The 144,179-nt window shown below is 35.9% G+C and overlaps 2 protein-coding genes and 2 pseudogenes across 7 annotated transcripts in view; 2 read left to right on the forward strand and 2 right to left on the reverse strand.

Annotated features, from left to right (window-relative positions):
- Positions 1-12,077: 12,077 nt before the first annotated feature.
- Positions 12,078-109,149, reverse strand: LOC145292822 (glycine N-acyltransferase-like protein 3). Of its 5 annotated transcripts, none has more exons than XM_080139075.1 (5): positions 108,704-109,146; positions 38,667-38,774; positions 33,095-33,200; positions 24,534-24,654; positions 12,078-12,582 (listed from the first exon to the last, which is right to left on the reverse strand). In XM_080139075.1, the coding sequence occupies exons 1-5, from the start codon at positions 108,749-108,751 to the stop codon at positions 12,165-12,167; spliced, it is 801 nt and encodes a 266-aa protein (XP_079995201.1). In that variant the 5' UTR covers positions 108,752-109,146; the 3' UTR covers positions 12,078-12,164. The 5 variants fall into 5 exon arrangements, with proteins under 5 accessions (XP_079995201.1, XP_079995117.1, XP_079995021.1 ...); XM_080138991.1 differs by lacking the exon at positions 108,704-109,146 and adding an exon at positions 46,430-46,596 and having other exon boundaries at positions 12,078-12,579; XM_080138895.1 differs by lacking the exon at positions 108,704-109,146 and adding an exon at positions 46,430-46,595.
- On the forward strand, positions 89,068-89,207 carry LOC145284861 (U2 spliceosomal RNA; annotated as a pseudogene).
- Positions 109,150-125,368: 16,219 nt separating the features above from the next.
- Positions 125,369-125,485, reverse strand: LOC145283762 (5S ribosomal RNA; annotated as a pseudogene).
- Positions 125,486-132,948: 7,463 nt separating this feature from the next.
- Positions 132,949-144,179, forward strand: part of LOC145293167 (glycine N-acyltransferase-like protein 3) — a 90,422-nt gene continuing 79,191 nt past the window's right edge. For both annotated transcript variants that reach the window (XM_080139669.1, XM_080139748.1), the window contains exons 1-3: positions 132,949-133,169; positions 140,285-140,392; positions 143,158-143,263. In XM_080139669.1, coding sequence (XP_079995795.1) covers positions 133,089-133,169; positions 140,285-140,392; positions 143,158-143,263 — 295 coding nt within the window. In that variant the 5' untranslated portion in view covers positions 132,949-133,088. The remainder of the gene's footprint in view (positions 133,170-140,284; positions 140,393-143,157; positions 143,264-144,179) is intronic.

Below are 144,179 nucleotides of genomic sequence, written 5' to 3' on the forward strand. Positions count from 1 at the left end.
TTATTATTATAACAACAACAATAATAAAAAAAGGTATTTCACGGGAAATGTAGACCCTGCGTAAACGGGTTTTAATTTAATGGTTGCTCCCTAAAAAGTGCACACGCAAAAGGTTTTCATTGGTTTATTTAATCACCAAAACTTTTTTGAATGTACTATATGAGGCAAAAAAGGGCAAAAGGATGTATGAAAAAATAAATGTAACAAAAAAAAAAATGTTAGTGTGGAAAATATAATAAAAATAAATAAAAAAAAAAAATGTTAGTGTGGAAAATATAATAAAAATAAATTAAAAAAAAATAAAAACAAGCACGAAATAAAAGTATAAATCAAATTTAATTAAATAATAAAAAAAAAATTGAAACAATAAAATAGATGCTCGATTATAAAAAAGTGTACGAGATATATACGAACAAGTGAAAGAAAACCTCAGGAAACAACCATTAAATTAAAACCCGTTTACGCAGGGCCCATATTCCCTGTGAAATGCCAAAAAAAAGCTGTAGATGACATCAACTGGTGCCACACCAACTAGTTGTGAAGGGTCAGGGAGGATAGAAAGTTCGAGGTGGGAGAGTACTAACAAGATCTCCACTGGAAGTGTGCAGTTAAAATCTGGTGCCTTGGGGGAGGGGCATTTTGTCACTCAAACCCCAGAAAACACTAATATCCGATGCCAACGAGAAATCAATGGCAAACGGCTGTTGTGATAATGTGTAATCATCTGCACTAGTGGTCAAGAGGTGGAGAACACTGTAAATCTGGGGAGACTTGTCACGCGGTCTCCAGCGAATACCACAGGTTACAGCCAGTGAGTGATCACTGATGACGGCCTGTGAGACAACTCCTAGTGAGTGAAATAATAATAATGCCCTCCCCCCAAATTCACCACCACTCTGATTTAATATCGTAGATGTTTACTATATTTTCTTAGTTTTTAACCAATGTTTGCATTATAGTATGATAGTCTTTTAGTAGTTATGTGAACTTCATTTCCGTATTCATGTATTCTGCACTGATATGAAAATGAAGCCTATAGCGGAGTATAGGATTCCTAACCATGTAACTGATGAAAATATGCTACACATTTTGATAAAAAAAACATGGAAAAAAAATGGACATAGAAGCACAGAAAACCAAAACTTTAAATATAATTTCTGTATTAAAAGTAATGGTTATTTAAATATTTTAACATATAATCTTGTGGGGAAAATCCAGCTTCTCAATAAGGGGCACTCTGGATAAAAACAAAAATAAAAATTGTCTCAGTCATGAAGGATTTCTCTTTCACCGGCCGAGGATAGAAAAGTTGAATTGTAGCATCAGAACAGATACTTCTACACTGTAATCTTGTCCCGAAAGCCAAGAATTGTTTGTGTTTTATGTTTCTTTAATTGTTTGTTCCCTAAATTCGTAATTCAGTTTTATCAGTATTAGATTGTATATTGCTTTAAAATTACGTAATTTTACATAGATAATATTTATATTTTATATTGGGTTCCTTTCTTTTCTTTTTTAACATGTTTTAATGCTCTTTTTAAAAATGCCCTCATATAGTATCGACAGTAACAGTTCGATAAATCTTACTTACATTGCGTGCAGGCATTTTTCAGTTAACAGGCCTTCTATATCTCAGTGATCGTGGTTTCACCCTGTATTTACTCTATTTTAAATCTAGAAGATCTAACTCCTCTTCTTAGGAGCTGATTATATACGCAAGCGACTGGTTGTCATTTATATGATTTGTTTTTACATTGTAAGGGTTGTTCTCGTGTCCGGGTTTCAGGCCATATTTTCCCTTGAGACCTCTTTAGAGAATAAAGAATAAGCTGTCAACGTTAGCACAATGGAATATTCTGACGTCACTGGTTTAATACTTTCTGATTGTTTATTACTTATGCCCGCTGATTTGGTATTTAGAGATTCCGACTGATAGTACAGGAGCCCTAACTCTTTGGTAGCGCTTAGAGCGGCTGCTCCATCAACAGTTGTAAAATATCGGGATGTTTGTAGTGCCATGTCGCGCATGGAAAGGGACCCTGCACTCATCCCCGGTGGGCTTTCCCGAGGCCACAATCCTGTGGGTGAGGACAGCTGATGGTCTACTTGTATTGCATGTCTGGTATTCTGCACAACTACTTGTCCAGCACCCCCTCACTCATCCACCCTAACTGAAACTTTTAAATAAAATAAAATGAAATGACAGCTCAAGCAAAAGTTACGTTTAAACCAGGACCAAACTCAAAGAAAACCAACCTGCCTCCTCCCTTGAGGCTTGCATTTACTAATATCCGCGGGCTTAGAACTAACTTAGATGATGTTGAGTCATTTCTCCTTGTAAACACCCCGGATATCTTAGCATTAAGTGAAACTAACCTTCACTCCTCCATACCCTCTAACCACTTTAACATGCCTGGTTATCTCCCACTCTACCGTAAGGACTCGGACAGACATATGCATGGACTTGGAGTCTATATTCGAAACACCCTCCCCCTAACTAGAGAAATAAAACTAGAATCAGAGGGCCAGGCCTTTATGTGCTTCAGACTAAATATGCAACACAATATTAGCTACTTATATTTTCTCTACCGCTCTCCCTCAAACCAAGACTGTACCCTAATAAACAAAGTCTCAGACAGCATAGATATAGCACTCTCCCTCGATACTAGCGCACAAATACATGTATTTGGTGACTTCAATGTCCACCACAGTAACTGGCTAGGATTCTCAAATCACACAGACGTAGCTGGTAGCGCCACATATAGCTTCTCTATATCTCATTCCCTATCTCAGATGGTTACATTTCCGACACGTTTCCCAGACCAGCACGATCAACATGCCTCACTTCTAGATCTCTTTCTGACAACAGTTCCCAATGACTGTACAACAAATGCCCATAGCCCACTCGGGAATGCTGATCACGCTGTGATAATGGTAGAAATCAGCCTAAATTCTCGCCCTAAAACTGAAGACCCACTACTCAAAACAACGAGGTATTACAAAAAGGCTGATTGGGAAGCCATCAGGGAGCTCATCAGAGATGCCCCATGGCAAAATATCTTTACTCTTCCAGCGGAACAGTGTGCAAATGAGACAACTGAATGGTTCAAAACTGCTATTGAAGCACATGTTCCCGCACGGAAATACTATAGCAAGCCCCACTCCCCCCAATGGTTTACTTCTGCTTGTGCAGCTGCCATTTGTCAAAGGCAGCATGCGTTCCGCAGATTCAACCGACATAAGTCCAGCTCAAATAAACAGAAGTTTATAGAAGCTAGAAATAATTGTAAGAGAGTGATAGACACAGCTAAGTCAGATTACTCTGAAACCACCAGAAAGCGCATCGAAGCACAGAAATTAGGAACCCGGGATTTTTGGAAAATCTACAACAGCGTAGTTAATAATGGACAGTCAATTATTCCCCCACTAACAAACAATCATGAGGTTGCTTGCACGGCAACTGACAAGGCTAATCTGCTTGCCAGTCGGTTTGCCTCAAACTCCACACTGAACTCGGTACACCACTCACTCCCTGATTTTCCTCTGCGAACAGACGCCACACTTGATGACTTGAAAATCACCCCTTCTCAGGTACATGCTATTATAAAAAACCTAGACACCTCTAAAGCATGTGGACCAGATCTCATCCCGGCTGTGCTATTAAAAAAATGCTCTGCCGAGGTTGCTCCAGTTCTGTCCAAACTTTACAATAAATGCCTTAACGAATCTTGTTTTCCCGACTGCTGGAAAACCGCCTCTGTGGTACCAGTCTTCAAGAATTCTGGTGAAAGAACTGACCCACTAAATTATCGCCCCATTAGCCTCCTCCCGCTTTTCGCCAAAATATTTGAGTCCTTAGTTAATAAAGCCCTAGTCCAGCACCTAACAGCTGCTAAACTCTTGACTGACAAACAATATGGATTCAGGCAAGCCCGTTCAACAGCAGATATCTTAACTGTAGTTTCTGAACGTATATACCGTTCATTGGATAAAACAGGGGAGGGTAGAGCGGTGGCCCTTGATATATCTAAGGCTTTTGACAGGGTATGGCACGATGGTCTTCTAAGGAAAATTAGATCATATGGAATCACTGGAAGAATTCATAACGTAATTAAATCCTTCTTAAGTAATAGAAAAATCAAAGTTGTCCTCGACGGACGTACATCCAAACAATATGACATAAATGCGGGAGTGCCTCAGGGGTCTATCCTTGGACCTCTATTGTTCCTGATATTCATAAACGACCTCCCTGATAATATTGTTTCGGAGATGGGTATATTTGCCGATGACACCACTCTCTATAACAGATATGAGGGGAAAACAAATGAACACATATCCAAGAAAATGGCAGAAACACTAGAGGATGACCTCCAATCCGTAGTGGAATGGGGACAAAAATGGTTGGTCTCATTCAATGCTGCTAAGACTAAGCTTGTTTCCTTCAATAACTACAAGAAACCTTCTCTACCACCAATAGCAATGGCCAAGAACACATTGCCTGAAAGTACTTCTTTTAAACTCCTCGGCCTAACGTTTACAGGGAATATGAACTGGAATAGATACATTGAGAGCATTGCCAAGGCTGCTGCAAGGAAGGTTGGCTCCCTCTACCGTGCTAGAAAACTACTTACGCCTGCCAGTATCCTATACCTCTATAAGGCAACCATTCGCCCATGTATGGAGTACTGTTGTCACATCTGGGCTGGTGCATCTGCTGCTTGTCTCTCGCTCCTGGACAGGGTTCAAAAAAGAGTCGCAAACCTGATAGGTCCTGAACTGTCATCTGGGCTTCAACCTCCGTCCCATCGACGAGATGTTGCATCCCTCTGCCTGTTCTACAAATACTTTAATGGTGAATGCTCTGACGAACTGCAAACACTTGTACCTCCCCGACGTAACTACCCCCGACAAACCCGACAAGCTACTAAGTCTCATCCCTTTACAGTGGAGATCCCTAGGTGCAAGAAAGCCTTTTACTCCAATAGTTTCTTCCCCAGAACTGCGGGTCTTTGGAACTCCCTTCCGGGATTCTGCTTTCCCAACTGCAATGATATGCAGAAGTTCAAGTGTAATGTTAACAAACATCTTTCTACTCTTCTCCCTTCATAATGACCCCGCTAATTAATTCCCTAATAGTAGCCCCCTGCTTCAAAGTGGCACTGTGCCTTGTTTGGGGTGAAAATTGAATAAAAAAAAAAAAAAAAAAAAGATACTTTTCATATTAATTTTTGATAGCCTAGATGTTGAATATTAGCCTACAAAGTCAAAGGTAACCTAATTGGTATCCTTCAGCTAATATTCATGTCTGTAGAGACTTCAATGTTCACAATGTGGAATGGTTAACTCACTCAAACAAGACCGATGATGAGGGGAGGTTCTATCATGATTTCTGCATTGCTTATGATCTCACTCAGATTGTTTACGAACCCACCCGTGTTCCTGATACTGACGGCCAGTATGCAAGTCTCCTAGACCTCTTTCTCACAAGTTACCATGAACTGTGTTCAGCTTCTGTTCTGTCTCCACTTGGATCTTCCGACCACTCAGTTGTATAGTTAAAATAAAAATGAAATGTAATAAGTCCCCAGATGTACCTCTCCATCGTACAGTATATCGATACTCTATGGCAGACTGGGATAGCTTCCGGACATTTATATCAGATCTACCTCTGCGTTCCATGTTTAAAAAGGATGTGTCCTCTATAGTATCAGACCTGACAGAATGGATAATTGTAGGCATAGACCGTTTCATACTCTCGAAAAAATTCCAGCAAAAACCTAACAGCCAGGCGTGGTTCTCTCTGGAATGTGCTGCTGCCATTGCACATAGAAATCACTTTTTACATTGCTTCCAGCGTAATAGATGTACTGAGACTAAAGCCACTTTCAGAACTGCCAGCAACCACTGTAAAAAAGTAATAAAGAACGCAAGAGAGTTGTATGCTCAATCCGTTAAGTCCAAAGTAGCTGAGCAGCGGCTTGGTTCCCACCAGTTTTGGCAAATAGCAAACAGAATCTTGAACAGAAGTGTGTGCTATATCCCAACTCTCATAAATGGACCTGAGGTAATCTCGTCAGCATCAGACAAAGCCAAACTCTTTGCCAAGAACTTTGCAGCTAATTCTAACCTTTGCAACCAAAGCTGCCAACCTCCAATATTTCTTCCTGTATCAGAAAACATGCTATGTGATATACAAATATCTGTACGTGATGTTGCCAAGCAAATCAAAAACCTTGATTCCATTTGATACATTAAATCCGTTGCCAAGGCCGCTGGAAAAATGGTGGGATCTTTCTATCGATCCAGTAGATATCTCACTGCTGATGCAATTCTCTGTCTATATAAGAGCCAGGTATGTCCAAGGATGGAGTACTGTTGCCACATCTGGGCAGGAGCTGCTAGAAAGGACTTATCCTTCCTTGATAGAGTTCAAAATAGACTTCGTAGCCTTGTGAGGGATGTCCTTTTCTCTTCCCTGCAACCTCTTTCTTACAGAAGAGATGTTGCGAGTTTGTCTCTGCTTTATCGTTATTTTCATGGCAGGTGCTCGGCTGAGCTCCATTCTATGGTCCCCCCTCCCGAAACTTTCACAAGAAACTCACGTCTAGCAGAAAACACTATCACTAGTTTCCCCCACTCTTTATCTGTGCCTAAACCTAAGCGTAGATTCCATGAGCAAAGCTTCTTTCTTAGAACTGCACGCCTATGGAATTATCTTCTGTTTTTCTGCTGTCCAGCTGACTACAATATGGTTGTGTTCAAGTCTAACCTAAACAAGTTTTTATGAGCCGTTCCATATAAGTTAAGAAATTTACTGAATCTCCATTACTAACGGTTACTATATTGTCCAATTTCTACTGTACACTCTTTAACCCCTGTCCTCGAGTGGTCTCTTGACCTTGATAAGTGGTGATGCCTATGTGAAAAAAAAAGTAACTGAAGATAACGTAAGTTTGAAACACACGTGTCTGTAAGCTCCAAATAATTGTTAATATATATATATATATATATATATATATGAACAAATGATTAATAAAACATGTTAAAAGACATCTTGAAAAAGAGTTAAAAACATATTTAATTTTAAAAAAGGAAGCACAAGATAAGTGGATAGTCCTTAATCCGCGGAGTTTCGAAGAAATACTCTCCTTCTCATCAGAGGGCAGGAATTAGCAAAATGCAGGATCGGATTTTGCATATAAAGGTATTTAATGAAACTACAAGTAAGTCACAGATCTTACTTGGTTAAAAAAAGGGTGAGGTAAGGGGAACAGGAGGCAAAAGAAAAATGATAAAAAGATTTCATATGAATGGATAGTCCGGGGAAGGGTAAAAATCCAAAAATAGTAAATCCAAAATGGTCGAATTTAAAATTTCAATTCAATGGGTAAATTCCAAATGGTCCAAAATAATCCAAAAGGCAGAGTTCCTTGGAAAAAAGCGCAAATGGAATGAATTCCAAATCATTAAAAGAATATATATATATATATATATATATATATATATATATATATATATATATATATATATATATATATATATATATAAAGGGAATTAGACCAACAGTCTAAAGAGCAGAGTGTATTTTAATGCATTATAAATGCATTAATACAATTAAAAGAAAACAGTACTCGTTGTAATGTAGATATATAATAAGCTCGATAGGCATATATATCCTAGAGCTATTTTAATATTGAGTAAAATGATTCATAATTTATAATTAAAAATTGGTTTCAAAACGAAGAACAAACTAAATCAATAAATTGTACGATCGTTTTGGAAACGATGTTTTTATTGAGACAAACAATATGCCTTGAATAATAATTTTATCATTTGATTTTATAAAACCAAGTCTCCTCATCAGAAAAAAGAGTAGGTGGGGTGGGGGGTAAAAGACACCAAAAATAAAGCTAGCATTTTTTAAATAAGGCAGATATATCTGGAAAATATTTAAAATATAAAGAAAAACACTTACTTATTTTCATGTTGATAAACAAAGTAAAATAAAATAAAATAAAATCGGGTAGAAAAGTAAGGTTAAGAGGGGATATCTTTAATATTTCTAATAAAAAAATATATACCTTTTATTCGCCCGCCTTTAAAGCCTGTAAGTATCAAAGTCAATCCAATCATTTGTATGTTGTTTAATGTGGTTTATGAATGGTTGAAATAGTAATATATACAAGCTTCAAAGGAAACACTAATAAAAGTAATATTACCACTTTAAAATCGTTGGAAACGCTATATTTGAATTTAAATTAAATAATTTATTTATAAAGGGAGATAATTATCATTTTCGAAAAATGATACTCAAATAGGAAAATAAAGAAAATTTTTATTGTTCAAAGGGAGCTAACCACTAATTACTTATAAATTAATTATTTTTTTATATAATGTTTTAAACATAGTAATATTAATAAAATCAATAATAGTAATACCATTAATCTTTTTGGTAGTAATTAAATAATAATATTATTTATAATAGTAACTATAATAGTTATAGAACTAATATTAATAAAAATAATAACATATAAATTCAAAATGAAATAGATAATAAAATAAAATAGAAAATAATGGTAAAATATCAAATAAGATAATAATAATAATAATAATAATAATAATAATAATAATAATAATAATAATAATAATAATAAAACTATAATAATAATAGTTATTAAGTTATAAATTATAAATGTTTAAAATAGATTAGTTATAAGAAAATTTTATGATTTATGGTGGCTTAAATTTGTCGAAACTAACCAACGTTTATGAATGCATCTCATAGTGTCATTATATTTTAAGATATTAAGGGCTTCATATCTACAAAGTGTGCAGAATTTGTCCCCTGGCATATATGCTTTATAAGATCCTATTATTTCCCCATTTTAAATTGAAGGGAATACTTCTATCATTAAGTCGCCAAATATGTTTAGATAAAGAAGTCTGGTTTTTCCAGGAAATATCTTTGAAGGAGTGCTTATGCGTGGAGATCCTGTGTTTAATAAGTTCAGATGTGGACCCGAAGTTAATTGCATTTTGTTTAATATATTTGTTGTCAGCTAAATTAAGAGTGGTATTGGTATGTAATACGTTTGGTTGTATTTGATTGGTAGATTGGTTAATGGGGGTGCTGCCATTGATTAACTGTGTGGTGGAGTTAGTCTGTGAGAAGGGATTTATATGGTTGCTATTAACATAATTTATATTTGGGGTTTGTGACACTGTGCAGCTGTATATCACATTTTTTACTTTGCAGGTACCTTGCACAGGACATTTATTTTTTCTTCTACAGTTATAGTTTGCTATAGTTTCCATATTTGCATTTTGTATCTTACTAATTTTTTATTGTTGGAACTAATTATTTTTTAATGTAGGTTTGGCATAGTTGAGTAAAACACTTTGATAGTGTTCTTGTTAAAGAGTTTATTGTATCTATGAGGGGCTTTAAAGTTTTTTTCTAATATTTTAAAGAATTCCCTATGTCTGTTTTTACACTTACAGATTTTGTTTTGTGATTGCTTTGTGTTAGTGGCTAATACTTGTGTTTTAATTTGGTTTTGTATTTTAGCTAGATTATTTTTTTGCCATTCTTATGTGGGATGACATGGCCATATTGTAGGCTATTATGTTTTTCGTAGGTTTATTATAATTATTGTAGTTTTCTATGTAATTTGTGTTTTTAACATTTTTATTTAGGTATTTAATTTGTGATTTGTATCCTGAGTTTTTAAGAGCCTCATTGTAATATTTTGTGTCTTTGTTAAATATAGATTTGTTAGAAGATAGTTTAGAAATTCTTAAAGAGACATTGGGGACTATTGATTTCAATATTGACTTAGGGTGGTTTGATTCATTATGGATATATAGTAGAGATTGGTTTGGTTTATGATCGCGTTCAAAAGTAGAGTTTTCAAGATTTAAGGTTATGTCTATGTATATATAGTCTAAGAAGTTTTTTAACATTTAAAACTATGAAATAACTTTTATATTTTTTTATCATTCGTTGGAAAACTATTTAGTCATTAAGTCGTTTAATCACTCACAATCATTGTATAAACTTGCTCTCTCGAATTTACAATAGTTCTAATGTCGATTTAAGGGATAATCAGCTGTTTACCCATAAAACACTCTTTCGGCGATTTAAAAACAAAACGGTGTATTAAATCATGGCTCCTCAGCAGTGTTGATCAAATACTACCTCCCTTAATCCCAAGAACAAAAAATGTTCCAGATATTGGATCTAGTTACCTGCTCATGTTTAATATATATATATATATATATATATATATATTTTGTACTATTATGTAAACGTCAAAGCAAAGTTTTGTGTGTGTGTGTGTGTGTGTGTGTTCCTTCCTCATAGATTCCAAAACGGCTGAGTTTATCTTTTATAAATTTCACACAAAGATAACTTATATGTCTGGCAGTGTTCTTAGATATGTTTTGTACAGAAATTTATCCGATAATATTGGAAATCGAAAAAATCCGATCCTAAAAATAGTCTTTCTTTCTTAAAGATAAAAAGGAGTTTTACAGGAAATTTTTACACGTGATGCCAGCAAGGGAGATAATCAAAATCTTAGCAAATGATTTCTTCTAAGAAAAACAGAATTATTGACATCTGGGAATATAGCTCAGTGGTAGTACATTTGACTACAGATCAAATGATCTCCTGTTGAAGCCCGAGGGAACCTCACCATTTAATTTTAATTTTTTCTTATTAATGATTTCAATTTATGATAAAAGAAGAGGTACCATTAAAGTGTGTGTGTGTGTGTGTGTGTGTGTGTGCGCGCGCGCGCGTGTGTGCTGTTGCTACTCATTTGAAGTTGATCACTGCTGTTTTTATTTTTAGACTTGACCACTGTTCCGGAGAGTTGTAGGAACATGCAAGATTAAAGGTTATTAGAGCCTGACCCAAACTCAAGACCAGCACTTGAAAAAGTTGCTGCCGATGACACCACTCTCTATAACAGATATGAGGGGAAAACAAATGAACACATATCCAAGGAAATGGTAGAAACACTAGAGGATAACCTCCAATCTGTAGTGGAATGGGGATAAAAATGGACGGTCACATTCAATGCTGCCAAGACTAAGCTTGTTTCCTTCAATAACTACAAGAAACCTTCTCTACCACCAATAGCAATGGCCAAGAACATATTGCCTGAAAGTACTTCTTTTAAACTCCTCGGCCTAACGTTTGCAGGGAATATGAACTGGAATAGATACATTAAGGGCATTGCCAAATTGAAAATAATTTTTTCATGGTAACAACCATGATCAAAAGCAATTAAAAAAAAATTATTTTGTAACGACGAAAATAATTCTTTTCATGGTAACAACTGTGATCGAAAACACTGTTTCTATTTTTTTCAAGAATAGTATTAAATAATTAATTACTTTTCCTATTAACGAAAACATTGTTGACTTGACAGCTGATTGTTGATTGGGGAATCACGTTGGCTTTTTTGTACTGCTTTTCCGGTTGCTTACTATAAACTGTTGGAAGATGCCGATGTGAATTTGGATCAGTTTCTATATATCTTGGAGACTTCAATAACTACAGCATTCAAAATCGTATGAAACCATGAAAAAAAAAATGCCGGAAAGACATTTTTATTCAAAACTGAACCATGAAAAAAAAAAAAAATGTCGGAAAGACATATTTTTATTCAAAACTGAACCATGAAAAAAAAAAAAAAAATGCGGGAAAGACATTTTTATTCAAAACTGAACCATGAAAAAAAAAAAGAAAAAGTGCCGGAAAGACATTTTTATTCAAAACTGAACCATGAAAAAAAAAAAAAATGTCGGAAAGACATATTTTTATTCAAAACTGAACCATGAAAAAAAAAAAAAAATGTCGGAAAGACATATTTTTATTCAAAACTGAACCATGAAAAAAAAAAAAATGCCGGAAAGACATTTTTATTCAAAACTGAACCATGAAAAAAAAAAAAAAAAAAATGCCGGAAAGACATATTTTTCTTCAAAACTGAACCATGAAAAAAAAAAAAAAAAAAATGCCGGAAAGACATTTTTATTCAAAACTGAACCATGAAAAAAAAAAAAAATGTCGGAAAGACATATTTTTATTCAAAACTGAACCATGAAAAAAAATAAATAAATAAATAAAAAAGCAACCTTCGAATCTTAGCAATTCACGTTTCTTTTCGGATGACCTTTGACCATATAAGCATAACATCAGTCTCTTCAAAGCCAGCATCGACGTGGACTTTAATTGATGCTTCATTATCATCAGTGACGCCAGCCCACATCAGGTACCCTTGATCAGCACATTTCTGCACCAGAAGATTCACCACTAGTTTACCTAAGCCTCGGTTTCGGTATGCTGGCTCGACAAACAACATCCCCAAGCAAGCATATTCTTGGTACACTTCAAAAGCCACGGGCGCACCTTTCAGATCATACAAACAAACGCTTGGATAATTATTAATTAGGTATTTTATGAGGGGCACGACTTTCTCATCGAAAATCGTTACAGGCCACGTCGTTGATACCAAATAAGCCATATCTGGTGTTAACGATCCAACAGTGATATCTTCAGGAACAGGTCTGCTGCAATATATAAAATGACATTTAAAACAAAGCATATATACACTAGCAGACTGCCCGGTGTTGCTCGGTTGTAAGATACGCTTAAATATGATATTTTGATTTATGCAGATTACGTATTTATTATTATAGAGACAATTCTCTATCGATTATTATATTGAACCTTACATACAGTAGTAAGATTAAAACTAATGTATATATATATGACTTGGGTGCTGTCAGCTAGAATCGAAACCAAAACATACAAGACTCCACCCTCATTGCTAGCCTCTGCACCATGCTCATACACACATATACATATGTATGTATGTATGTATGTATATTCATATATATATGTCAGGTCATGTCATATGCTACTGGTACCATGTAACCCAGTACTACCTGCCTCATGGTCGGGTCACCGGCGACTAAACTGGTTCCCCCACCAAACTTGTTTGGTGAGGAGGGTGGCTAGTCTCCCTGAAAGATTAAAATCAAGACCTTCCAAAGGGAGAATGAACCCTTTTTCGGGGTCAACGGCCAACTAGCAACTTGTGTGTATGTATGTGTGTGTTGGGGTGGAGAGGGCTCCCGTAAACTGTGGTGAAGGCAACCTTTCTAGGAGAAGCAAATCTCTGATTTTAAAAAAACATAAAGCGGGAGACCAGTACCCATATTAAGCTGGTCTGCAGTTTAACTTGTTGCTGGCTATCTTGCTCTTGCTCTTGCTTGTTGCTGGATCTCAACATTTTGAACCGAGAGAGAGAGACTTAGCTGTCGTACAAAGCTAAGACTCTAACATCATCTGTGTATAGATACTCCCTCAGGCATTTATCTATTAAAATGATCCTGTGGCGATGGAAGTCATTTTTGGGCCCATGGACTAAGTGTCTGAGGCAGTAGCACTCATCTGAAAAGACATTGCAATCATCATATCTATCTATATCTATATATATATATATGTATGCATATATATATATATATATATATATATGTGTGTGTGTAATTGTCAACCTACATACTCAACAAATGTTTGATCTACAGACTTGAAATTTGGTATATAAGTTATTCAGACATATGGAAAACTTTTTAATCGGTTTTCATTCGGGAAAAAGGGCTGCTAAGGGGTCAACATTGAAAAATTAAAACGTGGAGGGATTGATCAACTATTTCACGGATGTGTATGCGTGAATTGTTCACATGACAGATTCCTTCTGTTGAAAATAAGTAGGTTCGAAAACACTTCTTAAAGATCGTGTCAAGCTGGCTAAAGGTTATTGTACTTGACTCACTATCTTTAGGTTTTGGTTTCGATCTCAACTCCAGTATTTTTTTTTTACTTATAAGAAGTGAATTGTTTATAAAAATATAATACTCACATGCACATGTCTTGGTTTCTGTATGAATTAAAATATAATATTTATGCGTATTTTCTGACCAAACAATGCTGGGCAGCCTGCTAGTATATATATATATATATATATATATATATATATATATATATATATATGCATAAACACACACATATATATACACATATGCATATATACACATATACATATATATACACACACACACTCACATATATCGTATAGCTATAATAACCTTCGACAACTTTCCTCACTCTATATCTATGTCTAAAACTAAACAAAAATTCCCTGATCAGAGTTTCTTTCTAGAACTATCCGTCTGTAGAACATAATACCGTAGGGCTGCTTGCCGACTGACTATAACATGGTTTCAAATCAAATGTGAATAACTTCCTATTGAGCTGTACTCTTTAATAATTAAGCTCTACTCAAGTTCCACTATTACTGATCATATCTCACCATTTACCTATTATTACTTATTAACCCTTATTCTAGAGTGATCTTTGGGTCTTGATAAGCCGTGACCCCTTAAAGAAAAATAAATAATACTACTATCAAAACGTGTATATAAATATTAGTGATGGGACGATTACAACATCTTTCTCAATTCTGATACAATTATGGATTCCGATTCCAATTCCGATTCTTTATAAATCTCTAAATATTTAACTATAAAATTGTTATTTTGTCTCGATTTCCGTAAAAACACATGTTAAATATACAGATATTTGCCTAAACGTAAAATTACACTTGTGGAGGATAATTTTAGCTTTATTGGTATTTTTTAATATTTATTATATTTTATCATTATTACCAGCAATGGAAGATCTTGCTTTTAAAAAGATCAAATAAAAAAGACAATTAAAAGAATCGTTTTAGCATTGGAAAATAGCCACCAATTTTTTCGATACTGATATCGATTACGATACTGCCAAATTTGTTGAATTTTCTGATTCCTTATTCCGATTAATCGTCCCAACACTAATAAATATATGCTCACAACAATTATAAAATCACCTATTTACAACAAAGATTCAATCGTAGTTCAATACGTTTTGCGATACTTAAAATCTTCTATTTAAGATGTAAATAATATTCATAAAAAATATCAGTTCTAAAAACTAAAAGAAATGCTTTTTTGTTTTCACATCAGCATCAAGGCCCAGGGGCCACTTCAGGATAAGGGATTGGACAATATAGTAATCGTTAGTAATGGAAATTCGATAAATTTGTTAACTTAAGTGGAACGGCTCATCAAGAACTTGTTTACGTTGGACTTGAAGACAACCATATTGTAGTCAGCTGGAAAGCAGGAAAATGGAGGACAGTTCCATAGGCGTGCAGTTCTAAGAAAGAAGTTTTGTTCATGAAATCTAGTTTAGGTTTAGGCACAGATAAAGAGTGGGCAGAATTATTGATAGTGTTTTCAGCTAGACGAGTGTTTCTTGTGAAAGTTTTGCGAGGGGGGACCATAGACTGGAGCTCAGTCGAGCACTTGTCATGAAAATAACGATAAAGCAGAGACAAATTCGCAACTGTGAGAAAGAGGTTGCAGGGAAGAGAAAAGGACATCCCCTATGAGGCTATGGAGTCTATTTTAAACTCCAAGGCAGGATAAGTCCTTTCTAGCAGCTCCTACCCAGATGTGGCAACAGTACTCCATCCTTGGATGTACCTGGCTCTTATATAGAATAGAGAATTGCATTGTTGAAATATGCACAAAGACATACAATCATACAGGGTGGAACGATAAAATTGTCGTCATAGAAAAGATGACATGGTTCCATTCCCATTTGATGAAAACCGGTCTTCTTTTTTGTTGCAGACTATCTACTAGTTGGCCAGTTGTGTACAAATCCCAAGAACAATAGGAGCCTTCTATCATGTCTGAAAGTAACAGAATGTTCAACAAGTGCGCATTGGAAATATGCCACTGTACAACTAATGCTTTCTATCTATCAAAGTTATGACAACAGGGCCATTTCCAGCACCCTCAAAATGTATCGCTTGATTGTCACAAATAACAGGGACCTGCCTAGGATGATGAAAACAAAGTTTCCGGCCACAGTTATGATCTTCGGTGTGGTTTCAAGTGAGGGCTACATCATGCCACCTCACATCTTCGTAGTTGGCTTGAAAGTCAATACAAAGTGTACCTGGATGTGCTGAATCGCGTCGTGATCCCCTGGTACAATCAGACAACTGTTGACAGACCCTGGGTGTGGCAGCACTGGCTTACAAGTTTAAAGAGCCCCAAGTGTGACTTCAGAAAGAGTGCTATGACTTTGTACCTTTCTCTCACTGCTCCCCTTCCTTTCCAGACCTGAACCCACTTGACTACTTTGTTCAGTCATACATCGAGAACATCACCAAACTGACTTCCCACAACACCAAAGTTAGCCTAATCACCACCATCCGCAAAATATTCGCTGAGCCCCCGCCGGCACTTGTGGAAAAGACATGCTCCCAGTTCCAGACTCGTATCGAGGTGGTGATTGAGGCTGAAGGTGACTACATTGAATAGATGTCAGCTCTACTACATAATCAAGTTACCTGAATTGATTTTTTCAATAAAAGTTTTAAAATAAAGCTGTAGTGTTGTTTTCTTTAGGGTGACAAAATTATCGTTCCACCCTGTACATGCATTCACACAAAAGCCTATAATTGCAATTGAATTAAACTAAATATAGCCCACATCACGATTCCTTAAAATGTAAATTAGTTCTGGAATTGAGTTATGTTTGAAAAAAATCTATTTTAATTGTCCTTATAAGCTATAACTTAAAATTAACTGAACAAGTCAGCCAGCTTTCCATATTTAGGTATTTCTCCCTCAACTTCTAACTCTATGTTGATTCAACCACTCTTTAATATTTCTTAATGTCTTTGTAAACATTTATAGAACAAATAACTTTTTAAGTATTGCCATCTAATTTACGTATGTGTGTATATATATACATCACAAGCACATGTAAATTGACACCAAACTAATAAATCTCTTTACTTCTATTTATGTTTTACTATTTTCTGTTTGATCAGATTATACACTGACATGAGCATTCTCATGACAGTTTTCTAAGCCTTACTACTTCCTCGCTGGCTCATATCTGTGATACCATCAAAAAAAGAGTGCTGTATAGGATTGGTTTGTTTTTTAACAGAGTCCCCCATTTCTTGATGTATTGCTTTCATCTCGGCCGAGGAACTCCATCTATTCCCCTCTTATGATAACCCTCCAAAATATCAGAGGTAAAATAATGCTACTTTACCCAAAGGTGACCTGAAATCATACAAGGCAGGGACGGTCATCTATACATACTCGCTTACCTGAATATATACAGCGTCTAATACTATCAGCTTAATGTCGCTTAACTTTATTGATCTAACGAGAACCGGCATGTAATGTTATTATAGCCTATACTTATCTATGTTAGATTAATAATAATAATAATAATAATAATAATAATAACAACAACAACAACAACAACAACAACAACAATTATAATAATAACAATAATAATAATGAAAAATACATAAGGCAAAACACTGAAAGAATAATCATAGCAGCGAGAGACACAGAAAAAAATCAATAAAACAGAAAACAGAGAGACAAAAGATAAGACAAGAAAAGAAAAGTGGGAAGAAAAATAACTGCATAAAAGATTCATAAGAATGACAAAAGATGAAAATAACGAAAACACTTGGACATAGATGCGAAAAGGACACATAAGTCGAGAAACTGAATCCCTAATATTGCAGCACAAGACAACTCAATAAGAACAAACCACATCAAAGCAAAGATCAACAAAACACAAGAAAACAGCAAATGCAGACTCTGTGGACAAAGCGACGAGATGATAAACCATATAATAAGTGAATGCAGCAAACTGGCCCAAAAGGTATACAAGAACAGACACGACCAAGTGGGAAGGGTAGTACACTAGGAATTATGCAAACAACTGCATCTCATTTTCGAACACACAGACAAGTGGTACAAACATAAACTGGCAAAAGTACTTGAAAACGAGAATCACAAAGTCCTATGGGACATGGACATACAAACGGATAAACCCATCCAAGCAAGAAGACTGGATGTCGTAATAATTAACAAGAAAGAAAAATCCTGTCATATCGTAGACTTTGCTGTTCCAGCTGACCACAGGGTGAATATCAAAGAAAAGGAGAAACGGAGCAAATACACACAGGAACAGTTTTATAATATTTATTCATAAAAATATACAAATAAATACACATTTGTATAAGGGCATAAAAGGAAATATACACAGAAAACGTATTGTAAGACAAATACAAATAATAATAATAATAATAATAATAATAATAATAATAATAATAATAATAATAATAACAATGTTCCAGCTGACCACAGGGTGAATATCAAAGAAAAGGAGAAACAGAGCAAATACACACAGAGAGCTGAAAGGGATATAGAAGATGAAGAAAATCAAAATAATACCTATAATAGTAGGAGCACTAGGAATAATCCCGAAAAGCCTTGAAAAAAGAATGGGAGAAATTGGAATCAAAGGAATGACTGGAAAAAACAACAAACAACAACCATGAAAACAGCTGAAATATTAAGAAAAACTCTTGAATGTGAAAACTAACACAGGAGCAACAGACGTGGGCCAAACAAACTACATGGAATCAAGAACACTGAAACCGCATATCTATAAGTTCTCTAACCCAACCTTACTCCCATTGCAACATCACTGCCCCCCCCCAAAAAAAGCGAGACCAAATAACCAAGTAGAGTCAAGGAGGAAGGGAAGACCAATGAACTGACCAGACCTCAGCCGAATAAGTGCGAAGAGAACTGGGACCTTGGGGAGGCTTATTGCCACTCAAATCCCAGCAAAGACCAATAGCTGCTGCCAACGAGAAATCAATGAAAAGCAGCTATTGTGATAATGCAAATTTATTTGCAAATGTTATCGAAAGAGGTGGAGAGTACTGGAAACCTGGGGAAACTTGTTGTTACTTAGCTTCCAGGGAAAACCACAGGTTGTTTTCAGGGAAAGATCTCTGAAGACCTGCGTGAAAGCTCCTTGTGAGCGAATAATAATAATAATAATAATAATAATAATAATAATGATAAATCACATAATAAGTGTCGTAATATTAAAACTTTCTTATTTTGTGTTTACTGTGTTGTCTGATTATCTCCCCTTGCTGTGTACTCTCTAGTATTTTCTATTAGTTCATTAAAGCCTTTATTCTAGGTAAACGTGTCTTCACAGCAATTTAATGACCTAATCTAAAAATAAATAAATAAAAATAATAAAAAAAAATATGAACACATTTTTAACTCCTAATCGCACAAGCTAATATCCATATTGTCTGATCCTCCAACAAAGAAAAACAATTCTTTTGAAAATACATCTGCTTCTTCTTCTTCGGGTAGTTTAGAACCAACTTCTGTATACATTTTAGTCAGGAAAGCTGAAGCAACCGAGATAGACACTGAGAGCTCTGGATCCTTCATCTCGAAAGACTTTGTTAAGAAAAATAAATTGAAAGTACAACCAACTACTGGAAGGGTACATATGGCCTGTTCATTACTTAATGCTCCAGTGAAAGGACAGTGTACTGTCAACATCAATTTACAAGGTTAGTGGTATGTTAGCACAAAATTTGAAATTTTACCGGATCTTTGCAGAGATGTAATTCTCGGCCGAGACTTCATGAGACAGTATTCTAGTGTTTCTTTTAACTTTGTTGGTCATAAGGGAAGTCTCAAAATCCCTAGCTCTGTTTCCTGCAATGTACAATCTGCTTTAGTAGGAACACCATCTCTTTTCGCAAATCTTTCTCCAGACTGTTAACCTATTACCACTAAATCTAGGAGGTTTGGAAATCAAGATAAACAATTTATACAATCAGAAATTGAGAAAATGCCCCGGGAAGGAGTATTTGAAGAAAGTACCTCACCTTGGAGAGCCAAGTTTTAATAGTTACTGGTGAGCGTCACAGAAAAAGATTGGTTGTTGATTACAGTCGAACAATCAATAGATTCACATCATTAGACGCTTACCCTTTACCAAGGATGGATGATTTTGCTGCTGAAATTTCCAGATCTAAAATTTTTAAAGAGTGTGTATCAGCAGATACCCATTCGAGAGAAAGAGAAAATCTACACTTCCTTTGAGGCGAACGAAAAATTATACCAGTTTTGTAGAATTCCGTTTGGCATCACTAATGGTGTCGCTTGTTTCCAAAGAATCAATGGACAGCATCATCAAGCAACATAGGTTGCAGGGAGTTCATGCATATGTTGACAATATAGTTATAGTCGGAAATACTCAAAAGGAGCATGACGAAAATCTTGCGAAATTTCGGAAAGTTTCTCAGGTCCATAACCTGACTTTCAACGAAGCAAAGTCCATATTGTCAACTACCTCAATAGATTTTTTTGGTTACACAATAACACACGGAACAATTAAACCAGATGGTGAACGACTACGACCACTCAAAAAACTACCTTTTCCGAAAATCAAGGCTGGTATGCACTGATTCGTTTGGTTATTTTCATATCATTCGCAATGGATATCTAAATTCTCCGAGAAAATAAAACCTCTTGTTAACAATGACTCTTTTCTAATCACCACAGAATCTAAGAAGGCCTTTAATAACATCAAATATGAAATCCGAAAGGCTGTGCTCCATTCAATAAATGAAAATCCTCCCCTAGTGGTTGAAAATGATGCCTCAGATACCGCTATAGCGGCCACTCTCAATCAAGCTGGTCGACCAGTTGCTTTTTTCTCGAGGTTTCTTACTCACGCTGAACGCAAACATGCTTCCGTCGAAAAAGAAGCGTATGCTATTGTGGAAGCCATCAAAAAGTAGTCACACTACCTATCTGCCAGGCGTTTCATAATAGATACTGACCCAGAAGCAGTGAACTACATGTTCAATTAAAAAAGACCAGGAAAAATTAAAAACAATAAAATTCAAAGATGGAGTATGGAATTGGGATTCTATGATTATGATATCATGTATCGGCCAGGAAGAAATAACATTTCTGCTGACGCACTCTCACGAGCTTATTGTGGAGCCATCAACAACAAAGCTAAACTACTAGATATCCACGTGTCTCTCTGCTACCCGGAAATCACACGAATGGCACATTTTGTGAAAGTTCAAAATCTTCCTTATTCGATAGAAGAAATCAAGAAGTGTGTGTCGAATGTCCCATATATGCACGATAGAAACCAAGATCCCACTCTCTAAACTCAACTCCTCTTATCAAAGCTACTCAGCCAATGGAAAGACTCAACAAAGATTTCAAAGGACCGCTCCCATCTACATCGAAGAATCAGTACCTACTACTAGTAGTAGATGAGTACTCACGTTTTCCATTTGCTTTTGCTTGTGCAAATATAACTACTAATGTAGTAATCGAATGTTTATTCCAATTTTTACAACGTTTGGGACATCCTCATACATCCACCCTGATCGAGGAACTTCATTTGTATCCAAAGACCTACAGGAGTATCTCAGAAGTTTAGGCATAACAACTAGCTGGACTACTCATTATAACCCTCGAGGAAATGGACAATGTGAGCGATACAATGGCGTTATATGGAAAACTATATCCATAGCATTGGCTTCTAGTAACCTCAAAGAGTCACATTGGAAGATTGTACTTCCCAATGTATTACACTCCATCAGATCTCTACTGTGTACAGCAACTAATGCCATTCCCCATGAGAGACTATTTTCCTACCAACGGAAGTCACTTAGTGGTCATTCTCTACTCTCTTGGCTAACTGTACCAGGACCTGTATTACTGCGTCGTCATGTTCGGCATAGTAAATATGAACACTTCATCGATGAGGCACAACTTTTAGAAGCAAACCCTCAGTATGCCCACGTGCAGTTTAATGACGGATGAGAGTCTATAGTCTCTCTACGTGACCTAGCTTCCATTGGAAACGTGACTATCTAAAAAGCTGACCCCAACTGAAACCTCGGTTCATCCAGAAAAGTCAAACAATCCTTGCGCTGAGAATAACTTAGCTAATCCAACTTCTACCGAAGAACAAAATACAACACCTGAGATATCTTCTCCAATGCCCATTGATCCTGATGCTGATGCTGATTTTTCCGTTTCTTGACCTAAACCTTCCCCCACAGTACCTATGGACCTGGAGTAATTATCATCCCTCCTAAATCTGAATGCCCAGGGGCGTTAAAACGATCCTTATGCGAACGTCGAAATCCATCACGTTATCAATGACTGTGACAAATTAACTTTAATTAATACTATAACTTTAATTCTTTTGAGAAGGGGAGAATGTCGTAATATTAAAACGCTCGTATTTTGTGTTGTCTAATTATCCCCCCTTGCTGTGTACTCTCTAGTTTTTTCTATTAGTTCATTAAACCTTTATTCTAAGCAAATGTGTCTTTTGTTCTCACTTCACAACAATAAGTGAATGACATAAATTAGGCCAAAAAGAATATGAAAATAGACACGATCAAGTGGGGGAGGCAGTACACTGCCAATTATGCAGACGATTACTTACATCTTGAACACCCAGACAAATGGCACAGGCACAAACCGGCAGCAGTGCAGGAAAATGAAAGGCACAACATCCTATAAGACATGGATATATAAACTAATAAACCCATTCAAGCAAGAAGACCGGATATCATAATAGTTTACAAGAAGGAAAAGTCCTGCCAGATTGTAGATTTTGCCGTTCCAGCAGACCACAGTGTGAAGATCAAGGAGCTAGAGAATGGCAGCAAATACACAAATGTAGCCGAAAAGGATTTGAAAAATGAAGAAAGTTAAGATAAGACCACTAATGGTAAGAGTGCTGGGAACAATGCAGAAAAACTTTGTAAAAGAATGGTAGAGATTGGAATCAGAGGAATGGCTGAGAAGATACAATGGAAACAATAATGAAAACTGAAGAAATATTAAGGAGAACCCTTGAGTGCGGAAACTAACACACATGAACTACAGACACAAACTGGACATAGAGAAAAAGCTACAGATGTGAAACGCAAAGGAGCATTACATGGAATCATGAAAACTGAAACTATAATTGTAAGTTAACCCGCTGCGCTCCTACCTCCTCATTTTTAATTATTATTTTGTGTGTGTGTATGTGTGTGTGTGTGTGTGTGTGCATGTGTGTGTGACCAAAAACTAATGCCACATCAAATAAGCGAGGAAGATAAAGGATGATAGAAAGACTGAGAAGAGAAAGCCAAATTCCAGTGAGGACCAATAGTAGTTGCCAACGAGAGATCAATGGTAACTGGCTGTTACGATAACGCAAATTCATCTTCAATGGTTATCTAAAGCGGTGTAGGGTACCGGAAATCTGGGGAGACGGGTTGTCACTCAGATCCCAGAGAACACCACAAGGTGTTCTCAAAGAGAAATCTTTGATGATGGTACGTGTGACTACTCCTAGTGAGTAAATAATAATAATAATAATAATAATAATAGTAATAATAATAATAATAATAATAATAATAGTAATAATAATAATAATAATAATAATAATAATAGTAATAATAATAATAATAATAATAATAGTAATAATAATAATAATAATAATAATAATAGTAATAATAATAATAATAATAATAATAATAATAATAATAATAATAGTAATAATAATAATAATAATAATAATAATAATAATAGTAATAATAATAATAATAATAATAATAGTAATAATAATAATAATAATAATAATAGTAATAATAATAATAATAATAATAGTAATAATAATAATAATAATAATAATAGTAATAATAATAATAATAATAGTAATAATAATAATAATAATAATAGTAATAATAATAATAATAATAATAATAATAATAATAATAATAGTAATAATAATAATAATAATAATAATAATAATAGTAATAATAATAATAATAATAATAGTAATAATAATAATAATAATAATAATAATAATAATAGTAATAATAATAATAATAATAATAATAGTAATAATAATAATAGTAATAATAATAATAATAATAATAATAATAATAGTAATAGTAATAATAATAATAATAATAATAATAACAATAATAATAATAGTAATAATAATAATAATAATAATAATAATAATAATAATAATAATAAAGTTGTGAAATGTCTACAAGATAGAAAGACTAAAGAAGGAAAGCACTAATCAGATCTACACTAGAAAGAATGTGGTGAATACTAGGACGTAAGGGAGGATTTTTGCCACTTAAATCCCAGGGAATACTAACGAGCATTGCCAATGAAAAAAACAATGATAAGCAGCTGTTTCGATAACACAAAGTCATTTGCAATGCTCATTGAAAAAGACCATACTGGAATTCTGATGAAACTTTTTGTTAATCGGAGTTCAAGAAACACCATCAGTTATTATGAGCAATCAATAGGGATGACTTGAGTGAGAAGTCATAGAGAGTAAGTAATATAGAAATAAAGACACTCATTATTTTTTTTAGCATGCAATCTTGTCACAATTTGTGAATTTTTGAATGAAATTAACATAAAATAAATAGAGGAAGAGCTGTTGACTCAGCAATTCACAGGTACAGCTATTAGAACATTACCTTTGTTTCCATTTCTTTGCATTGAACTTGTATAAACGATAAAGAAAATCTTGACACCGTAATCTCAAACCACGTTTTCTCGTGTTGTCTTCGATTATTTGATGAATATGATACGGATAAGCTGAAAAGATAGCATTAAAAGAATAATTACAACTAAACGTCACCACATAATGTGCCAACTGTTTACATCTAAGACAAAAAAGAGCAGCAGTTTCTGTCGGTAAAAAGAAAACGAAGTCTAATCAGTGCAAATCACGGAAATCCTATACGTTAAGCTACACAGTTACTTCTCTTGGTGGCATCTTTTATTTCAGACTAGCATTGTTACCCGGCGTTGCTGAGAGTGGGAGACATCGTCAACAATATAGAAGATGTAAACTTTGTAATGGCTCTCTTTTAAAACTTCTTTATCCTCCTTTGTATCTATCTTCAATGGCCCCTTTCTTGTCTCGCACTCTTACCCTATCTCCCTTTCTGTTCTTTTCCCTCAACCCTTTTCATCTCTCTCAACCTCTACCACTCCCCCTCTCTCTATCAGTCCATCTTGCTTTTCCTTGCATCTGGAAAAAATCGTCGACGAATTACTACATAATACTATTTAAAAATCATGTGCCGTTGCACCACAATTGACAATAAAGTTGTTGCTGTTTGTTGAAGCATCAAACATACATGAAAATAAAAATGTATGTTCGCTAATGGAGCTCTCCACATTTTAATGGAGTCCCCTTGGAAATTTTTGTATCTCCATTGGAAGCTCTTGTGATTGGGCCGCCCACAAAGATAGCAAATAATGTTCATCCTTTTCTTAGGAGAGAAATTGGTTTTTGAAAAGTTGCAGTTTTTATTTGAGGTAAAGGTATAATTTTATGTTGGTGTTTGTAAGTGGGCATTTTTAAATTTCATGATATTTGTAGATTCGTTTTTTCTTTTCTGTGATCATTTTCGCAGTTTCCTCATACCTCCTTAGATCTACCTTGAATTGACCAAAAGTCATGGGTTTTTCTTTCTGAGTTATCACGGTAGTAAACGGCTTAAAATCACTCGACAACCCATTAAGTATCATGAAAATAAACAGACTATCACTAATAACTTCACAAAACATTTTTAATGAATTTGCTGCTGTTTCGGCCCTCATAATATAATCTGTAATCGTCTCGGCTTCCATACGTTTTAGAAATGTCAGGTCAGTCTATAAAAAGATAATTTCAGATTTTCCTTTCAATAAATAATGCTCTTTTAATATGTTCAATACTTTGCAGCCATCATCTAAGGTTTCTTGCATTACTAGAGATTGACTTCTGTCATCTAAGCACTGTATTAATTCCGCAAAGACAGTTGCATCCTTTTCAATCAACTCAGGTTCGTTTCTATTTTCAGGTCGTGCCTGAATTACTTTATGTAACTTTTGGATTTGTAAATATCCTAAAAATTTAACTTGCCACAATTCGAATTTTTATTTTGATCCATCGAATTAAAGTCATTGCTGGGCTCAGGTTTAAATAAATCACCTGGTCAGAGATAGGCTAGTTTAGAATTCAATTTTCTAAAACTGTCTAACATATACTAGCATGTAAAATCAATTTTAAACCAATGATGCTGATGATGATGAATAGTCAGGTTTTCCTGTAGCAGATGTCTCCCTGATTCTAGTTTCGTTTTTTTTCGCTCACATACCCCTATTTTAAATTCGTAGCAGCAGGCTGACATAAGTGGACTTTTTTCTATCAAAACAGATTATTAACAATGTTTTTTTTATAATGTTTAACATATTTCGATTGATATCTTAGCGCTAAATGAAACAGGTGTATGATGTCGACGAAAACCTGGATTCTTCTCTTATTTAAGAAAGATTTAATTATGTTAAGTATTTGTCCAGCGATACCGTAAAATCTGATTTTCCTGAAATCTAGAAGTAAGACATGTTGATCTGGGTCTCTTTGGACTTGTGCCCAGTGTCGAGTCCAGCAGCCACCTGATTGCATCAGGGGATAACCATACTCTTCAGCACATCCAGGTACACTTTAGTGTTGATTTTCAAGCCGACTTTGAAGATGTGAGGTGGCATGATGTGGCCCCACTTGAAACCGTACCAAAAACCATAACCGTGGCCAAAAACTTTGTTTTTATCACTCTGGGCATGCCCCTGTTATTCGTGGTGATCCAGCGATGGTTTTGTGCACCTGATCCTGGCAAACGTTTTTTCATCTGAAATGAACGAGAAAATGTTTGGCTTCTTGGGATGTTTCAGTTTTTTGAGCAACCTGACGGACTTGATTAGCCTGAGGTTCTTTGTCTTCTCAGTCAAGATGTTACTTAGACCTAAACTTTGTCACTCATTCATTCACAGTTGTGTGTGAGATGTTTAAATCTATGGCAATCTGTCGAATAGGTCGCTTGGGGGTTTCATCAATGATTGCCTGGACCTTTTTGATGAACTCTTTGGTCCGGGTTTTCTTGGCGGTGTCCTCGGCCTTGGGTTTTCACTCCCCCACTTCCAAAGGGTCGTCCGATGCATTGAGCTGTGTCTTCAAGCGTTGAATCGTCCGGATTTGTATTTTGAAGTTGCTGGCAACTGTTCTGTTGTCATAACTTGGATTGGTAGCGAGCATGAGTTGTATAGCGGCGCATCTTTGACCTTGCTTGTTGAACAATATGTTACTTTCAGACATGATAGAAGGTTCCTATCGCTCTTGGGATTTGTACACAACTGGCAACCTAGTAGATGGTCTGCAACAAAAAAAGAAAACCGGTTTTCATTAAACGAAAATGGAATCAGGTCTTTTCTAAGGCGACAATTTTATCATTCCACTCTGTAAATTGGATAAATCGAACAAATAAATTTAGTTCAAATTCAAAGACGCATACATGTCATACATAAAGTGTATATGTGCATAATTATCTTAAGGTCGCAAAGGTAATATTTTTACACATAAGTTTTGTATTGTGCCATACTGCGCATGCAGGTGTGTCTTTGTCTCAGGTGTAAGAAGATTTTGTAAAAACTTACTGCGATTTTAATTTTTAACAAGATTTCTTTTAAAACAGAACACTCACATGGGTTGTCTGCGTATGCTTGTGTGTGTGTAGGTGGGGAGAGAGAGAAAGAGAGAGAGAGAGAGAGAGAGAGTGAGAGAGAGAGAGAGACAGAATGTCTCGCTACAACAACCACTGGTGTGCACTACTCCCTACCAGTTGTTGAGGAAAGCTGCCAAACATGGATAGACAAAGAAGTCTTGTAAGTAGTGGACTGTGGTTTAACAGGTTGTGATAAATCCATTCACCTAAAAAAAAAAAAAAAATGGTCGGAATGTCTATAGGGACAATTTGGGTATCGTCATGTGGTTTTCAACTACCGCCTGGTATCACTCTCTGCCGACTTTGACCCATAAACATTTCCACTCAAACATTAACTCCTTTTACGTTTATACTAATTATGTACGACAAATTCAGGCGCGACAAATGACAAGGCAAATCAACTATTCTTGCTGATTGTTTATTCGTGGGAATTAGGCACGTTATTGGAGCAACCTGTTACGACGGGCAACCAGTCACATGCATAGAGAACCAGTACAAGCAATTATCGTACCTTGCCGTACATTTGTCGTGCCTTAATTATCCGTATATGATTAGTACCCCCCCATTATCTAATATAAGTGTTCGGGTAGCAAGAATTAGATCGATTGCATCATATTTATCTGCATTACATGATGATTTAACAAATAAATAGTTGCGCAACAATTTCACGCTTTTATTGATTCGTTACATTCAGTCTCACACGTTTTATTATGTCAGCTTGACATTGCTCTATCACATGAACCCATTTTTTTCGCCTGGTAAAGCAAGCAAATCAACACTGAATAATATATCCCATAAAAAAACTGGTTTAGTCTACAACACGAACAATTTTCGTATTATCTCGTATAACTAGTACTTGAACTTTATCATAGATTTTGATTAATAAAAACTAGCAGGGTGACCTGTCGTTGTCTGGGATTGAACGAAGATCAATAAATGTTCCACTCTCCAATATTTCATTGTCTTCGTCGCCCAAGAAAACGGGTAAAGTTCTTTCAAATTTGAAAATGGTCAACCAGTTTGACCCCAAGAACGCTGCCGCTATTTCTTTTGCATTATACATTATGCTTAACTTAGTTTAAACTTCTTAGTACTTAACTCCATTTTGTATTTTAATCAAGCATTAATACTATATATTTTTTATTTAATTTTTAACCAGTTTCAAACCACTTTTTCTAATCCAAATTAATACAGAATAGTGAACCTGCTATTCATGTTGATACAAAGTTACATTGTCGTATTTTATTAGAAGAGAAACTTACCTTTTTCTAAACTTAAGAACCTAGAAGAACTTTATTTAAGTACTAGCAGATGCGCTGCGTCGGCACACACAACGCCGAGTCAAACACAAAATCGAGTACACTCAACATGAAACATTGACTCCTATTACGTTTATACTAATTTTAAAAATTTATTTTTTCTGTTTAACATCGTCTTACCATCGACGCTTACTCTGTGAACTCAGAGTATGGGAAATTCGCATATGCACAAAACAAAATCACTGAAAAAACAAAAATACCCTAACTAAGGGTTAGCATAATGAGTAAACGTTGGATAAAATGATTGTTAAAATTGTTACGAAATTGCCAGAATTCGAACCATAGTCAGACGCGTTATCCATTGCTCCACACATTCTGTCCGTGTGCCGAAAGATATTACTGCAACTGTATACAGACAGTGCTAAATTCCGTTGACATGGGCAGGTAACTTTTTCAATATTTGCACGAAACGGCTTAAAACCCTTATTTTGGACTTTTAGTGTGACACAGCGTTGTTCGTTACAAACAATATATAGATAAGAACAATCTAGGGACTCACACCTTTCAGGGAAAAAAAAAATTTCAATTTGGTGCATCCGTTCGAAAGTTTTATTGGCATATAGGCACACACATAAATAAATAAACATTTAGAATTTTATTAATGGTATAGATATAGATAATACTTAATATCTGAATTATATTATCTGTCTGGATCGATGTTGTATAAGTTTATATCTTTAATAATATCTACTTAACGGATGTAAATAATTATATTTCTATTTGATGTTACACCAATATAGAAGGTACTCAAATTAGTTTATATCATTACCTAAAAGTATATTACTAGATACTCGTTACATTTTCTCTTTTTGGAACTAAAGGATACAGAGTCCCTGCTTTAGAACTAAATATAAAATTCTAATATTTGGAACTAGCGGGACCTGTGGAAATTCCACAGTGGACTTTTTCATATGTAATATATTGATATTGGCATTCTGTGGATGTTCAGCATAAATAGAGACGCCCAGATATTATTCTAGCTCTTTTGTTAAAAATGCAAAAGCATTTATCTAAGCTAGCAGGGACGCCCAACGTAGCCCGGTCATAAAATACGCTTAAATATGATATTTTAATTCATGAAGATTTCGTATATATTATTATAGTGTTAATTTAACAAAATATATCCATATCACTTGGGGCATCAGCTTAAATCGAAACCGAAACCAAAACTTATGAAAAAAAAAAAAAAAATATATATATATATATATATATATATATACTTTGAGTTCCTTCAACTATAATCGAAACCGAAACCAAAACTTATGAAGAATTCTTGGTAAAATATTTATTGCAAGAAATGGAAGATCATAACAATTAAACGACAGTTACTCGGAAGAGAAAAATGTAAGCATGACACACAGAATAACATATATGCTGCTGCATTTAGATATAGATTATACTTAAACATTTTGAACTATCCCTATACTACGAATATCAACAATTTTAACCATATCTTTATCCGTCTTTTAAATTAATATTACAAAAACATGTTTATTTCTTTTATATTTTAAAATCTTTCTCCCATATACTGTGCTATCTACCTAAACCAGAAGCATGGTCACCCCTCTCGGTGTGATGGACCCGTAGATCTTGTCAGGTTATCCATCAAGGAGAAGGGAAACTTTGATATTAAAACTGGGGGAAAGAGTCCTCCTCAGTTATGGTCGACAACCTTCATATAGCTGGTGACTTGAACAAATTCTCCGGTTTGCAAACCTAAATTGCTTAAGGAATAGATAGGCTCTGCTTATCGCCGGCTTTCACACTCCTTCTTTGTCTATTAGCTAGGCACAGAGGTACAATACCAGAGACACCCTGTGCTTGGCCTTGTTTCCTCACTAGGACATCGAACGCCGTTCCCTTATACCCAATTTCTTTCTCTCACAAACTGAGCAAATTGGGTTTACTTGCATGCTACCCGTGCTCACTCGGCTTGTCTGGGTTTTATCTCGGATGTTGAGAGCACCTGATTGACAGTTAGTCTGGTTGCTGTTTTGAACTGACAGTACAGGAGGCCCTAACTCTTTGGTAGTGCTTAGAGTGGCTGTTCTATCATCAGTTGTATAATATCGGCATAGTTGTAGTGTCATATCGCGCATGGAAAGAGACCCTGATGTTATCTCTGGTGGGCTTTCACTAGGCCACAATTTCCTAGGAAGGACTCAGCTAATGGACCATTATTGTGTGTATACATGGCATAAAAACTGACCCACTTTACCCAATACTGAAATTAAACAAAAACGTAATGAAATGACAACCTCAACAAATATCACGATCAACCACCCAAACAAAATCAATTCGCCTCCTCCTTGAAGCTCGGATTTACAAATACATGTGGGTTTAGAAGTAACTTAGATGATATAAAGATGCCTGGGGAATTAACTAAGAGGTAGGAACCTATTAGTAAATATCCCAGATATCTTAGAATTAACTGAAACAAATCTATACTACTCATTCCCTATAACTACTTTAACATGACAGGATACCTCCCTCTCTGCTGTAAGGAATCGTATAGACATATGCATGGAATTGGAGTTTATATTCGAAACACCCTTCCTTTAACAAAGACAGCAACGTCTAGAATTGGATGACCAGGCCTTCATGTGTTTTGACTAGCCTTTCATCACTGTGTTAGTTACTTATACTTTCTCTACGTTCTCCCTGCAGTGAGGACAGTAGCCTAATCGATTATGTCTCTGGTAGTATAGATAGTATAGATGCAGCACTCTTCTTAGATAGTAACACCCAAATACACGTGTTTTATGACTTTAATGTCTACCATAAAAAATGGCTTGGATTCTCAAGTTGCACAGATACAGCTAGACGCTGTACTTATAGTTTCTCTATAGCCCATTTCCTCATACAGACAGTTATGCTCCCAAACCGTTTCTCTAATTGTGAACATCAGCAAGTTTTAAAAAATAACGTCGATAAATGTATATATTTTCGCATCCGCACAAAGGCACTTTAAGTCGATTTACGCCTGCCAAGTTCATTTTTTTCCAAACCGGAAGTCAAGTAGAAAAAATGTTCCTATCTTAAAGGTAGAATAAAAATGAAATACGGATACTCTAATTTAACAGCTAAATCTGACACCCAAGATCGACATGGGCATGGAATTCCATGGCAGGTGCTCGTCTGAACTCCAATCTCTGGTCCCCCATCGCCAATCTTTCACGAAAAACACCCGTCTAGCCGAATCCAGTGTGAAAAATTTCCCCCACTCTTTATCTGTGCCTAAATCAAAACGTGGATTCCATGAACAAAGCTTCTTTCTTAGAACTGCACGCCTGTGGATCTCTGTTCGGTCTGCATGCTTCCCACCGGACTACAACTTACATGTGTTCAAGTCCAATGTTAACAAATTCCTAATGAACCGCCCCCTTAAGTAAACACTTCATCAAATCTCCACACTAACGTAATGTACTTGCAATAACCCTTATCCCTGAGTGGCTTCCGGGCCTTGATAAGTGGTGATCACTGTGTAAAAAAAAAAAAAAAGAAATCTCTTATTATTTTTGTATAATGCACATTGCTGGTTTTTATAAATGTCTTAACCTTTCGTTCTAATGGCGGATATGTTTAGAATAAATGTTGAATACAAAAGCTGTGAATTAATATAATCAAATGAAGATAAACAAAAATGAAAGTAAAAATGACTCACAGCAAACGCCCGATCAAGACATAGCCTAGAGTCCCTGGAGGGGCATAGGCCATCTACAACTTTGTAGATGCTTTTGTAGCAAGGAGTTCTTTTTTCGGGGTGAAGGTGCTGCCCCCCCCCGTCCAACCTTCCTAGAAGGTACATACAGCGCCTAGCCTTCCCAAATGGTCACCGATCTGGTACTGGCCAGGCTCTACGTTGCTTAACTTCGGTGATCTGACGAGAACCAGTCTGCCAACACGATTGTGCTGTACACGATCAAGACATCTAGTTCGTAACAAAACAATCCTTTACTTACAGGCCACTAAGACAACCGTACGCTTTTCAAGACTCCCAACTTTCAACTATTTTCATTTTATGCGCAAACGATACGCATTTTATAGTGAATTGAGATCGCAAGTCTCTACGGCATGTTAGTAAAGGTTTATTTAACGATCTGTATTTTCTTACCTAGAAATGTGCGATTGAATGGACAATACTTACGCGTATAATCAGATTCTTACCTCGAAATATAGCATTTTCCCATTTCACAATATCAGTGTCTTCCAGCATCAGTCTCAGTTTCTCAATATCCAATGTGAAGAAGTAGTAAAGCGTATCAATGTTTTCCTGTAAGTTTAAAAGCATTTCTGCGACAATTCACATGGTGGAGCAGATTCATTTTAACGTAGTAAAATCTAACATTTTAATCTATGTTATCGAGTCAAATAACATTTACGTTATTTCTTTTGTAGGTAATTATCCAACAAATGTATCATATTAGATGTCCTCTGGACCAAATTAAGAAATTAAAATAAATAATAATGAATGTTCGCTAATACGTTACTATAATAGCAATAGTACCATTAAACAACAACAAATGAAAAAATTTAATTTGTGTATCTGACTAGCCAATTTAATTTGTTATTGTTATACCTGTTATTGGCAATATAATAATGCACCGAGATCAAATGTATTAAAAAAAATACTTAGCTCATACAACTGCTAATATAAAATATTTTTAAATAATCGCCTAAAAATAAAAAGCCACAAAGGCGATACACATTTTAATTTGAATGCATAGAGTATGAGTTGTCTATCTTTAAATATAAAAATGTACAAATTCGTAAAGGATAAAATTAAGATAATTTTACTCCATCCCGATGTACGTTATATATATATATATATATATATATATATATATATATATATATATATATATATATAAATATATATATATGTGTGTGTGTGTGTGTGTGTGTGTGTATATATATATATATATATATATATATTATGTCAGCTCGTTTAAGAAACTCGTTTTTTATCGTTGAGCACTTTCAGTTGAATTAAAAAGTCGGTCAATTTAGCTCTTATGCGCAGATCGTCATATAATGATTTAATCAATCTGACATACGTTAAAAGCATTTAATGAAATAAATGTTTAAAATTCAACAGCATTTCCTGGGGTTAACGGTAGTCGAATCGATTAGGTCCTTGCTAATGAAGCCAGAGATGGCTTCTGTTGCCGGTTTCGAATCTATCGACTGGTGTTAAATTGTGACATCTGCACTGAAGATTTCGCAAAGGATTAAATACTAGTGTCAGTAGGTATTTAATAATTATTATAGTAAATAATTATATATATATATATATATATATATATATATATATATATATATATATATATTATAAAGTGTAATAGACAGGATCTAAATAAGCAAAGTCTTTATAAAATATATTTGAATGTGCTGTGCTCATTGTCTTGCAGTTATAATAAGCTCGATAGGTGTAATTACCTAAAGCTATTTAAATAGAAAGGGTGTGAAATTATCAAGTTTGCATAGGAGGAAGCATAGCAAAATCATATTTATATGTACGACGTTTTGGAAGCGATATCCTTTTATACATTCGCTATTTACAAATAAAACCACCAAGAAATAAGTAAAATATTTCTGGATATAATCTCTTTTTAAGGATCCACAAAGGGCGAAAACTCTCACTTTCTTTATTGGAGTTGACCGCTATAACAACTTCCTATTTGAAATATGGTATTTGTAGGATGTTTGATATGGGTCTATTTGTAGAGTTGAAGTTGATTTTCACCTTCGTTGCACCACCGAGAACACAACTGATATTAACAGGTTAGACATTTTGATAAATCATGTTTCTCCCGACGTATACGAATACATCGCAGAACATACGACGTATGCCTCTGCTCTGAATCGTCTCAGTGATTTATATATAAAACGTACTAACGAAATTTTCGCTAGACATACGTTGTCAACTCGAAGACAAAAAGACGAGGAAAACATCGACGAATACGTAGAATTGCTACTGTTGTTAGCTAAAGATTGCGACTTTCAAGCAGTTAATGCTATTGAAAACGGAGACGCTTGCGTCAGGGACGCCTTCATTACTAGTTTAAGTTCCAACTCTATCCGGCAGAAATTGCTTGAGAATAGAACACTTGATTTAAATATGGCCGTCGACCAGCCTAGAGCTCTTTATTCAGCACAGAAAAATTCCGAATCCTACGCTCATTCTGAATCTTGAACTCGTTCTCATGACCTGGTGGCTACTGTTAACGACGAACAAAACTATCATAATAAATATGAGGATGAATTTTGTGATACGTCTGCTTCCATAAAATCTAAATCTACTTGCTATTTTTGCGGGTATTCCAGACGCGATCAGAAATTTGGTCCAGCGAGGTCCGCCATTTGTAAAAAAATGTCATGTTAAAGGTTATTTTGCGAGGGCGTGTCAAAATTCTGAGAAATCTACATCTGTTTCCATTCAATTTCAAACCACGTCAGCATCTACACAATCACACAAGCTAATGTTCATATTGTCTGATCCTCCAACAAAGGAAAACACTTTTTTTGAAAATACATCTGCTTCTTCTTTGGGTAGTTTAGAACCAACTTCTGTATACATTCTCTAATCGGGAAAAGTGAAGCAACAGCCATGATAGACACTGAGATCTCTTGATCCTTCATCTCGGAAGATTTTGTAAAGAAAAATAAATTGAAAGTACAACCAGCTACTGGAAGGGTACATATGGATTCCTCGTCACCTAATGCTCCGGTGAAAGGACAGTGTACTGTCAACATCAATTTACAAGGTGAGTGGTACGCTTACACAAAATTTGAAATTTTACCGGATCTTTGCAGAGATGTAATTCTCGGCCGAGACTTCATGAGGCAGTATTCTAGTGTTTCTTTTAACTTTGTAAACTTTTTTTGGTCACAAGGGAAGTCTCCAAATCCCTAGCTCTGTTTCCTGCAATGTACAATCTGCTTTAGTAGGAACACTATCTCTTTTCGCAAATCTTTCTCCGGACTGTAAACCTATTACCACTAAATCTAGGAGGTTGGGAAATCAAGATAAACAATTTATGCAGTCGAACAATCAATAGATTCACATCATTAGACGCTTACTCTCTACCAAGGATGGACGATTTTGCTGCTGAAATTTCCAGATATAAAATTTACAACTCTCTGGTTTTAAAAAAGTGCTTATCATTAGATACCCATTGGAGAGAAAGAGAAAATCTCCACTGACTTTGAGGCGAACGGAAAATTATACCAGTTTTGTAGAGTTCCGTTTGGCGTAACTAATGGTGTCGTTTGTTTCCAAAGAGCGATGGACAACATCTTCAAGCAACATAAGTTGCAGGGAGTTCATGCATATGTTGACAATATAGTTATAGTCGGGAATATCCAAAAGAAGCATGACGAAAATCTTGCAAAATTTCGGAAAGTTTCTCAGGTCCATAACCTGACTTTCTACGAAGCAAAGCCCATATTGTCACCTACCTCAATAGATTACCTTGGTTACATATGAACTTACTGAACAATTAAAACAGATAGTGAACGACTACGACCACTTAAGGAACTACCTTTTCCGAAAATCAAGGCTGCTATGCACCGAGTCGTTGGGTTATTTTCATATTATTCACAATGGATATCTAAATTCTCCGAGAAAATAAAACTTCTTGTATACAATGACTCTTTTCTAATCAACACAGAGTCTAAGAAGGCCTTTAATAACATCAAAGACGAAATCGGAAAGGTTCTGCTCCATTCAATAAATGAAGATCTTCCCCTAGTGGTTGAAAATGATGCCTCAGATACCGCTATAGCGGCCACTCTCAATCAAGCTGATCGACCAGTTGCTTTTTTTCTCGAGGTTTCTTACTCACGCTGAACGCAAACATGCTTCCGTCGAAAAAGAAGCGTATGTTATTGTGGAAGCCATCAAAAAGTAGCCACACTACCTATCTGCCAGGCGTTTCATAATAGTTACTGACCAAGAAGCACTGAACTACATGTTCAATTAAAAAAGACCAGGAAAAATTAAAAACAATAAAATTCAAAGATGGAGAATGGAATTGGGATTCTACGATTATGATATCATGTATCGGCCAGGAAGAAATAACATTTCTGCTGACGCACTCCCATGAGCTTATTGTGGAGCCATCAACAACAAAGCTAAACTACGCCCAAATGCAATATAAGCATTTTATTTATGTACTGATAAACACAAAGTAGACTTACACCATCATATAAAAGAACTTAAGTGCACATTCTGTCACACAGAAGTAGAGAGCATGTAAGCTACTTGTAGGGGATGGTTACTATATAGTACGACATAATGGAATGTGTAAACATCTCCGCTGGACCATTTGTAAAAAGCTGTAATATAACAGCAAATCCTGGGAACATATACCCAAAAAGAACAGTTAAAATAAGTTATACTTCATCTATTATGACTAAACGATTTCTACAGATAATCGTTTAGGAAACGCAGCTGTTAAAACTGATGCAGTGATATGGGCGAAGAGGGAACAATAATAACTTTAGTAGAAATAAGTGTCCCTTATGATGCTGACTTATGATACTGGCTTATGATGCTGGCTTAAACAGAGCTGAGAGGAATAAGATAAAAGAAATATCAAAATCTTATGTACGACATGAAAGGAAGTCTTAAGTAATTCTTTATTCCAGTCTTAACTAATATCGTATGTGATTGAACCTCCAACCTTCAGAAGATTATTACTTTGAACCGAATTTACTTTGCACTTTATCCATTGCGTCACATGAATAATGTGTTAAGTAATAATAGGTTTTAAGTCCGAATAACTCGAATAATATAAATTTAGTAACTTTGTTTACACAAAATAAACAAAATAAGCATCACACGTATCAGTGGAATAGTGTGCGGGAGTGTTGGAGAGAATTCTTGCAACGCTTATTCAAGTTTATAAAACCAGTCTGATCGTGTTAAACATTGACATATTTATTACCGCCAACTTAAAACTACAAAAAAAACAAAAAAAAACAAAACAAAAACAAACCAAAAAAAAAAAAAAAAACAATAACAAAAACAACACTGGTATACTCACATCCCGAAAAGAATGTATTTGAACGTTCGGGAGACTTATTGTTACTTGATTTCTACTGTTGGCGTGAAAGCAATAGAATGAAGTAGACTTTTGTTAAAAACTGGAAAATGATATTCGGTTGACTTAGAATAAATGCTTTATGATAAATTGATGGTTGAATATGCTTACATTTCTGCTCATTTTTACAATATATACAAATTCTTATTAATTCTTATAAATCCATAACAGTGCATCGAAGAGATACCATAATACTTAGTGCGCTGCAACTTATCATAACAAAGGTCTATACAAAAGTTCAGTTAGATCGGCCAATAGTTTCTGGCATGAGAGGAAATGTTCTATTTTTGTGACTAGTTCTAATTAATTTTTTTATTAATCCCTTACTGTGTATGGAACGGTACTTAGTTAACTGCACTGTATCATAATAATAATAATCCATGTAACGTTTCATTCAGATCAGTCCAGTAGTTTCCGAAAAAAAAGTGACAGTAAATGCAGTATCGTGATGACTAATCCGTATCTGTACATCGAATGGATACCACCATACTTAGTTCGCTGCACTGTATCGTAACAAAAGTCCATACACAATTTTAGCCAGATCGACCCAGTAATTTCCGAGAAAACATGGAACGGACAAATAGACAGAAATTCAGACAAAGTAATATAATATATATGTAAAAAATACTTACCGGCAAGTGTTGTGTCACCACAATAGATGTAAATTCTGGCCAGACGTCGACCCAAACTTGATTTTGCTCGGATGGATGTAGTTTCAAAAATACAAGAATGCTTCTGATCTACGTTGGACAAAAATAGCGGAAAAAATTACAGGTATTAAAATGATAAAATTAATTCTCTGTCAAGTATAAAATCAAGTAAAACTTTCCGAATTTTCACTAAAAATTTACCAGCTTTTCATGTTAAATAATGGATGTACCCCTATTTCAGATATCGATTAGATCAGCTAGTGTTAATATTGACTAAGTACAGATAGAAGTGATACGTAGTTTGGGGAATAAACGAGTTCTACGAAAAATAAAGAGAAAGAGATATGTAAAGTTAGGTGAGGTTAAATTTGTCAAAGTAGAGTACAACAAAGAGAAATCAGTCTACACGACGCATAACGTTACGGATATTTATATAAGCTGATAAAAGAAACAAATGTTGAGACGGACATTCTAGGGAAGTGTCGCAGGACAGATGCTGTATTAACTGAAAGAAAACTTTGATAATCGCCAAGAGCGAAATGCCTCCCTTAATATTTGTGTTCGTTGTGTTTGCCTATTCATTCTTAATAAGATAGTTGACGAATTAGTTAAGAGCATACTAGTCTCTCTCCCTTCATGTGTTAGTTATTTTTCTCAAGAATAATTCTTAAAATTAAAACTCACAACGAATGTCTCAGTTTCTGTACCGAGTAGAAAGACATTAAGAAATGAAAACATTACATCTATTCGAAACTTTCCAGAATTTTACTTAAAATTTTCCAGATTTTCATTAAAGAATTTCGAGATTTGCACTCAAACGGTCCAGATTCTCGCTCGATGATTTAAATCTTTCAAGATTTTAATTCAGAATATTCCAAAATTTTACTTAAAATTTTCCCAATATTGACAGAAAACTTTTCAGACTTTCAGTCAAAACTTTTCAGATTTTCAGGCCAAACTTTTCAGATTTATACTTATATGAATACTTATATTTATATTCGAACTATCCAGATTTTAACTCAAAGATTCAAATCTGTTCATTTTTTTTTCAAACCCATTCAGATATTCACAAACTGTCCAAGTCTCCACTCGATGATTCAATCTTTTCGAAATTTCACTGAAACCTTCCTTCATTTTACTTCTTTGGTAACATCGATCGCAGATCAAAGACGAGACTCTAAAATTGGCTTCGCCTCACGGATACTCACTGTATCACAGCTACTTCATATAATATCAAATCATCATTTCTCTATCATAAGAATTATAAGCCAGGGCTTTTATTCCTTCAAGATGAATCTTAGAATGTCATGCAGGGTGCCTCCTTCCCCCAATATATAAATTCGATGTAGAATGATCACCTACATCAGGACCAACAATTGTTAATAATCATCCACCCCCGGAATAGATATCATAGAAAAAACAACGAATGAAGATTAGTATGGTCAAGCTTGGGTATATTATTGGGAGAAAGCATGTTTTCCCGCATTTATTTAATGATCAGGGCGAAAATCCTGATCTTTACTAGCTCAAACACTAACCCTAAGTCTGGGTAGTGGTCGAGAATATTGGATCAAGGTCGGAATCTAAATTCGTCTTTTAATCATTGTAAAATTGGCGGTCGAGAACGTCGGAATCATGGAATTATCTCATAAGAGACGTTTTCGTAAATTGATGAGTAAATCGCAATACAAATACTGCCATACACCACAAAAAAAAAATGATCGAAAAGGAAAAAAATTATTCCTATTCATTTCCTTCTCACTTATCCGGAAATGAGTGGTCATTCTATGATACAACCATGGTTGGGAGACTTATTCAATGTAGTATACTAAATATAGATCGATGCGAACAATTCCACCTCACGATGTGTTGAAAACCTATATAGTTTTTTATATTTATACAGTTATATGAGAACTAAAGGGTAGACCGGTCTCATTAGGCATTAACAATTAATTCTCTGCTACGTTAGAGAATTAAATTTTGCCTTAATTTGAGTTACAGCTCCAAATGGAATACTGAATAAAAATAAAGAATTTTGACTTATTTTAATAAATATATAATTTATTCATTAAAATCCATATTTCTCTTGCTAATCTATTAAGACATTTTTAGCAGCCGCATGCTTTCAGAACAGAATCAGTTAATAAACTGGAACGAAATCAGAATAAAGAATAATGGAACGTGAACACAGTTTCAATCATATAATATTACCCCCACTTCTACACAAGCTGCAATTTTAACCTTTAGGTACTGACGTCACCCGCTAACCTGTTCACTATGTGATTCTGAGTCGCGCTAAAAACAAGCAGGAACTGGGTAGTATGTCCCACTTCAAAGAAGCGCACGAATCAAAGGGATTTCACCATCGTGCATCATGTGTGATCAGTTAATATAAGTAAATAATTATCAAATTGGTTTAATTTGAAGTTAACCTTGTTTCAATCGCTACTTATAAAATGATTAGATTTTGATAACTTCCAATGTTTCAATTTTATTTATATATCAAAGCCTTCAAAACCGAACCTCTCAAAGGAAGAAGTATTGGCTATTCCTGAACGATGACAGTGATATCATAATACTACCAGCAGACAAAGGTGATGCAACAGGATATTTCGAGAAATTAGCAGATTTAAAAGAATCTGTAGGCTACTGTAAAGTGAAGAAGAATCCAACCTTGAAAACGGAAAGGAAGCTGTTACATATTCTCAGTAAAAATAAGAATCTAATACCACTTGCAAAATACAGACAGCTTGTACAACATTACAGCAAGTTACCACACTTATACGGCCTCCCTAATATCCCCAAGGACACTATTCCATTAAAGCCAATTATAAGTGCACGAGGTTCAGCATGCCATCCATTGAGCCGATTTCTGGTAGATATATAATCACCCCAATCATTCTCCATCATACGTTAAGAATTCAGCTCACTTCATCGACATAATAAACACTGCTCCCATTCATTCCAACCAGATGGTGAGTTTAGATGTAGTTAGTCTGTTCACGAAAGTATCTACTGATGAGATTCTGACAGTGGTACGGGATAAGCTGACTTCTGATGCCTCACTGAAGGAACATACGAGCATCCCAATTGACAATATTATGGCGATGTTGACCTTCTGTGTAGAAACTACATACTTCGTAATGGTATCTGATATATATCGACAGGAAGAAGGTCTGGCGATGGGATCACCATTGCCTCCAGTACTGGCCAATGCATACATGGAATATTTTGAGGAAATAGCATTAGGATCAACACCACTAAAGCCAACAATGTGGTTGCGATATGTAGATGGCACATACATACTCTGACTTCATCAGGATTATGTTCAAATCTTACTAGACCATGTGAACTCAATTTATCCAACTATTTACGATGGAAAAAAAACATAACAAGTTATCTTTCGTAGATATTCTGATAACTTGCACTGGTCAGGGGTTTCTGTCATCTGTATACTGAAAACTAAATTTCACTGGACAGTATCTAAACGTCGACTCCCACCATCCATATAATGTAAAGAAAGGAATCGTCTGTTGCCTACATAACCAAGACAAAAGCAATATGTAGTAACAGCAGTGTATATCAAAGGTAGATGGACAGTTTAAAAGAAACCCTTCATCGAAACAACTATCCAAAGAGTATGAGATCAACTCCCAGAAATCGGGACCGCACACAAAAGGACACCACTCAGAAGCTCACCACAGTTTGCATACCATATATGAGGGACTTATCTGAAAAACTGCAACGAATATGTAATCCATATGACATCAAGACAGTATTCAGGAGTAATTCAACTCTCTGGACACAGCTCGTGAGAGTCAAGCCGCCTACAGAAAAAAATCATGACCAAGAACTGTGTATATGAAATCCCATATAAATGTGGAAAACTATACAAAGGTGAGACGTGTAGTCCACTAAAATACGATTAGAAGAACATCAAAAAGCCATAGTACGTGGAGAGAGCTGACTATATCTGGAAAGAAAAGGCAAACTATTTACCATTATGGGACGAAGTAAAAATTATAGACAGAGAAGAACGGTGAAGAGTAAGACGACTCAAAGAAGCAGCAAATATGCTAGGGAATAACCAATGACTAAGCAGACCTTAGAATTTAATATGATATGGGAATCATTGATTATAAACAATAGATAATATATACAAGTAATAAGTAAAAAAAAAATTAAACTAATATATATATTAATGAACTAATTTATAATGTAAATCGATTTAATTTTTTTTAAATAATATAAAGTGAAAGGCATTAAAACTATATTAAAATTACTTATTAGTTGAATATGAATGTTTATGCGTTGTGGGTGTTTATAATGTTAAATAAAATAAATAAATAAATTAATATAAGTAAAGTTAATATTTCGTTAGATTTGTTCCAAGGGAGGTAACTCTGCCTCACTTGAATTAACTAAATTTAATTATTTACAATTACGATATAAAGGAGTTTTCAGATTATTTTAAAATTAATAAAACGTAAGTATAACTTTTGAATTGTATGATTTTAAAAGTTGTAATTGTAAGGATGAATAAGATTGATTATAATAGCACACAGAATTAAATCATGTATGGTTTTCAATTCAAATCAATTGATTAGTTATAATAACCGAAATGATCAATCGTTTTTTTTTTTAGCTTAGTTTAGTTTCGTATATACAAACATGTATAATAGTTTATAATTTGTTGATATTATTTTCATAAGTATGTATACACAAATTAGAATGAATAAATTTACTAATTATTAAATAGAACATTTTGGTAGAAAATTCATATATTAATCAAAATTGTTAGTACGAATAGTTTGGTTTAATGATTCAATATGGCGTAATGAAAAAATATAAATGTATTTGCAGCTTCTCTTCCAATTTTCGGATTTTAATCATGTCAAATCACACTTCATTTCCTTTTGACGGATTGATTATTGCTATTTCTTCTGATGAGTTAAGAGCATAATAGATTCACTGATTGATATAATAATTAAGTAATTGATTTTGCGCTACGAAACAGATGCTGTCAAGAATTGTTAAGTCAATTGAATTAAAGGAATAAATTATAAGATGGTCAATATTACGAATTTTGGAATATAACTTTTTGTCATTTATTCTCTCTTTCTTTATATATATATATATATATATATATATATATATATATATGTTAATATATAGTAATAATAAGTAATAAATAGTGATATGTATAAATAAAAATACAATAGGTTTAAGGCTACTAAAATTCATACCAGAATTATTCGCAAGGACCCGTCGTACAGTGGTTAGAGTAATTGAAAAAAATCAATTGTAAAAAGTGATATTCTCCTAAAGGTTGAAAGTTGAATCCTCAGTGTGGGTGACGAAAAATACAATTGCGAATTACTTACTTCTATCCAGTCATGGCTGACGGGACAAGAGTATACTATTCCTGTGAAGTAAATAAAGGATTCTGCTTGAAATTCCGTCTAAATGCCTGAGCTCGACCGAAATATTTCCGAGTTCGACAAGATACACCTGAAGAAGGTCAGACACATAGACACGCACACACACACACACACACACACACACACACACACACACACACACACACACACACACGTTCACTTTTATAGATATACTAGCAGTTCCGCCCGGCTTTGCTCGGGCCCTATGGACTGTTCATAAGGTCATGTGCATATGTATATATTAAAAAGTGTGAATATGTAAAGTAATGCCTTCCTGTATAGTAGTCTTCCTTAACTACCATAGAGAAAAGACAGACAGGCATTTTCACTTTTATAGTTATATAGATTGATAGATAGATAGATTGGATGCAATATATAGTAATGATTTAAAAAGTATTTAAAAAAAAAAACTCATGCGCCACCACCGAGAACCGAAACCGAAACGTTCAGCTCACGATTTATCTTGCCTCTGCGCTCAGTGAATGGGCTATGAAAACATGTTTACTGCACGGCTAAAAATTAAACATGAACCAATAGCTACTACGTTATGCATTCGTAATGCCGGCGTTCGATTTAAACCTGGCAAATTTCATTTTTTTTTATTTAATTTTCACACTTTTGCAGCGATCTTTTCAGGCTAAAACCCAAATATAAAGTTTTGCATGGATTCAGATACCTTATATATGAAATTTCATGTCTGGAGACCAAAAACTCTAGGAGGAGTTTTGTAGGCAAAATTTGTTAAACAAAAATATATACGTATACATGAATATATATGGAACCAATTTTGTGTTTACTATAAACTTTTTATGCAAATATTATGCAAGTATAAATCATGTAGAATATCTGCATGAATATAATTACACATGATAGTTAACTAAAGGTGATTATCCCATTAGAAAACCGCAGCAACTAATAGGGAATAAATTAAAATGAATGTTTAAAAGAATATGCAAATTAGCTAGATCTTTTGCCAGGGAATGCAATTCCACAGCCCACATATAAGAAAAATGTATTTTCTTTTTAAATAAATAGAAAAGAGGGTTTTTAATATGAATATCAATACACACAAAAGAAAAACGAATTTATAGGAGTATAGATAGATTGATAGATTGGCTCACATGGAGCTTTCACACAGGTCATCAAAGATCTCTTCTTGAAAACAACCTGGGATGTTCCCTGGAAGCTGAGTGATAACAGGTCTCCCTAGATTTCTAATACTCTCCCCCTTTTTCAATAACATTTGCAAATAAATATGTGTTACCTCAACAGCCGCTTACCATTGATTTCTCGCTAGCAGCGGCCATTTGTCTCCACTAGAATTTGAGTGGCAATCAGCCTCGCCAAGACCCCAGTTCTCTTGGCACTTGTCCAGAGGAGGTCTGGTCTCTCATCAGTCTTTCCGTCCTCCTTGACCCTTCTCGACTATTTGGCATAACTCTTTGGGGGGGGGGCAGTAATATGAAACTTCGAATTTCTTTGTTCTATTAAACGCTTCTTCATGTTTTGCCTCTGCAGCAGTTTGTCTGGCCGACGCATGTGGCTCATGTGTATTAGTCTCCGCATTCAACGGTTTTCCTTAATATTTCAGCTGTTTTCATTATTGTAATTCGTTGTATCTTTGCAGCCATTCCTCTGATTCCAATTTCTCCCATTCTTTTTTCAAAGTTTTCCGGGATTGTTCCTAGTGTTCCTCTCAGACAATTTCTGGTCTAAACGTTTGAAATTTTACATAAAGGGTATTCAGAGATAGGGAAAGCTTTTTAATCGGTTTTGGCCAAAAGGTTGGCTGCCAAGGGGTCGAAGTTCAAAAGATTTGATCTTTGCGATCTCTAGCAAACTAATAAGCCAATTTTGAAACATTTCAAATTTTACATAAAGTTTATTCAGACATGCAGCAAGCATTTTAATCAGTTTTGGGGCGAAAATTTGTCTGGCAAGAGGTCAAAATTTACAGAGTTCACCAAACTCCTCCGCCAATTTTGGGTCTAAACACTTGAAATTTTAGATGTATGTTACTTGGACATGAGTCAAATATTTGAATTTTATTTGAGCAAAAACAAAATGTTAAAAGGTCAAAATTGGGATCAAAATTTAAAAAAATTGCGTCTATGGTAGTTAAGGAAAGCCACTATATAGAAAGGCATTACGATACATATTCACACTTTTTAATATATACATATCCTCATAAAGTTATGAACAGTGCATAGGGCCCGAGCAAAGCTGGGCGAAACTGCTAATAATAATAATAATAATAATAATAATAATCATAATAATAATAATAATAATAATACAAAAACTAACCTGAAAAGACTTGTCTCCAAAAGCGTTCAGCTTTTCCAGGAGTTTCGGTATTTGAACAGATGTTACGAGGACCGAAGCCATATTGGAAGAATAAAGATGCCTGGAGAAATTCGATGAAAATTTCGACTGAACTACCCTTCAAGTTGTTTCGACCTTTTTAACTTTCTTACACACACAGTCGTATTATTAAGCAAGGAATGAGTGCATGTCATTAGCTAGGTTTGCTTATCTGTGTATTGTAGGTTAGAACCAAATTACAGGGAATAAAGTTGACTTGCATACAATTTTAGATAACAAAATTGGATGCATGTAAAGTTTCATACTTGATACTCGAACCTAACGAGATAAGAATATGTTTCAATAATAAGAGTTTAACACATTTACACTTCGATATAAAAAAAGCAAGTGTACACAGCATTTGAAGAAAGGGCTTGAAAGGGTTACTAAGAAAAACTCGGACACAGATATACGAGAGGCGTGCAATAAGTAATGCCCCTGACCCACTTCCTATAGCAGTAGAGCAACGAAACTTGGCACAGTTATTAGTCTTTCTTTACATAGGAACCACGCAGAGTTATGCATTTCTCACATCGTTTTTGTGGAACACCCCAAGTTGTCCTCCAACCACGACGTGACTTCAGAAATCAAGGCTGCATCATCTGGGAAACGCTTTCCTTTCAAAAACAACTTCATGGCTGGGAAGAGGTGAAAGTCAGAGGGTGCAAGGTCAGGAGAGTAGGGAGGATGGGGAAGATTTCATAACCACACGCCCTTGCTTCTGATCTGGCGACATGCGAGTTGTGGACCGGAGCGTTGTCCTGCAGGAGGAGGGTACCTTTGCTGATCTTGTCCCGCCTCTTGATTTTGATAGCTTCCCTTAATTTCCTCAAAAGTGAAGGATCCTGTAATTATGGTACCCTTTGCCAGGAAATCTGTCATCACTACTCCGTCCTGGCCCCAGAAAACTGTGAGCATGACCTTGCCAGCAGAGGGCTGCACCCTTGCCTCCTTTGGAGGTGGTGAGTCCAAGTGCTTCCACTGCATTGCCTGGGCTTTGGTCTCTGGATCATAGTGATGGACCCAGGTTTCATCCTGTGTAAGCAGTCTTTTTAAAAACTTTTCACACCTGACTCAGTTCAAACACCTGTAAAACAGAAACCACAATTAGTTCAGAGCTGTAATTTGCCACATAACCCGTAGAGATATAAATCATGCACATGCAAAATTTCAGCTATATCAGACAACTGGAAGTGGGCCAGGGGCATTACTTATTGCACACCCTTCGTAGTTTAGAACACATCTCCAAATTCATCCTCGAGCACTCGACGCGTTCTCGCTTCTGGAATGGTGTCAGCAATCTGGGAATCCATCTGGCAGACACCTTATGCATATGCAAATGGTCATGAATGATAGTTTCCACAGACCCTGTACTAATTTTGACATCTTGGGCTATTTGGCAAATAGTAATGCGTCGATCTTCCAAAATGGCAGCCTCAACTTGATGGACAGATGCCTCATCAATGGCAGAAGGGAGGGCGACCAGGTCTGGGAGCTGTTTTCACAGACTTTCGGCCATGTTTGAATTCGCGATGCCATCATTTTACAAGGACATATGATAGGCCATTATCACCATAAGTTTCTGTCATTTCATCAAAAGTTTTCTGTGGTGTGCGTCCTTTCAAATACAAAAACCGGATCACCGCTTGACATTCAACAGGCTCCATTTCACACCTGACTCAGTTCAAACACCTGTAAAACAGAAACCACAATTAGTTCAGAGCCGTAATTTGTCACATAACCCGTAGACATATAAATCATTGCACATGCAAAATTTCAGCTAGATCAGACAACTGGAAGTGGGTCAGGGGCATTACTTATTGCACACCCCTCGTAGTTTAGAAAAGGTATTTGTATTTACAGCAAGACAGAGTACATAGAGAACAAGAGTTGTAGCAATTAATGCCAATATGACATATTGTAATGAAATAGGTAGAACAGAATAAGTTATCTTACATCGACCTATCTATCTATCTATCTATCTATCTATCTATCTATCTATCTATCTATCTATCTATCTATCTAACTGGAGAGGTAGACAAGAGATGGATATGATGATGTTTTCATAAAACCTGTCAAAATATGACAAAGCTAGATCATGGACAAATTTACCGGAAGGTCTGGTCAGCTGATCGGATCTATGTGTGAGTCACGTGATCAGGTAAGCTGGAGATCATCGAACGGTTGGAAGTTGGGATTGAAGCAGAGCGGTTGGGCTTTACGGTTGTCTCTGCTCCCCTCTTGGGAGGGAGTTAAGTGTCCCTCAATGTAGACTGTTATGACCACAAGTAAAGAAACTCACTTTCCATTTTCTTCTGAGCGACATCCTGAAAAGTGAAATAAAAACTAGTATGAAAATCAATCATCGTCTTAGAGTCAATGTGTTTCGTCCAAAAGGTTCCAGTCCCCTCTAAGAACAAGATGAAGTCAAGATGGACCAGGTTCAGTGAGTAGAGAAGATAAAGGTATGCCGAAGATACACACATGATCCCCACACGCACACATATGAACATTAGATGATCACGAAACATAAAACGGGTTCAGAACCACAAATAGACATTTAGTAACGCATTTAGGACACGTCACAAAGAAACACGAAACGTATACATCCGTTTACATGTGTGCCGTTCATGTTAGATAACGTAACAATTCTAAGAGATACACGTTATTTACCCACCGTGTGGGAATGTGAAACAAGGTAAGAAGTTGGAATGAATGAGCCAACGCCCCATAAAGAGGACCATTCTGGCCCTCCAAAAATAAATCTGAGTAGCCCAGTAATGGCACCTCAGACAACAACCGATAAATTTGTTCCAACCGGAAGCCGAAATGTACGGTGGATGTCCTAGAGATATCTAGAATATTTGTCTCAGTCTGACAGCTAAGAGGTAATCTAAATGGCTCAGTTATATATATATATATATATATATATATATATATATATATATATATATATATATATATAGACACTATTTTGAATTGGAGTAAATGTGGTATTGTGGTAATTGAAATGATTCTAGCTAAGAATATATAGTGTAAGATGGAGGATAACCACCGATCCCCACTTTCTCACACTTTTGATGACTTTGTAATATGTTTTAGCAAATAAATAATTCAAAGTGTAGTACCTGTTCTGATACTACACTTTTTTATGTGCTCGGTCAGTGAAAAACAAAACCTTCAAGATTGAGGCAATTTTTATTTTTATTTTTATCCTAATTTAGAATGACCCTTCTGGGAAAGCTGAAGTCTGTACATTATAAACCAACCTTGCGTCTAAATCAGTCTCACTAAGATAACCAAAATGAATGACACATAAGTAATAACGAATTTAGGAAAACTCGTCCACGGAAAACTAGTCCATGGAAAACTCGTCCATTTTTGCTAGGTAGGAAAATTGGTCCATTATCGAATAAATATCAATTGAAAACGCATTTTATAACAATTCTTGAAGGAGATATTGTTTTTAGGAGAGATTATACCCATATAATATTAAAAAAATAATTTTTACTTGTTTGCTGTGTTTCATAAAAGATAAAATCGACTTTTCGAAGTGTTCGTCTTTTACCTAGCTGGATATGTTTTTAATGGTTTAACTTAGTTTAAAGTATTTATTCAGTTCAAAAAAGAGACTACACCCCTATAATATTTTTGGTACTCCTGATTTCTACTTTCGCTTTTCTCGCTCACATGCCCCTAGCCCGAATTCGTAACAGCGGGCCGACATCATTGGACTTTTTCTTATTGGGTTTGTATGGATTTGATTTACTCTACACATGGATTCGAAAAAGTTGTCAAAATTTTGGTAGAAATCCACTCAATAAATATCACGGTATTGGGTTGGTTTCTATCACCATTTTGTTTTATTTCTTATTTTGAAGATATTATTGAGTCTACAAAGACATCACGGCCATCTTTTTTGTTCTCTGGTAGCGTTCAGCATTACTTGTTTTTCGAACCGAATAAACATTAAATAAAAACACGAAAAATTTATCCAGTTAGGTAGAAAAGTAACTTATCTTACCTTTGTTAATATTTATTTGTTATTTTTTTGACAATTTTTTCGTACTTCTGTGTATAGTAATTGTTGTGGGGCACACATCACCCCTATTTCAGAACTAAGTTAAATCAATCAGTTCTATAAATACCACTGATTCAGAGACTAAATGGAGACATTCATACTATGTTTAAACGCATGTTACGAACACATTCCTCTCATACCACTTTAGTGGCTCCTGTATTCTTTATGATAAATACATATATTTTATACATTTTTACACTACTTGTGGTTTCTTTCATTTATAACCTCAAGCACGGGTCTACAACAACTGGCGACGAGGACGATTCAAGAACTTCCCGGATCAATCTACAATAATTGTTTACAACAACTGAATGAGGAATAATCGCGCAACGAATCCACTCTAAAAACAGCCATTTGAAAACAGCATTTGACGACCAAAGGGATTCAAGAAAAAAGGACACACGCGGATATTTGAAATAATTTTTTCCTAGGGAAATCGAAACTGCAAGAGAATTTATTTTTCAAAAGTACGGCGAAAAACGGGAAAAACTACTTGTCAACGTTAGGACAAAAAAAAAAGACATTCGAATGTAAAAATCCACAAATACGGGATAAAGAACACTTAAAAAAGACAATTTTTGCCGAAAAAAGCATTTAACAAAGATGTCGTCAAAAAAGCCTTATCTTGCTGTTAAAAAAGCTACTAAAACGTAAAATACGAGCTGAAACAGAACTCATGAGACGAATTGTGTGGAGAACTATTACTACTAAATTAACGAGACCAAGTTTTCAGTAAGTACAAAAAAGCCTTTGTCGTTATAGAAACCATGTCTTGCTAATACGTCTTATGGTTAAAAGGCATTAGTGTTGGAAAAAGAAAAAGAAAACTGCAAAAGTAAATGATATTTTTTATTGGCTAAAGCGAGTATTCGCACAAATTAAAAAAGATGTCGGATTTTACTCCGATTAAAATAAACTTTTCACTGGTCGACGGGACTGCACGTCGAGAAAGAAAAAAAACGATTTCGCTAAGCACGACAAATAAAGTATTAGCGAGAAAAGGACATTTTTTCGCACAGAAATCGAACAGAATAGCCAATAGTAAATAAATGCTATAAATTCTCTTCCACAGATAAGTAACTAATTCTCTTTAAGGAAAAAGAAGAAAAAAGGTGTAGGACCAACAAGGAATTGAACCCAGTGCCTACACGTTACGAAGATTGAATAATGCAAGTGAAATCTACTGCTTTCTGTATAAATGCAAACGCCGAATTATTTTCTCAGACAAATTGCCATACAAGGAAATAAATATATGAAAGAAACAATCGTTAAATAACCAGGTACGAATTTTGTAAAGGTTTTTTTCTACAGAGTTGGTACTATAGGAAAAGTAATTCAACGAATTGTGTTGGTTCTGAAAAAAATCATTTTGTCATTAAGTAATTCCACATCGCTCCCCCCCAAAAAAATGAATGACTTTGCAAAACAAATTTTGGAAATGGTTAAGTTTACAATTAGAACTTGAAAAATGTCCCGAGAAGAGCATTTGGCAATACAGAAACAAAACGAAGAGAAAAAGTTAAATTTAATAAAATATTTCGAGGAAAAAAAAAGGAAGAGAAAAGAAAACAATGAACGAACAAATCTTGGAAAAACACTTAGATTTAATGAAATTCTTCGAGAAAAAACAGGAAAGAGAGAGGAAAGAAATGAATGAACAAATATTGGAATTGAAAAAATTACATTTATAGCAACAAAACCAATAAAAAAAAATGGATTTGATAACGTAAGTTTTAGTGAATAAGGACAGTGGAGAAGAAACCAGCACGACTTTTCTCAAAATGCAATTTGAAATCGTCACAGTACATTGTCGGCATTAACGGCGGACAATTTCAAATGCTTAATATTCACACAAGGTTTGATAGCCACAAAAGACGCCGATATAAGACGTCGTGCTCTAAATAAATTGGAATTAGTACCTGATTTGACGCTTCAGAAACTGTTCGTGGCAATGAAGCAAGATTCCCGAAACATAGAGAAAGCAGGTATCGCTCACATAAAAAAATACGCTTCAAAAATAAAGGACACCCGCTCGCCAGCAATTACCAACACAGAGGCAAAAGAACCCTTCACAAAATGATCAGGATAGACAAAATCCTAGGCCCCCTTGTAGCAAATGTGGAGGATCTCATGAATATAATACATGTCAGTACCAAAGGAAAATAGCGTGTGACCTATGAGCAAGCATGGTACAAGGCCTCATATTGCAGAGCGAAAGTAGCAAAAAAGTTACGTAAAAACTGCAAAAATTGAGCTTTCACCAACAGAAACTACAGCTCGATTCAGGGTCGGATTTATCAATTATAAATTTTAACACGTGGAAGCGAATAGGAAAGCCACGATGACAAAGACGAATAAAGTCGCAAGATCGGTAACTGGTGAAAAAAATAAATTTTGAGGGTGAAGTAGTTGTTAATGTGCCACTAAAAAGAACGACAAAAAAGCTAAAAGTTTTCGTTCTAAGAAACGCAACGAACTTATTCGGGACCGATTGGATTCAGGAATTTGAATTATGGGACTCGCCAATGAGTGAGTTTTGTCACAAAGTCAAAAACCTAAAGGTCGAAGCCGACAAACTCAAAATAAATCTTAAAAAATCTTTCTCAAGTGTTTTCTCTGAAAAGCTTGGATGCTGCACAAAAATAAAGGCGAGATTCGAAATGCTAGATGAAGCAAAACCAGTATTCAAAAAACTACGGAGCGTACTGTTCGCTTCAAGGGAAAAGTTGAATTGAAAAGACTAGTTAACAGTGGGATTTTATCCCCTATTAACTATAGTGAGTGGGCATACCCGACTGTATACGTGAAATTAAATATTAGGGTATGCGCGGACTTTTCGACTGGATTGAATGCAACGCTCAAGGGCCATCACTATCCGCTACCAAATCCAGACGTAATATTCGCTAAGTTAAATGGCGGAAAATATTTTTCCAAAATAGACTTAAGCGATGCGTTCCTATAAATACCGGTAGAGGAAGATAGCTCGAAACTTTTGTGTAACTCAACGCACAAAGGACTTTATAAATTCAATAGATTAGCATTTGGTATAAAAGTAGAACCTGCAATTTTCCAACGGGTAATTCATACTTTGCTAAGCGGTTTGGACTTTGCAATAGGCTATCTGGACGATATTGTTATGTGTAGTCAAAATGTTAAACAACGTAGAGATCATGTATTTCAAGTGTTTGACAGAATAAAAGAACACGGCTTCACATTGAAGGAAGCAAATGCGATTTTGTTTGGAAGGAATTAAATACATGGGTCATATAATAGATAGGGACGGGAGGAAACCTGACCAGACAGGTTCGCAGCTATAAAAGACATACCAGAACCCCATAATGTAACTACATTGCAGAGTTTTTTTAGGGCTTGCGAACTATTATCAGACGTTCATTAAGAACATGCATGAATTGCGTGCGCCATTGAATGTACTATAAAAAAGTGACAAAAAATAGGACTGGTCACCTTAGTGCCAGGCAGCGTTTTAGAAATTAAAAGATGTATTAACGTCAGATTTATTCCTGACTCATTTCAATCTGAAACAAAAGATTATTGTCGCAACTGACGCAAGTTCTGATGGGATCGGGGCGTGTATTCTACACAAGATGCCTGATAGGTCCACTAAGCCGATCGCCCATGCATCAAGAACTTTACTTCCTGCCGAGAAGAATTACTCCTAAACCAAAAAGGAAACACTGATTTTTACATGGTCGCAAGTTTAAATTACAAACTGACCATTAATCGCTTATAATCATCTTTGGCTCTAAAAAGGTTTGCTAACATACACAGCCAACAGATTTCAAAGATGGGGAACCATCTACTGAATTACGATTTCAGTATGGAATTTCTTATACCTGCGAAGTTAAGTCACGCAGACGGATTGTCGTGATTAATCCCGAAATCAAGGGAACCGTTGGAAGACACAGTAATAGCGTCACTACAAAGTGAAAAGGACTATACACAATTACTACGTAATACGATCAAGGAACTACTAGTGACTTTGTAAGATATAATAAGGGAGGCTGAATAAGATAGTGTCATCAAAGAAATGAAACAAAAACCTAAACCGGATGAACCGGCGGCAGATTCTTATTCCATTTGCAATGAGGTACTGTTGTGCCGAGAAAGAGTAGCAATTCAAGCTTTTCATTAGAATATCGTCCAAGTATCTGATGAAAAAAATTAAGACCGCTCAGTATCGTGTCGATTATCTGTTGAAAGATAGCTGGTGCGACTTTGATGCCGAAAGCTAACCTATTGAACTTAAATAGTCCCTTGTGAGTGGTAATGCTTCAAAAGTTTTGAGTTTTCTTCTTCAACGGGAGTCTGGAGGCAAGCTTCGCTCAGATCTATTTTTGAGAATATTTTCTCTCGATTTAGTTTCGTAAAAACTTCCTCAGGGCTGGATGGAGGGTAATGCTGATCCTTACGTGCAGCATTTAACCCAGTCGAGAAATATGCGCAGATTCTAATATGTTTGATTTTACCTTACATACACACTGGGGAAAGCCAACTCGCTGTAGTCGACTGGGGTAAAAATTCCTGCTTTGACAAGTCTGTCCAGTTCTACGTCAATCTTTTATATAGAGGCAAACAGTACGCTGCATTTCTTTTTGAAGACTGCGGGGGCATTGTCTTGTAACTTGAACTTCGTCTCCATTTTTGTACAACGACCTAGTTAGTCCCAAAAACATTAGGGAACGGCTCCTTCAGGTCTTTATTTAGTTTTCCAGCTTCGGCTGTAAGGTTGTCGACCTTTTGACAAAAATAGGTAATGGGCGAGTCTAAGAATTAAAATCTTTGGATCCAGTCTGTCCCCAAAAGATTATTAACATTTTTTAATACAAACATATTGAGATTCAGTGTTTTTCTCTTCAACGTTACGTTAGTGGTAACTTCACCTTAAAATCTTATTTTTCTCCAGTTATTGAATGAGTCACTTTCTTGATTCTCATCATCTTCGGTTTTCCTATTTTGCACCAAGTATGGTGGTTTATGATGGACAAATCCGAACCATTGTCAAGTTGAAGTCTAACATTCTTGTCGCCAATTTTTACCATCACGTACTTCTGTACATTTTCGTCCTCTGCTTGAGTTCTCGTTGTTTTACGTAGCTTCTGCGGGTCCTTTTGTTCTGCAATATGAAGCTCTGTGTCCGTTGCGTCGGCATCGATCACATTTCCGGAACCAGTATGGACAATCCTTCTGCCAGTGGAGTTCTACACATCATTTGCATGGGTAACAGGGTAACAAAGTTTGTTTTGGGATTTTTCCCGAGGGTCATGTTTGGCTTTCGCTTGACTGTTTGTAGAGTTAGATTTTTTGTTACCTCTAATATGTGCTACACCTGCCTCTTCTACATTTTTGGAGTCTTGCTTCTTCGAAATCATTCTTTGGCATCCCTCAGTCAATTATTGAAGAGTATTGAAGAGTAATGGTTTTTTTTCCAATCTGTTTAGTGCCTGGTGTATAAGTTCAGCGTCCTTAAACGACACTAAGCATTGAATAAAAATCAGGACCTTAAAGTTGTCGGCCGTCAATGAGGATAGTGTTGTATAGCAGGGGGTTTCATATTTAAAATGACGGGTACATATATACGATGGTTAACACATTACCTTCAATTGTTGAATGACGACACGAAGACCACAGTTAAAAAATCGATGATGTTCTTTATTTCATTTCACCGGTCGAAATGATGATGACGTCAGGAATTCAAATTTGTTTCTACATGGTTAAATGTTCTTCCTTCGCTTCTAAAGGGACCCTCCTCTTATCATGTCAACTCTTTCCGACTGCCTTTGCTGACTGCTGGAATCTGTCTGCCCGACTGCGTTGATCTGACTAAAACTAGCTCCTATATTGAGAAATCCTCTTTCTGCTATGACGTCAGGTGTTTAGTTCCAAACGTGACCAACTCACATGGCTAAGGGACAGCATTTTCTTGTAACATTCCTATCCGGCCCATTAAAAAAATGTACCCATTTTTAAATTCTAGTACATTTTTTCTCTATATCTATACAACCACTTGGCTAAGAAGGATCAGACCCCATAAAAACTCCTTTAGTCAGCCCTTCCAACTGACTTCATAATTATACTTTTTAAGATCAGAATCTCTCTCTGATCTTCCTGGCATTTCCTTTTTGGGTGTCGGATATACCTCCTATGATTCACATTAGCTGCTTCATCCAACCACCCTTATGCCGTAAACCGAGGTCTCATTTTACCTTTCCTTAAATCGACGACTTCTTTCGTCCAAAAGTGCCCTGATCCTTTCTTTCGCTTGAGTGTTCTACTAATTAGAGCTTAGTCTCATTTTCTAACTATCTTATTTCTTTTGGGACATTCTCAAAGCTCATTTACTTAAATCTTTGTGGTTGGCTTCTAATTATTAAGATATACATTTTCATCACACTGATTTGCTCGGATTTCCTTGCTTGGACCCTTATAATTCTATAAAGACTTAGAAAACATCACCCTTAACTAAATAACCCCCATTCCTTGCGCCAAAATTCCTATTTGTGCACTAAATTCTAACAATGGCTCAGATTTCTATGATTTTTATTTTTTTTTCATCAGCAGAGATATCCCGCATTCATGTATCTCTAAAAAATATAAGGTTATATTTTCCTACGTACTTACGGTATATTTTACTTTTCTTTCCCTTCTTAATGCTACATGTGATTTGCCCGTGGTACTAACTCTTATAGTCCTTTTGGTACCCTAAGGAATTCTCGTATCTTTCACTGCCTACCCTTTTAATTTATTGAGCCAAGACTTATAATTCTGCTTGGTGCCGTAACTTGCAGCATGCTTTATAAGCACCCAATTCCGCAAGATCCATTTATTTTTCTAACAGGGACATCTCTAATGCTATTACCTGGCAAGCTACACTTCTTGCAAAAAATGTTTATGGACATCAAAAACATATTAAAAAGTAAAAATCAAAATGCAAAAATTCTCTCTTTTGGCTTATCACATCCGAAAAACTCTCAAAATACCCGTTTACGTAATTTTCTATTTTGTCCCCTATCTAAAATTCTAACTTATTTCTCGGGCATTTGTCTCAATTAATAACTCATTTTTTTATTTTCCTATGACTTGTTTCTTTCTATTTTAATTTATCTATCTAATTATGACTTCCTGAATTATGAATTTCTGACGTTAAAATACAATAATATTATACATACATTTAAGACAATTTGTGCAACATCACAAAAACATTTAAAAAAATACATTGATACATTTAACTATTATTTATACAAAACTATGATTACCATTTAACTTACAGTTATAACTTTTTTCTGTTACAACAACAATAACAAAGCCTGTCGAAAAAAATTGTTCTTTAAAAAAAAACCCACATGGAAAGCTAAAAAGTTCAACTGTGAACCCAAAAATGCTTTTTCAATAAAAGTGCATCCGCATAGACAATAGGATCTTGTAAAATGATATTCATACATGCTGTTTTAAAAGTGCAAACTTGTGAAAAATTCTTGTTTGATTGACAGTTATTAAAACAATTTTCTTCAACTGCTACTTGTGACACTTTGATTTAAATTTTATAGCCATAAATGACCCCAACTTCTCTACTTGTGTGTATGCGTGTATATATTTTTAAAACAAACAATTCATTTATCAATGAATTACACATGGTGACTTGTTTTTAAAACTGTTTCCTTTTTTCCATTCATATCTACGACTGTTGTTTTTCTTTTGCGGCATGTGAACCTTTTATTTTCGTGTGTAAGTATACGATTCTTTGTTATTCTTTGACACTGCGTATATGTCTGTATTTCTTTTGTTCTTAATTATTGTTTTATTTCGCCTAGCATTTGTCTTTGTTTTTTTTTTTTCGCGTTGTGTCTTTTTTTTTCTTCAATGGACCCTTACGTTGTGTTTCCGTGGTATGGTTCGTTTTTTTACTCTTGCCGAATAAAAAATGATCGCAGGCACAAAAGTGATTGAATGTTGTATAGCAGGGGGTTTCATATTTAAGATGACGGGTACATATATACGATGGTGATGCGAGTGAGAGAAACATTTATATATATTACAATTCTGTGAATTCTTATAACATATATTAGCGAGGAGAGAGAGTGATTAGTTCTTTTAACACAAGAGGGGGACACATTACTTAGATGGAGGAGGGGGGACACATTACTTGGAAGGAGGTTATACAAAGTTCATATTAAGATGATTAACACATTACCTTCAATTGTTGAATGACAACACAAAGACAACAGTTACAAAAATCGATGATGTTCTTTATTTCGGTTGAACGGTCGAAATGATGATGACGTCAGGAATTCAAATTCGTTTCTACATGATTAAATGTTCTCCCTTCGCTTCTAAAGGGACCCTCCTCTTATCATGTCAACTCTTTCCAACTGCCTTTGCTGACTGCTGGAACCTGTCTGCCCGACTGCCTTGATCTGACTAAAACTAGCTCCTATATTGAGAAAGTCCCTTTCTTCTATGACATCAGATGTGTGGTTCCAAACGTGACCAACTCACATGGTTAAGCACATGTTTGTCCAAAACACACTTCTGCAAACAAAGAATTCTCACGAACCTATTTTTCAACCTAACCTAATTTATTTCAATATATTTTTAATTTGTATTGTTCATTCTTTTTTAGCTGACCTTTTTGATTCAGTTTTCATAAAAGAATGAACAATTAATTCTTTTTACAATACAAACAATATCTAACTATTTTAATATGGAATTTAACAATAGCGAAATTCTAACATTCCATTTCTAAATCTATTTCTGAACCTTGCTTACGAGGTTCGAGTCTCGGCTTATCCTAATCTCATTTTCCACTTATCTAATGTTCTTATTTACAGGAAAACGGGACAGCCATTTCTTGCAACAATAGTCCGAAATCGTAACAGTGTCTATTTACGACTGACGCAAATGTGATGTAATCTTGGTCCTCTTCGCGGGCCAGGTTGATGTATCTCCATCTTTTATGGAATAAGCTGACTTTTGGACAGTATAATTCTATCAAAGATTTCACTGTCTCGTCGAAAGACAATTCGCTCGTCTGTTTAGCTGCCAATTTTTGTAATAAAAGACGAACTTTCGTCCGCTCATTCCATGACTTGCAATCAATCCTGAATACGTCACCAAATCTGTGAAAATAGGCTTCAAAAGTCCAATCCTTTTAGTTCCAATTTTTTCTTTGCTTGTGACTGCATTTCTAGTATGTTTTCGCTGAATTGCCTTCTTTCCTCTTCTTTTTCTTTTCTTTCTTCTCTTTCTCTTCTTTCCTTTTCTCTTTCCGCTTCTCTTGTTCTTTTTTCTCTTTCTTTTCTTTCTTCTCTTTGTTTCTGTAATTCCAAAGCCTGAGTTTGCTGTAAGGAAAAAGTGTAAGGAAAAATTCAAGATGGCGCCCGACTCTCTCTTTAACACGGTAAGATATCCTCAACACGGCACAAGAAGCAACAGCCACACGATTCCCCAGCCAACTCAATCGTCACTCCCCCACGTCTTTCCCCTCACCCGCTTTTATCGTCGTTCTAGGCCGGCTAAATTTGCATATTCCGAGAATTCGTGTGACTTTGCGAGACATCGTACTTTACAAAAGACGGCGGTCGCCATCTTGGTCCTTCTTTTCTATTTTTGGTCGGTAACGCTGAGCTGGTCTCGAGGTAAGTCTTTTTCCCCTCATCCGTCTCTCCCACGTACCCACACAACACGCAAACACGCGGGCGCTTATCTCCTGGATGCACGTTACACTCCCCCCTGATCTGATGATCACATAGAGAGCACTGGGGGGTGGCCTTTTAGTGCGTGTGCTTCTGCGAAGAGGTACATTCACTGTTTCAGATTCGGGATCTGGAAGGGGCTCATTGAATCCGTGCATCGGCAGCTCATCGCTAGACGCTTCACTGCTTTCTTCTGTAGTTGTATGACGCACCTCGGTAGCTGGGCGAAGATCTCGCACATGTCGTGGGGTTCCATCGACCAAAACAGACTGCTGGCTAATCACTCCAGATATGTGTCCTCGCTTAAACTTGTCGGTGCACCGATTTCCTGGAGGCCGCACCCACACTGGATCTCCCACTTCATATCTGTTATATGTTCCCTTGTCGGTTAGCTGCGTAGTGTTGATTCCCTTCACTCCGACTCGGTACGTGTAAATAGCATTCGCAGGTGCGGTTGAAGGGGACGTCCCGTCCTTTGGCGTAATGTTGTACCAATATGTTGCTTCCGCAATAGTACATCGCTTCCTGGCAGCAATTCTCTTGATGCTGCGATGGCTTCTTTCAGCAATGCCATTTCCTGACGGCACATGCGCACATCACAACCGTAGTCGGACGCCCCATTCATCTAACAACTGCCGGACTTGCTGGCTACAAAACGCTGCATCATTGTCAGTCAGGAGCTCTTCCGGCGCACCTCGCTCAAAAGAAATGGATGATAGGTGGCGAACAACATTTGCTGAATCCTGTCTGGTCATCTGCCGCCACACCGCAAATCTCGTAGGCCCGCAATCAATGAGAGTTAGAAAGGGCTTGCCACTGTAATGGGTAATATCCATGGCCAGCCGCTGCCACACACTCTCAACTTCCAAGCGACCCTTCTGCCATCGCTCTGGTGCAGGATCAATAGACTGGCAAGCCTCACAATTTCTGACGATCTGTCTGACATCCATCTTGGTCACTGCTGGGTATGCACGCCTCACAAAATAAAGGGTCCTCTTGATACCCGGATGTCCGCTCTGTGCATGAATTTTTTGTATTTGACATGGGTCGATTGCAACTGCACAAGATCGAGCAGTAATCTCCATTCCCATCTTCGCGGCTTCATACCATTTGTGAGGTACACGGGTCAGTTGGTCAGCACGATTACAATGTGATGGCACCAGAGTGACGCTCAGTGATAGCCCATACTCAGATACCAGGTTTTTTAGCGTGTCTAGCCTTCTCCGTATTAACATTTCGCTTGCTGCCTTGGTACGGATTCGTGTCCGTCCTGAAAGTGTGTCAGACACCCAGTGGTAGACACAGAGAGAATCTGTGTACAAGGTCAACTTCTTAGACTGCCACTGCAGGGCCAGATTTACCCCCTTTACAACAGCGTCCAGCTCTGCTAGGTTGATATGCTGAGAATCTGTTACGGGCCGCAGCCAACATGCATCCTCGAACACGTTTCCTCCTTGCTCCAACGATACTCCCAACGCCAAAGAACTGGCATCAACCCACACACCTACGTTGTCTCCGTTAACACACCACCGCCCACAGGCAGGGTCCTTCTTGTTCACTCTCTCCAGTGTCTCTTTAATCATCAGAGTTAGTAGGACATCATCGGATATGTCATCCCAACCCGTGGTTGTTAAATTTGCTCTTCGTTTAATCACACCAACAGCTGCGCGGAGCCAGCCACAGACCGGTAAGTGACCAACAAGTTTTCCACACCAAGAAAAAACGGTCCGCCTTGTAACGAGGTTGGGGATGCTTGGAATTTCACTGCCACGCCTCCATTGTAGGGTGCCATCTTCTTCATAAACATCCAATCCCAATACACGCGCTCCTTCCCTTAAACGTTCGGGATTCTTGCATTCCAGACCAAACTGAGCCAACTTTTCTTTGACACATGACGCAGACTGTACATCTTCATTGACGTATACGTCATCAATGTAAGCTGACGTTGAGTCCCTCATGGGCTTTTCTTGGGACAATACTGTGTTGACAATAGTCTTCATGATCTGTGGTGCCACATTTAGGCCAAAGCCAAGGCGTGTAAGGCAGTACCTCTGCCCCTGGAACCAAACTGTCTGGAACGGCCACAACGTCTCATCAACTCGCACCTGTAAATAGGCTTTTCGCAAATCCAATATTGAGACATTAGTGCCTTTCTGACGCCATTCCCTCAACTTACTGGCGCATACATCATCATCAGCAGTGTAGGCTTCAATATGCTTGTTAAGCTCCCTATAGTCCAGCACGGGCCGTACTTTCGACTTGTTATGCTGGACTACTGCCATCAAGGGTATTAGACCCTTCGGAGGCCCAAGCTTGTCCTCAGGGTAGGGGATTAACCAGCCATCTTTGATCCACGCCTTTAGTTCCCTTTCGTATTCTGCTCGGGCCTCACTGGGTATAGGGTACTCTGCAACCCCATTCTTGAGTTTAGTCGGTGCCATTCCCTCGGTCCACTTCCAAGATGCAATCCAGGCCCTCTTGCGCGAGTCGTAGTCCACTGTAAAATCCGGCCGATCGATATGGAGCGCTGCACACACTGGGGCCTCTAAGAATCGCACCTTTCCATCCCGATGAATTGCGACTCCCCCAGCGCCTTGATGGCATCGTATCCGAGCAACAGGTCAAACCCCAGGAGATTTCCTTGGGTCACGAGCACATTGATCTTAGTGGCTGCACCGGTGTCCGTGTAGATCTTGACAGTTCCAGCTCCACAGCATGTCTAGGTCTCGCCTCCTATCGTGGTGACTTTGATCTTCCTCTTAGTCCAACTTGGACACAGCCTGGTGCTCACTATAGTATGCGAACAGCCTGAGTCGAGAAGTGCTGAGCAGGGTATCCTGTTTACGTAGACGGTCATTACTGGTTGCGCCTTGTTCAAATTTTGCTCGGGGAGCAGGGCGGCGCTGACGTCCTCTCCCCTGATACGTTTCCCGCACAGGTTTGGGCTAGATGCCCCAAACCGCCACACTTAAAACAGCGCACACGCCCCCTGTTGGTGCAATTCCTTGCAAAATGTCCGCGTCGGCCGCAGCGAAAACATTTCCCATTGCTTGCAGGGTTCTGATTCGGAATCTCCCGAGCGCCAATCTGGCCTGTCTGTGTCGCCATCACAACTGGTTCCCCCAGGTCCTCCTCATCTTTGATTATGGCTCGAGCACGTTCCATCAAGTGTTCCATGGTCGTTGTTGAAACGCTGGTTGAGGCTCTCAGTAGCTGCTTCACCCGAGTGGGAAGGCCCGCCACAAACGCGTACGCGAGCGTCCGCTCCGACACCCCTCCACCGAACAGAACTGCGAGTTTCTTTAACTCAGCGAAGAAAACGTCCACGCTTTCCTCCGGTAGAAGTTTTCGGGAAGCAAATTTTTCATAGGCCGTACAAGGATCCATGGCAAATGCCTTGTACAGCGCAGCTTTAATTGCGGTGACATCTCCCTTTTCGGCAGCACTGAGTTGCTGATATACACTCAAGGCACCCACAGCCAATCTCAGGGGAATTACAGTGTGTACCCTTTTCACCTCACAAAGGTCGCACGTCAGCTCGACCCTTTCAACCCAGTCGACGATGGACGTGGACCCGTCAAACTCGGGTATGAGCTTTAAGTCAAATTTCGACTCGGTCATAGTCCTAGAGGCCAAATGGCCGAAATAGCTTGTAAGGAAAAAGTGTAAGGAAAAATTCAAGATGGCGCCCGACTCTCTCTTTAACACGGTAAGATATCCTCAACACGGCACAAGAAGCAACAGCCACACGATTCCCCAGCCAACTCAATCGTCACTCCCCCACGTCTTTCCCCTCACCCGCTTTTATCGTCGTTCTAGGCCGGCTAAATTTGCATATTCCGAGAATTCGTGTGACTTTGCGAGACATCGTACTTTACAAAAGACGGCGGTCGCCATCTTGGTCCTTCTTTTCTATTTTTGGTCGGTAACGCTGAGCTGGTCTCGAGGTAAGTCTTTTTCCCCTCATCCGTCTCTCCCACGTACCCACACAACATGCAAACACGCGGGCGCTTATCTCCTGGATGCACGTTACATTTGCTGTAACTGTATCATTTCTACTAGTTGCCTTGAAAGTTCTTCCATCTTGAAAATAGACTCACAAGACAAATCTGGGTCTAAGAAATGATAAACAGAAAAAACCACGACTTTACGGAGAAGATAATCCAAATTGATATTCAGGAAGAAAAAAAGTCACGTACATTTTACAGAAAAAATATTCAATTTTCCACAGGGAACAAAAGACAATAGAGAATTTATTTTTACTCTTTTGAGAAGAAAAAAAACAAAGTATTTTATCGTCCACAAGAATTCAGAATAAAAAGAATTGAAATCTTTCCGTAGCAAAAATACAGTCGAGTTGTTGTCCTAAATTCTCGTTATGGAATGAATGCGGTTTCAATCCTTCGTAGAGCTGATTTGTTTTACCGAAAAAACGAAATCATGCAGCCCTTTGAAAGAGAAATTTTTGGTCACAGTAAAAATAATCTAATATATGCGAATATGGCTTCTTGCAAAGAGGAAAAATTACAATATTTGCACAAGCGAAAAATTGGTCAGTCCACAAAAAATAGTTTCTTTTTCTTCCTTTTTTTTCTCTGTGTGATTAAGACAAAAACTGTTCACTTTTAATTTATTTTTATTTCGGAGTATTATTCTCATCTTTATTAGTTGTTGTTTTTGATCTTTTATTAGTTTTGTTTATTCACAACGTTTCGGCCAACTATTCCTCTGGGCTTCGAATCTCCTAACTGCATTCTCAGCCATCACTGCCATCCATAGTTGTTGTCGTCTCACCACATTTTGGCCAATTAACCTCTGCCACGCTTTGGGTGGGATTGAAACCACTATCTTCAGACAATGTTCATCTGGAACTGTAGAGATTCAACGTCTCTATCAACTGCGCCACGGGTCTCGAAGGGCGATGAAGGTTGGATTCTTTGATCTTATAAATCCACGTTTATTTATCTGATCAAAAATGAATTCCAATTAAGCAATATATATATATATATATATATATATATATATATATATATATATATATATATATATATATATATATATATATATATATACCAATCGGTACGGACCCGACTATAGAAGATCAGATAAATAAATGTTGATTGCTTATCCAAAGAGATCCTTGTAGGTTCTCTTTTCGAAACCATACGTCTCCAATGTTGTGGTCCTGGTTAGGAGTCATAATATTACGGTGAAAGGGTCCTGGTGTTCATACGAGCGGTTAAACTGCGTGTCTGTTCTCCGCTTGACAGCAGAAATGTCTGGCTTACATAGGACCAGAGGAATTCATATTATCAAGAATATAGGGGTGTTAACTACTCCATAACCGCATAGTATTGGCGGCCCAAATAAGATCACGGTGTCGCTCACCAACACTTGTTTTACGATAAATGGTACACCTTTCCCAAATGATGTTACCTCAAATAAAGCATAAAGTTGAATACTCCACCAGACAAGATAGATTCTTGTTCTAGACTCCAGTAAGACCAAGAAAGGTATATTATAACATATTTAAATGTTTAATTGGGTAATGGGAAATTATGTTTTTAACTTCTTTACTAACTCAGTGTTTGAGAGGCAAGAGAACTTTAATATAATATTCGAATATTCATGTATCGGATCTAAAATGGAACACGTACATCAAATCTGTTGCCAAGGTCGCTAGAAAAATGGTGGGATCCTTCTAGCGATTCAGTAGATATCTACCTGCTGATGCAATTCTCTACCTGTATAAGAGACAGATACGTCCAAGAATGGAGTATTGCTGTCACACTTGGGCAGGAGCTGCTAGAAAGACTTATCCTGCTTTGATAGAGTTCAGAATAGACTTCGTAGCCTTTTAGGAGATGACTTTTCTCTTCCTTACAACCTCTTTTCATAGAAAAGACGTTGCGAACCTATCTCTGTTTTATCGTTATTTTCATGGCAAGTGCTCGCCTGGGCTCCAATCTATGGTCCCCCCTCGCCAAACATTCACGAGAAACACTCGTCTATCTGAAAAGACTATCAATATTTTTCCTCACTCTTTATCTCTTCCATGGACAAAGCTTCTTTCTTAGAACTGCATACCTGTTTTCTATCTGACTACATCATTGTCGTCTTCAAGTCTAACGTAAACAAATTCTTGATAGGCCGTTCCCCTTAAGTAATTCAATTTACCAAATTTACACTTCTAACGATTACTATGATATTGCCCCTTTGATCACTGTACATTCTTTAACCTTTATCCTTGAGTGGCCTCTGGTGATTTTATTTGTAAAAAATCAGGTGTAGATTTCTGAGGACTTCGACTGAATTAAAATGAAACCATACAGATTATACTATCATTTATAATCCAACATTAATATAGTGTTTCAAATAAATATAGTGAATTATTGATTTAATTTTTTTACATAGACATCACCACTTATCAAGGCGAAGAGGCCAATCGAGGATAAGGGTTAAAGAGTGTACAGTAGAAATTGGACAATATAGTAATCGTTAGTAATGGAAATTCGGTAAATTTGTTAACTCTATATGGAACGGATCATCAAAATCTTGTTTACATTAGACTTGAAGACAACCATATTGTAGTCCGCTGGAAAGCAGGAAAACGGAAGACAATTCCACAGGCGTGCATTTCTAAAGAAGCTTTGCTCATGGAATCTACGTTTAGATAAAGTGTGGGGGAAATTAGTGATAGTGCTTTCTGCTAGACGGGTGTTTCTTGTGAAAGTTTGGCGAGGGGGGACCATAGATTGGAGCTCAGTCGAGCACTTGCCATGAAAATAACGATAAAGCAGAGACAAACTCGCAACATCTCTTCTGTGAGAAAGGGGTTGCAGAGAAGAGAAAAGGACATCTCCTACGAGGCTACGAAGTCTATCTTGAACTCTATCAAGGCAGCTCCTGCCCAAATGTGGCAACAGTACTCCATCCTAGGACGTATCCTAGGATATAGATTGAGAATTGCATCAGCAGTGAGATATCTACTGGATCGATAGAAGGATCTCACCATTTTTCCAGCGGCCTTTACAACAGATTTAATGTATGTGCTTTATTTAAGATCAGGAGTAAAGGTCAAGCTCAGAAGCTTGTCAAAGCATGAGACCTCCCCCGGACGAGAGCCATTCATTTCAATTGATGCCAGATGGGGATCAGAGCGTTGATGATGTAAAGAAAAAAGCTTGGTTTTAGATGCATTAAAAGTAACAAGCCACCTTGAATCAAGCAAACTTAGAGTAAATATTTATTTTCAATAAATTGCAAAAGTAAATTATTAATAAAAAATGTGGCCGAATTAGGGGAGAAGAAAGAGCCGGGCATGCCAAACTATTGTTAACTGTTCTAAAATAGTTAGTTTCTACGATCACTCAACATCACAATACCCAATTACTATATCAATATACTTTATTCCAAAAATAATGCATCCTATTCTTTAACCAAAGAAAAGTTGGAAAATTACGAATACGGGAGGGGCACATTAATGTTGTATTATGGTGTGGCTCCCAGGTTGGGAAATCGTAATAGTGCGTAGGACTCCCTGGCTGCGGTACATAGCAGTTTTAGTTACGTCGATCGTCCGCAGGTTCACTTGTTTACTAGGCGGTTGTGATGACAACGAGTTAAGACTAGTGAGTTATCTCACCTTAGACTGGCACTTTTTCTTTATCTTGCCTCTCGTCAATTGTCAAAAATGTCATAACAACGTTGAACCTGAAAACAAAACGGTGGACGACTTAGAACGATCAGCTGTAACTTAAAAACATGCATTAAAAGACGTAAGTCACAATTGTGTTTGTTTTTGTATAAAATTATATTTTACAATATAGTTACAATTTAAAACAGATCGTCTTTTTTCTTTTGGTGGTTCTGAAGTTCACAGTTAGCAGTTTTTCTCACAGTGCTCTGAGGAGGGAAAAATGACGCTTCGACAACACGGTCTTCAGCAACACATGCTTTTCCGTGTTTCTCTCTCTCTCTGCTCTATCTATCTGCTCTGCTCTGCTGATTCACCGTTTTTATTGGCATTTTGTCGCTTTGTTTTTCTATCCACGCGTCCTGTCAATCGGTTGATACATGTGTTCTTAAGTCACGTTTTGACCTCAGAAGAACATTCGATTTTGTCTAACGGAGCGACACGTGAATTACCCACTCATGCCAATATCTGTAATTCCAGAGCTTACGAGGAATGTTACGTTTCTTTGTTTTGTAAACAAAAAAATCGTCGTCCGATTTCTCTGTTTATGACGTAAGCCCTTCCTCTTTTCAACAGGTAGACAATCGATTATTCGATGCCCACTCTTTTAAATCTTTTATTAAAGTTTTTTCTTTTTAGTTATGTATGATGGTTCCAGCCATTCATTACATAACACCCCTCCATTAACCATTTTTTTTTTTTTTTTTTTTTTTTTTCAATCGTCTATCGGTCCATCGACATTTCCAATAATGTTTTTAATGTCACAAAATTTTTTTTTCATCTCTTTTACTGTATTTTTTTTTTCCGTTTAACTTAAAAAAAAAATAAAATAAAAATAAACATCAACAAGAAAAGCATAAGGTCTTCTTCGGTATAAGTGCATCGGCCGCACTTAACAGCAAAATATACGCTGCAAATTTACCAATTTTACCGAAGTGGTCGATTTGTCCAATATTCTCCACTACCTCGGCTCTTTAATTAATATGACTAATTAACTAAATACGAGTCTTACCTTTTAATGACTTGTTTAAAATGTGGGCAGCATATAGTACAAAAATTTCGACCAGAACGCCAGGATCCTAAATATTGGTGGCAACTCCGAACTCCCTATGATAAGGATGTTGCCTAACATCAACAGAGTAATTTTCTTAACCACTCCAAACATCCTGTTCCGCGCTCCCGACCCGCAGTTCGATTATAACCTGAGTTCCCAACCCCCGTGCTAACCCTAGCTACGGTTGGCTGATCCCTACTATCATAATCAACTCTGCACGACCTGGGCACTAAGTTATATATATCTTCCTTCGATATTTCATCAACTTCTTTAGCCCTTTCAGCCGTCATGCTACGCGTGATTATTTTCCGTTCCATCAACGGGACCCTGTTTTCCTGACTTGGGGATTCTCGTTGATGGCGATTGCTCTGTTGGGGATAATTTTCTTCCTCCCCACTAGAGGATTCTTGATCTGAACTACTATCCTCTACCGGTGCTGACAGGGTTGTTTTTCTACAGCCCTCTTGCTTGTTGGGGATATCCCATTCCTCCAGTTCTGCTTTCCAAAGGTGTTCCCCATGGGCTTTTGTTACTGCCCCCGTCAGTTGACTTCTAATTCTATACGAGACTGGCCCCGTCTTCTCTATTATTACGTAATATGGAGACCATCTTACGTCTAGCTTTCCCTTTTTTCTATTATTTTTATAATAAACTAAGTCGCCAACTTGAAAATCGACTGCTTTTGTTTTCTCGTTGGCCCTATCTATCATTTTCTTCCTAGCTCTCTTTACATTGTTCCTGACTAATGTAAAGGTCCGATGCATGTCCTGCAGAGCGATCTCATGATCCTCTTCCCCGTAGTAAATTCTACGCGGCCTCAGTATGTTGTCTAACGGCAAGACAACGTCTCTATTATAGAGCAAATAATAGGGGGAGTACTTTGTTGTTTCGCTGACATGAAACCTTACAGCAGCCAGCATCTGGTTCAAGTACATGTCCCATGAACGGTCATTGTCCCCTATTTTCTTTGCTAGTACGTCATGCATCGTCCTATGGAATCTTTCTATTTTCCCGTTACTTTGCGGGTGGTAAAATGAGGTGGTCACGTGATCAACATTAAGCTCTTCTAAAGCCCTTTTCATGATCCCATTGACGTTCTCCGGTCCGTTATCCGTAAGTAACTGCAATGGTGCACCAAATCTGGGAAATATTTCCTCAATTAAGAGATGCACCACTGTCTCTGCCTTTTTATTAGGTACAGCGAAAGCCTCAGGCCAACCACTATACATGTCGATGAACGTGACTATGTATTGATTGCCTGACAAAGTCCTCGGATAGGGTCCGGAAATATCCAATGCAATCTTAGCAAAAGGAAAAGAAGGCATGTCGGTCTCCTGCATTTGAGGTTGTTGCTTCCTCAAATTTCTGGTCTGGCATGGGACGCACTTCCCTATGTGTTCGTTTACCTTCTTGAACAAACCAGGCCAGAAATACTTCTGTTTAATGGAGTGGAACGTTTTCTCCACACCCATATGACCATTCTCATCATGGTATTGTTTCAATACCTTCATCCTCAAATGAGACGGAATATATAATCTAATTACAGGATCGTCGTCGGGTGTCGATAAATAATATACGATATCGTCCATTATGATGTACTTTTTTTCTTCCATCTTGGACGTTTTACCGCTCCTCATCCGTTTCTTTAATTCGACGATCTGACTATCGGCGTCTTGTTCTTTACACATATCCAAACCTGATAGTGTAGGACGCTCGCTTACTACCGGTGAGCCTTCGTCATCCTTATGCGATACAAACTCTCTTGGTTCAAAACGATTCGAGTTTATCGCACTCACCGTGTAATTCCTATCATCTATTTCTACTGGAGGATCGTCTTCATCCCGACTCGCATTTACCGCACGGGATAAGAGATCCGCACAGACGTTATCTTTTCCTTTTAGGTACTATATGGTGCAATCATAGCCAGCCATACTTAATGCCCACGTCTGTATCTTCCTATTCTGTATCGGAGATTTCAGCAAGTACTCCAATGGTCTGTGATCCGTGTAGATGGTGAACGTAGCACTATGCAAGTAGTGATTCAACTTGTTTAAGGCATAGTGAATCGCATATGCTTCTTTCTCTATTGTTGACCATCTAGTCTGGGTATCAGACAACTTATGAGATAGAAAATAAATGGGTTTCTCTATCTCCCGACCCTCCTCCGGGTCGTAGACCATTTGAGACAAGGTTGCTCCGATCGCATAATCGGAGGCATCCGTGTATAACCTGTATCCTTTGTTAGTGTCCGGGTATGCCAGCATCACCATCTCTGCAAGCTTCGATTTCAAACGATTAAAAGCAGACTGACACGCATCGTCCCAACAGAAACGTGCATGCTTCCTAGTTAACCGAATTAACGGTTCGGCGATTACAGAAAAATCCTTGATAAATCGCCTGTAATAGGATGTCATGCCTATAAAGGATCTAACCTGCTTCACAGTGGTTGGGGTCGCAATTGCCTGAATTGCTTTAACCTTGTCCCCCTCCGGCTGGATACCTTTCTCACTTACTCGGAATCCCAGATATTGCACTTCCTTGCCGAAAAACTTACACTTCGCCGCCTTTAACCTTAAATTATGCCTACGTAAACTACCTAACACCTTTTCTATATGCCTAACATGTTCCTCCTTTGTTTTGGAGAATATCAAAATATCATCCAAATAAGGCACGGCGAATTCTTCCTGTCCCTGTAACACTACGGACATTAGCTCCTGAAACACTCCCGGAGCGTTAGCAAGTCCGAATGGCATTACATTAAATTGGAACAGTCCTCTATGACAGGTGAACGCAGTTTTCTCTTTATCTTTTTCGTTCAACTTTACCTGCCAATACCCTGATTTCAAGTCCAACTTTGAGAAATATTTTGCTGACCCAAGCGAGGCCAGTATATCATCAATTACTGGTAGCGCTCGGGCATACTTCTTTGTTATCTTATTCAGGGCCCTAAAATCTACACAGAACCTCTTTGTTCCGTCTTTCTTTTTTACCAAAACTATCGGGAAACTCCACGGACTGTTTGACCTTTCTATCACCCCTGCCTGTAGCATTTCCTCTAGTGCTACATTAACTTCTTCTCGTTGTTTGAGAGGTGTTCTATACGGGTTTTTCTTTATGGGATCGTTTTTTCCTGTATCGATCCTCATCTCTACTGTGTCAGTCCGGCCTAAATATCTATCCTCTGTGACGAATAAATCAGTATTTCGTTGCAGGACTTTATTTAAAGCTTTCCTCATTTCTTCCGGCACTTTTATGCAGTTGAGGTTACTTTTGTTTCCCGACTTCTTTTGTTTATTTGGCTTTGATATTGCCATTACTACTTCTGTTCTTCTACATCTACCTATCTTGTAACCTTTCTTTAATTTTACTGTCTGGTTCGTGTTATTCATAATTAGCAAAGGAAAACTTTTCCTACCTTTAATTTTAACTACCGTGTTCGCTACGGATACACCACTTAGATCACTTAGGAAGCCTTTATCTATCTGCACTACTTCGTAATCTAAACCCTGACCATTTCTCATTTCGGCACGAGCTGTGCACGCATGTAAATGCTGCGGTTTCAGGGTGACATTGTGCCTTAATCTAACTATACTCGAAATATAAGCCTCCTCTTGCAGCGCTATGTACTCGCTGCCTAATCGGATTGCTCCTAAATCAAAGTACATTCTAACACTATTTTGCTTGAGCCAGTCTCGGCCCAATATGACGTTCCTTTTAAGGTTTTTCGTCACTACAAAATCATGTCGAATGTACTGGCTTCCTACTTTAATTTGTAAACGCGCCACTCCTTGCACTATGAGAGGTGACCCGTTTGCAGTCCTTAAATTCATCTCTATTTTCTTTATCTCAGGCTTCTCTCTGAGACCTTCTAATACAGTACTTTTTATTACAGAAATTTCGGCGCCAGTATCTACTAAAGCCCTAAACTTATTTTTCTCTATCTTAATAGGGATGCAATTAGCGGCGCCCATATGTCCTATGATCTTTGACTGTTCACCCCTCTTCCTCTCGCTGGGCGTCTTGCGAGTGGGGTCTGCTCGTTTCCCGACTTAGGGAAGGTGCAGTTCCTGGCTATATGGCCTTTTCTGCCGCAATTGTAACACTTAATCTCCGGCCAAGGGCGCTCTGTTTCTCTTGCCTTGAAGCCGGGTCCCCTATTAAATCCTCTATAATTCCTCTGCCCCCTATCTGGCTCTGGGAATCTTTTTTTCCTTATCGCTTCTATATTCCTCTGGCGCCCACTATAATTTATTTCCATAGGTTCTTCTTCTCGGTCATTGCCTCTTATGCGGTTTTGCCACCGATCCTCGATTAGGGCCTTTTCATAGGCTACCTTGAGGTCCGATGGTTCTTCCCTCATGACAGCGATTTTGACTTGTCTGTCATATAGCCCCTCGATGAAGAAACCTATCACTTGGCTTTTTATTACTTCATTGTTCGTATCTAGACTACCATACGAACCTATAGCCAAGTGCACTAACCTCTGCATGTAGTCCTGCACAGTTTCGCTTCTACCTTGCTTAATATTTGCTAACTCCCTAACAAACTTGGTAGGATCTGCCTGGACTCCAAAATAATTATCTAGAGCTCGCTTCAAGTCTACCCATGCCACACTCTCATTGTTGGCTAGTAGTCCTGAAACAAACTGTCCTATTTGGCCAGCCGTCGTAATTAACGCTAATTGGCATTTTTCTTCCTCTGTTTGGCTAACTATTCTAGTGTATTTATCTATATCATTTAGCCATCTTCTGTATTCCTGCGATCGTCTAGTGTCTAATGGTTTTATTTTTGATAACAACGCCTCCCCCCTCAGAGAGTTCGAAATGGCCTTCCCTACATTGTGTAGTTCAGCCCCTAGGATCTGAGCGAAATCTGTGAAAAACTGCTGTTCCATCTTTTACTATTATTTTCAAAATTATACAAGAAAGAAAGAAGAAAGAAAAGAAATATATATTAACTTTTTTTTTTTTTTTTTTTTTTTTTTTAAGAGCCGAGGTTTAGAAAAATATTGAAAAAATCAACTAATCTTTGCTTTTCCTCAGGTCCAGTGTTCTTTCTTCTTCTTTTTCTTGCTTCTGCGTTCGCGTTTCTCTTCGTCGATTGATTCACGTTGTGTTTTTTTTTCTTCTTCTTTGTTGTTGTGTATGTGGTAACCAAGTTCTTTTTGTGTAAGAGTTCTTTTTGTTTAGTTTTGTTTTTGTTAAAAAGTTCTTACTTATCACTCTTGCGGAGTGAACTGGTCATCAAGGCACCAATTAATACTATGTTGTATTATTGTGTGGCTCCCAGGTTGGGAAATCGTAATAGTGCGTAGGACTCCCTGGCTGCGGTACATAGCAGTTTTAGTTACGTCGATCGTCCGCAGGTTCACTTGTTTACTAGGCGGTTGTGATGACAACGAGTTAAGACTAGTGAGTTATCTCACCTTAGACTGGCACTTTTTCTGTATCTTGCCTCTCGTCAATTGTCAAAAATGTCATAACAACGTTAAACCTGAAAACAAAACGGTGGACGACTTAGAACGATCAGCTGTAACTTAAAAACATGCATTAAAAGACGTAAGTCACAATTGTGTTTGTTTTTGTATAAAATTATATTTTACAATATAGTTACAATTTAAAACAGATCGTCTTTTTTCTTTTGGTGGTTCTGAAGTTCACAGTTAGCAGTTTTTCTCACAGTGCTCTGAGGAGGGAAAAATGACGCTTCGACAACACGGTCTTCAGCAACACATGCTTTTCCGTGTTTCTCTCTCTCTCTGCTCTATCTATCTGCTCTGCTCTGCTGATTCACCGTTTTTATTGGCATTTTGTCGCTTTGTTTTTCTATCCACGCGTCCTGTCAATCGGTTGATACATGTGTTCTTAAGTCACGTTTTGACCCCAGAAGAACATTCGATTTTGTCTAACGGAGCGACACGTGAATTACCCACTCATGCCAATATCTGTAATTCCAGAGCTTACGAGGAATGTTACGTTTCTTTGTTTTGTAAACAAAAAAATCGTCGTCCGATTTCTCTGTTTATGACGTAAGCCCTTCCTCTTTTCAACAGGTAGACAATCGATTATTCGATGCCCACTCTTTTAAATCTTTTATTAAAGTTTTTTCTTTTTAGTTATGTATGATGGTTCCAGCCATTCATTACATAACATTAAAACGAACGACCTTTTGTTCCCCAGAATTTATTTTTCTACATAGTTACCGTTATTCTCAATACACTTTTGCCAGCAATGAAGTTATATCTATGCATTGATTCCTGCTTTGTAACCCACACATCTGTTTCCACGCTAAAATAAAGAAGCCCATGAATTTTGCTGGCATAAATGGCATCAACTTCGTAAACGTTCAACAGGCGTTAGTAAATAATTATCGGTTCAATTTTTTCTGCGTGGAGGAATTAAATGGCGCATCTTTGCTTCAGATGCACGTCCATGACAGGGGTTATTTTCTCAGAGCCTCATACCATCAATATTTGCAACAGAAAGAAATATTCAACTCATGAATGCATAAGTTCAGTCATCATAGCAATACAATTTACAATTCCGTCTGATTCATTCGGATAGAATAAAAAAAAAGGAGGCATTACATTTGAAACGCCCTTTTAACAATCATCAACAGAATTCATACCATAAACTAACTTATTTGAAACTCATGCTTGGCAATATGCAACAGGGGATGAAGGTGATATAACTATTTTCAATATAAAACAGGTGTTCGTAAAAAGTCTCCCTTTTTCTAAACTCTGGAAAATACGCCGATTTGCCAGTTGAAAAAGGTGACACGAGCTGGGACACTTTATTCAAATACATCATTTTTAAAAACTTCGAAAGGAGACTTCAATCTCTGACAAATTACACGGTATGTCATCTAATTGGGGATCGGTGTGGTTAATTAAAAACGTGAATTAGGGAGTAAAAAAAATAATAATTAGGGAGGGGGATAGACAAACAAAACGGTGGCTTAATGAAATCATTCATACACTAGCTAAGTTATGAATTGAAAATAATAACTCGCTTGGATGTTAATATTGTGATAAATGAAAAAATAGTTTGCATTTATTCATTTAGATATTTTATGAAACCCCTTTGCGTTTCAAAATATACGAATGACGTCACAAAGTGAGGTTTATTTTGGAAAAGTTGACAAAAGCTATCATTCGTCATTGATGCCATAATTCATTTTGAAGTAATAAATGAATTTAATTAAAAAACATTAAAACAAATAAAATAATAAAGAATTCACACCGAAAAAAAAAAAACGGAAGGGAAGAAACCGATATGAAAACGAAATTATCCAGTATTCGTGAAATCAATAAAATTAAACAAACAATATCTCAGTGAAGTTATTTATTCCCTCACCATCACCATGACAGGATGATGTGACACAAGGGTTTAAAAGTGGGATTTGAAAAGTCAGCACCTTGGAGGAAAAACACTCTGGCATGAAAAAATACCTAGGCAGAGGCATTTCGGACGATTAGCAATAAATTAAGTCCTTCTCAAAGGTAGAAGGTAAAGCCTGGAAAGGTGAACCTCCTAGAACTGCAGAGGTTTAGAAACACACCCCAGTAAACAGATAAAAAGGCGTCTCAACAATGGCGTAGATTCTGTTGGCTTTGGTGTTCAGAGGAAACCAACTCCCTAGTATCCCAGTAGCTGTTGCCCCTGATAGTAGCCCCCTACACCAAAGTGGCGATGTGCCTTGTTTGGGGTGAAAATGTAATAAAAAATATTTCAGTGAAGAATGTTTTTAAAAAGATCCAAATATTTAACTAAATATTTTGATTGGAACGTTTGAAAGCAAAAAGGAATCTGTTAAATGCATCTTCCGTTTTACAAAAACGGTAAGAACGGCAGCGTCCACAATTTTTATTATTTGACTTCAAATTGGAAATGTTGTTTAACTTTTCATTCAAAGCAAAAATGATAAACATGAAATTTGAAATCATTTTTTTCTAATACACCTTTCGACCAATAATATATCTTTATACTGGCTAAAAGCATTTAGCATGAAGCATCCTGGTTATGTCAGGTGTGTTTTGGTGTAATGTGGCACTGCTACGTTATTTGTAACGTGACATGAGCAATTTTTTTAGTTAGTACGTAACCCGCCATCGTTGTTTTGTTGGCAGAAACAGCTTGTACCTAGTTGACACGTCGTATGTAGTCGGCTCAATCGCTAATGACGTCTCTCTATAGTAGAGATTTTGATCTTTTTCTTGTTTTATCATTGTTTTTGTAATAATTGAAATAATAAAAAAAATTAACAAAAACATTATTTGATCTAGGCTGATTTATTTTTTCAGCATGTTTTTCTATATGATTGCATTCTTCTAGCAATATCCTGTAGAGGTGGTAGATCAGCTTTGAAAAAGACCTCCATTAGTTTCGATCTTTGCAGATATTGCAGAAGTAAGTGTTTTTTAACACTATTATTGCTAAAATTACTACTACAAATATAAATATTTTTTATTAATAATTAAAAAAAACTTTAGTCGTCCAAACTCTTGACGAGAATTGAAAGAAAATTCAAATTAATGCTTCGAATGTCTAACATTTAATAGGGAATCAGAATGATACTATTACTAGTACTACTGAAAATAATAATAATAATAATAATAATAATAATAATAATAATAATAATAATAATGGAAAACTAGAAACGCTTAATGGTTTATATAGAGGATATGGAACTACCTAACTAGATGGAGATGAGGGCGTTAGGTGATGATGACATTTACAAATATTTGGGTGTTCTGGAAGCAGACAATGTCAAATCTACAGAAATAAAAGAGATGATTGGAAAAGAGTAGCAGAGAATAAGAAGGAAACTATTAGAAACAAAATTATACAGTAAACATATAATTAAATGAATAAGCAACTAGGTAGTATCGCTAATAAGGTACTCTGGACCATTCATATGCTGAACCAAATCAAAAATTAAACATCTTGATCAGAAGACGAAGAAACTAATGACAATGCATTACGTCGAAAAGATGAGACCGGCAGGACGTGAAAAAGGAACAGCGGTGGAAAGAGGACAAATAAACGTAGAAGACTGTATAGAAAGGACAAAGAAAAGACTTGAAAAAGTATATTAGTCAAAACACAAACACAGACACCACCAGGAAAAACAATACGATATATATATATATATATATATATATATATATATATATATATAAGATTGTTGAATTTTATTTAGCGATTCCGTACTAATTTTTTTTTTCTCCCTGAACGTTCATTATTATAAGAAAGGAGTTATTTGCCCTTTGTTTACATTTTTTTCGCCGACATTTTAGGACGTATTACTTTTTAATCTTATTTAAATATTATTTATTAATTTAATAATTAATTAATAATTACTACGTGCATAAAAGTAAGTCATCTATAAACATGCATTTTTAAGAATTTACTCCTCATCAGTACAGCTAGACGTAAATGACAAGGATCGAACCTACAACCGCTCGATAAGTAGTCTAGTGTGTTACAACGCAACCACCGAGCCTTGCCAATGTTTATGCACAATTTTTATCGCTATAAATGCAAGATTGTTGAATTTTATTTATTTTTTTTTTATTAGCGATACCGTACTAATTTATTTCTTTTTCGTTCCCTGAGCGTTTATTATAAGAAAGGAATTATTTGCCCTTTGTTTATATTTTTTCGTCCCCCCCTATATATATATATATATATATATATATATATATATATATACATATATATATATATATATATATATATATATATATATATATATATATATATATATATATATAACCTGAGCTTCCTCAGCTATAATCGAAAGCAAAACCATGTAAATGTGACAGACAAAATAACACGCACGCTATCGTATTAATGCATGGATAGTAATTGCAAGCGAGAGATCATGGGTAAACGGTTTTTACGATAACGCAAAATCATTTGCAATGATTATCGAAAAAAGTGGAGAGTAATGTAAAATTGGGAGGATCTGTTGTCACTGCGAATCAAGGAAGTACCACCGTGTATTTTCAGTGAGTAATCACTCTAACCCACCCGTGTGCCCGACAATGACGGCCAGTATCCGAGCCTACTAGACCTTTTTCTCACAACTTGCCCTGAACTATGTTCAATTTCTGTTCTGTCTCCTCTTGGATCTTCCGAACACTCTGTTGTATCAATTAAGATAAAAATGAAATGTAATAAGTCCTCAGACGTACCTCTCCATCGTACAGTATATCGATACACTAAGGCTGACTGGGATAGCTTCCGTACATTTATAACTGATCTACCTCTGCATTCCATATTTAAAAAGGATGTATCCTCTATAGTATTAGACCTGACGGAATGGTTAATTGTAGGTATTGACCGTTTCATACCCTCGAAAAAGTTTCAGCAAAAACCTAACAGCCAGCCATGGTTCTCTCCAGAATGTGCTGCTGCCATTGCGCACAGAAATCACTTTTTCCACTGTTTCCAACGTAATAGATGTATGGAAACTAAAGTCGCTTTCAGGACTGCCAGCAACCATTGTAAGAAAGTAATAAAGAGCGCAAGAGAGTTGTATGCTCAATCTGTTAAGTCCAAAGTAGCTGAGCAGCGGCTTGGTTCCCACCAGTTTTGGCAAATAGCAAACAGAATTCTGAACAGATGCGTGTGCTCTATCCCAACTATCATCAATGGACCTGAGGTAATCTCGTCAGCATCAGACAAAGCCAAACTCTTTGTCAAGAACTTTGCAGCTAATTCTACCTTTTGCGATCAAGGCCGCCAACCCCCAATATTTCCTCCTGTATCTGAAAACACACTATGTGATATACGTATATCTGTACGTGATGTTGCCAAGCTAATCAAAAACCTTGATCCCAGTAAAGCAACTGGCCCGGACGGTATTCCAATTATAGTACTAAAAAAACTTCAACCTGAACTAGCACCCACACTTACAAAACTATTTAAACGTTGTCTTAAGGAGAATAGTTTCCCATCCCCCTGGAAAATTTCATCAGTATGCCCTGTATTTAAGAATTCAGGTGATCGCTCATCCCCCTCTCAGTACAGGCCAATAAGTCTCCTGTGCATCATGAGTAAGTTGCTGGAATCTGTGTTAAATACAGAAGTAATCAACCATCTCAACAAAAATAACCTTCTTAGTGACACTCAATATGGTTTCCGTTCTGCTAGATCTACAGCAGATGTGCTTACAGTTATATCTCATAGGATTAGCAAATCTCTCGACGGAGGCAACCTTTCTAGGGCAATTGCTCTTGACATATCTAAGGCCTTTGATAGGGTATGGCATAAAGGTTTACTTCATAAGATCTCTAGCTATGGTATAGCTGGAAATGTCTTCTCAATTATTAAATCATTTCTTTCTGATAGGTTCATAAGAGTAGTAGTTGATGGGCAAAAATCAGAAGCCCACAGTATTAATGCCGGTGTCCCTCAGGGGTCCATCCTGGGCCCAACTCTTTTCCTGATCTACATTAATGATCTTCCAAATCACATCCTTACATCATTTGTAGACATTTATGCTGACGACACTACCATTTATGGTATCACATCTAAGACAGTAAACGACCAAGTTCTCTCCAATCTCTCTCCTCTGATCTTGAGCATGTAGTACAATGGGGAAAGGAGTGGCTGGTTACTTTTAATGCATCTAAAAACCAAGCTTCTCTCTTTACATCATCAACATTCTAATCCACATCTGGCATCAATTGAAATGAATGGCTCTCGTCTTCAGGAGGCCTCAAGTTTTGACAAGCTTCTGGGCCTGACCATTACTCCTGATCTTAAATGGAACACGTACATCAAATCTGTTGCCAAGACCGCTGGAAAAATGGTGGGATCTTTCTATCGATCCAGTAGATATCTCACTGCTGATGCAATTCTCTATCTATATAAGAGCCAGGTACGTCCAAGGATGGAATACTGTTGCCACATCTGGGCAGGAGCTGCTAAAAAGGACTTGTCCTGCCTTGATAGAGTTCAGAATAGACTTCGTAGCCTCGTAGGAGATGTCCTTTTCTCTTCCTTGCAACCTCTATCTCACAGAAGAGATGCTGCGAGTTTGTCTCTGATGTATCGTTATTTTCATGGAAAGTGTTCGACTGAGCTTCAATCTATGGCCCCCCCTCGCAAAACTTTCACAAGAAACACTCGTCTAGCTGTAAACACTATCAATAATTCCCCCCACTCTTTATCTGTGCCTAAACCTAAACGTAGATTCCATGAACAAAGCTTCTTTCTTAGAACTGCACGCCTGTGGAATTGTCTTCCGTTTTCCTGCTTTCCGGCTGACTACAATATGGTTGTCTTCAAGTCTAACGTAAATAAGTTCTTGATGAGCCGTTCCATATAAGTTATCAAATTTAACAAATTTTCATTACTAATGATTATTATATTGTCCAATTTCTACTGTACACTCTTTAACCCTTATCCTTGAGTGGCCTCTGGGCCTTGATAATATGTTGATACCTATGAAAAAAAAAGAACAAGTCCAATGTGAACAAGTTCTAATTGAATCGTCCCGCCTAAGTAATCCAAGTTACAAAATTCCCACTGTTTACTATGCTAAAATCACAATGACTAATGTATACCTATTAACCCTTATCCTCGAGTGGCCTCTGGGGCTTGATAAGTGGTGACACCCATGTAAAAAAAAATCATAATATTACAACAACGACAAAATTGCGGAATAAACTCGACCATCACGTGATTAACAAATAATGCAATTCAGACGATTACAAGAAATATATTTAACATTTCGCAGCAACTTCTACATGTGAAGTTATTCTCATATAATTTTTTATATACTAACGAGTCACCGCTTATCAAAGCCAAAATGCCACTCGAAGATAAGGATTAATGAGTTTGTCAGGTAAAAATCCATTCTTAACATGAGGAGAGGGCATCAGAAAAACTCAAATTCGTTTAAAAGTTATTTTCTTTATGAAAGTAGCATTACTCGGTTATTTTACGTGATTTTTGGTGTGCGATATTATTCCCCATCATGGGCACATACAGCATACGAATTTTTCTTTGTTTTGTTTTTTCATAAGAAGAGGATGGTCTGAACAAGTACATATAGGTCAATTTGATACAAGTAATATAGGTCAATATGATACTGATTTAACCTTGCAGTTTTTATTTCTGGTGCAGTTGTTTTTATTTCTGGTACAGTTGCTTTAACAGTTGCTATTCCTCTCTTATCTAATCGAGGCATTAAATGATAATTCTTGTACAAGTTGAATGATCAGAGTTTAAAGATTTACATAACCAGTAAAGCGCTTTTAGTTACAATGTTTTGGATTGCATATTACCTTTTCTTTATGGTCCTTGGGTTTGGATCAGAGTGTAGTATCTATTCGGTCTTTAGAGGCTATTCATTCAAATATTACCCCCTCTTTTCGAATTAGATAACATCTTTATTGCCTTTGGTATTCTCCTTTCGGAATTGGGGAAATGCAACAATATAGTACTAATAAGAATTATAATAGAAAATAATGTTAAAAAATAGTTTCATTTAATAAAATGTTTTGCTGCTCTTCTCCTTTCAAATAATTATTTACAAAGTAAAATAATGATCAAACTTCGGCTCTTATCCTCTTATCATTTAATTATTTAATAATATTTTCGGAAAATAAACCGAAAACGTTAGACTTTAAATTAGATGTGTGAAAAATCTGAAAGTATAAAAACTTTCGCGAAACACCGAGTCGAGACATCTTGAATAGCATTTTCTTCTTCTTCTTCTTCTTCTTCTTCTTCTTCTTCTTCTTCTTATTATTATTATTATTATTATTATTATTATTATTATTATTATTATTATCAGTATCATTATTATCATTATTATCAGTATTATCAGTATTATCATTATTATCATTATTATTATCATTATTATTATTATCATTATTATTGTTATTATTATTATTATTATTATTATTATTATCATTATTATTATTATTATTATTATTATTATTATTATTATTATTATTATTGGCTCACATGGAGCTTTCACACAAGTCAACAAACGATCTGATTGGAAACCTTTGATGTTCTCTGGAGGCTGAGTGAAAACAAGTCTCCCCAGACGTCTAGTTCTCTCCACCTCCTTCGATAGCATTTGTAAATGAATTTGCATCATCGCAACAGCCTCTTATCATTGATTTTTCGTCGGCAGTGGCCATTGCTTTATACTGGAATTTGAGTGGCACTAAGCTTCCCCAAAGTCTCAATTCTCTTTGCGCTTGTCCAACCGCGGTCTGGCTGGCGGTCTCTCCTCGGTCTTTCAGTCCTTCTTGACCCTTCTCAGCTTTTTGGTGTCACTTTTTTATTGGGAGGAGCGGTGGTAAAACTATGGGAGGTGCATGATGGAGGTGTAGAACTTGTAGATATGCAGCTTCGGTGTTCTTCATTCCCTGTAACGCTTATTCGTTATATTTTCTTCTTGTATTATTCTCCGCATTCAAGAGTTTTCCTTAATATTTCAGACGTTTTCATTATCGTTAGACATTATACTTTTGCAGTTATTCCTCTGATTCCAATTTCTGACATTCTTTTTTCGAAGTTTTTCGGAATTGTTCCTAGTGCTCCTACTATTATTGGTACTATTTTGATTTTCTTCATCATCCAAATCCCTTTTAACTCTCTGGCTAACTCTGTGTATTTGCTTCGTTTCTCCTTTTCTTTCATACTCACCCTGTGGTCAGCTGGGACAGCAAAGCCTACGATTTGACAGGATTTTTATTTCTTATTAATTATTACGACATCTGGTCTTCTTGCTTGAATGGGTTTTCCGTCTGTATGTCCATGTCCCATAGGATTTTGTGGTTCTCATTTTCGAGTGCTGTTGCTGGTTTATGCTTGTACCATTTGTCTGTACGCTCAAAATGCAGTCGTTTGCACAATTCCCAGTGCACCGCCCTCACCACTTGGTCATGCCTGTTTTGGTATTCCTTTTGGGCCAGTTTGCTGCATTCACTTACTATATGGTTTATCGTTCCGTCTCTTTGTCCACAGAGTCTGCATTTGTTGTTTTCTTGTGTTTTATCGATTCTTGCTTTGATATGGTTGGTTCTTATCGAGATATCTTGTGCTGCAGTTATTAGAGATTAAGTTTCCCGGTTTATATGTCCTTTTCGCATCCATGTCAATGGTGTTTTCGTTATTATCATCTTTTGTCATTTTTATGAATATTCCGTGGAGTTATTTCTCTTCCCATTTCTCTTTTCTCGTTTGGTCATTTGTCTCTCTATTTTCTGTTTTGTTGATTTTTTTCAGTGTCTCTCGCTGCCATAATTATCCTTTCAGTGTTTTGTATTATGTATTTTTCTAGTTCTTTTTTCGTGTCCTTCACACAGTCTTCTATACATATCAGTCCTCTCCCGCCATCTTTCCTTTTCACGTAGAGCCTGTCAATATCGTCCTTTGGGTGTAGTGCATTATGCATAATCATGAGTTCCCTGGTTTTCTGGTCGAGTTGTCTCAGTTCTTATTTTGTCCACCCTATAAACGGTTCAGAGTATCTTACTAGTGATACTGCCCATGTATTTATACCTTTTATTAGGTTTCTGCTATATAATTTCGTTTCCAGGAGTTTTTTGTTCTCCTGAGGTATTCCTTTCCAATTTTCTCTTTCAATTCTGTTGCTCTGATGGTGTCCGCTTCCAGAATTCTCAAGTATTTATAGTCGTCTTGTTCCCCTAGTGCCCTCATTTCTGTTTGGTTGGGTAGTTCCATGCCTTCTGTCGTTTCCAGTTTTCCCTTTCTTATAACTAGTTGTGCGCACTTTTCCATTCCAAATTCCATTTGGATATCTTGGCTGAAGACCCTGGTAATGTTAATTAGTGTCTCTAGCTCTTTTTCGGTCCTTGCAAAATGTTTCAGATCGTCCATGTACATTAGGTAGTTCATTTTTCCCTCTATATTGGGGAACTTGTATCCGGCTTGGCACTTTCTCAGAATACTGTTCAAGGGCATCATGGCTATGATGAACAGTAGTGGTGATAGTGAGTCTCCTTGGAAGATACCTCTTTGTATGTTAATTTCTATGTGTTGTCCATCAGCTGTCAATTCCACTCTCCATGTTTTCATTGCATTTTCTATTACATTGGTGATCCCGCTTGGTATTTTATACATTTTTAGACATTCTATTATCCATGCTTGGGGGATCATGTCGTACGCTTTTTTTGTAGTCGATCCATGCCATGGCTAAATTCTTTCTCCTCCTTTTTACTTCCTTTAGGATCTTTTGATCTATATATAACAGGTCAGATGTTCCTTTTTTCCTTTTTGGCATCCTTTCTGCTCCTCGGGGATGAGTCCACGGTTATTCAGTGAGTGGTAGATTTGTTTCCTCAGTTGTGCTGTCAGTATCTTCCACATAGTTGGTAAGCACGTGATTGGCCTATAGTTGCTAGGGACGGTTCCTTTCTCCGTATCCTTCTGTAGCAGTGTGGTTCTACCTTTTGTCATCCAATCTGATACGCTTGCTTCCTGTATACACCTTCTAAGGTTTTGGGCTAGCCTTTCGTGTAAGGTTATGAATTTTTTGAATCAGTATGCATGTATCCCGTCGTGCCCTGGTGATCTCCAGTTTGCCATTTTTTCTATGGTTTTCTTAAGGGTTTCCTTGCTGATTTCATTCGCTGTTCCTTTTTCTATTTGTTGTAACTCTTCTTTCATGTCTTTCAGTGATTCGGCATTTCTATTGTGATCTCGTCGCTCTTCCCATATATTACTCCAGCAGAGTTTTGTTTCTGTCGGATTTGGTTGTTCTGTTTTTGTTTTTCCTCCGTTCACATTTTGGTAGAATTGGCTTTCATTAGTTTCAAATGTTTTATTTTGTTTGCATTGTTCAGATTTATATCTATATCGTCTCAATCTCGCTTCTTTTGCTTTTATTTTTTGGTCCATTTCTTCATGTTTCTTGTTTAGCCTCTCCCTCCCAGTTACATTTCCAATATTCCGTTTTCTCCACATTGTTTTCTTCATATTGATCATTTTGGTTTCATTTTTATGTTTGTGAATTTGAGTTTTATAGTCTTACTAGCGAGGGGTACCCGGCGTTGCCCGGGTGTTTGGAGGTGTGTGTGGAAACTCCGGGGTGGGGGGTTAAAAATACAGTAAGTATGAGGATCGAACCCGAACTCTTGAGGCAAAGTTGTAAATTAAATTGTGAAAAAAACAAACAAAAAAAACGTGTGACATGCTAACGGAAACACGTTTGAATTTATTTAATTACTTGGATTTAGCAGGTGCATGTTTTAATGAGGTAATGAGCTCAAGTTTGACTGCGGGATAGTACCTTCATTTACTGCTGAACGCTTCCCCCCCCCAAGATGTTATAGGAAAAAGACTGACCCACATGCGGCGAGCGACAAATGTTGAATATTTATCTTTCCGAAATCAAGCAAATTACATAGACAGGCGAGCTTCGTTGTTAACTGTGAGATATTACGATTTATATGTGATATAAAAAGTTTTAAAAAGTTGTGAAGCGAGCGACCGCTTCTCTGAAAAAAGCCTTTTGTTGACATACAAAAAAAGCGAACACACATACATACATACATACATACATACATACATACATACATTTTCACTTTTATATATATAGATTTCCCATCCAACTTTTGGCAGTCTGCTTGTCCCCGGTTGTTTTTCTGATTCGAGATTCATACTTACCATTTTGGCGCCTGCATAAATCAGGTTGTTTAATTCTGTGATTGTATTTGTTGGGATGTGTGGGAGGAGCTTGTTAACCTTCTCTGTTTCTGTTTTTAATTTCTTCTGCTCTTGGTTCCTTAACGATGGGAGTTTTGTTTTTTCCTCGTTCATCAGCTGTATTATTTTATTTACTTCATTTGCTTCATTCTCTGTTAGTTCTGTTTCATAGTTCTCGGTTTCCACGTTTGTAGACTTCGTTCTGTGTTGGTCCTCGGCCTTTGGTGTTTTTACTTGTGAGGCTTCAACTTGTGGGGTTTCTCTACGTGCGGTTTCGTTGGAGGATGCTTCTTGTTCAGTTTAGAGAGCCAACCTTCTTGAGTATATGTCTTGCTTCGTCCGCAATTCTTTGTTCTGTCGTATGGTATTCACTGGATAGGTCCCATAGTTCTTTCATTCGTTTCCGATAACCTCCATATCTATATTTAGGATGACTTATTATTATTATTATTATTATTATTATTATTATTATTATTATTATTATTATTATTATAATATTATTATAGTTATTATCATTATTATTATATTATTATCATTATTATTATCATTATTATTATTACTATTATTATTATCATTATTATTATCACTATTATTATTATTATTATTATTATTATTATTATTATTATTATTATTATTATTTCTGTTCCCACATTTTCATCTCGCTGTTGCTATTGCCAATGTTATGCTGATAGGCAAATCATAACAGATGACCATATCAACATCTTTTCTGAGGCCTCTAATACTTTCCGCAAGATTCTAACGGTTCCCAACAAGGCAGTCCTCTGAAGCATTCAAACATTGCAATGGATCCCAATTTACTCAACCCACTTATGAAATCCTTTTGTCATACTCATCAATCTGATACTGAAAAAATCAACTAAAACATAGTTTTAGAACTTTAAAACTATACATGTCGGCAGAAAATTAAATTTTCTTGCGTTTGTTAAAAGTTATTTGTTCCATATTGTCCTTGATTCCGATTTCATGGCTGTTCACCGTACTGTATGAATATCAATAGTCCAGTTCGATGTAAAAATTAATAGACATGTTGGATCAATTGTTTCTAAACAAAAGTTTTAAATTTTTTCAGCAAAAGATAGATTTATGGCAGCTATCACTCTGATTCTAAAGTATCCCATTCCTTTTCAAAGTTGTTCAGTATTGTTCCTAGTGCTCCTACTATTCGTAGGATTATTTTGACTTTCTTCATCTTTCATATCACTTTGAACTCTCTAGCCAGTTCCGTGTATTTTCCCCGCTTCTCTGATTTGATTTTCACTGTGGTTTGCTGGGACGATAAAATCTACAAGCTGGCAGGACTTTTCCTTCTTGTTAACTATTATGATATCCGGTCTCTTGCTTGAATGGATTTATATGTTTCTATATCCATGTTCCATAGGATCTTGTGAGTTTCATTTTCCAGTACTGCTTCCGGTTTGTGCTTGTACCATTTGTCTGGATGTTGAAGATGCAATCGTCTGCATACTTGCCAGTGTACTGCCTTCCCCACTTGATAGTATCTATTTTTATATTCTGTTTGGGCTAGTTCGCTGCATTCACTTATTATTTGATTTATTGTTTCGTCTCTTTGTATGCAGAGTCTACATTTGCTGTTTTCTTGTATCTTGTCTATCCTTGCTTTGATGTGGTTGTTTCTAATTGCAATTATCTTGTCCGACTGTTATTGGAGATTCAGTTACCCTATTTGGGTTTCATTTTTGTAGCTATTCCTAAGTGTTTTCATTTGTTCTATTGTCCGTAATCCTAATAAATCATCCGTATAGCTGTTTCGTCCACCATTTTTCTTACCTCGTCTTATTCCTCATTTCTTTTTATTTTCTATTTTCTTTGTTTCTTCCGTGTCTCTTCCCACAGCAATTATTCTTTCTGTGTTCTACATTACGTATTTTTCTAATTCATTTTTGTGTGATTGTCTTCTATCCAAACCAGCCCAATTACTCCGTCTTTCCTTTACACATAGAGTCGGTCTGTATCATCCTTTGGGTGTAGTACGTTGTGCATCGTCATGAGTTTCATGGTCTTTTGGTCGAGATTCCTCAGTTCGTCTTTGGTCCAGCTTATAAATGGTCCAGAGTGTCTTACTAGTGAATTATTATTATTATTATTATTATTATTATTATTATTATTATTATTATTATTGTTATTGTTGTCGTCGTCATCATCATCATCATCATCATCATCATCATCATCATCATCATCATCATCATTATTACGCTTATCGCTGCATCCGTTATCATGCTGTGCATCCCTAAAAAAGGGTGTAAATATAAAAAAAAATTGGTGTCGCTGTTGAGGCAATGCTACTAAAAATGATTTGTCTTTCTTGGCCTTTTGACTAAGATCAAAGTGTAGTATCTGTTCTTCATGTGCTACATTTCAATTTCTTCTCTCTCAGTGACAGAGAAATCCTTTACGACTAAAACAATTTTTTCTCCACGTTAAAAAGCAACCCCAGTGTCTAAATTTGTCTCGTGGGGAGGCATCGTGAATAGGTACTATGTTTAATGTAACAAAGTTTTAATATTAAAAAAGTAACTGGAAAAAGTTATTTCTGATTTAATTATAAAATACCCTGGAAATGTCACTTCTGATTAGTCATAAAATACTCTGGAAAATGTCTGTTCTGATCATTTTTTTTGTTTACTTGCCTCCCCAAAAGGGCGGAATTGGACATGAGGTCGGTTATAAATTTAGGGGGAAAGCAGCTTCCCAAAAAGGGCACTCTGATCAATAACAAAAATAAAAATTGTATCAGTAATGAAGGAGTTTCCTCCATTAACCAAGACCAAAAAAGGGGGGATTTATGTCAGTGGCATGCTGAAACTGATACTACACTCAGAAATTCATGTTGAAGCAATGGTTGCCTAATCACTAACCGTGTTAATTTTTTATGTATTACTTTCGAAAAGCTGCTGAAACAGTTTATGATTTAAACATTACTTTATTTCAAGTATATTTTAAGCAGTGGGTTACGGTATATGAAGACAGTCCCAGAAATTACTCAAACCGTTTATGATTTCAACATTACTTTATTCCATGTATATTTTTAACAGTGGAGTGGGGATATTAAATCAGTCCCGAAAATGGGTGACCCGGGATTGCATAAGATAGGTGAAACATATATACTATGAGAATACCAGAATTGATTGATTTATTCGTAATGAAATAATCAGCCTAGGCTATATATCGAAGTTATTATTTAAGTAAGGGAGAGCAACATAGTGGGTAAACGTTATGAAAATTATTGTCGAAATTAGTAACATATCCAAGAATTATGAAAAATGATGAAATGTGAGTTACTTGATTGGTGTGTTTGCAATGATATAATAAGCCCAGACAATATATCAAATATATTATATAAGTAGGAGGGAGAGGCATAATGTGGGTTTTTAATTATAAAAATTATTGTCGAAATTAGTAACATATCCAGGATTATGAACGAAGATTAAATGTGAGTTAATCGATTGTGTGTTTATAATAAAATAATCAGACCAGGAAATATATCAAAGTAATTATGTTAGTAAGAGAGGGCGATAAGGATGGTTTAAATTATGAAAAATAATTGTCGAAATTAGTAACATATCAAAGAATTATGAAAAATGTAATATGTTATTCAATGAATTAGTGTGTTTGCAATGAAATAATCTGACCAGACAATATATCAAAGTTATCATTTTAGTAAGTGGGGCGATGATGTGGGGTAAAATGATTAAAAATGACTGTCGACATGACTAACATATCCAAGAATTATGAAAAATGACAAAATGTGAGTTAATTGATTGGTGTGTTTGAAATGAAATAATCATCCCAGATAATATATCAAAGTTATTATTTTAGTAGTGGGGGGTTGATAATGTGGGTTAAAATATTAAAAATAATTGTCAAAATGAGTAAAATATCCAAGAATTAAGAAAAAATGATGAAGCGTGAGTTAATTGATAGTTGTTGTTTTTATGAAATAATCAACCCAGACAATATATCAAAGTAATTGTTTAGTAAGAGCGGGCAACGAGGGTAGTTTTAATTATACAAAATTATTGTCGAAATTAGTTACATATCTAAGAATTGCGAAAAATGAAGAAATGTGATTTAATTGATTGGTGTGTTCATAATGAAATAATCAGCCTAGACAATATATCCAAGTTATTATATAAGTAAAGGGAAAGGAGATAAGGAGGGCTTAAATCACGAAAAACTATTGTCGAAATTAGTAACATTTCCAAGAATTACAAAAAATGATGAAATATTAGTTAATTGATTGGTGTGCTTGTAAGGAAATAATCAGCATAGGCAATATATCAAATTTATTATTAGTAAAGAGGGGTGGGCGAAAATGTGGGTTAAAATTATGAAAAATGATTGTCGAAATAAGTAACATATCCAAGAATTATTAAAAATGATTAAATGTGATTTCATGCATTAGTGTATTTGTAATGAAATAATAAGCCCAGACAGTATTTCAAAGTTATTATTTTATTAAGGAGGGGGCGATAATGTGGCGATAAATTATGAAAAATGATTGTCGAAATTAGTAACATATCCAAGAATTATTAAAAATGATGAAATGGAGGTTAATTGATTAGTGTTTGTAATGAAATAATCAGCCCAGCAAATGTATCAAAGTTATTATTTTAGCAATGTTGGGCGACACAAAGACGGAGTTGGGCATGAGGTCGGTTAAAAATTGGGGTGGGTGGGGAACCAGTTCCTCAAAAGAGGTACTCTGATCAATAACAAAAATAAAAATTGTATCAGTAATGAAGGATTTCTCCTCCATTAACCAAGACCAAAAAAAGGGTGTATTTAAGTCACCGGAATGCTGCGACTGATACTACACTCAGAAATTAATTCTAAAGCAATGGTTGCCTAATCACTAAGCGTGTTAATGTTTTTATGTATTAATTTCGAAAAACTGCTGAAACAGTTCATGATTTAAACATTACTTTATTTCAAGTATATTTTAAACAGTGAGATGGGCGATATAAAGTCAGTTCGGGAAATTACTTAAACCGTTTACAATTTAAACATTACTTTATTTCATGTATATTTTTACAGTGGGGTAGGGGATATGAAATCAGTCTCGAAAATGGGTGAAACCGTTTACGCATTAAACATTACTTTATTTAATGTATATTTTTAACAGTGGAGTGGGAAATATGTAGTCGATCCCGGAAATGGCTGCAACCATTTACGTTTTGGACATTACTTTATTAAATGTATGTTTTTAACAGTAGGATTGGAGATAAGAAGTTGGTCCCGGGAATGGCTGAAAAATTTTACGATTTAAACATTACTTTATCTCATGTATATTTTTAACAGTGGGGTGCAGGATATGAAGTAGTCCCGGATATGCTGAAACAGTTTACTATTTCGACATTACATTATTTCATGTATATTTTTAGCAGTGGGTTGGGGGATATAAAGTCAGTTCTGGAAATGGCTGAAACAGTTTATGATTAAAACATTACTTTATTTCCTGTATATTTTTTAACAGTGGGGTGGTGGACATGAAGTCACACCCGGGATTGAATGTGATGAGCGCAAATATATACTAGCAGAAAGCGTCGCACAGTATTGAATGAGATAGGTGAAAACATATAGTAGCAGAATACCCAACATCGCCCAGGATCGAATTAGATAGGTGAACGATATATACTAGCAGAATATGCGGCGTCACTCGGGATGGGATAAGATTGGGGGAACATAGATACTATGAGAATACCCAGAATTGATTAATGTGTTTGTAATTAAATAATCATCATTAAATAATCATCAATATATGACAGTTATTATTTAAGTTGGGGGGGAGGCGGCATAGTGGGTTTAAGTTATGAAAATTATCGTCGAAATTAGTAACATATCCAAGAATTATGAAAAATGATGAAATGTGAGTTATTTGATTGGTGTGTTTGTAATGAAATAATAAGCCCAGACAATATATCAAATTTCTTATATTAGTAGGAGAGGGGCATAATGTAGGTTTTTAATTATAAAAAATGATTGCTGAAATTAGTAACATATCCAAGAATTATGAAAAATGATTAAATGTGAGTTATTTGATTGATGTGTTTGTAATGAAATAAGCAGCCCAACAAATATATCAAAGTTATTATTTTAGTAAGGAGGAGGCTACAAGGCGTGTTAAATTTATGCGAAATTATTGTCGAAATTAGTAACATATCCAAGAATTATGAAAAATGATAATACGTGATTTAAAGAATTAGTGTGTTTGCAATGAAATAATCAGACCAGACAATATATCAAAGTTATTATTTAGGTAAGGGTGCGATGATGTGGTTTTAAATTATGAAACATTATTGTCGAAATTAGAAATATATACAAGAATTATGAAAAATTACGAAATGTGATTTCATGCATTAGTGTGTTTGTAATGAAATAATCAGTCTAGAAAATATATCAAAGTTATTATTTTAGTAGTGTGGGGTTATTAATGTGAGCAAAAAATATAAAAAGTGATTGTCGAAATTAGTAACATATCCGAGAATTATGAAAAATTATGAAATGTAAATTAATAAATAGTTGTGCTTTTTATGAAATAATCTGCCCAGACAATATATCAAAGTAAGAGAGGCCGATGAGGATGGTTTACATTATAAAAAATATTGTTGAGATTAGTAAGATATCCAAGAATAACGACAAATAGTGAAATATGAGTTTACTGATCAGTGTGTTTATAATAAATAATCAGCCCAGACAATACATCAATATTAATATTTAAGTAAGGGGAAAGACAACAAGGAGAGCTTAAATCAGTAAAAATTATTGTTGAAATTAGTAACATATCCAAGAATTACGAAAAATGATGAAATGTAAGTTGATTGATTGGTGTGTTTGTAATGAAATAATAAGCCCAGACAATATATCAAAGTTATTATTTTAGTAAGGGGGAAGCTATAAGGTGTGTTTAACTTATTAAAAATGATTGTCGAAATTCGTAACATATCCAAGAATTATAAAAATAATGGAATGTGAGTGAATTGATTGGTGTGTTTGAAATAAAATAATCAGCCTAGACAATAAATCAAAGTTATTATTTAGCAAAGGTGAAGGTGCAAAAATATGAGTCAAAATTATGAAAACTGATTGTCGAAATAAGTAACATATCCAAGAATTAAGAAAAATGATGAAATGTGATTTCATGCATTAGTGTGTTTGTAATGAAATAATAAGCCCAGACAATATATCAAAGTTATTATTTTATTAAGGAGGGGGATATTGTGGGTACAAATTATGTGAAATGATTGTCGAAATTAGTATTATATCCAAGAATTATGAAAAATGGTGAAATGGAAGTTAATTGATTGGTTTGCTTGAAATGAAGCAGTCTAGCAAATATATCAAAGTTATTATTTTAATAAGGTTGGACGATAATGTTGCTTAAAAATATTTTTAAAAATATTGTCGAAATTAGTAACATATCCAAGAATGAAAAATGATGAAATGTGAGTTAATTGATGTCTGTGTTTGTAATGAAATAATCAGCCTATACAATATGATAAAGTTATTATTTTAGTAAGGTGTGCGAAATGGTGAGTTACAAATGATGAAAAATTATTGACATAATTAGTACCATATCCAAGAATTTATTACATATGAAAATGCTGCTGTGGAATTTTCGCAGGTCCTGCTAGTTAATCATCATCATCATCATCATCATCATCATCATCATCATCATCATCATCATCATCATCATCATCATTTCTTCTAAAGCTATGTATTAAAATCAATCCAAATATTTCCGATTGCAATTTACGGAACTAACCGGAAATGGCCTGAAACAGTTTACAGAATCCATGAACTAATATAGAAAGGATAACAACACTAAGCCATACAAATAAAATACCAAGGCAAGTTAGGGTTTAGGGTAAAAAATACCCTCCCTTATCTAAATTCTATCTAGTTCTTTTGATTTACGCCTTACTCTTGTTTTCTCATGCCAGCACCAATTTCAACTCTAAATCTACAATACCATACTTTTATTTATATAGTTTTAAATTTGCGAGTGAAAGAGTGAAAATAAAAGAAAAAGGGGACTGATACAAGTTCGCATTATTTTTACGTTTATTTGTATAACAACTTTAAACTACAAAAGTATTCCATCAATTCAGATTCACTTAAATCTGTTAAGCGATGATTTTAAAAGATTGCTTTAAGATTTTATTATTTATATCTGATGAATGTACGATAAAGCATGACAGCAGCTTATGCTGATTCTCTATTCTTAAATACGATATTTAGGCGCGCCAATTTTAGTTATGAACACATTAAACAAGACAGAGTAAAGCACAAATTCTCCCCGCTGTTTTCTCCGATATAAGTCTTTGTCTATTTGTGTGTGTGTGTGTGTGTGTGTGTGTGTGTGTGTGTGTGTGTGACGCTGTTTAAGTCATCCTACAGGCAACCCACCTAGGCAATTTAGGTACCAAAATGAAGCTTATGACCCAGCGGATGTTTTAGTGGTATTTATATCCATGTTTGGTGTACGGACATGAAAAATAAATGCAAAGAAATGCAAAGTAGTAGTGGTGATAGGAGTTAAATAGGGGGAGTAGCAGCAGAGACAAAATAGTAGTGGTGATAGGAGTTAAACTGGTAGGAGTAGCATCAGCAGCCGTTAGGCAAAGTGGTGGTGAGAGTCATTAAATTGGTGAGAGTAGCAGCAGTCAACGATTAATATTGGTTGAAAAATACAAGATTTTTTTATTAAAAAAAAATGACTTCCATTTTCTCCGTCTGATTAACAAAACAAAAAAGGGACTCTTTCTGATTTGCAACCATAAAAAAACAAAAAAAGAAAGTAAGTAAAATGGTTTCGATTAATATTGGTTGAAAAATACAAGATTTTTGTTGTTCACTTTAAAAAAAAAAATTACTTCCATTTTCTCCGTCTGATTAAAAAACAAAAAAAAAAGGGACTTTCTCTGATTTGATCAGGGTGGTCAGTTTAGACCACCGGTCATTAAATTAAATAAAATAATACTTTTACCCATATATCTCAGATTTTTTCGTTAATATTGGTTGCAAAAAATACAAGAATTTTTTTTTTCTTTTTAAAACTAATTACTTCCATTTTCTCCGTCTGATTACAAAAAAACAAAAAAACAAACAAAACAAAACAAAAAAAAACAATGGACTTTCTCTGATTCGACCAGGGTGGTCAGTTTAGACCACCGGTCATTAAATAAAATAATACTTTTACCCATGTATCTCATATTTTTGTTTCGTTAATATTGGTTGAAAATACAATATTTTTTTGTTAAAGTAATTCAAGGAGACATCTCCTCTGTAGGAGACCGACAAAAAATAAGTAATTGCTAACTTTATTTTCGTAAATATTGGTTGTGCAAATACACTGTACTTACTCGCTTTTCTTTCACAATATGCAGCCATCTTTGTATTATTTAGATTATTCGAAATGCTGTTGTCCCATTCGCTGTTAATCTCACAACGTTTTAACCGTTTCGTTATTCTTCGGGTGCGCCTTGTAAAACTTGGCAACCTTTATGTCGAACTCGGGAATCTATACGGAAGTTAAATTTAAACCATTATTTCATACACAAGTTAGCTTGCTTTCATTTCATCAGTCATGACCGAGTAGAAGTCCGCAAGGATCTGTGGTGCAACGGATAAAAGGGCTAACTGATAATCAGTTCTAAGCGACAGTCTTCTGGAGGTTGAAGGTTCGATCCTCGATACGAGCAATGGCAAAAATACAGTTGCGAATTACTTAAGACTATTACTCGATCATTGTTGACCGTTGAGAGAAAGATATTTTCGTGGATTATATAAAGGTTTCAGTTCGAAATTCCGAAAAGATTCCCGAGTTCAGCAATACACACCCGAAGAAGATCGGAAGATGAGATTAGCATCCCAGATGAGAACAGTAATCTAAATAATACAAATTATCAATCTTCATAAAAAAAAAAAAAAAAAACCGAATCATAACAAACCCTAAGATCAAATAAATACAGTGCCAAAGAAATGAATTGATATTCTGCTGTGACACGTGGGCAAACTTGCAGGTAGGGAAATGACAAAATTATAAAGGGGCAATGTACCTGTTCGCATCAAGCATTTCTAAATATTCAGGTTTATAATTTCCAATTTTTGCACGAAAGATATCGACTCCCATGAAACTACTTAAACGATTCAAACACTGGCTAGCGGCACTCGAGGTGAGACGATTGTCGCTGACCAGAGCATAGAACATACAATCAAAGAAACTTTCCAACTGAAATTTGAAGAGACGCTTTCCAATGCCACTTGCTATGATTGGCAATTTTTTACAAATAGTTTCCAGCAGATAGACATGTTGCGCATAGTGGTGATATGATGCTGCTTTGGCCACAAGAGGAAGGAGCTGAGTAATAGAATCAGTTATTTCCGGTAGAGACGATAGTTCTGCGATCAGATGCACGCAGCCATCTGCTAACTCCCACGGCTCACTAGGTTTACGGAACTTGTGGTAAACATAGTCGCCGACAACTGGTACCATTATCGGAGCTGGCGAACAGCAAGGATATATCTGTGTATCGGTGTGTGAGTTCATATCTTTATCTCTCACCTCTTTAGCAACTTCGCCTGTAGCATCAATCAAATGGGGATACTTTTCAGCGTTGCCAGGTTGATTTTCAATACCCATCAGTCCTTCCTTTATTATCTTAAAGCCAGCCTTCTTTATTTCAACTCCATAGATGTTCATGACGCTATAGAGTACACTAGCCGCGCCTTGGCGAACTGAAGGAATGCTGTCTTCGAGATTGCCTAAAAATAGAGGCAGAAGAGTATTCAATTTTTTCCCGGAAATTACTGGAAAATATACGATGAAGTTTCCACACGCCAGACAAGCTGCATCCCGGACAGGCCAACTATAATCCTGAAAACACGTGAGCAGTGCAGTAAAAAGAGTGGGGACATGGGGCTCGATTATCGATTTTTCAATTTTGCATACAAGTTCTGCAATGCACGCGCAACTAGCCTCCCTTGAAAAATGGTTATCGGCGTTGGTTTGTTCAATGTAATGCCGAACGATATGAACAATGTGTTTTCCAACGATCGTTCTACCATTTCCGTCGGTGATAAGGCGCCAGGAATCTTGCGAATAAAGGCGAACTCTTTCTACAGCATAGTAACGGTTCATACACATGGGCGGAATTAAAACGGGAAAGAAGTTACTTCTAGTCTCGAGCGACGGAAGACATAAAAAGAAATGGCGAACCGCCACGGAAGCTGCTAGTCTCACCTGCATCCAATTATCCGAAAGCCCTTCTCCTATATGAAACGCTAATTGGTCACCGTAAAGCAGAATAGCGTTATCTTCAAGAAAAACGGGATTCTCTCCATCAGCGTTCACTCCACATCTGACAAGAACAGAACATACGTAAAAACCCGTTTCACGGACAAAACGGTTTGTATGTCTAAGTGCTTTAAAGATAAGATCTAACAATGCTTGGTCGATATAGGGGTTGAAACGATAGCTACATGCTTCAATAATATATTGTAGGCATTTTAACAAAGTTTCTAAAGACTTCCACTCATCAGTCTCATGGAATATGTATTCTGTGCTATTCAACCGGGTGTTGGTTATAATATGCTCGGGGGTAGATTCGCTCATTTCATCATGGCGCATGTCATCTTCCGTGTCGACGATAGACGGTTGACGTTCCAAATTGGAAGATATCCCGCCCAGAATTATATCCTTTGAGTATTCATAAATTTGGCATCCGCTCACTTCGCATAGGGCGCCCATAAGTTCCGCCGACGCCATTTGAACTCGAAATTCATCATCTGAAAGAAGCTTCAAGGCCAGGTTTCGTCCGTTCATCACAAACGGATCGGAAGCTCTTGCGCTTTGTAGGATCACTTTGCAACCCATCAGTGCACCATGCTTTGTCTCCCACTTTGCGTCTGCGTTGCTCAACAGACCAGTGATGGTCTCTTCTAGTTTTCGGAGTTCTTCATGTGGCAAATCACCAATATTCTTCTGAAGCTCTAAAATGCCTTTAACGCGCTCTAACTTGGTAGAGCTGCACAGAAGGTTCAAAGTTTGTTCGTCCATTGTTGTCATGACTCTCTAATAAACAAACGCGCCATCTGAATTATCGCCCTTGTATTACTGTACAACAAAGTAAATTAAACACAGACGTGCCACCTAAATTATCGCCCTTGAATCTTGTTTTGTTATATTACTGTTCAACAAAGTTAATTAAAAACGTTTCTTCTGTTTCTGCCTTGGTTGTTTCTTAAGTGTCTCTTGCTGTGATAATTATTCTTTCGATATTCTGCATTATGTATTTTTTCTAATTTTTTCTTGTGTCATTTACAGTCTTTTATACCAACCAGCTCTGTTCCTCCATCTTTTCATTTCTACATAGTATCATCTTTTGGTCAGTATCATCTTTTGGGTGCAGTGCATTTTACATAGTCATGAGTTTTTTGGTCTTTTGATCTTCTGGTCGAGATTCCTCAATTCTTATTCCGTCCAACTTATAAACGGTTCAGAATATCTTACAAGTGAAACTGCCAGTGTGTTTATACCTTTTATTAGGTTTCTACTATCAAGTTTAGTTTCTAGGAGTTTTCTTGTTCATCTCAGGTATTCCTTTCTAATTTTCTCTTTCTTTTCTGCTGCTTTGATTATGTCTGCTACCAGAACTCCCAAATATTTTTAGTTATCATATTCGCCTAGTTCCCTCATCTCCGTTTGATTGAGTAGAACCATACCTTCCGTTGCTTACAGTCCCCGCCCCCGATGATCAGCAGTGCGCACTTTTCCATACCGAATTTCACTCGAATATCCTGGCTGAGGATTTTAGTTGTGTTTATTAGTGTCTCTAGTTTTTTCTTATATTTTGCAAACAGGTCATCCATGTACATTAGGTGGTTCATCCTTTCATCTGTATTAGTGAATTTGTATTCAGCTTGATATTTGTTTGACTATATAGTTAAGGGGTATTATGGTTATGATGAACGGTGGTGGTAGTAGAGAATGAACTAGAAAGATACGTCCTTGTATTGTAGTCTCAGTTATGTACTACCCATCAGCTGTCAGTTCAAGTCTGCATGTTCTCATTGCATTTTCAATCAAATTGATAATCTTGACTGCCATGACTATGTTCTTTTTGCTACTTTTTATTTCATTATTATTATTATTATTATTATTATTATTATTATTATTATTATTATGTTGCTATAGCTGGGAACTTATATCGACCCAAATGTTTCAGATTGCGATTTACGAGACAAATCAGAACTAGCCGAAGCAGCTTACGGAAGAAATATAAAATGGGAGACGAAATTAAAGCGTATCAATTTAAAACCATATTAGATTAGGCTAGGTTGGGGATAGAGTTGAAAAGAAGTAATATTTCAAATAATTAAAGTTGAAAAAACCCTTTACTAATTCCAAAGAAATTAGTTAATCCATTCTAAATGCGGAAGGAGTGGAATAATTGACTATTATAATACCTATATCAAAACATAGTGATCGCATTCATAAAGAGATAACAATATCTAAGTGAGAACGAAAACCAAAGCAACTTAAAACCAGTCCTCTGTTTATTATTTCATTGTAAAGGTTGTCATTGACATTCGACTATGGGTAATATATGACTAATTTTCTCCGTGAAACAAAGGTTTAAAATAATTCAAGTGATATGGAAAAGATATAAGCATTTCGGTAAAAAACATTGTCATTCATAATTTCTTCTCAATCAAGGGGTATTAATGCTTGAAAAAAAAAAAAAAAAGAGAAGAAAACACTCGTTGGTTTCACTTTAATTGCGCATCCATACAAATAATTTAGCGACTCGACAACATAGCTATGTAATGACATCCTTTACTCTCCAACACGCACCCACATATTAGCAGAATATACCTATATCATTAGTTTAAAATTTATATATTTTCTTTTGTCGAGGGGAACAGAATACAGCGTCGGGGACACACCCCATAAATGATGAAGTTTACATGAAATATGTTGTCTAGAATACGTATACCCAAATTAATAAGTTCATTAGGTAAGGATATATATATATATATATATATATATATATATATATATATATATGTGTGTGTGTGTGTGTGTGTGTGTGTGTTATAACCCTGTCTAGGGAGTAACAAGGAAAACAGAACATAGGAAGAGAGTAACAAAATTTATTGACAGGAACGTACAAAAGTTGGAGTTGTTCGTCCAGCTGACACTCCCAACTTACGGATTTTCCTTCCGTTATTTATTGTAATTAGATCAGTTCATTCTTAGGTAACACAGGTAGTCCACCACAACACCTCCTCGCAAGCTGATTGATTGTTCAAGACGAATTTTTTTCTTCTGTCCTGTAAGAAATTTTTTTATTGCCATTCTCATGTATTACTCGCGAGAATTTAATAAAACAACTGATTACTTGCATGGGTAAGCTCCGCCACAAGTAATTACGGTTCAATAAATCCGCATAACACCACGCTTGTAATAATCCATCAGGCAAAGTGATATTGTCCCAGAGGATTTCCGCTAATGTTGCTGACCCGATGAACTGTGTATTGTGAAGAGACGTTGGATAAAACTGCCCGGCAGTTCTTCCATGTTGTGGGAAACTGCTTGTGTACTATGCATTTGCTACACGCAATATCCTTGGGTGACGTTGACTGCCGGTAAATAATTCTTCAATTCTGGGAAAAATAAGATTGCGCCCGGTACCTGTTGCGGTGTAGTTGAAGTTTTTGTATCTGGCGAACAATCGCCCAAAGTCGCACAGTCACTTATGACTGAGTCGGTTGGTGAGTGTCATCACTTTAGAGCTAGCTGCATGTTTTTAGTTTCTTGGTTTGTGGCCAGGCGCTGTTCTCGCTAGGGAAGAGCTACGTTTGTTCGGTTTACAACAATATCGGTTTGTTTGCATCTTCATTTTGGTTCTTTGTGGGCTAGAACAAGAAAAGTTTCCTTTTAATTTGTTTTTTTTTTCAAAACTTGAGCGTCTGTTGTACATTTTATCTTTGTTTTGCAAAAAAAAAAAAAAAAAAAAAAAAAAAAAATTCGATTGCCCATAATTTAAATTCATGTATCCAACCTGAACTGAGAGATTCGTGGCATTCTTTCGTACATAGATTTTTCATTTTTTAATTTTTAACAATAGTGTCATGTTGCTTAAATAATTCTCTTTCGAAGTTAATTTGTGCACAGTTAGCTGCCATTGTCATTGCATTTTTATTTTTTTATCCAGAATTTTTGCTGTGACATATTCGCAAAAACCTTTTTTATTATTCAGCTGAGACAATTTTTTATTTTTGTACCTTTTCTCCACGTTAAAAAACGACCCTGGTGTCTAACTCTGTCCCGTGGGGAGGCATAGTAAACCATTAAACGAATACGGAATTTTTGCGTTCGCTTTTTTTTTTTTTTTTTTTACATGCCAAACATTTTTTGACAGATATGGGTAATCTTTAACCTAATGTAGATTTCCATGTCGATTAAAGATGACAGAATCTTCAGAACAAAAATTATTTTTTAGAAGTATGCGGATATGTATGCCCATTTTTATTTTCTGGCCTGTGTTTTATTTGTTGCGTGCGTTTTAGATTTGGTTACTTTTTTTTACATGTGTCAATTCAGACTAAATATCTTTCAAGTCTTTTTTACTTTTATTTTATAACAGTCTTCTATCAATTCTTGTAAAGTTAAACTCGGTTCGGTTTAACTTTAAGTATTATTTGTTTGCGCCTTAATTGTGTAACAGAGAGCGTATGGACCAATGTGAAAATATTAGCAGCAATCGAAGAATAGCTGGCTAGCGAAAAATTAGCAGCAGCAGCCGTTAAAGCATGTATTCAAATTAGCAAGTGCGCGCGAGCTTACATCCTAAGAAAAGGAGAGAAAAATACACCATATGCTCGAGAGAGAAACAAGTTACGCTACTGGGGAAAATGGACATGTAAAGTCGAGGGCGAAAAAGCGCTAGCTGATGGCCGGCGCGAGGTGTCAAAGAGAAAGACTTTTAAAAAGCACACGTGTGTACAAAGGGATTTCTGTAAGATAGTGAAGTGCGTTGTTTTAGCGGAATCATGAATAAACGCATTTCATTTGCACTTGACAAAGTACCAAGTCGGATTTAAAAAAGAATTATTTCGTTAATTTGCAACGGTGCCGGGTGGCATGTGGGTCTAAGAAGTTTAGAGTGTAATGACACAGTTAAAGAGTAACAGGTTAGGGTTGGAATATTTATTGTATTTGCGGTTGCTTTTACTGCTATTGATAGTAGTTGGTAATAATAAAGATTCTTTTTAATATTTAAACCGTGTTTTAAGCTTTTAATCGCTATTTACTCTAAAGCAAAAATCTTTTATTCATAGAAGAAAAAAATTACACCGCATTGCGTTTGAAATATGTAACAGCGGAGACAAAAATAATAAAAAATGGAGGAAAAAACAAACACGAAAATCTGTGTCTTCTTTTCCGTAACAACTATTGATTTTTAGTTAACTGTAGTGGACGAACAAAGAAAATGACAAGACAAAAATTCTTTCTCACCTTTTTTTACGAACTTTTTAATTTTATGTTTTCGTTCGGTTTAAAAACAATGACTTTGTTCCTACATGAAGGAAAGGTCTCTCTGAGTAACAAAAACAAAACGCAGTGTTTCTATTTTGTCTGCGTTATAATTGCAAACACGACATTCGTTATTAGTTTGTTTTTCAATACGAAATGCTATGGTTTCGTTTATAGATATAAAAAAAAAACACTGTTTATTTTCCATTATGGTACGAATCTTAGAGTATTAGGCTCGTGGGGTTTTCGAATTCTTGCATCGCTAGTGTTATGCAACCAGTGATGTAGCTAAGGAAGTGGGGGCGGTCCGCCCCGGGTGACAACCGGAGAGGGATGACAAAATTGCACCCTCTAAACATTTTTCAGTTTAAGGTGTGAAAATAGTGGGAAATGATTTTTTTTTATCAAATGTAATTTTTAAGTTTTTAATTAAAAAAAATCTTTTCTATAATATTACTAACCCTTAAAATATTAATTAGTGATTGGAGAATTTTGCCGATTTTTATTGAAAACTCAAGACCCTGTATTTTAAAGTTTTTAATAGTACATTTGAAATCATTTGCTGACATTTATTTCATTTTTTTAACTGTGAAAAAACAGTAGAAAGATAGGATTAAGTCGTTATATATAGTCATGAGTTGATACATTTTCCCCTTACGATATGAAGGAATTATGATTTATTACACAAAAGATAATATTAATTATCCAAATAATAGCATATAATAAAAATATAATAAAAATAATTATTAATAATAATATTAATTATAACAAAATAAAAATACTTAAAATATTATATAATAATAATAAAAAAAATAATAAATTACTTAATTAAAAGGAAATAACAATAAAAGAGTATATTAAATAATAAAAAGTATTACTTAAGAATTTGAATGAAAAACGTTTTTTCTTGCGTCTCTGGAGACTTTTAAATACTGGAACAAAAAAGCATTCTTTTTTGTTCTTTCTGGAACCTTCTCTAGCGATAACCATAAATAGCGGACGACCGCAAATTATAATCAGTTATCACACGACGTTGGGACGCAATGAGAGGCGACCACCTATTATAAATCCGACCGAAGGAAAACACACAAAAAAAACTCGAGTCATTAAAATAACAGATGAACCAAACAAGATGCAGAGAAAAATCTCTTTCATCAACAAACTGATAGATATAGATTTTTCTGAATTATATTTGACCAAAAAGCATTTATATCTAAAGATACAAACAAAAATTACTATAAAAATATTGACTTCTATTAAAATGGCAATAACTAGAAAACATAATTATTTCCTTTACACTATCGATTATAATCAGCTTATTAGACATTCGTTTTTCTTTACTATTTTTGATTTTGTTTCCCTTTATTTTGTTAATAAAAGATTGTTTTTCTTTTCAAATTATCTTTTTGTAATCTTTTATTTTTCATTGATATGTTTGCGGTGTTCCGATACCCCTAGACTAGGAACAAATCCGTAATATATATATATATATATATATATATATATATATATATATATATATTATAATATATATAAAAATGATTATAATTATAAATTATTTAAATCTTTGTTAAATCCTATTTCAGTCACCTAAATTGTTTTCAACATTACTCACAAGCAACTTATTTTTCTTATTAGTATATTTTAGTAATAAAAATAAAAACTCTTCGATGAAAGCCAGGAAGGCCGAATAATTTATCATACCTCATATTTTCAAACACTCTTATTACAATTTTCTAATGTGGATCTATATTAAACTTTGTGACATATCTCCATCCTATGGAGGCCAGACGCGGACGCAAGCTCCATAATTTTATTAGACCATCTGTATTTAATCTGAAACATGTTTATCAAAGCATACTTATGTCGGTAAATATAAAATATAAACATTATATATATATATATATATATATATATATATATATATATATATATATATATAAACTAGCCTGGGTGCCCAGCCTTGCTCGGGTGTTTGGAGGTGTGTGCTAAGCAACCCCCCCCCAAAAAAAATAAACGTGGTAGTAGGCAGCCAGGCTCGAATCCGTACTGCACAGGAGGAAAAGAACGTGAAAAAAGTGACGTCTTTGCCGTTGCGTCCATTGCCAAACTGAAAGTGGCGTAGGTTTAAATTAAAGCTAGTGGATCAAAAATAATGAATGATTTTCGAAAATATGGGCGAACAAAGCTACCCCCTTGTAGGAAAGTGCCCAGTTGAAGATGAAGGAATTAATGTTTTCAGCCAATTTTTCGATATTTGTCGTCCGAAGGGTTGCGCTTTAAAACGATACAGATCTCGAGAAAATCCGTCGCCTCTACTGAAAGGAACCGGACCACCTGCAGAAGACATATGCAAAGACACTACACCTCGATGACACCCCTACACACATAACTTTATTTCATTCACTGAAAATAAAACATTGTTACATATTTTTGTAGAGGAACGAACAATCGATTTGGAAAAAATATATGAATACGCGGCAGAATATGTTACTAAATAATTATAAAAATCATTTTATTGTAAAACTTTTATATCACGTGAAAGAAAGAAGATTTAAGAAAATTCCAATGCTTTTCTTTGTTAAGCGTGGAGTAGGTCCTAGTATGGTTTTAAGAGTAAAGAGAGGATGGAGTAAGTTCGGAAAAATTCTGCGTTTACTAACTAGGAGCGTTACCACTGTCTACGAAGTGAATAGGCATGTGAAATAGGCATATGATAAAAATTTGGCCAATGAAGTTTGGAAAGAAATATGAGAATGATACAATGGATGTGTAATGTAAGTTTTTACGACGGGTGTGTTTCTAGCATCCAAGCAAGATTAAATCTGGACAGTATAGACAGATGCATGCAGAACAGGAGACTTCGATGGTATAGTGCAGTGTTAGAAATTTGACAATTACATCGTGCCTCTCATTGTATCTGTTTTGGACCAATCAGATTAGTCGATTGTATTTTCTGCTAGGTTCGCCTTGGCGGACTTTTGCATGCATGCCTCTTTTTTTCAGTTCCACAGATGCAGCCAACGATGAAGGACTGGAACTCCAACTCTTTGAATGAGGAACATTACGCGCCTCTTCCCGTTTGTCCGTTTGAGACTTTTATTTAAGCCTAAATGAATATGCCAAGTTATTATATTGTGTATCCTTCAGACTTTTATTTTAACACTAAATAATTAGGCTAATAATTGTTATTATTATTAATTATAAACTTCTGTAATATCGTCTCAATGCGAGAATTGAAGTAGAAGACATCATATCGACCCCCTTCAAACGGCTGTAAACTTAGATCTTCGAAGACAGATGAACCTACTTCCAGTTTCTGTTGAAGATGAAGGGCTAGCAGTGTCAGAAATTTCGTGAAAATAGTGAATAATTCCACCCCATCTTTCCAAGCTTATAACTCCTCGAAAAATGTAATTCAAGCCCTAATTATTTTTTCAATTAAAGGAGCAAAGACTAAGGTTTCATTAAAAAAAAAAGACAAAAAAAAGACAAAAGAAAAACAATGTGTTCTTATAAAATAAAGTTTTAAACTTCGGACTTTACAGGTAAATTTCTAAATAAGCGATTTTTTTTTGTTTTAAATTTGAATATATTATTTATAGACCTTTTCTCTTCAATTTGTGATATATAAAACTCCCCGACATAAATTAATTATTTACTTTTTAATAGACATTTCAAAATGGGTGACACTTGGGGGGGGGGGCGTGAATTAAAAAAAAACGTTTGTCTAAAATATTATACTCGGTTTATTGGAAAGAACATAAAATTTCACATTGACCCTGAAAATATCGTAAAAATAGAATCAATAGAAAAATTTTGATAGATTTTTAAAGTTTAAAAATTGAAAAATATTGAGTTCGGAAAATTCATTACTGTTTTTAAAAAAAAATATTTCTATTACTTTTAAAACAACTGTAATAGTTTATTTTGGAAGTATAATCCATAAAGAAAATAAATAACCCACTTTTAACAGAGAAATTACGAGATTTTTATATTGTATTCGCAGTTTCGTGTTAGGGGTGTCAAAAATTCCTACAAAAATTCTGATACTGCTAATGAAGGGCTATCACAATTCGAGGTTTTTACCAGGTCTTTTCGTAGGCAAAAACGGGCATTCCCGAGAATCTAATAAAATTTGTATTGAATTTTAAGATAAGCCTTGTTGTGTTTGTCCTATTTTGCCACTGTCATGGAGCAAAAAGTAGGCGAGACAAAATATCTCACAGCAGAGCAGGAGACTTCGATGGTATGACCACATTGAAATAATAGATCAGAAATTCTTGGGTGAGTAGAGATGCAAAACAGTTTAGATAACAGATTCAGTTCAGAGGAAGTGATAAACATTTAGCCAAAAGACCGAGGGATAAATAAAGGCATGGCCAGACATAAGTTGGTTTTGAAGTCAATTCTTAAAAACCATTCAACACATTCTAGCATGTAAAATGGCCGATAAACTGATGATTATGCTGCTGCTGGTGATGAAAACCATAGAATCCAAAACATTCTGTTTATCTTTGAATGGTAGTTGTCAAATAGCAGGGCGTGATGTCATAATAGATGAATGGTTATTATAAAAAGCAGTGTGACATCATAAATAAATCTGTGAACGTGTATATTATTTAAAATCAGCAGCAGCAGTAGTGCAGTAGCATTATGTGCGCATTTGTTTGAAAGCAGCCGTAAATGCTTGCTACTGCTACATTATAAATATTGAAATAAAAATATAATAATAATAATAATAATAATAATAATAACATTATATATATATATATATATATATATATATATAACAAATACTGGCCCATCGGGTCAATGCTGGTCGAGGCCACGCTGAAAAATTGCTATGACGTCATAGTTACTATTCATCCTTTATGGCATCATACAGTTTCAAAGATATATATATATATATATATATATATATATATATATATGTCATCATTTAAAAAAAATCCCGCCGAGTTACTTCCCATTACATATGTTATATTTTAACGTTCATGTTATGAGAAAAGTAAGGATAAGAGTCTTAAGACTGTTCCTGGAAGTAAGAGATCTTTGAGGTTCATGTGTGTGATCATGTTGTGAGAAGAGATGGGAGATATAGAGACATTAACACATTAGTGAAATATATATAAATAGAGAGAGAGTTTATAATTGAGCGAGATTGCATATAAATACATTTTGAGAAAGTGTTTTCATATCTAGATAGACAGACCGATAATTGAGAGGTTTGCATTTATGCCGATGGATTAACAGGTTGGCATTTATGCTTTGACAGTTCGTATGAACGGGAGTGTTTGTATAACATAAAGAGACACATTTACTTTCTAACACATATATTTTTTAGATGATGAATTTCAAATAGTTTGTACACATAAATAGACAATACCTTTTTCATGTAATGATGGACACAGGAGACGGCAGTATAAAAACACATTGAACATTTATTCTTCCCTGACCGGTTGGGGCTTTGCGTCCAAGAATTTAAAGCTTCACATATTAAGTTTCAGAAGTGATCGTCTCGCTTCCAGACGATTGAAACCCATGTCTGCACCCAGACTATCGTCTGTCGATCTCAAACTACCTCTGAGTTTCTCACTAACTAACTCTCCAACTAACTAACTAACTCTCACTTCCTATATTGAGAAATCCATGCATGTCCGGCCACGTGACCAAACTCACGTGCCACCAACATGCGCGAGTCGCACGTTTCCCGAACATTCTGATTTTCCAATAACCTATTTTTTCTTTGTTATTTTCACAAAGGAATTCAACCTACATATCTAATTTATTTAACCCATATTTTATTATCCACATTCTTTCTAACAATTGAATAGTTTATTTATTATTTATTTTATCAGAATTAACAATTTACTGGACATTCCATTTAAACTTACTGTTCTTTAAAACTTATATCCAAGGTTCGATTTCTGCTTTCTCTCATTTTATTTTCATTTTAAGTAATCTCTCTATTTTTATACTTACATGAAAAGGGGACAGACTTTATCATGTAACACATATGCATAAATATCCCCCCTTACATATATATTATCACCCCATTTTTAGGGACATATATATATATATATATATATATATATATTATTGGATTACTTGACATATTATTATATATTTAAACTTTAAAATTGATTTTACAACTAAGCCAAGAATCGTCAGTATTTTTGTTGATTTTTTTCTTTATTTGTAATTGTTGTCAGCGGAGATTTGTGTACAAAGAGAGAGAAAAAGAGGATTGTATATTTTTTTTACTTATCGTCTGCCTGAAAACAGAAATGAAAAGAAGAAAAGGGAGAGACTATATAAAAAAGGCAAAAAAAAAAAAGGACAGACGTTTAAAAGAGAAAACGAGGACACAATTGTCAACATGCGCACACGCGTAAACAAAAGTATAAAGAGAAAGAAAGGGAGAAAGATATATTATGCAGCACGCGTGTGAAAGAAAAATGCTCTGTGATGAAGCAGAAGAAAGAAAAGGTTGAGGATTGCTGAAAAGGGGCAGTTGACAGTGACCGACAGAGAGGTCAGGTAGCAAATGCCTTTTTCCCAGGCGATAGCAAGCGGTTATATGTGAATGAAAGAGCGAAGAAAATAAATGGCAAAATTTCTGGTCTTTTTTTAAAAACGAAATGAACGAAAAATATGTTTTGGACTACTAGCAAAGCATACGAAGAATGTATAGCGTATATATATGTCCTGATATTACGAAAAAAAAAAGAGAGCAAAGAAACAAGATTTATCAACACAAACTTGCTGCGACATTGAAGAGCAAAATCGAAAAATTACAAAAAGAACGAACAGTGTCAAACTCCACATATATAGTTGTTCATTTGAACCTGAAATTATAAAAAAAATTGTCCATCATGTCATAAACAATATACATATATTGTTTATATATATATATATATATATATATATATATATATATATATATATATATATATATATATATATACTGTGTAAGCAAAATCAAGACTTCAAAAAAGGTGTTGATGGCAACAAAAAGTGTATTTCGTTTTACGTTACAATTGTTTCCATGTCCAGTCGACAATTTCAAACATTATATCGTTTGAAAATTTTCAAAAACCAGCATTTCTTCAGACTTTATAAATAAAAACACTCTTGACAATAGAACATTGAAAAAAAAAAAAAAGAAAGAAAAATTCCCTTAACGGAAAAAGAAGCATGTGAGAAACATTTACCCTTGGGGTAACTTCCGTAGAAAGCCCATTTAAATATTTATAAAAACGAAAAAAAAAAGAACATGTGAGTTCGTCCACCTTTTTTAATCTCTTTCGTTAACAAATAATTTTTCATGAATCTTTTGACTATTGATGCAACATATTTTGCTCAGTGGATTTGATTTAAAAATAAGTCTATTGCGAAATGACGTGATTATCCTCTCTTTTCTTTTGTTTTTCTTCCTTTTAATTAAATAACATTGATATTACTTCAATACTTCTGCAGTTTAAAACTCGTTTTTCCGTGAGCCTTGCTCGGCAACGCCCAGCGAACGACAGAAACCGCAAGCGAGCAGACGGTAAACATTGGAAGAAGAAAAAAAGAAAGAAAGGAAAGAGTTAAAAAGGAAAAGAAAAGAAAAGGCAGAGTATCATTGCGCTTCTTCAAGCAAGATTATTGTGACAAGGAAGGAAAATAACGGGGCGGGATACTTACTCAATTCGAAGGGAATAAATAAATAAAATAAATAAATGAAATAAGGATGAAGGAGATGTGTCCAAGCTGCATTTTCCCTTAAAATAAGAATTATGAATATATTCATCTATATATGACAAATGCATTTTGGTGTCTGAAGAAACGCTATTTTCTAATATATATATAAATACAATTTCCGATTCTCCTATAAATCTCCTAATATCTTACTATAGAATATTTTTTTTTCTAGATTACTGTAAAAGCACACGTTAAATGTGCATATATCTTCTCAAACGTAAAAACATACTTGTAAGAGGTGATTTTAGTTTTACTGGTAGTTGAAAATCAAAAAATACTTATTATTTTATCCTTAATATCATCTGTGGAAGATTTTACTTTAAACAAATTCAAATAAAAAGAAAATTAGAAGAATCATTTATGGTATCGGAAAATAGGTACAAATTTTTCCGATTCCGATATCGAATGCGATACTCGGAAAAGTTCCAGCTTTTCCGATTCTGGATTCCGATTCTGATTAATTCTCGCAACATTAACATATTATTCATTCGAAGATAAATAGTTACATTTGGTCGTTACAAACAGCCACGTGTTTCAGTCAATGAGACTTCGTCAGGCGACCTTGAACCATTCGCCGCTTTAGAAAAAAGTGAGCTTTTCAAAAAAAAAAAAAAAAAAATCAGAAAAATTGCGAGCTCTCTAAAACAGAAGGATAATGGAGAAGTCGTATTTCAACCTTTTTGGTAAATCGTTTGAATATTAGCATAACTCACATCGACAACGGGACATATAGACAATGTAAATTTTACATTATTAAAGTGGTGCGTACTTTACCAGAACAGTAGGTTGTGTTACTGGGTGGGGGTGATTAAACTGAACATCGAGTTTCAGTAAGCTTGTCTGTTGATAAGCTAATTCTTGCGTGTTGCAAAAAGGGTTTGCAGGTGTATTCGCTGATCAACTAGTCGCGTGTCAGAGAAAGTTGAAGGGTTGGGAGGAGGAGAGGGTTTAATAAAAAAGAAATAAAGAAAAGTGAGACCGAGTGACTAGTTAATAACGAATTGAATATGATTATGTAGATGTTTTCATTTGTTTTTGTTAGCAATACTTTCTGAATGAATTCCATTATTTATACGAAAGTGCATTTTTACCTAAATGCGAGTTGGGAATAATTTTCCCTTTGACCAATTTGGTACCTCCTAAAGGGGGTATATATATTATTTTTAAAATATAATTATCCACTCACACATGTTTCGGCGTATACGACTCATCAGAGTGGCTGAATCTACCGAGATTCGAAATCGAGACCCCATGCTAAGAAGCCTAAACCTCTACCACACGGCTACTCTCGCACGACTACTAAAGGTATCATGTTTTTATTGTAAGTAAATAATTGAAAAATATTAAATTTATAAAATGAAGTTATTAGTTAATTAATTATATTTAGATTTACGATCAAAGATCGTTATGGAGTTATTATGAGGATTAAAAATTTAATCCGGATACATATAAACGCACACAGACATATACGGATATATAAATGCGTACGTGTATTTATTGCCACCCAAATTCCAGTGAAGACCAATGGTCGTCGCCAATGAGAACTCAATGGTAAGCGGCTGTTGCGATAACGCAAATTCTTCTGCAAAGGTTATCAAAAGAGGTGGAGAGTACTGGAAATCTGGAGAGACTTATTGTAACTCAGATTCCATGGAACACCACAAGTTGTTCTCAAAGAGCAATCTTTGATGATGGCTGAATACTCCTAATGAGTAAATAATAATAATAATAATAATAATAATAATAATAATAATAATAATAATAATAATAGGCTGGACCAAATAGCACTTGGGCATTTTGATTAGAGGACTAGGAAACTAATTACAATGCACAGTGCATTACATCTAAAAGACAGTACTGACCGAGTCTATGTAAAAAGGAACAAAGGAGGAAGAGGACTGCTAAATGTAGAAGACTGTGTAGAATACACAAAAAATACTTGGAAAAGTACATGAGCCAGAACACAGAAAGATTGACAACAACAGGAAAAACAATACAGAAAATGATGAAACGAAAAACAAAAATACAAGAAAAAGGGGAAGAGAAAGCACTAGATGGACGATTCATAAGAATGACAAAAGAAGAGAATCACAAAAACATCTGGACGTGACCTCATGAACAGAAAAACAGAATCTCTACTGACAGTTGCACAAATCAATGCAATTAAAAAAAAACACATTAAAGCTAAAATAGATAAGACTCAAGAAAACAGTAAATGCAAACTTTGTGGACACACACACACACACACACGCACACACACACACAAAACAATAAACCATATAATAAGTGAATTCAGCAAATTAGCCCCCCCCAAATATAAGGACAGGCACGACAGCATGGGGAAGGAAGTGCACTGGGAGCTTTGCAGAACAACTGCATCTCGAATATGTAGACAAATGGTTCAAACACTTACTGGAGACTGTACTAGAAAATTAAAACCATAAAATCCTTAGGGATATAGATATTCAACGTCCAAGCTAGAAGACAAGACGTCATAATAATCAACAAGAAAAAAAAACAACTTGTCAAATTGTAGATTTTGTCGTTCCAACAGGCCGCCGGGTGAAGATCAAAGAGACAGAAAAGCGAAGCAAATATATGGAACTGAAAAGAATTTGGAACCTGAAGAAAAAAAATACCAATAATTATAGGAGCTTTAGTAACAGTCCCAAAGAACTTAGAAACAAGACTAGGAGAAATTGAAATCAAGGGCAAGGCTCAGACTATACAACGGACAATAATGCTGAAAACAGCTAAAATCTTGAAAAAAATCTTCGAAAGTGGAACTTAATCTACAAGAATGAAAATCGCCAACCGGGCATATAGAAAATGCAACAGAAGTAAAACATGAATAAAATAAAAAAAAAAAAAAATGAATCTTCAAAATTTGAAACCGACTACTACCTCCCTTTCCCATCTCCCTCTCCTCTTCCATCTCCCTTCCCGTCCACTCCTACTCCTTCTTCCCTCCTCCTCCCCTACCCATATTCCTCCCCCCCCCAAATCTAGTACAGGCATCAGATGGCACTACACTAAATAGCCGAAGGATCAAGGAGGATGAAAAAAACCGAAGTGAAATCACTTACCAGACCTCCACTAGATAGGCGCGGAGGGGACTAGAACGTTGGGGGAAATATTGCCATTCAAATTCTAGTGACGACCAATAACAAGAAATCAACGGCAAACGACCTGCAATAATAACAAATTATTTGCAAAGTTTGTCGAAAAAGGCGACGATTGCTGGGAATCTGGGGAGACTTGTTGTCACATAGACTCTAGGGAACAACACTGGTTTTTATCCGTGAGCAGTTTCTGATGATAACTTTTGTGAGAACCTCTAATGAGTGAAATAATAATGAAAAAGTGGAAAAATGACGTGCAGCGTGAGGCTAAACAAGAAACAGGATTAACTAAGGCCGCAAAAGAAAATATTTGTTTGATAATCTCATAAATAACCTATTAAGATTTTAGTTCACATTCTAACTTAAAATTATTGGGAAAAATTCTTCATACACCACCCCCGCCCGAGCCAAAGATAAGATGCTATCAACCATAATTTTCTAGTCAGCACTCAGAATGTTCTCGCGTTACCTAAACCAAAATTCAGATAAGTAAATCAACGAAATTTCTGGGTATGTATGACACTATAGAAGTAATTTTCTGCGAAAGTTTAAATTTTATTTTGAGGAAGACATATCTTCTAATTTATGATATAAATACCATCTATCTCTTTAAATGTATGTATGTATGTATGTATGTATGTATGCCTAAAACTTACGACAGAGGCAACAGATTTTCACGGGATTCATATCGATTTGAAGCTCGATCCTTCGGACGACAAATATCGAAAAATTGGCTGAAAAGACAAATACCGAAAAATTGGTTGAAAAGACAAATACCGAAAAATTGGCTGAAAAGATTAATTTCTTCACTCTCAACTGGGCACTTTTCTACAAGGAGTGGGTCGTTTTTTTCGCCGATATTTTCGCAAGTCATCCTCTCTTTTCTTGACTAGCTTAATTTAAACTTTCGCCACTTCCGGTTTGGCGATAGACGCAACGGCAAAGACGTCACTTTTTTTTCATGTTCTTTTCCTCCTTCGCGGTACAGGTTAAAGCCTGCCTGCTTACTGCCACTTTTTTTTTCTTTTTTGATCAACACACACTTCCAAACACCCGGGAAACGCCGGACACCCAGGCTAGTATCTCATAAAAATACTTCATGAGAACTTATGTTTAGTACAATACTTCGTTGTGTGTGTGTGTGTTTTGTACCGCGTGTTATTATCTGTTCGTGTCTTTTATGTACGTGTGATAGATGTGTAGATGAGAGCTAAACACTATCCATGTGACAGAACCACTGATAAAATAATTATTTGGTGTTCCCACAAATAATCACAAAAAATGTCTCAAATAGATAATGCACAACATGGGATTCAGAAAAGATATCTGGATGTCATGACCAGTGAGCGCTTCCTCGGTGGTCAGTATGGGGGATCCAGTCGTCATCCTGTGAATTTGGCTTTTTGAATTTCTGAAACAAGAATCTACAGACATGAAGCTGGCCAAGTACTTCCTTTCATTTCAAGTGCCAAAATAATACAAATCAAAGACAGGATAGCAAAAGTAACCAACATAAACCAAACTCCTGGAGGAATAAATGGACAACAAAAGAGAATAGGCTAATAATGGAATGCTATTACAGAGTTCATTTCAAAGAAGAAGGCCATTGGAAACGGATGAAAGATTTATGTGACTACACTACTTTAAATAGGTGTGGAAGGTCAAGGAGGATGAATAGATCGAAGAGAGAAAGCACTAAATAAACCTCCACTGGATGAGTGCGAAAAGGACTGGGACCTTAGAGAGGCTTATTGTTACCTAAATGGTAAATGGCTGTTGCGATAACATAAATACATTTCCAATGGCTATCAAAAGAAATGGAGAGCACTGGTTATCTGGGTGATTTTTTGTCACTTAAACTCCAGAGAAAACTAAAGTTTGTTGACAGACAGAAATCTTTGATGAGCGCCTGTGTGAAAACTCCTAGTGACTACTACTACTACTACTACTACTACTACTACTACTACTACTACTACTGATAATAATAATAATAATAATAATAATAATAATAAAAAAACTAATACACAGATCTTGCCAGAGAATGGAAAGGAATGTAAAACATGAGGAAAGTCAGTATAATGCCAGTAATTGTATGGGCGCTAGGAATAATCCTCTATAATCTCGAAAAAAAAAGACTAGAAGAAATTGGAATCAAAGGGAAAACTGAGCCTCTTCAATGAACTGCAGCAGAAATAAAACAACCCAAGGAAATTGAAATTGCCAACGAAAAATCAATAGTAAACGGCTGTTGCAATAATGCAAAGTCATATGCAAAGGTTATCGAAAGAGGTGGAGACTACTGGAAATCTGGGAAAACTTGTTTTCACCCAGACCACAGAGAACACTATACTGCCAGTGAGTAATCTCTGATGATGTCCTGTGTTAGACATTCTATTGATTACATAATAATAATGAATTTAACGGCAGACTCACAACTCTCGATATTCTTATTTTGACATTTAGTTCTCATATTCCATGGACTATGTTTCTGACAAAGGGTGTTCAATTGTTGTTTGTTGATTTGAAATTTATCTATAAAACATTTATCATTGGCTAAAGTTTTACCTTAAAGTATGTTATTGTTGTAAGCACATTACATCAAGTAGCTTCATGACATGCCTGGAGCGATTTCAATAATAGTAATAATAACAGAATTCAAACTCAACTTCGAATCCATACATCCCGTTTCTCACAGTCTCTCTCTCTACTCTATCCCTAATTTATTGAAAAGCACTCCACTAAACTCAAACATTTTGCCCCTTTCTTGTAAGACATTCATAATATGAACTCGTCTCTTTGCCACAAACATTCCTTTCTTACTCAATGTGTTTAACATCTAGTGAAATTTCAATTAGTAATGGCTTCTCGTCTGTGGGACACAGTGCCACGGGGCTGTTTCCTCGTATAAAACAACCTCTTCAACTTCAAAGCCAATATCAACCGATTATTGTCAAACTGTCCCCACGGACTTTGTCTTGAAAATTATTCCACCTCATTAACCCTGATATTCATGTTGCATCAAGTGGTGATCAATTTGTTATGAAAAACAAACAAGCAAATGAAACCTTAATTCTTTTGTTAAGGAATTAGTGAAGAGCAAGTAGGAGTAGGATTTATTATATCGTCAATCTTGGACGATGAACAGAGACTAATGAGATTAAAAGAACTGATGAATACAAACGCACAAATCGACAACAGCCCGGACGTATATAGCGATTGAAAATGCAACATACAAGAGTGTGACGTTCAGTCTTTCAGATAAAGTATAGTAATCGATGTTTACACATCGACGTACAAAATTAAAATGCCTGAACGCGTTTGCGCGCATGTCATATTCGCATGCAACACTCTGAATAAAAACAAATAATAATTGTCTTTTGGAATAATCAGAAAACTTTCTGAAGGTATTTGAAATAGTTTTTTTGGTAATCAGGTAAATCGTTTATAAAGCCAATTTTTTCTTCAATAAACTAGTTGACCCGAGTCTATGGATCGGTGTCGCTGGGCGCGCCACTGTGGGCGCTTCCAACATCTTTCTCCACACACACACACACACACACACACACACACACACACACACACACACACACACACACACACACACACACACACACACACACACACACACACGCACGTATGCGCGCGCACACATATATATAAACTTTAACGACCACACAGACACACCCAATTCATCGCATTACTGTTTTCATTTTGTATAAACTTTACTCATTGAAATATTCCCTTTCTCACTAAACTATCTTATTAATATAAAAACAAATGAACACTGACTCTTATCAAGAACTTCCAATGAATTACAATTTATATAAATGAGCAGAAAATATTTTAAAACTCACAGCTCTTAATTAATCGATTTATACTTCTTCACTGTCTTAGCTAATGAATTCCTCGTTGTTTTTATAAGAATTCTATGTTTTTTCCTATTGCTGTAAACTTTCATCTTAAACATAAAATATCTCTTTTCTGAATATATGCCTTCTGAACTCATTTTTTTGTTTGTGTTTATCATATAACACATCTCTCGTTTTTCTCACGATTCATTATAAACCCTGCAAACCCTTTCATTGAAAATATTTCTCTGAATCCTGCTCATCCAAAAAATACTTCTCTTATTAAAAAAATGCTTAAATAATACCCCAAAACTGGCGCGAATACGCCCCTAAAAACTAATGACCGAAATCCTTAAAAAAGCTACAAATGACCAATAAAAATAATTATATGCTTCTCAAACACGAATAAAACAGAAAGAATGCGTTTTCAAAGTCAGAATAGGACATTTTCGTGTTTTCTTTATTTTGGGTCGTGATAAATAGCAACAAAAAAAACAAACAAACAAAAAAACCTAATAAATAAATAAATAAATAAATAAAAAACAAACATAAACAGAAGCAGAAGCGTGCAGAACAAAGAAAGGACAACTGATTAGCAAGTCACAACACTGAACTCGGTTTTTATCTAACTTTAAGGAGTTTTTTTTATTCAAAGTCATGTTCTAGTATTTGGTTATACATTAAGAGCGGCGTGTGGCAATTTGACTACTAAAATTTGAATGCATTGTGAAGTAAAAGACAAAATGGTTCGCGTTTCTCAAACGCTAATAAAAACGAAGTAAGCAAGAATTGTTATTGTTCGTTATTTTTCTCTCGTTAGAAAGTACACGAAGAACAGCCACAAGAAAAATAGCAACACCAAAATAGCATACAAAAGAATGAAATGGTGCAGATATAAACTAAAGAATGTGCCAGTGAGACAACAAAATGGTACAAACCAGACATTGAACCACATGTTCTCACACGGAAGTATCATAGCGAGCCATACTCTTCCCCAATGGTTCAATTTAAATTGTTAAACTTCCATTGCACAAAGACATTATGCATACAGCCAATTCGTACATCATAAGACTACAAATAGGTAAAAATATATAGATCCTAGAAATCATTGTAAGAGTGAAATAGCAACAGTTAAAATAAGTTATGCTGAAATAACCAGGAACCGCATAGATTCGCAGAAGATAGAAACTCGTGATTTCTGGAAATTTTATAATAGTGTAATAAGTAAAGGACAATCAGTATATCCTCCACTATCGAACAACCAGAAGGTCGCAATGCACGGCAACCTACAAGACTAATCTGCTCGTTAGGTGATTCGCTTCCAACTCCATTGTAGAGCCAACAAACTCTCTCCCAAATTTCCCTATGCGGACAGAAGCCACACTTGAGCTGAAAATCATCCCTTCTTATGATCCCTTTGTATGTGTGTGTGTTCGTTCCCTAAGGACTCGAAAACGGCTAGGTCGATTTTTATGAAATTTCTACACGAAGATATTTTATGTACCTGAACGTGTTCTTAGAGGTTGCATCGGAATGCCCTCGATAAGTATCAATAATCGAAATAATCCGATGAAATAAGAAACAGGCAATTTTGACCAAACTTAACACCTTACGCAGCCTAACATCACAAATGCATTTGAGAAGTTTTATTACGACACAAGCCGAAAGGCCCAACATATAAAATCAGCAGTAAGCCCTTTGATATGACAGGGGCGCGTTCAAAATGAATGTTTTTATTTAAAGCACAATTGCAGCATGATACGTGACTTTTTATTTTAAACTTTAATTCAAGCCATTATCACCGCACAACCAGTACGTCCAGGAATATAAAATCAACAGTAGGTTCTTTGATATGACATGGGCGCGTACGAAATGGATGTTTCTGCTTAGAGTACAATTGAATCTTGATACCTGACTTTTGCATTTTAAGCTTTCATTTAAGACATCTCTCTATGTAAGCTATATATAAAAATAATTTTATAACATTAACAGTAGGTTCTCTACAGTGCAATGTAGACTACAATGTATTGCGGACTAAGTCACTGCGGGGAGATATTTTAAGCTTCTTCTCGGTGTATTGCGATGGGTCCCCATCTAGAGCAGACAATAAATTGATTTGACTGAAAAATGGGGGATTTCATCGATTTCGATGACAATAAAAATATGAGAGTGTGAAACATTCGTTGATCATCATTCAATCCTGGACAACCTTGGGTCTTCTTGCTAGAAATTAATAGAAGTAATATCATAACTTTGGCTTCAGACGAACATGTATCAAATCTCCATCAGTATTAGATAATAAAATATTAAGTTTAAAAGCTTGACTGCACAATGTAAATGCGTTAGACCAGACGGCCCATCCCAAATTAATATTGCATAAAGTAAAAAGATAGATTTACTTTTATTAAATGTTAACTTTTGTTCTAACAACCGACTTTCAAATGATTGCAGTTTTCGTGTTTTTCTCATATTATTTCACGGACGATTATGTATGCATGCACATTAATAACCTATTTTGAAAGTATTGCAACTCACAGCCAACGCACCCCAGTAACGCATGAGAAGAGATTTAGTTAAATAGATGACATATGTTCTTTTACTATTTTAATAGCGCCACCTGCTTGCAATGGGTCGACATTATACATCATAAAACTTATTTTTATTTAAAAGCATGTTCTATTTAAAAGAAAATAACCTTGAACAAATTTTATAATGGAAATCGCTCCAGACAAGGCGAGAAGCCACTTGATGTAACAAAAATGAAAACTGATTATTGCAAATACAGTAGATGCCTATTGAGCATAGTCTTGAAAAAAAAAGCTATAGATAGGAGCAAACGGTGAACATGAAGAGAGTTCCAAAATCTTGAAGTTCTTGGAAAGTAGCTAGTGGAATAAGAAGATAATGAGGAATCAAAACAGCGAATTGATGGAGACCACTAGATCACCGACTCAGACGAGCTAGAACAAGAGAAGCAGGGAAAAAAACACATTACATAATAGTATTTATAAAAAAAGGCAGAGACTAGCAACATCACGTCTATGCGAGAGGTTATAGAGAGAATAAAGGGTGGCGGGGTCAATCAAATTAAAAATACGTTTCTATCAAGAACCTTCAAATAAGACAGAGTTTGACTAGTCTAAATATAATAACAGCATTCCATGCATGGTCTGAAAGTATTAGGTCTATGCGCAAAAACTCGCGGAGCAGTGGTTGGAGTATTTGAAAAGATCAATTGTAAAAGTGATATTCCTTTGAAGGTTCAAATCTCAGTGTAGTCGAATAAAAAATTACTATCTATCCGGTCATGTTAGACGGAACGAACACGTGCTACCCTGTGAAGTAAGTAAAGAGTTCCGTTCGAAATTCAGTCCAAGTTTCTGAGTTTGACAAAACACACCTGAGAAGTTTGGAGGTTACATCGACCGAAACATTGTTAAAATCACACTCAGAAAAAGAACAGTAGCCCGAAGAATCCAAGTAATACGAATGACTATATTTTATTCAGCAGTTCATTAGTACGAATGTACAAACACACAAAAAATATTTAATGTTATTTAATATTTTTGGTGATACCTTTTTTATAAACAATAACACCAGGAAGATTTTTTTAAATAAAAATCTATACAGCTTATTATGTAAGGGAATATTTTTACATATTCATGATCACGGAATTTACTCATAAATTAACTAACAGGTCGTTGTAAGTTTTGGGGGAAAACAAAACTTCTAGGCGTAAAGTAGGTAATGTGGGATATATTTTACTTAATTTAATTTTATACAAAACAAAGTGAAAGACTATTGTAAAAATTCAGATCTGTTCGATTTTTTGTGAAATCTTAACAAAATATACTAGACATCTATTAATCAATATTACCCAAGCTTTTCTTTCTGTGGAGTATTCAAACAAATTTAAAAGTTAATAAGGACACAACCTTCACTATAAAACTAATTCAAATATTTCAGCTATACATTAAGTTTTCTGGAAAAGGTCAACACAATTGTTGAGAAAAGGTCACGGAGAGAAAGAAAGAAAAAGTGGGGAGAGAGAGGAAGTAAAGATTTATTTGTTGATTAATGATAAAAGAAACCCCGTAACAGTTCCGGCTAATATGGCATCCAGAGGTCCCGCCATAGACTACTGCATGGTCCAGATTCCATTCATCAAACGGGTTATTATGAGTACTGGAATATATATTCTTATATATTCTAAAAAATATATAGTCTAAAAAAAAAAATAAATTAGTAGATTATTTTTTCGGGAAATGTTAACATGCACCGAATCTATATTCATATATTTATATATTTTTTTAATTTTTTATGAAATAGTCATTATAAATTCTGAAATGTATAATATATTCACCGCAACTCGGTGAGTAATGTGACACATTAATTTTTTGTAAACTTTATCATATCGTAGTTAATATATATATATATATATATATATATATATATATATATATATATATATATATATATATGTATATATATATATATATATATATATATATATATATATATAAGGAACCCTATGTGTGTGTGTCTGTGTGAGTCTCTGTGTGTGAGTTCGTTCCAAGTGGATTCGAAAATTTTTATGAAATTTTACACAAAGGTACTTTATGTGTCTGGCAGTGATTTTAGATATGTTTTGTACCGGAATGTGTCCGATAAGTATCAATAATCAATAATCGAAATAATCTGATGAAAGAAGGAACAGGCGTTTTTAACCAAAGTTAACACCTTACACAGCCTTACACTACAAGTGCATTTGGGAAGTTTATTACCACACAATCCGAAAGGCTCCACATATAAAATCAACAATAAATTCTTTGATATAACGGCGCGTTTGAAAATAAATGTTTCTGTTTAGAGCACAATTGATGTATGATACTTGACTTTTGCATTTCAAGCTTAAATTCAAGCCATTATATATAAAAATAATTTTATAAAATCCACAATAGTTCTCTACAGTGCAATGTAGACTACAGTGTATTGTTAACTAAGTCACTGCGGGAGGCATGTGAGTTTCCCTCTCCATCGCATTATGTGTCGCTAATCTATGGCCGACTGTGACAACATTCATAGTTCTTTTTCGATATACCTCTCGACTCCATGTTAAAAAAAAGGATGTATCCTCTATAGCAGCGATCACCAAACTGTTTTACCGCGGGCAGGATAACTGAAATAATGACGAACGTGGGCCGCATATTCATTCTATTCAATACTTGCAAACCAGAACGGAAGCTCTGGAAAAAAAAGACGAAGAACTAAGTTTAGCATTCCATATTAATCATAGCTGGTTCGCGTGCAATGAACAAAAAACAAAAGCCACCAACATATTTATTTACCAAACATTTATCAAATAAAGCGATACCAGTAAAAAGATAGTTGCATAAAATACAATGGCCACATGTCCTAATCTTACAAACTAAGCATCAAAAAGGTTAGTGAAATTGTTGAAACTGCTTTTAGTAGCCATAATAAAAGGTGAAAAATAAAACAGAATATGAAAATGAAAAAGACATTTAATTCGAAACTTAATCAAAATCCTGTTGAAACACAAGAAAAGCAGATGATTTAGGGATCACTGGTGAATCTACGGCTCATACTAAGGTAGAGGAAAGCTGGGAGAAATAACATGCCTAATTAAAAGAACAAAGCAATCAGGAGGTTTCCGCAAGTATGAAAATCTAGTCTTCTAAACATAATATTCAAATTGAAATCTTATCACAAAGTTTTGTGTTTCATACGTTTTATCAAGCAAATTCAATTAACATTGGCGGGGCGAATTGACTGACGGCGGGGGCAGATTTGGCCCGAGGGTCATAGTTTGGTGACCCCTGCCTTCTAGCATCCGACTTGATTTGATTTGCTAACTATTGGCATAGACAGCTACATACTCTCTAACAAATTTCAATGTATACCAAGTAGCCAAGCATAGTACACCCCTGAATCTACAGCTGCTATTGTGTATAGAAATCACTATTTCCATTGATTTAAACGGAACAGGTTTCCTAAAACTAAAGTCGCCTGTAGGATTGCGAGCAATCACTGCCCTAATGCCGTAACAACACGAGAGATTTTTTTGCCCTAACGGTTAAGACTAAAATAGTGGAGCAGAGGATAGGTTCCCACGTGTTTAGTGTACAATAAATAGGGGTTTGAGCAGATGCATCCCAACCACTATCAATGAACGTGAAGTGATTACTTCAACATCTTACAAAACCAAACTATTTGCTAAGAACTTAGCAGCAAACTCTATCCTGTGTGATTACAACTGACTCCCCAGGACTAAAAATACTCTGTGCGACATTCATGTATCTGTCAAAGATGTTTCCAAACTTATCAAGAACCTTGATTCCAGCAAAGCAACTGACTCTGACAACATTCCAATGATCGATCTCAAAAAAGCTGCAACCGGAACTGGCTCTAATACTTACAAAGCTGTCCAAACGCTGCCTTAAGGAAAGTTGCTTCCCAATACCATGGAAAACCTCAAAAGTTTGTCTAGTATTTAAAAATACGAGGTATCGTTCTTCTACATCTTAGTACACACTAATCAGCCTACTAGCTTCATAAGCAAGTTGCTTGAGTACGTGATAAATAGAGAAATTTTCAATCACCTCACCAAAAACAACCTTTTCAACGACATTCAATACAGTTTTCATTCTGAGAAACCCACAGCTGATGTGCTGACAGTAATATCAAACATGACTAGCGAATATATTAACGGCGGTTGATAGAACCAATTTCTCTCAAAAGTGCTTAATACAATGAAAAAGCTTTAAAAATAAACGTGTATGAAACTTATAACAGACTAAATAAAAATTCGATGTTTGTACATCTCGTCTGGGCAATAAAATCAGGTAAATATTAAATTTTATGTTTTCCAAAAACATCACACAGTAAAACATAATGCATAAAAAATATAAAAATTAAAATTAAAGCAACAAACTTTTTACAAAATGGGTGTGTAAAAACGTGCCGTTTCCCCGACCAACTCAACCAACCCCACCTCGTGTTACCTAGACATAGTAAGCTCCTTCAGTCTTGGACAGACTATGGATACCCACGAAGGGTTACCTGTGCGTGAAATCTTTTGTAGCAGGAGGTGCGCAATATCCAACCACACCTCTCCTGAGACGACATTGTTAAATACCAGTGGAAAGTGAAGTACAGGACGACTGGAAACAAATGTCGAGATAAGCGGAGAGTACTTGTAAACAGTTCATCAAATCTCCACACTAACGTAATGTACTTGCAATAACCCTTATCCCTGAGTGGCTTCCGGGCCTTGATAAGTGGTGATCACTGTATAAAAAAACAAAACAAAAAAATATACAACGCATAGAATTCCCAAATGGTCACCCATCTGGTACTAACCAGGCCCAGTGTTGCTTAACTTTGGTGATCTGACGAGAACCAGTGTGTCAACGTGATTATGCCGTATATTATACCTAGACATATATACAGGCATAACAGACACGTATACACATGGTCTCTGAAAGAAATAAACATTATACCGGTTGTGATAGGAGCAACTGGCCTTATAAAAAAGAATCTTTAGAAATACTAAGAAGACCAAGCTGTAACGAAATACTGATAGCAGCTATAAAGGGAACAAAATCTATCTTGAAAATATAAATTTAAATCGTAATGGAATCAAGTGATCCCTTAAAACGAATTATTAGGTTCATGCAAAAATAATGTCGTTTTTTCATATGAAGTTGAACATCAATAAAACATTATTTTTGCATGAATCTAATAATAAAAAAAAGAAACAGCGAAACTTTCCTACTGTCTCCCTACCCTTGCACGGCGCAGATGTTGAGTATACTAATAACCAATAGAAGCAAACTCGACTTCAATTGAAATCAATAACTCTCTTATTGACCAGACATGGGTAGACAAACATCCACCCATAAATATATCTCACCATATACTAAATGTTTGCATACAAAAATCATAGGTAAATAATTTGTAAGAGTACAGACACACACACGCCTTTTTCTTCCATTACATATTTACGTATACATCTGAAATTATTTATGTCGGTCCCACGACAGAATGATCTGATACAAGAGTCGGAAAGTGGAATTTGAAAAATCAGTACTCGGAAAAAACACTCTCGCCCGCAAAAATAATTGATTAGCTTCATCGGAATTTCTCGGTAAAAGCACCTTAGGTGATTAACAATAAACTAGCCCCTTATCAAAGGGCTAAAGCAAAGCCTGGGTGGGCTGACCTTCTAGAACTGCACAGGGTCATAAATCTACCTCAGTCAATGGGGAACAAGTTGTTGTGAGTTTAGAGCGCTAGTGCGCATGCGCACCAGATGTTTACAAATAGAACGAAATTGGCGCCTTTTCCCAGCTTAGTCGTTCGTTACCGACCATGTTGTTGTACCTGCTGAATTTTATGTTGAATAAAACCTTTCTAATATTTTAAAAGGTCTTTATTTTTCATTACAATTTATTCAACATAAAATTAAAAATTAACAGCAACAATGGACGTACAGTAGCTGTAATCAGAGTTTTTTTTTCTGTCTGTTTCGATTTACTCAAAACCGCACACACCTCGTCTTCTCATGTATCGTTCTCTTCTTCCTCTTGCTCTTTTCCTTCTTTTTTCTTCTCAGTCGTCAGAAGCGTCGTCTTTGTCTTGACTACGTTTTTCCTTCTCCCTTCTTGCTCACAGTGACCCGTTTTTATGCTAAGCTGAACTCTCGTGTGTGCGAGAGAACACGAGATTTTGCGTGATTACTTGGCAATATTAACCGGCCGCCGCCATCTTGCCATTTTTCTTGCGTTTGTCAGGTAAGCCGCCATCTTGCTATTTTTCTTGCGTTTGTCAGGTAAGCCCGTCTGTTCGCAATTTATTACACACTCCCCCCTTATCTCATTATCACAGAAAGAGCAGGGAGGCAGTGGCCTTTTTCTTCGAGTGCTTCTTCGGAGAGGGGGATTCGGGGCTTCATCATCGTCTGCGCTGTCTTCCGTGACACGAAGGTCGGCGAACCTAAAGCTGAGCATCGCAGTATCACTGTCCGGGTCTTCATCATCAGCAGGAGGGTCAGTACTTTGAAGGCTACCACTCTCAGTGTCGCTGTGCGTTGAAGCCGTCATGAACCAGAATGATGGGTCGCTGGTCACGGATTCAATTTCACTATCTTCGTCAAACGGCAGCTGCGTTTGGAATACTGATCTTAAGTCTTTAATATGACGAGGTACTCCATCAACTCGCACCGCCTGCGGGCTGATCACTTCAGTGACATGACCGGTTCCGTAGCGAGTCGTGCACTGGCCTCGGGTTTTTTTTTAACCCAGACGACATCTCCCTCTTTTATGTTCTTTTGTGGTGGCTCCGGTTCGGGTAGTGAGCTGCTCTCCAAACCTCTCACCCTGACACGGTATGTATGTAGCGCGTTGGCTGGCGCGGTGGAGGGTGAAACATCGTCCTTAGGGGTGACGTTGTACCAATAGACTGCTTCAGGTACCGTACACCCCTTCCGCGCTGCGATTGTCTTAACAGTTCTGTGATTGCGCTCAATAATCCCGTTTCCACTGGGAACATGGGCACACCGAAAACGCAGATGGACACCCCAGCCATCTGCAAACTGTTTAAACGGCTCACTAACAAAAGCGGGGCCATTGTCGGTGAGTATCTCAGAAGGAGGGCCACGCTCTAGGAACACACCTTCCAACTCATGGATAATGGCAGCCGCGTCCTGCCGGCGAAGGGGCCGCCACAATGAAAACCTAGATGGTCCACAGTCGATAAGCGTCAAAAAATGGCTCCCGTTGTAGTGCGTTATGTCCATCGCAATCCTATCCCAATTACGCTTCACACTGAGTATTCCCTTCTTCCACCGGACAGGTGCTGGGTCGATCGATCGGCAGGTGTTGCAGCTTCCCACAACAGATTTCACAGCCCTCCGAGACACAGAGGGGTCAACCAATCTGGCGAAGTAAAGCGTTCGGTTTACACCGGGGTGCCCGCTTTGGCAATGGACATCATTAATATGCTCCGGGCTGAGTCTATGTCCCACTGCAGCGCAATTTACAGGTGCTGACTCGTTCACTTCTTTTGACAGGTCTAGCCAACGGCGTGGCACTCTGGTCAGACGATCCGCCTGATTCAAACAGGACTGCACCAGTGTCACATCTATGACCAAGTCGTATTCCTTAGTGGTTTCGGTTAGGGTAGCAAGCCGCCTCCGGATCAACATTTCGGCCGACGCCTTCGTTGTCAGACGTGCTTTTCCGTTCAAGGCATTGGTCATCCACCGATGCACACACGTGAAATCCGTGATGATGTGAAGGATTCTAGCCTGCCACTGAAGCGCTAGATTGACTCCTTTCAGTGTAGCATCGAGTTCAGCTATGTTTATATGCTTGGCGTCACTCTCCGGCCGAAGCCAGCAGGCATCTTCTATTATCCTTCCGTCGACCGCCAGAGCAACGCCAAGGGCAAGTGAGCTGGCGTCTACCCAAACTGTAAATTCACTCCCATCGACGCACCAGCTCCCCCGTACAGGGTCATCATTGGTCACTCTGGCCACAACTTCCACCAGCATGCTTCGCAGGGCAGGATCATGCACCTCATCGTCCCATCCAGTTGACATAGAAGTTGCCCGTCGCTTTATGGCCGCTACAGCCACTCGGAGCCACCCACACACAGGGAAGTGACCCACCAATTTTCCGCAAATGGAAAACGTGCTCCGACGTGTGATGGTAGATGGGATTTCCGGGATTTCACCACTCCTTCCCCATTGAAGGCCATCTGCAATTCCGCTCACCTGCAGTCCGAGTACTTTCGCCCCGTCCTGTAGCCGCTCCGGCTCCTTGCACGACAATCCGAAGTGCTCGAAGTGTTCTTTGACCGCCTGGGCAGACAGGAGGCTCTCATTGACAAAAATGTCGTCTATATACGACGATGTCGCATGTTGCATCGCTTCAACCTGACGCCGGATCGCCTGCATGATTGCTGTCATGATGTTAGGGGCTACATTCAGGCCGAATCCTAGCCTGGTCAAGCAATAGCGAGTTCCTTTGATCACCACCATCTGGAACGGCCACAGCGATTTCTCAACACGTATTTGCAAGTACGCTCTTCGCAAGTCCAGTATGGCTGCTTCCGCACCCTGCCGCCGCCACTCCCGTAGTTTATGAGCACAGATATCAGCCCCCGCAGTGTGTGGGTCAACGTATTCATTAAGTTCCCGGTAATCAAGAACAGGTCGAACTTTCTGCTTGTTCTCTTGTCTGACAGCCATCAGGGGAATTAGTCCCCGCGGGGGCCCGAGCTCATCCTCTGGGTATGGAACTAACCAGCCATTATCCAGCCACACTTGAAGTTCTGCCTCGTACTGCCCCCTAAGCCACGCAGGAGGGGGATACTCTGTAAGTCGATTCCGCAATGACACTGGTGGCTGGTCGTCTGCCCATTTCCAGGACGCTGTCCAAGTGTTTGTGCCCTTATCGTATTCTGCATGGAAGTCGGGCTCATCGAGAGTGATTGCTGCACACATTTGTTTGTTTGGTCGAGAGAAGCTCACATCACCGGCGCCGTTCACAGTAATTCCGCCTAGCTGTGTGATAGCGTCCATTCCAAGGAGAAGGTCATATCCGAGCAGCTCCCCATCGACCACTAACACCGTCACAGCAACCGGAGAGCCATTGCCAATGCTGATATGAACAACGCTGACCCCACAACACACCAATGAGCCTTGGCCGACAGTAAGTACAGGGATCCTTCGTTTCTTCCATGTGGCGCAATATTCCTTTCGAAGAAGGGTTTGGGTACAGCCGGTGTCAACCAGCGCTGAACATTCACATCCATCAACTTGAACTGTTACTGCAGGCAGCGCTTTGTTCAATGCCGCGTTGGGGAGGGTGCTAGCGCTGCGGCGTCCTCCCCTTGCCCGTTTCCCGGACAATTCCGCGCTATGTGGCCTGGCTTATTGCATTGGTGACACCGTATTACTTGTCGTGCTCCATAATTAGGGGTGCGCCTTGTACCGCTTTTGCAGTCTCTGGAAAAGTGGTTGGGGCCACCACAGGTATAGCATCGTAGACCCTTCGTTGGCGAGTCCAGAGTGTCAACAGCTGCGGAGATTAGTTCTCGATCGTCTTTCAAGATGTTTCGTGCTCTCGCCAATAACTCCTCCAATCCAATCTCAGTGAGTCTTGACGATGCTCGCAGCAGTCGACTTGCCTCATCCGGAAGTCCCGACAAAAAGGCGCATGCCAATATGCGATCACTTGCACCGCCGAAGGGAGTGGCAGGCTTTTTCAAGTCGGCCATGTAGACATCCACTATCTCCCCCGGCCCAAGTCGGCGTTCGGAAAACTGACTCCAGGCGACAAAAGGGTCTGTACCAAATGCCCCGTATAGCGCTTGTGTAATCTGCTCCATGGTCGGATCCTCCCCTAGCTGCTTGTACACGGCATAAGCCCCGTTAGTGAGTCTCAATGGGATAACCATAGCTGGGTCTTTAATCTTGCACAACCGGCAAACGCGCTCAGCCTTTTCCAGCCATTCGACCACCGAGGGACCAGTGGGGGAGCCATCGAATTCCGGAATTAATCTGATGTCAAATTTCTCCATACCAAAGCCGAGATAGCTTGTAATCAGAGTTTTTTTTCTGTCTGTTTCGATTTACTCAAAACCGCACACACCTCGTCTTCTCATGTATCGTTCTCTTCTTCCTCTTCTACTTCTTGCTCTTTTCTTCTTTTTTCTTCTCAGTCGTCAGAAGCGTCGTCTTTGTCTTGACTACGTTTTTCCTTCTCCCTTCTTGCTCACAGTGACCCGTTTTTATGCTAAGCTGAACTCTCGTGTGTGCGAGAGAACACGAGATTTTGCGTGATTACTTGGCAATATTAACCGGCCGCCGCCATCTTGCTATTTTTCTTTGGACGTGCCCGCTTTGCAGAGTGCACACCTCGAGCGTTTGTCAGGTAAGCCCCTCTGTTTGCAATTTATTACACAGTAGCATATTTTTCCAGAACCCTAACGCAGTCAGAGCGTCGACATTCAGCAGTGGAACGTGAATCGGCAGCCATTGTAGAATCTGTGCGTAAATGGCGTGACCCCTTACTCGGTCAACAATTACTATAATAACGTTATCAGAATAATAATACATATGAATAATAACGCTATCAGAATAATAATACATAAAAGGATAGAGTTCTAGTTTCCGTTATTTGTTCCATCAGTAATTGTTCCTGTCTATCCAGCCCATTCCTACTTCAGATATATTAAACCTCAGGCATGCCCACTGCAATCTCTGTGTGACGTAATCCCATGGTCTCTAAGTTCAAGTTTCCCAGTTTCTGTCGATCCAGACTTTCCTGATGTCCAGGTTTTCTTGTTCCAGCCTTTTTAGCTGTCCACGTTCTAGAATTATCTATTCTTTTTGATCCAGTCTTTCCTGCTGGCCAGGTTACAGAATTGTCAGTTCCTGCTTACAGTTTTCGTCATTCCTTTCGATCAACTCTTTACTGCTGTCCAGGTACATCCACTACTTGCAGAGACGTCATCAATCAACTTCCTCCAGTTCTTCTACATTATTTCTTTTTGTATTTACGGTGCAATAAACACTTTACAATTTTTAATCCGCGGTTGACCTTTCTACTTTGCTATTGCCATTATTTCTTACTATTTCTTAGTTGTAAAACTGAAAAAGCCGATAACTGGAGTAGCGGTATTGTATAAGTGTCGCCCTGGCGCTGCTTAAACATTGGCCCAAATTCCCAAAATAATTGTCCTCTGCAACAATCAATACAAAACCTTTTCCAAAAGTGCTGACACATTAAAAGGACAAGAACTATTCTGGAAGAATAAAACATTATTGGAGGAATATTAATGAATACAAATAAAAACTTCCAAACTGATTCTGCATGTGAAAATGATGGAAGTTCTGGGACCAATGAGTTCAAGTGCGACATAATCATGTTGACGCACCAGTTCGTATTCAATCGACTTTCTGATTATCTTGGTATTGCTTCAGAAAAAGTATGGTTAAGAATTGCTCAATCTTTGTTTCACAATTAAACGTACAGCCTTACATCTCAAATCTTACATTTCAATGCTTCCGTTCAGTCTCGAAAGACAAAGGATACCCCTTGTAGGGGCAGCTGCGCATATAATTATGAGGCATTGTTTGAGTCCAGTGGCAAGGAAAAGTCTCCAGGACGACTGGAAACAATGCCGAGATAAACGGAGAGCACATACAGCACCTGAAAGTTCCAAATGGTCACCCATTTAGTACTGACCAGGTTCAATGTTGCTTAACTTCTGTGATCCAGCGGAAACCGGTGTGTCAACGTGATTATGCCGTACAAAAAATCTTACATTACACATCTCCAATCCTTACAAAATAAATTTGGAGAGGTCAAGGGTAAACACAAAAGTATATTCTAGCCAAAGGACAAATCTCAGTATTCTAGTATATACTACACGTGATGGTACAGCCTGAATAGGTCTCTTCATATCAAGTATGTGATACATTTTCGGCAATCGATCCAAAAGAGCCTGATTCATTTTTAAGTAGATTATGATTGTGGATCAGTCGAGCTGAGGTACAGTCTTGCACAGTTCCACAGGGTGTACCCTCAAAGGCTTTGTATTCTCGGGTTTTGGGAAGGGAGTAAATAATCGCTTAAAGCGCTGTTAGTGTGTAATGTGAACGGGGCTGTTAAGACAACTTTTTATGGACAGAGCTTACGCACCTTTTGCGTGCTGGCTTTTTAATTCCCACCTTCAAACTTTTTGTCATATCTTCTTGCAGTAAATACCTACCACACGTGATAACGTCACAAATGGTTAGTGACCTTAATCAGTTTTTATCATTGATATGCATTCTCCATCGTATTTTATTTCCATTATCAGTTTGTTTTATAAGGAGATAATACAGAGATAAATACAACCAGTTTATGTTGTGTAAAACACATTTATTTCTCTGAAAGCTAAAAAAGGCAGAATCAATTTATAAGTTTTTCTTGTCGAAGTTTTCAAAGACATTCCTCCAGCCATATTTTATTCTTCCAGAATGGTCCCTGTCCTCTTAACGTCTTCACAGATATTTGAACTTTTGGAAAAGCTTAACGTGCTCGGAGACAAGTCTTTTCAGGTTAGTTTTTGTATTATTATTGTTATGAATGTTTTGTATATCCGCAGAAAGATTTACAAAAGCATAAATTGTAACAATCTTTTCACACGCTTACATATTTGTTTCCCGCCCACATGATGTGACACAAGAGTCGGAAAGTGGGATTTGTAAAGACACTGCCATAGATGAATAGATGAAGAGTACGCTGGCCTACAAAAAATACCCGGACAACATCGTCGGCATTCCGCTGTAAGGGCGCGTCGGGCTATTAGTAATAAACTAATCTTTTCTCAAATGGAGAAAGCAAAATGGGACACATATATCAAATCTGTTGGCAAGATCGCTGGAACAATAGTTGGATCACTCCACGGTTCCAGTAGGTATCTGCTAATGCAATCCTCTATCTGTATAATAGCCAGGTACGCCCTAAAATGGAGTATTGTTGCTACATCTGGGCAGGAGCTGCTCTGCGCGCCATATACAGCCTTAATAGAGTTCAAAACCGGTTTCAAAACCTAGTAGGTGATGTCCTTTTCTTTTCCCTACAACCTCTTTCCCACAAAAGAGACCTTACGAGCCTGTCTCTGCTCTATCGTTATTTTCATGATAAATGTTCGACTGAACTCCAATCTACGATTCCCTTTGCTAAACTTTCACAAAAAGACTTGACTAGCTACAACCACTATATACGATTACTAATAATAACTGATGATGCTCTCTGGAATCTGGGTGCCATGTTTCGCTAGATTTCCAGTACTCTCCATCTCTTTCAATAACCTTTGCAGATGACTTTTCATAATCACAAGAGCCGCATACCATTGATTTCTCACTGGCAGCGACCATTGATCTTTGCCAGTATTTGGGTGGCAACAAGCCTCTTCAAGGCCCTATTCCTTTTTCCACTTTGTCAGAGAAGGTCTGATTAGTACTTTCCTTCATCGATCTTTCCATCCTCCTTGACCCTTCACCAATTTTTTTATGATAGCAGCCGAAACTTATGGCTTTTTACAAATGTATTTTATTTTTTATTCATTTATTATTTATTTTATTATATTATTTTTCTTTGCGTATAAGATGAAATGTTTTGCAGTTTCAATTTACCTGGGTTTTTTTTCTGTTTCTTTGTGGCTGGTTAGTGCCCATAGTGTATATAAGTTGGTTGCTGCAGTTGAGGATTTTCCTTGAGATTTTATCTGTGTTTATCATTGTGCCTCGCTGTAAAGTTTCAGTCTTCCTGTTGGTTTTAATTTCTCCCATCTGTTTTCCATTTTTTAGAACACTGTTCCTAGTGCTCCTATAATTATTGATATTATACTGACTTTCTTAATGTACCATATTCCTTTCAGTTCTCTGGCAAACTCCATGCATTTGCTCCGTTTTTCGGTGTTTTTGATTTTCACCTTATGAACGCCGGGACGGTAAAATCTTTTCCCCTCTTGTTTACTATGATGACATCTGATGGCTGCTGCTGCTGGTTACAATGTTTTGATGAAATCTGATTGGTTCGAGTGGATATGTGAGCAAAAATTAATGAAGTGTGTTCATTTCTGTCACTTGTTACTTGTTTCTTTCTAAATATGCCCACTTATAAAACGAGTACATCAAATATTTGCTCATAGATCTGCAATTCTTCCAATAAGTTATTTTATATATTATTTTCCTTATTAACGTTTTTCTTTGTACATATGCAGAAAATGCGTTAATACTATCAATTAGAGTGCAAAAAATTATAATTATCTCTTCAAGGTTGTATTGACTGATTATAGTCTTTGATTACAGTTCACTATCAATACATGCTTATCAAGCAATCCTTTTACATAACCCTTTTTTATTCCTGTTCAACGTATTAATAGTTCAGCACCAAACAGACAATCTCATTAAATCTCATTTCAAACTTGATAATGCTAACTCATTCATATAATACATGTATATCTATATGTTAATTGTACTCTGGGTTCCCCCAACGCAAAGCGAGACACAGAATTAACTATCCTCTTATATGTAAAACGATGTAGCTGCAATTTAATTTAATATTATCATCATAACTTTTATAGCATTTAAAAGCAGAATCTTGAAATAAATAGTAATATTTAAAAAAAAAACAACTTTTCTACAGCGTACGAAAATATTGAAAATTCGTGGCCAAAATAGTGTTTGCATTACCGACGCCTAAAAAGAACGTCCCTATGTAGTGATAATTTTGGTATCGTAAACGCGCCCGTATTTAAAAATTTGCAAAATTCAACTAATAATCCGATTTTCATGAAATTTTCGATACATCATTTACTTTTAAATTAACTTATATTTTAAAAGCAGTTTTCCTTAAATATGTGAGGAAATAGTTTCCCCCCCCCCATATTTCATGTTACAAAAACTAAATAAAATCAATTTTGGCCCATAAAATTTGCAACATTTTATAATGCTGAAGAGTTTGAATAATTAAAAAAAAATGGCTATATATATATATATATATATATATATATATATATATATATATATATATATATATATACATATTTCTTTCTAATAAAAAATATAATAAATTCATAACTTAAAATATTGCCGCATTAAGAATTGATTATATAATGTTATTAAAAAAATTATTAATGCTGCAATATTTTCACTTATAAATTTATTATATTTTTACTAGAATATCTTTTTCTTTGTCAGTTTTAACAACTAGTCTTTTTCTTTTTCAGTTTTAACAACTAGTCTTTTTCTTTTTCAGTTTTAAAACTAATCTTTTACTTTTCCATGTTTAAGCTTAACCACATTACTTTTCATGCTCGCCTTTTTCTATTGTAATCCATGATTTTTCCAGGTTTCCAATAAATTCACTTGTTCTTTGTTTAATTCCAGTCTTATTTTTTTGCCCCCGTAAACACATATGTAATAACAATGTAAGGCACTCATCTGCTTTCAATAAAATCCCTCCCAATTATCTCCCTGTCATTCTTTTATTCTCTGTTTCACATGTTACTTCTCTTTTCGAGACAGCAGTGAATTAGTAGCAACATCAGTCGCTGAAGCGACATGGTTGCTATGGAAACCAGGCATAAAAAGCGTCGCTCACATCCTTACAAAGTTTGACAATTTTGAACACCAGAAAATTTATCATAATTTTTTGTTTTACTGAACGAAAATTGAAAAAAAAAGAAATTTCACAATATAGCTATAAACTGTAATAAGTATTTGAAATTTAGTCGAAAAATGAGTGAGTGGTGAAGCTTTAAAGCAGTTCTAAATGACTAAAACTGCCACTTAATCATATATTCAAACACGGTAGTGTTTGAATTATATATATATATATGTACTAGCAAAAGTACCCGTCGTTGATCGTTGATTGGGTTCAAAAACAGCCTACAGAAAATGGACTCTGATTTATGAAAGTATGATAGATTATGAAAAGGAAGGGTTGTAAAGTGATAGCTTCGAATTTGGTGGTATCAAAACCAATTCAAAATATGATGAAAGTAAAAATAAAATAGATAAACCCCATAATTTATTATACCATACTTGTTCACACTGAAACACTTATCATAATATTCTGTGGATCTATATAAAAAAACCTTGTTAAACTTTGTGACATATTTCCATTCTATGGAGGTCAGGTTCGAACGAACACCCCATAATTTTATTATACCATATTTCTTCAAACTGAAACATAATTATCAAAGTATACTTACACAGATAGATATGCAAAGTCTTTAAAGTTTGTGCCTGTTTCCATTCTATGGAGGCCAGGCGCGAACGCAGACCCCACAATTTTATCATACCATCCCTATTTAAGTTAAAACATACTTATCAAAGTATTCTTATGTACATCTATATAAACAACCCTTGTAAACGTTTTTTTGTCATTTTTTAATTTTTTATTTCCATACTTTGTGGACCAGGCGCGAACGCAGACCCCACAATTTTAATGGTTCGCCGTTCTATCAGATTAAACATGCCCATTCCTGTGTCTCGATAATATTCTATCATTATATGTGATCAGTTTTCTATAATAGTCAACCATATAGGAGCCTATTCGTGACCACACACACACACACACACAGACGTTCAGGTTTATATATATATATATATATATATATATATATAGATATTCAAGCAAATATTATCAAATCCAACGGAGACACTTTGCTTTATGGTTCTTTTTTTAATTTTTCGATTTTCCGTATAATCTTTTGTGTATCAAAATCAAAAATATTAATAAACGTTCCGTAGTTGTTGCTGTCACGAGCGCTTTCGATTCGTCCACGAATCATCATCAGGTGTTGAAGAAAAAGTCGGAAGGAGCGAAAATGAGAATTAAAAGTGAAAACTAAAATATACAGTAAACGGTGATAAGTTAAAATATATAGAGTCGATGAAAAGTCGATTAAAAATATAGGTCTATGAAATTCAAGTATTAAAATCAACAAGTCCGTCCAATATGAACTACGCAAGACATTTTAGAACGTTGCTGCTTTTCTCGAATGCGATATCATTTATCGTGCGTTGAAGGGTTCTAATATATGACGCTTCAAAAAAAATTTTTTTAATAATCATTAATATTTGCTTGAATGAAAAAATGCTGCCTAAATATACCAATATATATATATATATATATATATATATATATATATATATATATATATATATATGATCCCTTTACTTATTTCACCTTTAAGTTGTAAATAAAAACGTGACATGAAATCAATATTATTATGTTAAAAAAAATCAACTTTTTTCTCAATAATATAATCAGTTAAATTACAATAAAAGTAAAACAGAATTCTAAAAAGTAATTCATTTTTAAAAGATTTAAATAGAATAAAATTCCAATATTCCGCGATGTAATGTTTGAAACATACATTTATTGAGTAAGATTTTCTGATTTACAAAATAACTATTGATAATTATAAAGTAGCGAATTCAAGTACGACTTGAAATTATTTTCATTGTTAAAGGATTTTTATTCGTGGGGTAGAAAAACTTAATTTTAGCGCCTATTTTCCAAAAATGTACGAAGGTCTCTGATTGATAATATTAAAAAAAAAAAGAAGTCCATTCTCTGATTCAAGTAAAGTGACTATCGTTATCCATAAAAAGTATGCAGAATTATAAGATAGATAGAAAATGATGAAGTGGTTGATAGTGACTAAAACGATGGCGATTTCACACAACAATTTAGAGAACCTCATTGTACTAACAGAGTTCATCAGCAGAGATTACTTACTGAAAATTACGGATGATGTTCCCCGGAATCTGGGTGAAAACAAGTCTCCTCAGATTTCTAGTACTCTCCATCTCTTTTGATAACATACGAAAGTCATTTGTGTTATTGCAGTAGCCACTTACCATTGATTTTTAACTGGCAACGATTATTGATATTAACTGCAATTTGTGTGGCGATCTGTCTTCTTTAGGTTCCAATACTCTTCGCATTTGTCCAGTAGAGGTCTGATTAGTGCTTTTTCTCCTCAATCCTTTCATCCTCCTCGACCTTTCACGAGTATTTTGTGATGTATTGGCTTTTGCGTATAACTTTATTTTGGAGGGGTACAATTTCTAAAATTTCTTGTAGTTTCAGTTCTTTTGGGTTTATGTGAGGTTTCTTTTATCATTTTGTTTTACTTCTGCTGCTGTTTCCATTGTTTGTTGTTTATGTGGATTGGTTTCTGCATTCAAGAATTTTCCTTAAGATTTATGCTGGTTTCATCATTGCTGTCCGCTTGAAAAGTCTCAGTCTTCTCTTTGGTTCCAATTGCTCCTAGACATTTTTCCTGATTTGTTTTTGGAGGGGGGGGCTGTTCCTATTTCTCCTACAATTAGCAGAATTATATTGACTATCTTCATGTTGCATATTCCTTTCAGTATTCTTCCAAATTTCTTTGTACTTGCTTCATTTTTTCTGTATCTTTAATCTTCACCCTATGGTCTGATGGGGTGGCAAAATCTACAATTTGGTAGTTTGTTTCATTTTTTTTCCTCAATTATTATGATGTACGAGCGTTTTGTTAAGCGGGGTTTATCTGATTTATTTCCATATCCCTGAGGAATTTATGGTTTTCGTTGTGCAGTAGTGTCTCCGGTTTATGTCTCTATCATTTGTCTGCGTGATCAAAATGTAGTCGTTTGCATAGTTCCCAGTGCACTGCTATCCTCACAGAGTCGTGTCTGTTCTTATATTCTTTTGCAATGTGTTTGCTGCATTCACTCATGTATTCTACCGTTTCGTCTCTTTATCCACAAAATCTACATTTAATGTTTTACGGTGTTTTAACTATTTTAGTTTTATGTAGTTAGTTCTAATCGCGTTCTTTTATGCAGCTGTCAGTAGCAGTTTAGTTTGTATGTTCAATTGTCTATTTTTGAGTCATGCCTATATGTTTTCGTGATTCTCTTCTCATGCTGTTCTTACGAATCGTCTATGTAGCTGTTTTCCCTCACTTTTATCTTAATGTATTTTTTCTGGTTTCGCAGTTTCAAGTATTGTTTGTTTTTTACAATGTCTCTTGCTGCAGAGATCAGTCTTACTATGTTTCTGAGTTAGGTATTTTTCCAGATCTTTTTTGTGCCTACACTTAGTATATCCTCTCTTCAATCCTTATCATATAAAGTCGAGAAATATCACTTTTTTCGATTATTATTATTATTATTATTATTATTATTATAAAAAAAATGAAAAAATGTATGGATTTTTAAGGTATGTTTTACTGTTGACAACAAACGGAAAAGTGATAAATAAACAATTATATAACAACTAAATATTATTAAAGACAAGATAATTTACTCTTTTCCGTACCTGGATAATTTTTTTGTGTTTTACTTTATTTTAAAACGTTTATCTAATTCATAACACAAGTAGTGCCAGATTTGGCAAGTTAGAACGATCACTTAACAGTGGAAAAAAATGACGCCATCTTTGAAGTCGATAATCGCTCAAATCTCGGAAATGAAGGAAAATACCAAGAATCCAGCCAACAAATGTCACCGTGACATTTACTGTTTAGATTTCTATCAGTATGTTTGTTTCTTTATCATTTTTTTCGGTTCGTAGTCTACATTAAAACATGTCCAATTTTTAAATAATTTCTAACTGTTTTCTTTTTTTAAATATATATCTTTTTTTTTTGCGTGTTAATAAATAGATAAGAAGCACACTCCTGTTTGAACAGCGATATCCATCCAAGCAATATCAAGTGTGGGTTGACCTCTGGCCAGAATTTACATCAATACTAATAAAGCAAAGATTATCTGTAAGTATAATTTTTAAAACGTTTATTTATTTACTTACTTTTTTTTTACTTGAGGGTTACTGTTTATCAAGGCGCAAAAGCGACTCTGGGATAAGCGTTAATAAGTGGTAGCTAGATGATGAGACAGCATGATCAGTAAAGGTGGAACTTAAGTATGGCTAGATTATTTAAGAGGACAGCTAAAAAGGAGCTTATTCACATTTAGAAAATGCCTATGCTATAGTCAGTCGGGAGCAGTCCCACGGTATTGTGTTCCACAGACTGGCAGTTCTAGGAAAGAAACTTTTATTATGGAATTTTCGTTTAGTTTTAGGCACGGATAGAGAGTAAGGGAAGTTGTTGACAAATGTTGTAATTAGACTTATTCGCTGTATAAGAATTGCCCGATATGTAGCAAATCATTTTATTTTTATTTTATTGTATGGTTTTTATAATGTAACGCTGCAAAAAAAAAAAAAACAATAAAAAAAACGTCTGCATGTACGCAACTAATGAATATTAAAAACGAATTGACGAGAAAAGCATATCACGAAGACAAACTGCAAGACAAAAGTAGATACAAAACTAAATTTTAAAAGAGTTATATGCAGTGCGTGTGATGGAAAGCATACAAAAGAAGATGTTTCTTTAGTGCTAAAATATGTTTTTATGATGGGAGTGTATGCCATAAAAGTCCCCTTGTTCTAGCAAAACAAAGACAAGTAAAAACAAAGTCGCAATCAAAGGTGAAAATTATACAGATAAATTAAACAAATAGTTTTAATGGCCGATAATTCGTTATAATATTCAAATGAAAATATGAGTTATACTCTTTGCTGATTTTTATCTGTAAAATATTTCAGATTATCACTCGTCAGGAACGGTCGGAATATTTTTGCAAGAAATTGTAGTGAAGTATATTATTTTACTGCCAAAAACATGACACGACAATAACTAATGAAAAATGACTAGTTAGAAGCAAAGTTTGATTTGTTAGTTGAAATCAGTGGTTCCCAACATTTTCAGGTTTGCACACCTCAAGAAATTTTCCGCAAACGTCGCACCCCCCCGTAAAATTTATGTTGTGTTCTATGTTTATGTTTTGCGAATTTCGACTAATATTTTAGGTATTTTTCAAGATCTTTTTTGTGCCTACAATTAGTAGCTCTTAACTTTATTCTTTAATATAATTTGCAAGGGAAAATTACTTATGTAACCAAAAAACAAATCATAAATTAATATTGGAATTAACCTTAAAGTAATATCTTACTTGAAATATTAGGCGATAGACAGGGTTATCACCCGATTAACCATGTATTAACTGTTTTAATAGGAGCATCGTCACGATCACTATTAGTTTCTTATCCTCTATCAGAGTGCCACACTAAAATATTTCCATAGTTCTCTCACCGGGTTGACTAGCAACCTGTGATGTGACGTCACCACCGAGAACTGAAACCAAAACGTTTAGTTTTTTCTTTTTCCTTTGACGTTAATGTCTGAGCTATGAAGATATGTTTGATGCAAGGCTAAAAGTTAAAACATGAATCAATAGCTCTTACGTTAGGCATGCGTATTCGTAATGTCGTCGCTCGACCTTCACCTGGCAAATTTCATTTTTTTTTTAATTTTCACACTTTTGCACAGATTTTCCTCGACTAAAACACAAATATAAAGTTTTCCATGGGTTCAAATATCGTATATATGAATTTTCATGTCTGTAGACCAAGAATTCGCAGAGGAGTCTGTTATGCAATTTAAAAAATATATATATATATATATATACGCATACATAAATATATATAGAAAGAGGTTCATATTTGCTATAACATTTTTACGCAAATGTTACGCAAGTATAAATCATGTAGAATATCTACATGAATATAATAATGCGTAATATTTAACTAAAGATGATCATCCCATAAAAACACGAAAAAAAAAAAACTAAGGAATTAATTAAAATGAACGTTTAAAAGAATATGCACATTAGCTAGATCTTTTGCAGATGAATGCACTTCCACGACCCATATATAACAAAGTTGCATTTTCTTTTTAAATAAATAGAAAAAAGGGTTTTTAATATGAATATCAATACATAAAAAACAAATTTATACAAGTATATATATATTCGATTTCGATGCATGATGTTCCAACAACTTATTGTTTAAATTCATCCATGCTTCAGCTTTAGATGACATTTAAGTCCTGCAAGAGACTTAAAAACGAGTCCACACATTAGACACGTGTGTAGACGCAGTGATGCAGTTGTTAGTATAGCTGCTGACCATTTAGCTCTGTCATTTTTTCCACGTAGATGATTCCAACTGTCAGAATGAAAACAGCGAAGACCCCCAAAACAAAGTGATTTCCAATATATATATATATATATATATATATATATATATATATATATATATATATATATATATATATATATATATATGTATGTGTGTGTGTGTGTGTGTGTGTGTGATAAGAATAATGGAAAGAGTATTTCGACGAGATAGAGATAAAAAAGGAACAAACCAAGTCACTCATCCATCAACGTTGTGTCTTTATTGTAAGACTTCTTCTGGTTTGTTCCTTTCTATCTTCCCCCCTCTCTCTCTGTATATATATATATATATATATATATATATATATATATATATATATATATATATATATGTGTGTGTGTGTGTGTGTGTGTGTGTGTGTGTGTAGTCTCTCTAAATCCGCACAGATGATCTGTTGCGATAAATGCTCCCTAAATAAAATATCTTTAAGTGAATCTTTTTCATTTATAGGAAGAATTGATTCCTATTTACTATGTTTTCACATTAGAGGAAGAAAAACTGAAGATGCTGTTGGAAAACACTGATATTATGGAATGGGAGCACGCGATATTTCGAGGTAAGAATCTAATCATTATCATCATTATCATATCGTATGAATCCGAAAATTCTACTAATGGCATTGGTTTTCCCGATATTTTTATAGTCAGACTTATTTCCAGAAAGACATTGGTGATTACAGGAAAGAACTATATGAATATTGTCAATATCATAGGTGAAAGTGATTTTGTGCAACAAAGTGGGTTCGAACTTGGCATACCCAGGTCGCCAATCTGTGTCGTAAACCACTAGATCACCGTCACCTCCCAAGAGTCTTATTATAATTATTAATCGTTTATTCATAAAAATAAAAATTGATGAATATAAATAAAAACTTGTTCTTTTTATTCATTTGATGTTGTTAGCTTCTACTGCTAACTTTCAGTCATAAGGTTCTTGAAAACAAAAAAATTCTTCTTATATATGTATGGAAAAATGAAAAAGGAAAAGCCAAATTTATTTATAGATGAATCGGAATCTCGTCTTTATTTAAATAATTCTTCGGGATGATTGATTTGAAGAAACAAAATGCAAATACAGAATTTAAAATCTTTTTATGCGTTTGTAATATAAAAAGAATAATTTTGTTCTTTTATTTGAACGAAACATCACTGTTAAAATTCAAAATATGTAATGCGTTCATGACAAAGAACGAGTGGGGTTTTTTTTCCAAAAGGCATATAGCCATTGTTTTTTTTATTATTATTAAATCAATTTTCTATTACTTGTACTAAAATGATAAAATGCTAAATATTTATTCGGGTTAAACTAATAGTAAAACTAAAATGTATATATTAGCTTACATTTGCGAATATGTATGCATTAAATAATGTACTTCTATTTTGCCATGAAAAAAAATACTTGTTATATAGTTTTTCGAACAAAACACAGTCTTTAGATTTTTTTAAATGGTATAGCTGCATGAGTGCAGATAA

The sequence above is a fragment of the Euprymna scolopes genome, chromosome 1 (genome assembly GCF_053919585.1).
Source record: "Euprymna scolopes isolate OS-2025 chromosome 1, ASM5391958v1, whole genome shotgun sequence".
Lineage (NCBI taxonomy): Eukaryota > Metazoa > Mollusca > Cephalopoda > Sepiida > Sepiolidae > Euprymna > Euprymna scolopes.

Excerpts from the sequence above, each read along its gene's own strand:
- LOC145292822 (XM_080138895.1), bottom strand. The coding sequence starts at position 46,510 with ATGGCTTCGGTCCTCGTAACATCTGTTCAAATACCGAAACTCCTGGAA. Across the intron at positions 33,201-38,666 it reads TGGTGACACAACACTTGCCG|GAAAACATTGATACGCTTTA; the intron begins GTAAGTATTTTT and ends TTAAACTTACAG. Across the intron at positions 12,583-24,533 it reads GCAAAGAAATGGAAACAAAG|CAGACCTGTTCCTGAAGATA; the intron begins GTAATGTTCTAA and ends TATATATTGCAG.